This window comes from Rhipicephalus sanguineus, chromosome 1 (assembly GCF_013339695.2).
Source record: "Rhipicephalus sanguineus isolate Rsan-2018 chromosome 1, BIME_Rsan_1.4, whole genome shotgun sequence".
NCBI classification, from domain to species: Eukaryota; Metazoa; Arthropoda; class Arachnida; order Ixodida; family Ixodidae; genus Rhipicephalus; species Rhipicephalus sanguineus.
The window spans coordinates 182943671-183087849 of NC_051176.1; the positions used below are offsets into that span (position 1 = coordinate 182943671).

The window sequence follows — 144179 nt, forward strand, 5'->3', positions numbered from 1 at the left end:
GCGTGACTCGCCGAATAAATCCTTCAGCGGCAGGTTGCAATATCCTGAAATTCAATGTAGTAATGTCGCCGAAGTCTGCATGATTTCTATGTTCGACAGCACTGTAGTTATGTATGATTGTTATTTCCCCGCTGTCTGAGCGGATGAGTAGCGTTCTTTAGTGAAAACTCCCAGTGCACTGCCATATTAGCGTGAACTATACGCTTGTTGTATCACGCACTGTCATTAATCCTCTGTACATATTTAATTACCATGTCCTTAGCCTGCTACATTGTTGAGTGGTTGAAGCTTCGCTATGAGAAGCATCTGTGTGACACCATAAAATAACGATAGGTGATAGCGCAGCATGTTCCACTTGTAATAAACCGATGATGTGATGAAAGCAATTGTCAAGATTATCCTTATTACATGGTGCAAATCGCTTGTCCTGTGCGGACCTGCAAATTATTGTCGAGTCCTGATCTGTTGCGGCGCAGGACGTTGGACACGGTGGACCAGTTCCAAGTATCGCCCAGCAGCCTGGACTACATATCGCTGCTCCAGCCATGCTCAGCTGAGGACCCCGCGACCGACCATTGCGTCTGGCTCGCATTGCGCGGCTCTTCCGTGCTGCAGCTATGGGATGCCCAGGCCCTGACCTGCAAGATGCTGTATGACGTGCGCGATGACCGTTACCCTCGCTCGCCCAGGGTTAGTGGTTATGAATATGCTGTCAAACAAGACCATCATTTAATGTGGGTTCTTCGTTTAAGCCATGTAACTGTGGTTAGATCATTTATGCTTATGTCTCTTACGTTTTCTTCGTTTAATATATCATCGTTTGTTCAATGTCAGCGTTGGTAAACTTAGACAAGTTTCTCTATTCCTGCGAATTGCGAAATTGAGCGTCATAGCATTAGGCTCCTGCAGGTGAGATATTACTCGTGTTTTTTTTTTTCAGTTTATTTTTTTCGTGTGTCTTCCATGCACCCCTGAACATTAGTTTTATAAAGAGTACTGTGAGGAGTGACGCAGTTGTACTACAGAGACTGGCCTTCCTGAGTTTCTAATATGGGATTGACCGTTGTTTATTATGCAGCAATATTGTTACAGGTTGGATGAGTTTCATTAATATATACAGATGAGGATGGGTTGGTAACTTAGTGCCAGAGGACGGATAGACTGCTTAAGTAGCCGTTGGCTAACACGTCGTTACAATTCTAAGTTGGATGGTGCAGTATAGGGCAGTATGTGTTTTTTTTTTCTTTTCGCCATCGGCGAAAAGAAAAATAAAGCAGAAACAAATATCTAAAGTGGATGCTTGGGCGTGTTGATAATGATAGCAATGACTACTACAGGAAACAGCAACATGTATTAGCGCGACACATATGAGGAAAGAACCGCGACACACACGAAGAGACAGGTAGTCCTTTACCGATTTTTCTTTGTCGGGAAAGGAAATGATGTACCTTGGATTAGGAGCACGTGCAAGATGAGTTGTGTTTTTCGTGCGTATATAGGAAGCAGTTTGAAGGGCATGAAATAAACAGTTGGAAGTGTAGCGCCTATATCTCTCTCTTCGTGTGTGTCGCGGTTCTTTTCTCATATGTGTCGCGCTAATACATGCTGCAGTTATAGAACAACAACTCGACCGAACAGCAACCCTTCTACACGAAATAGGTCCACAGTTTTATCAGCCGTGTTAATCGCAGAACGCGAATGCGAGAACTTACAGTCACCACGCTGGTATGACGAAAAGCAGAGGCAGAAGCAAGCTAAGGCTTCGCTTTTCTCCCCGCTACAACACGTTTCAGAAAAAGGAAAGCTTTCGCGAGTTGATGCGACATGTTTGGAATAAAGAACACAGCAAAAGACTAGAGACCATTGGAAGAAAGAGACACAGAACCCAAGAAAGACACAGCATCCTCAAGGCCAGTGCTATTCTCTGTGTCCATATTTCTTCCACTGGTCACCCGATTTTTGTGCTGTTTTAAATTTTGTTGAGGTGCGTCTTCGAAACTCAGAGGAGCTAGATCTTCGTAATTATTATTATAGAGTCATGGTATCGAGGCCAAAGTGGGTAGCGGTAGGTAGCCAAAAAAAAAAAAAAATGGTCTCGCATTTAGTATGTTAGATATCAGGATTTTTTTTTTTTTTTTTTTGCAAACATTGCTAGCGTCAGAGCTCTTTTGCGTGTTCCTGTGGGGGTGTATGTGAATACGGGTCCGTATTCGTCGAGCTGAACTCTGTCCTTTCCATCTTGCAGCAACAGGAGGAAGACAACGAGCTGAACCCGGCGCGCGTCACGGCCCTGTTGTCTCTGCCAGGAAGTGTGCTGGTGGGCACAGCTCAGGGCTTCCTTATTATCTACCACCTGCTGCCGAGGTGCTCGGCCGCAAGTGACTGCAGGACCGATTCGAGCACCGAAGTTGCGTCGGTCGCCAAGTTCGTAGTAAGTGACTCTCATTTATTTACCGCTGGTTATTGGCGCTAAATTTGGTAATTACAACTTCTATATTGACGATATTTCTGCCTATATTGCTGTTTTGTACTTATTGATTGCTCTGCCCTACCTTGTGCTAATTGGCGCTGTCATTTTGTTATTTACAGCCCGCACCTTCGCCGACAATCGACGACCGGATCGCAGGCCAGGAATCCGAAGCGAAAGCTCGTAACGACAGCGGCTACGCCCCATCCACCCACAAGACTGTTACGAAGTCTGCGGGTGCCACGTTGACCGCGTATAAAAGCGACGATGGCGTGAATGATACGAGTGGCAGCCAGCATTCATTCCGCACAGTCATCAGCAAATCCACCAGTTGCCTGTCATCTTCACCGAGGAATACGTCAGAAGAGGAATCTTCCCCGACTTCTAAGAGGCGTAGCGCAACTAAGCTGAACGGTGTCAAAGAGGTTGATGACGCTACACAGGAGGAGGCGACAGTAGACGCGACCGAACGCAAACTGGGTGACCTTAGAGACAAACAGGCTACCCGAGACAGCCGGAGCAGCAAGTGTAATTCTTTCGTAACGTCGAGCGTTTTTGCGAAAGAAATAGAATCGTCGGTAGAGAGCCACTTGAACGGCGGAGAAGTCAAAAAGAGGAACGAAAGCTTCGTCGAAGGCCAACTTTGTCTAGAATCGTCTCCTGGTCGAAAGATCTGCCGGCGCATTATGGATCCATCAGATATCAGCATCTGTCCCGTTACCGAAGTGTGCAAAGAAGACTCGCGCAAGTGGAGTCTCCGGACGGCTGATAGTTGCGTGTCCATGATCGAGTTGGCGGCCCCGCTACGGAAGCAGTCTTCATGGAGCTCCACCAATACCACACTCAACCACGTGCTGAAACGACACAACGCCAGCGTCGATTGCCTCCCTGCCTGGCTCAGCCGGGACACGCTCAGTTCATCCTTGACGAGCGACAGTTACGACTTCGACGACTTCTTTGTGCAGTACGCTGACGACGGCATACCCTCTCTGACTGGCCAGGACTCGCAAGTGATCCCTGCATCGGCCTGTTTCGCAAGCGAAGAGGCACAGCGGTTGCTCGAACGGCTAACCGTTCCGACAGTGTACCTCACTATGGGCAGCCAGGAAGAGCGCTCTAGCACGGGATCTTTCTGGACGGAGAATGATGATGGTGCCGAAACGTCCACCACTCATGAAGCTACCACTAGCGAGTGGCCCGAGGGACCTTCGTACGACGGCAACCAGCCAAGCAGTGACTTAGGCAGCAACATCTCCTTTAGCAGCATGGACCCACAGTATGCATATGAAATGCTTGTGCAGGAGAGGATCAAGATCTCTGACAAGGCCATCCGCTGTCTCGTTGAACTGAGGTAGGTGCTTCTCCGCTAAGTATTTGTGTTGTGTGCAGATGATTCAACAGTTTCCCTGCCCTCATCGCTCCTATTAAAGCGCTTCGTATGTCATTTGTGCGTAGTTTGGCACACCACGTCCGCTTTTGTTGTTCCTAGCTTTATGCTGAGCACTTATGCAGCCGTGAACATTGATTCTGAACAGTGCTTCTGGTCGCTTCATCACTACTGTGCCTGCGTATTGGATTTCTTTTTTTCTGTTTCAGGCGCAAAGGTGGCTCTATAGTTATCAGCGGAGCTGGATGCTACGGAGACGATGAATCCGTTTTGAAGTGGGCCGAAGAAGGTGAAGAGGTGAGATAGTACTACCTATAAATGGTACAGATGTTAGCTCTTAGAGCAAAACAGCATCTTATCTCTCGTAATCAGTCATAGCCTAATTTGATACAGTTGAATTATTTGTGCAAGGTCAAATGTGTGTTGTTTTTCCGTGAGATTTGCTTGATATTTCTTCAAAGAAATGCATTTGGTGAAAGTGAATAACATCGTACGGCGTAAAGACTCCAGCGCAGCCGCATTTTCAGCGCAGCTTAAGAAACTAGGGTCTTTAGAATTACGTATCGATGTATTTTCTATTAAAGGAACACACCACCTAATACTTACCTAGTGATGCTGCGCCTCAGATATGCGTAATATTTAATTTTTGATCGACAACGTTCACAAGTATGAACAGCCGTACCAGTTCAAGATGGTTGGGTGGTAAGCAAGTGGTTCAACTTTGGCCGGGTGGCTGAATCGGGTGACAGACAGACAAACAGACAGACCAACATTTCTGCGTTTAAGTTCCCCAAGAAAGACTATCGTCTTTAAAAAATACAGGCGGTGACCACACCCGCATTTTCTGTTGCATCGTCACGCCGATAAAACCTCATCGTCCTTTCCGCCATCTGTAGACAGTATAAAAACGTTCAAAGAGCGTTAGGAAATAATTTATGCTATTTATCGTATATCGCATGTCCCCATGTGCTTCCAACTGGTTCATCAGCTTTGGCATTCGATCCGTCACCATTGCTCAAGGCTGATTTATCGGCCTTCGTGCAGTATGGATCATTCGTTCGCGGCGTGTTTGAAGGCAATAATGTCGCTGCGTGCGAGCGCCTAGTCACAAAATACTTTGTCAGATCTCGTGCACTTTGTATTCAGAACGAAAAGATTAAAACCGCAGGAGCTATCATCGCAAAAATCAATCATGTTCTTATTTGTAATAGGCTCTTACCTTCTGCACCATAGATTTTGCGTTTAAAACTATAACTTGAATGTTCGTTGAATTAAAATTGACATTAATTACGTAGGAGGAGAAGGAAAGAAAAAAAAAGCAGGGAGGTCAACCAGACCGGTTTGCCACTCTACTCTGAGGGAAGGGGGATGAAAGGATTTAAAGAGGGGAAAGGGTGAGAAGTACTATCAGGGCCGAACATGTGCGGCTGTCGATCACGCCTAGGTTCGATCAGTGGCGCCGGTCGATCTTAAAAACTGTAACAGTGCCCACGTCGCTTTGCTGGCTTGCGGCTCGCGACGCTTGGGGCCACGGTCCGAGGATTTCTTTTGCACTGAAAATCGTCTATGGTCGAGCTCGTTTTAGCAGAGTTGGAAGAACATCGCGTTCGGCGGTGAAATGATCACAAAAACGTAATATCGTCTTGTATTGTCTCTTCACCGTTGCAGCAGCGTCACGGATGGCAAACGACATTGTCTGGAATTCCAGTACGAGAATAGTATGCTTCCTTGAATGCCGCCCTTGAGGTGTGCGATGGTGTTAGTAGTTTCAGCGATGGATGAAGTCAACAAAGGCAACAATTTGAGGCACTTAGGTAGCTCTGCAAAGTTGGCTTCTTTGCGTTAGCAAGAAAATGGAGGCCTTTCGCAAAGTCTGTTCTTGACAGTCGCCTGGGAAATGTCTGGGTTCGCTCATGGCCAAACCCGGCACCATTACCAACGATGTTACAATGTCCCGGCAGCCACTGGAATATGCTGTCATGTCCCTTCGAGAGAGCTTGATAAAAAACTTCTTTTGTCAGGTTTACTAGTTATTCATGTGCCCTGCGCCGTAAAGCCGATTGAAGGCTTTGAAGCGATGCCTTCGAATCGCAGAAGACTACCCACTACCGATGTCGGGCTTCCGCGACGTGAGTAATAGCAGCACACAGGGCTGCAAGTTGTGTTCCCATAGTTGTCGTCCTATGGGACACTCGGAGCTGGATTGTGAGTGGGCAGACTGGGATAACAACAGTGCCTGTGGATCTGAAGGCTGATACCGATACCTCGGTGTAAATTTGCATTCTTTGGGCTATATTCCTCGTTAAGTAATAATTAGGTCGCCGGTTATAGGGCCACTGTTGAATGACGACTCTTTTCTGTAACTCATGGAACCGTAAGGCGGGCTGTGGCTTTCGCAGGCAGCACGGATGCAACAGTCGTATTGCTGATTAGGTAATGTCCGACGAAAGGCGGCCTTCATGAGAACCCCAGTAATTATATTGCTCTGACCGCAAGCCACATTTTCAAATAATTACCTAAGTTCACAATAAAATCAGTACTCTGAGTTGCTCAAGATGGCAATAAAAATATTAATTTAGTGGCTTTCTCGTAGTACGCGCGATGAACTGTTAAAGCTCCTCACGAGTTAGGTGCAACATCCTGTACACTGAAAATGCGTGTTATTCAGACAGATAAAAGAAGGAAGGGGAGGCATAACTAAGGAATGCGGGAAGAGGAACATTGAATTCAACGATGTGGTTAAGGTCTCATTGAATAACCGACGCAAGAATACCTTGAGATGCAGCGATGGCTTAGTCATTCTAGGCCGATACTGCATAATCTTGCCTCGATATCTTCTGACGCACTCGTACTCTCTCTGACGTTGAGGATGTTTCAGATTTCTCACTGGGGCTTATTCAGCTGCAGATGAACATTGACATTTCTAGTTGGGTCAAATTAGTGTTCTTCGGCTCGTTGTCAATTGCATAATGGCAGTTGTACACGAATACTGAATGCAACAACACGATTCCTTTCTTTGCTCATACTCCTATTGGCGGTTGCCTTTCCCAGCGATGTGGACAGTGTGCCCCGCTCTACTTGGTACTGTTCACCTACCTTTGGGCAGCCCTGTAATATATAGTGTCCTTGTTTCGCAACAACGGTGAACTTTTAGTATCTTTGTGCCGCGTTGTTGTGGGCCCTGAAGTTTCCGGTTGCTTCGCTGGTGTCACGGGGTCGTGACGTCGCCAAAGGCAGCAGTCGGCGTGTACAAGATGGAACTCTTTATTTGGCCTAACTTGTGGCCGGGAAACGTAAAGTCAAACTACGGCAATACACACTGTATACTGATAGCGGCGAACAGAGCGTCGGCCGTCGATAAAACCGAACATCGCAGGGATGCGTCGTCTCTTATACATCACGCATCGAATATTCCAGCCTTATCACTGGTGGTCGCGCAAGCTCTGGAATAATCTTGACTATTCGCGTCATGTGCGCAATCTTAACAAAATGATCTACAATCTGGAATCTTCCCAGACACTCTGGCGCGCTTTGCGCAAGGCAGCAGCTACACGTGGAATGGGCCGGTAACAGAAAACATAGAATATACGCAACCAAATGCGCCCGTCCGTCTTCATAAAACTCAAAATGATAAAGCAGCCATAGTTCTCACTGCGTTAAACTCTCGAAGAAGAATTGTGGTGAGCGTCAGTGGTAAATTTTAAGATGTTTGTGTACGAAAGAAAATGCCGTGTTCAGTCCCTTCTTTCAAGCACGCGCTCATAAAAAGTGCCATGCTGAGGACGTACAGTACATAATTGCGTCGTTCGTCGTCCCTGTTTTGTGAGTTGCTTTTTATTTTCCTTTTGTGGTCTTGCTGCAGAAACTCTGGACAAACGATCCGGTGATCGAGGTCTGTCCATACACCAACACGATCAAGCCATCGCCGTACACGCGGTCCCGACTGCCCCGAAAGGTGTCAGTCGCGCACACGAACGGCCAGGCGCGGACCGTGGACGGAGGAGCTGTGGCTATGGCGAATGGTCCTTGCGGAGGCGGCCTCATGCAGCGCGGCCGCGGCAGACCGCTGCTCGACGCGCCCAAAGCAGCAACCAGCTCCATGGGCGCGCGCCTGGCGCGCATGCAGAGCATGTTTGTCAAGAGCATTGAAAAGAGCTAATCAAGCGCCTCGCGCGTGGTCCTGACTCGGACTCTCGCCGAAGGCTGCTCCACGCTCTTAGAGTGGATGAACGCTGCGTGTACGTGTGTTGAAGTTGTAAGCTAAAATATGTTACCTATCAGCGTTCTCTCGGATGGATTACTGTGTGTTTTAGACATTGGAAGGAAGTATTTTTCATCCTTTATGAAGGGGTTCTTGTTACGAAAGAGCGCTGTCTCGCCTCAGCGCACGATCTCTGTTTCATCAGCATTCTTAAGCGCTGTGGAGCATTCAAGCTGAGCTATTGGCGTAGTAGTAGTCATGACACTAAAGTTATGATCCGTTACAAGTGTGTTCGGAATACAACTGGCATAAAGTTACAATTAACGAATTTCATCCAAGTAAACTAAATGTATCCGTTCATGTATCTTTAACTCTTCGCTCCGCTCTCTTTCTGACGCTCTTTTCTGAATCGGTTGTGTTTCAACAAATTTTGCAGATATTGCGACTGCGAGATATCAGGGTTTTCTTTGACCGTGTATGGTGTCTGACGCGCAGCACGTGCGACTCGTGTACTATACTCGGCCACTCAGCGCAACGACTTTTCTTCTGTCGTGTACTTTTCATCTACGCGCCTGTGCGTGTCTGTTGCTAGCCGATTAAAGAAAACTTGCCACTTGTGAATGCCACGCTTACCTGCGCACTTGGTGGGAATCCTGACGTATATGTATATGTTGAATAAAAACGGTGCTGAATATAGGCCTAAACACCGAAATAGGGGAATATAGTAGGGTCCTTCAAACCTGTAGTCTGCGGGGCATTTGGTCTTCCTCTTAGCCTTTTTTCTAATTTCGGTCGTAAAGCAAAGAAGGACTAATATGAATATGTCACTCTTTTCTTGTTGCCGGGAACGAATTCACAAAGTTATCTTTTTCGTAAGCGCTCTCTAGACCGCGCCCCGGCTGTGCCGCCGTCTTTGGCTTATGCGTACTGCATTCGGCCTGGCTGCAGTTCGCACTGATGTTCATTTACGGGGGCGGGAAGAGGCAGCTCTTCTTGCTGCATAAAACATATAAATTTGATCTTACTTGTGTAACCATCACGGAAAAGTATTGCGAGAGATAAGACAGGAACGAGAGGAGTAAGGTCAGCGCGCTGTCCGCTCTTTCTTGTCCCATTTCTCGCGCTTTTTTTCCGTTACAGAACTGTCAGTTCAAGTTCACTCTTCTCCGCTTAGCAGGTTCCTTAACTTGCTTGCGCAAAAAAAAAAAAAGAAAAGCTTGTCACTGTATCGCTTATTCGAGGTTGGGTAGTGCTAGAGATAAGCAAGTTATCTTTCCATATCACCTATATACGGCGAGTGTTGGTAGTGTGTGCTAATACAAGTTATCCTGTGCTAACGCAGCATTAACTTTTGCGTAGGCTATTCATCTCTTTCCTAAGCACTTGTACTGAGTTAGAGTCCTGGGAGGACCGCCCTTTCAAAATGTGCCGTTTTAGTCGTGTTAACCTTGCCTGCTATTTAAAATGAGAGGAGGGTAACAATAAAACAGACTGCGACTCGGCTGTGTCGTCGTGCACATTGCATCCGTCGCAGTGACAGCATGCTGGAATCGTCTTTCTGCGTTATGCAGAAATCACGTTTTCCCGTTTTTATGTCAGCTCTTTTTTTTTAAAACCTAGAACCTGTGCTGTGGTATTTAACAAATTTTCCCCACGCGGAAGTCGCAACGGCATGATTGACATCTCTACAGAAAGTCGTGGCCGTTGATGTTTATCTAACTGTCCAGCAAACCGGAATTAATGAAATTACGCGTGTGAAACTCGAAGTGTTACCATGATGTAATGGTACGTTGTCGTAACAGCAGTGCAAGGGTAAAAAGGCAAATACACACAAAACGTTACAATGAAATAAAAGGAGGTGACAGCATGCGTCGTTGACGAGTAACGATGTCGTTAATTATAAGAGTGAAAAATTTAATATGGTAAGTAAACTGTGACGTGATTGCAACCCAAATGCAGTTTATCAATGAAAGGCGGCGAGACTGCACGTGTAAAGCACCCGATAATCGTGTACAAATTAAACAGGAAGAAAAGTAGCAACAATATCGGTATAGACAAACGCGTGGCATAAGAACACCACGTAAAAGCAATAGACGACGTGTGTGCAAAGTGCGCATGTACATGTCTAATTTGTGGTACAAGAGAACCACTTCGCATATCTGCAGCGCATGCTCATTTTTGGTATAGCAGAGCCACTTCGGATATCTGCAGCATGTAGATGGCTGACAGACAGTCCGGCACTTTTAATTTTGTTAAAGCGTGTTTTCATTATATTTGCATGCGTATTTCCGTGGTGTCCAAACAACAGCCATGTCACCTCATTCTTCAGTGGGTTGTTCCTGTCGCTGCTCTTCCACTCATCAAGGCACAGCATGACCAGTTGTCTGTCCTTCTAGCATGCTGTATACATGACAAGTACCTATCGAAATCGAGGCGGAACTATAGCATCCCTAACATGCCAGAATGTTACAGAACATTCAGTATACCACGTCGTTAAGTAAAACTTGCTATTGACGTGTAATCTGTTCTCATATCTTTCTCACTTCCGATATATTCGTTGTGTAACATGTTCTCATGTTCGTGCAGAGTACGTCGCCGAATACTCAGGCCTCTCACATTTGACATGGCTTGTGGTTCGCATTCCAGTATATGCGCGATAGCAAGACCAGAAATTCTTTTTGCACAAAATTCAATGAAGCTCGCGCTAGTGGTAAATGTCGTAAACTGTCGCATATTAGTTGTGACACCCCGCGAAGGAATTATTTGAATGAAACCGCAGCTCTTTGTGGCGCCTGAAACCGTCTACATGCTTCAAGGAGCGGTGTCCTAAAAATTCCAGCAATCTATTATCAACTCGAATTTCGCATTTTTCATGAAGAAACCGCAGTTTTATTGTCAAGTCATATATTGCACGCACAAGGTAGAAGTTTCATGAGATGACTTTCCAAAGTTTTCTTTCCTTTTTTTGTATGTGTCACTAACGGACCGCTTTCGATGACGTCATGGTCCTTATTTCGATTGGCTGGTACCTTCGACTTTTCTAAGCGCTTCGCTGTCGTCGAACTTGTCACCCTACAGGGTAGCTTTCTTGTTTGCTTGCTTCTTCCACACCTAATACATCTATCTCGCCGGTGGCGCTTACACTCATACACGGAGGGAGGTGGTGTCGGCGAAGAGGAAGTTTCGGCAAGAAGTCAAGGACATCTCTGTTTCCTATCGCATTTCGGAACGACCCTTTGTGCAGCGAGGTAGCGTCCTCGTTCCCAGATCGGGTAACTTTGGCGGCTCGCGCGCATGATGCGTGACTATTATGATGCGTGCTCGATGATTCTGAGCGACGATAGGGCGCCTGTTTTTCGCGCCCGTGCCACTTACGAAAAAATTATTTCATCAAAGCGAAGAAGGACGCCTCTTGGGCGCATCACGCTTTCTGTATATATTTGGGTGGAGGGAGGAGAGAGACTCTACTGCAGCCTTCACTTTTCACTGAATGTAAGATCACCCGGCCGATTATGAGCGAGAGGTGATCAGAAATCAACAGAATGGAGCAACCCACCCGGTTAAGTAATATTGCTAAAATGAAAATGTAAATGCAGAAATAGTATTAGCATTGTAATAAGATTGATCGTAATTAGCTTACGGAATAAAGCTACTGATGCAATTTTCTTACGATGGAATTAAACAACGCTTTGTTCTATCTGCGTAATATCCTTCGGTTTGTTTAGAAATTGGAATGCACATAGGATGCTACATCCCGTCTGCATTTTTTTTCTTCCATACCTACAGTAAAAGTCGAGATCAATATTCTCAATGGCATTACAGTTTCTTGCCTGTAGAAAAGAAAGATAAAGGGAATTCTAAACATTCACCAAGTGTCAACCGGATATCTTAACTGATCAAGACGCTTTCTTTGTGAACCATTTGATGGGTTTGCTCCTTAGCGAAGTGAGCGCCACCATAATTCGATGGTAATTGTACGGGATTGAGGTATTTCATTGTTTCAAGAGTAATCACTGGCATTACTTGGCATTTGCTAAACTGTAGGCCGCCTTGGAAACAAAAAGCACTTTCGCACTAAATATGTGTTGTGCCTCTCCTGTCGTTGCTAGATTGCCTGTACCGTACTTCCATTTTGAGCGTTCTATTCACTGGATAAATAGTTGTTCTATGCAAGTAAGAATGAACGAGCGTGAACCTAATGTTGCTATACTTTGGTAGAAACTACATATATTGTATGCATTAGTCCGCTTCCTTGTTAACTCCCCATTATCGTTAACGCAGAGAGCTAAGTTTTGGAAAGAAATACTTTCCGTAAATGGTAACAATGCGGATTATTAGTGTATCTTGCAGAGCAGATTTTTCTTGGGAAATCACAGTTTTATAGCGTGTGTCTCTTATTTTTATTTTAGATGTGTTTCACAAATGTGTATTTCACATCAGCACTCTTAGGTTACTTATACCCATCATAGCAGAGCAGTATTTTTGGCAAACTCATAGCCGAGACCTTGCTATGTGCAATTATACATAACTACAGAGATCTGAATGCTATTGGAAGCTTAATGAGGAAATTTAAAAGAAAACATGCTTTTTTAATCAATAAACGTTGCTTTAAAACAAATCCACATAAAAAAGTTGTACGGTGTTACATGACCGAAAAAGTGCGAGGAGGTAATCTGTTCAAATTCAAAGATTTTTATCCCATAAAAGCCAGGTTGTTTAAATCTTACCGGTGTGTAAGAGAACGGAGAATGAGAAGTATACGTATATCAACAAACAGATTTTACGCATTTGCAGTAGAGCTGTGCACGGACCGTATTTCCGAGCCCGAGCCCGGCCCGGGCCCGCTGACTTTGTCGAAGGCCCACCCGAGCTCGACGGCAAAGGGCTGCGAGCCCGCCCGGCCCGGCCCGACGTACGAAAACACAATCCCGGGCCCGGCCCGGCCCGGCCCGGCTTTTAGGGGCGTAGCTCCTCTTAGTCTAACCTTGTCCCATGTTAGGCGTAACCGCGGCAGTATCTTCCGAACAGTATAATAGATGGCGCTTTCCCATAGAGATGCATCCAAACTGCAGTTAAAAAAATTAAAATAAAAAATAAAAAATAAAAATAAATGAAACATAAAAATTAAAAAAATAGAAAAATAAAAAAGAAGGAAAAACGGAAAAAGGAAAAATAATCAAAGTGGCGTATCGCTTTGATTACTGCTGGGCGAAACCACTGAACATTTCACGGTGTACACATGATTGCTTCAGGAGCTTCGCCCAAGCTCTTCATCATTCACCCGTGGATATGCTGTAATTTTTTTTTTTTTAAAGGTCGCTGCAGTCACAAAACACCCGAACCGGATGTACATCAGCGACGTACTAAGCACATCAGCTGTACACCAACAAATAACGTAATAATTATGCACAGTAAACAGACAACGGTAAACGTTTTACGTACCAACATGCAACAAATATTTTATTTCCATTGCATACCTACGACAGCGCGGCACTTTTGCTATACAAGTAGACGGCCTCATGCCAGCAACAATGGAGTTCGCTCGCCGAAGCCGTCACGTGTATGGGGTATGCCCATGCAAGCGTCAGCGTGCACGAAGGCGATCTACGTCGGGTCGCTCCTCGCTGTCGCGTGCATTTTCACTCATATGGGATTTGGCCTTAAATCTAACGCGAACAGTCGCGTGGCGCCGTCGCTAGCTCAGGTGGTTTTACTTCTCTGTTTGTCGGAGTGCAACAGAGGCAGTGCTTTACCTGCTCCCCTTTTAAAGTAGCGAATGGAAAGGAAAAGCGGTAAAGGGCGGTCGCGGAAAAGGCGCTGTATGCGTGCTGGAAAACAATTCCCGCTCATTCTCTATATTTCGGGCTTGAGTCGGGCTTTGCGCCGGGCCCGAGGTGAAAATATGTCGGCCCGCCCGAGCCCGGCCCGCGGGCCGGGTCGGGCTCGGGCTTTCGGGCTACCCGGAGCCCGTGCACACCTCTAATTTGCAGCGCACACAAAACACATTCAAGGGAGCTAAAGTCCACCAAATATTACGTAGACCTTCTGTTCCTGATCTCGTATTTGTCTGGTTTTGCCCGTCTTTCTCTACGGCCCTGTTATGCAGCATCAGTAATACGACGGCAAATCTTCGTATTGAGCGACCAAAGGCTTGTGCGGCAAGTTTCGGTTGTTACGAAGAGCACGTTCTATATTATTGTGATGACCTTGCCTAGCTGTTTAGATTGCTGAAATGACACAGAACGTCATGTGGGCCAAGTTTGAGGGCGGAAGGCCCACGTAGGTTTCCTTGATTGTTCTTTACGAAGTCGTGCCATTCATACATTCGTTTACGGAATGACAGTACTCCGCAAAATGCGACGATTTTTCTATTATTTCTTGCCTCTGCTCCATAACTCGACCTCAGAATGCGGCAGTCACTCTCCACATTGCAAAGCTTCAGCGCACTTCGTGAACCATATGCGTGACCAGATCTTTCGCGCACTGTGGTTTTTCTATGTATATTGATTCCCGGCAAAAGTGTGCTTTCCTCACCTTTGCACTCTGAAAGAGAACTTCATCACACTGTATAGCGACCATTACGAATGCTAGCTATAGATGGGAAACAAGAACTACAGAATATTACATAAACGAAGAAGGCAATCCGCTCTTCCTAATTGGAAAAAAAAGCCTTCAGATTGCGTACAGTATCTTTGAACGTCGTCAGAGCCTACCTTCATTATAAGTGGAAACGTACTGCAAATGCTTTTAAACTATTATTACTTCTGCGAACCACATACTGATGAGAAATTAAAGAGAAACACTAGATCACTTTTGATTTATAAGGCATTCTTTCAAAGCTCGGCTATTTGTCGTTTCGCTGTAATAGATCGATTATCAAAAGATACAATGCACGTCAAATTTACATTTTGTGAATTTCTCGCCTGCGCGTGTGACATTGCGTCGGTGTCGCATCACGAATTTCCGCGTATTTTTGTTTTCGTTTGGCCGCTTTGGCACATTACAAGTCCTTGATAATTTCTGACGTAGACTACTGGCTCTTTTAGAAAATGTTGCGGTCTGTCTTTACCGACAAAAAGTTAACCCGGCCCAACCAACTGCCGTGAAAATCTGGCAGTACGGCGAACTGGTACAGGAACTTCAAGGCGACATTATCAGTCCTGCTTTTTTCACGCGAGCAGAGCGGTTCTTTTTTTGTTGTTTTATTGGAGAAGGCTAATTTGCCAGCACAGCTAAAATAATGTTTTTCTGTTTCGCATCGCCTGTTTAACCTTAAAAAAACATTGTCCTATACATAATTCATGCTTCTATATGTCACATATGAAACTAGTGTAGCCTAATAAGTTTTGGGTTCACAGATACGGAATGACGTTACAAATATCGCTGTATTTTTTTTCAAGAAAACAATGCAGGAATATAATTCTTTTTCGTACCAGATGTTTGCTAATTAGTGGTTCATCTGATTAGGAAAGAAAATTCACTTAAAAATGAGTTTTCAACTGGGCCTCATACTTAAGCTCGATATCAGGAATGTGCAATTAAATTTCTATAGCGGTTTTCTTCAAGCTTCTTCTCTCGCTTTCTTTCGTTTTTGTATCTGCAATAAATCTCATGAGGTCGTAGCGCACAGCTATACAAATAAGGTGCATCTAAGCCAAGGGGATACGCAACTTACTTTCAACCTTTAAGGGAAATGATCGTTTCAGTACTCTCGTCTGGAGCCCCAGAAAACTTCGTGCCGTTCCACTTCGTATTCTTAGCTTTGTTCATCAAAGTTCTGGTCACGGCTCGACCGCGCAATATTGGAAAGGTCTTTTGAAAATTTCGCTTGCAGCGCGCACAATTCAAGCACCGGTGTGACGTAATGGTCATGATAATCAACAGCTATCGTGCGCCCAGTGCTTACCGCAATGGCTTTCTAGAGAAATTATTTTTTACCTCTATTTTCTTTTTGGTAAAAATTAGGCTTTATTACCCTTACAAAATTCGTAATAGACAATATGTCGCCACTTTGTGGACCGGCCTTTTATGTGGCCTTAAAATTTTTGTTGAAGTATGATGCACTATAATGCACGAGCTTTGCAAAGTTTTTCCTTTGCAAATAAATTTTGTATAACATGTGATGTATAGAACCTACTTTCTTCCTCCTTGCAAAAACGCTGTAAATAAAGAGATTTTCGTGGTTTCTCACCTGTGTCCTGGTGTACTCGATTGCTTACTGGTCTGCTCAGAAACGGCAGCCTAAATATAGTGAAGCACGTCACAACACAAACGTCTAACCCCCGTAAAGCCACTTGCCCAGTCGCCTGTCAGTGACTGGAGGGACAGACCACTCGACGCAGTGCTTCGGTACCATCTTTCTTGCTTCGCTTAGATGAAGTGTTGGAACCATTTATTTCGGTGATTAGGGTGAAAAAACTGGTACACTTTTATAAATGCCATAAACTGACCACAAAATGCTTGTTTTTTTTTGTTTTGTTTTTTGTTAGGAGATTAAGAATGGAGTACTTGCGGTTGTGTTTTACGACTTAAATTTCTATAGCGGCTTTCTTCAAGCTTCTTCTCTCGCTTTCTTTCGTTTTTGTATCTGCAATAAATCTTATGAGGTCGTAGCACACAGCTATACAAATAAGGTCCATCTATGCCAAGGAGATACGCAACTTACTTTCAACCTTTAAGGGAAATGACTTTTCATTCTATTAGCATAGTTTTCATACTTTCCCCGCGTTTTCACGGCGTCTTCCTCGGTTATCGAGCCTGCTGTCGCTGCTTCTGAAAGGAACCGCTCTTCAGGTGACCAGTCGCTCTGTTTCCTTTCATCACCTATCGATAGCGCTTTCCTCCGTGCACCTGCTGCGGGAAAAACTGCAAAGCGCAGTAGGTGATAGGTGCTTTTGGAGACCGGCGTAAAAACTTGATGTCGCAGTCAACGGTCATGGGCGCTTTGCTGCACGTTGCAGACACGCTAATTTCATAGGCATCGGAAGACATCGCGAAATTGGTTCTGCAAAATTTTCCTAACGTTAAGTATGCCGTAGGCATAATATCGTCTCTAGATCTTATTTGTCTATTAACGTGGGAAAAATAGACCACGTGAAATTCAATAGTCCTCTAATTAAATATAGTCTTTTTTTTTGCACGGGAGAAGCAATTTTACGCTGTCGTGGAATTACTCGATTTCGGCTTGTACAATTAAGATGTTCTAAATTTTTTTTGTGTGCGAATTTTTTCTAGTGTATGATGCTCCACGCCTAATGAATAAGTAATATGTAGAGCATGGTGTAGTAAGGAGAGGTGACACATAGGCTCGGAGGCACAGAGAAGCAGCCGCGTAGAAAAGTTGTGCACGTTCGCATTCTTGTCACCAGACGGCGATCGGCGCATGGGGGCCGGTAGAAGGTGTGCAAAACTTTGAGCGCCACTTCGTTTTGCTCTGTCCGCGACGCCAAGTTTCATGTCGGAACGTCTTTATAAGCGTTTTCTGAAACAATTCGCACTCCGGGACAGTTTTCTTTCATCCTACGAGCGTAAGTGAGGTGCGTGGGCCCAGGGAGCGATGGGCAAGAAGTATTTCGCTCCACTTTGCACGAAAGGCTACAAGTCGTGTACGGAGAAACCCTCATTGTTTTCCGCGCCGAAAGACGCAGAGCACCTTCGGGTATGGAGGAATGTCATACCTTGCAAAGATCGGATGTTGCAGTCTACCGATTGCCTCTGCGAATGGCACTTCGAGCCACATGTGGTGAACAAAACCTGCGAGACGCTCTACAGCGGTAATGTCTTCATTGTCTTGGTTCGCACGCCCCGGAAAGCGTTCCTCTCGAAAGATGCAGTGCCTACTATATCTCCAGGCTGCCCAAGCTATCTGGCGAAAGAGAAAAAAAAAAAAAAAACGATTAGAGCTAGCTGAGAGGGACGGCAGAACCGCGCCTTTAAGAAGCAGCGCAAGAAAAGCCCGGAATGTATTGACGCCGGTTTCGGCATGGATTGTGCGGCTGTGCTTAGTTGGTTGGCAGCTCTTGTTCTCGTAGCGCCATCTGCGAGCGCGTGCGTTAACCCGAACAAAATTTCGCCACGCTCGCTCTCCGCCTTGAGTCACCGCTCCTTCCTACACCGTGATGTAGAGTCATCGTCAGGAACAGTGGTCTCTCGAATTCCTTTTTCGTGCAGTTCAGTGGTGTGTAAAACTTCAAAGAGCAGTGGAAATGAAGACCGACAATTCATGTTGTCCAATGTCTCGGCAAGATACTGTGAGTTTGCACGGGGCACGGTTCCTTGAATTCCAAAGTACTACTGTGACTAAAGTCCCTAGATTTTTGGAAAAATCTAGGGACTTTAACTGTGACGGCTTCTGACCCACTAGTAGAAACCATCACGGAAAGTTCGTGGTCGCACGACATCTCGCTAAGCACAAATACGCCGTGTCCGCGCACTTTAACCGAGCAGCGACATAAAATTTCAAGTTCGAGATGTGGCCTCCACTTGATAGGTTGGTTTGCGTAAGTTTTTTTTTTTTTTTTTTTTTTTTGCGAAGTTTGAATTGCGTCCATTATGTGGAAGTTCTTTTATTTCGAGGGCGAACAGCGCACGGAGGCTCAACGGGGCGTTCAGCAACCTGCGAAATCGAAGAGTTATGTGTCGCGTTCAGCGGGCCACCAAACACTAAGTAAACATGCGCTAGTAATGATTACGTCGACGATCTCCGTGTTGTCATCGTGGTGCCGACTGGTGGCGACGCCTGGAAACGGCTTCACTTCGATTGTCTGGGCTGGTTCGTCTCAAATCCTGCTTCTTCGCCACGCCACTTCGAATTACTTGTCGTGTGCTCGTCATCAGGTTGCATTAGAGCTCAAAATTAGTTTCAAATTGTGTTTAGTATTTTTCATTTTTGTTTTTTTTTTGTTTTTCTACATATGTACTTTTTTTGATAAGATGTGCTATCTGCGGAGCATTACAATTTTGCAAAAATTGCAATGCTTACAGAAAATGAAGCGCTTTACAGAAGTAGAACTAAAATTGTGAGCGTACAACAAAAACTGGATTTTTTTAATGTTTTTTACGTTTGTCAATGTATGAAAATTGCCACTTATGAATATTTGTACGCTAAAAAATACAAATGCACCTATAGGCTACTGATTGTAGTACCAATTATGTAAATGCCACTAATTAACACATGTAAATTTTTTTGTTTGCTTACGCCCGATAGTTCCCGAGAAAAAGGTACACAATTTCCGAAAATGTTATTTTGAGAAAAAAGTCACAGTTTCGCCGCAAGGGCGAAGCAATGAATGCGATAGCAAGGAACTAATGCTATACGAAGTGAGGCTCGCCAATGGATACTCTCAGTTTGAACAGCGCTTCTGTTGCAAAGGCGGCCGAAGCAGCGAAGGAAACTAGCGTGCTTCAAGTGTCGAGCTGTGACACTTGATAGTTCGCGCTCATCTTCTGTTTGTTCGTTTAGCGGCGTCCCTGAGCTCGAGTGACATTCGTACGCGCCGTAACATGAGCGCGGACATCACGGTGAAAGCGTGAAACATTCCTCTACCCCGCGCCACGAGAAAACCGCGCGAGCAGACAGCGGAAGGGCGAGCTTCTCCCGTGCGCAAATATAAGAAGAAGCGAGCGAGCTCGCCGACGACTTTTAAATGCGCCCGTCGGGCTCCTAGCGCCACCTCGCTGGTAATGAAGAAACGCTTATTATCGCCTTCTGTCTCTGAGTCCGTCCAGCGCTAAATGGTGTGTATATAACGCTCGCCGTTAGCTACGTGGAGGATCTGCGTTTCGTGGCGTAGTGGATAGCGCCGCTCGCTGCGGAGCAAGAGGTCCCTGGTTGGATTCCGCGCTTCGGAAGCATTTTTCTGAGTTATTTTTCTTTGGGGTCTTTATATATATATATATATATATATATATATATATATATATATATATATATATATATATATATACGGTGCATGGCGACGGCGACGGCAAAATCCAGCCGAGACTGTCCATATAATTGCTATCGCAATAAAACGCACAAATAGCATAGCGGTACGCGCGCATTTCCTGTCAACGTGTCAAGGAAAAAGGACCAAAAATTCTTTTTGAGACCGCGAGTGCCCAAGTGTGATATATGTTTTGAAAGATAAAAAAATCCTCTTGCAAAATCCCACAATTGCAAAATCCCACAATTGAATTTTTTGACCAAGGGAAGTCTCGCCCCTCCTTAATGAGCCCCTCAACAAGACTCCTCGGACATTTTGGTTCTACACTAGAAATTGTAAAGCACCGTCCAAAGAGCGTCCTACCGCAAGAATTTTAAAGGTTTTAGCAGTGCCCGTTGTAAAAGAAAATGATATGTCAACAGCAATTGGGCGAGAAGGCGAGCAGTCCTACTCACTCTGGGGTTTTTATTCATTTGCATACATCAGAGCCTGCAAGCCATGTTCCTCTCTTCACTCCTTGCAGTCGGACCCAAAGGTCCACATGACGTCTGATCGCAATACTCGCCTCCAGCTTTTTTTTTTTTTTTTTGCTTTTCTCCTCTGGAGCATGATCAATTACCGGAGTTGCTTCTGTGAGTTCTGGGCTTCGTACGGATTATACAATAGTAAGCGCTGCTTGTGCCTATCACGCGTATGGCTCGGATATGCATTGCTTGCATGGTCATCTCTTCTGGCATAGGGAATGAAGGATGCGTGGCTTTTCGTTTGAACTTTTAGCTGTTATCATGGCGAATGCATAATACCATAGTAATTTGAAGACATGATCGCCACCGCGTCATCAACGAACTGCGCTTGCCTTATTCCCAAGTACAGTGAGGGGACTCTTACTGTATCGAATATCGAACGGGGTGAAAGGTAATGCTAGAGGATGCACCTGTTTGAGCACCACCAATAGAAAGGAAAAAAAAAAGCACGCCATGAGCTCAATGGGAAGTAATTTATTTTGAAGGAGACAAAAAAGACTGACGCGTTGACATGTTGGCACTCTCAAAGAGTCGGGGAAAAGAAACTATGCGCTTAAGGAGAAAAACAAAATGGATAAGAGTTGAAGGGCGCATTGTTGAAGTGAGTTTCAAAGATGAAAAATAAATTATACATTTATATAATATATCTTATGTACAGCCATGGCTACAACACTGTCAACACTTTACCCGCCCGACTATATGATGTTAAGGTTCGCAATAAGCCGCGAAGTATTCCTGTCATGCCTCAGTTTCGGGCGAACACCCGTCGCAGTGCTATAATTTTACCATCGATGCTGTCATCATCCTACGCGCATCAAAACCGCACTTTTAAGAATGTTGAACTCCTGTGTTTTCTCCGCTCAACTGTTACTTTGTCTTGCATAACGTAGTTTGGTTCGTAAAACTAGTGCTGAAATTAAGATATATATCTATTTGGTAGCAGTGCGAATGAACTCGGTGGAAATTCAACACGGCTTAGGTTTCTAATTACCAAAGCTTGCATTCGGCTAGGTTGCGTAAGTGCTCACGTCAGCACTGCTGCCATACCACTTACTCGTATAGCCTAACGAAGACGCCTTTGAGCTGCTCTGTACCGGGCACGCTTTGAGGACAGTCACAGTGAGCCTCGACACATTGTTCGCTGGCGCGCATGACTTTGCGAACAGCGTTTATACAATGCATAAAACAGTGACACAGAAATGGAAGCTGGTTGCGAGATTCCTGAAGTGTAAACTACGATCTCTTCGTACAGTCGGTTGATGCTGCACAGCGCTTACTGTACAACCATCGCTCGTATGTGTGCCAATTTACAGCTAATAATACATGTGCATTCTCCGCGAAATAATCACTACACAATCAATCGACGGAAACCGCTAGAAACCGCATAGGACAGACATTTCATCAAGATGACTGAGCTTTGGTTGCAGTTGCAACATAGTCTAATATAGCGGCTTATCGCTGTCAGTTAGTGGCAGTGTGTCCATTCTGCCGCACGCCGCTTGAAAATTCGGCATGAAGAACAAGCAAGTATGGAGCAACTTCGGCTTTTCGGTTGAGAAAAATGGTTGATATGTCAGTAGCCTTCACACGTTTGTTATGATACATCCAAATGCCTCTCCAGTCCCAACACTTCCTTGCGGAAGCGGGTTACCTCCTGTACACTTGATACGTGGTGCCACCCTGTCGTTGAAAAGTCAATACGGCAGAACTTCACTTGACCTGTCGTTCAATGCTTGACAGTCACTGGTAATGAGGTGTTTGTTGAGCGAAATGCCGAGACACTTCCCGCCGCGCACTCTGTGCTGCGTCCAACTGAGAGTTCAATGGGCTTGTGGCTTGACTTGGCTGGTCAGGTCATTCATTCCCTGGGTAGCATTAGTCAAAGGCTGCGTCGAACAGTACTTGACCTGAGTTGACTGCGCCAAACGTGTTGTCATGTCTTTCCTTTGTTCTTGAAAGTCTGCACAGAAAAATAAGCATGTTATTATTTCAGAAAATACGTATCACAAACACTAAGAAAAAAGTAGAGTATTTGGGGAGTATTTCTGCCACACAACTATAATAATCAACTACTTCGCGTACTTCCCTTACGTTATGACCGCGGTCCCGGCACTTCCCGATCACGAACTGCGTGCGCTCTCTCGGCGTGACATAGCATTCTTGACAGGAAGGTGGCGAGAGCCGGGTTTTCAAGAAAGGAAACGCGAGCAAGTTAGATGACATTTGTAGTTTTGTGGCAGAAACACTCCCCAAATGCTCGATTTATTCTTGGAGTGAAGGTGTGTCCTGTCTTTACTTGACACTGGGATAGAAACACTACGACAAAGGTTCAAGAAATAAAAACTTTTGAAATATAGCAATCTCACTTGCGTGCGGAACATCGCTGGCGAGACCAAGATACCAAATTTTATGGGATATGTCCTATCGGACTTTAAATATCCGTTGTCCACGTTCAACAAAACAGCAAAAGCGTTCAGGTTTGTCATTCGGTGTTGCAGCCTGGGATACACGGCCACTTTCCGCGGTTCGAAATCGGCAGAAATGCAGCACCAGACGTATACGATTATAGCCAACATTTCCTATGTCGGACCGAGTCGGCTGCCGATCAGCTGTCGCACAACAAACTGTGGAACAGAGTACAGCGTAATAATTGTTCCTCGGTGAAATATTAATAGTCAAAAGAGTTTATAATTAAAAAAGTCGCTAAGGCAAAGAACTGGAAACCAGAAATGGTGCATGAAGACATTCTGCAGCGCCATACTCTTTGTCGCAGCAATTTGCTCATGTGACAACGCCCGCTACTAAGTGCCTCGTTGACCGTCGTTTGCTGGCTTGTTTGAAATGGCCCCGGCGGCTACAGGCATGAGACAGACAGCCGCTGTTTCGGCCACCATGGTGGGCAGGGAGGGAATAGAATAGAACACAAAACCCTGGTTAAAGTTGCAGAGGCATTGTAAGTATGTCCAGGCCGTCTGCATTTAATTAAGTTCTGGAGTTTCAGGTGCCAAAACCACGATAAGATCAAGAGGCACGCCTTAGTGGGGAACTCCGGATTAATTTTGAGAAGCTGGGATCCTTTAACGTGCATCTAAACTTGAGAACAGGGGAATTTTTGCATTTCGCCCCCATAGAAGGGTGGCCCTGAATTGAACCCGCGTCTCGTGTTAACAGCGCAACACCATAACAGCTAAGCCACCACGGAGGGTCGTCTGCAATTCGATGTTATGGCGTGCAAACTCACCGACTGAGAGGCCCCAATGCAAAAGCCCCATGTTTGTTTTTACCCTTAATAGTTTACACCCGTATTACATAAAAAAAAACGTCTTACGTCAGAGTTCTTCGGAAGAAGCGAATTCAGTCGATCACTATGCTGTGCATATGCGGTTCAGCTAGCTGACCAAAGCAAAAAAAAAAAAAAGAAAGACACTTACGAATGACAATCTTTGTGAATTCAGTCCTTCTTCTTTACAGTGGTATATTTGCAAGGCAATTACGGCCATGCGCCTCTTGTTAACTCTGTGCGCAATAGCTTCGTTAGGGAGTAGGCGTGAGGTCACATAAAATTCCTGTTTACGATCTCTTCGACCACGGTGGTTGGCCCCATCCGCATCGTTATTATTACAGCGTTGATCAAATAACTTGGGAATGTATAATTTTCTAATTATTTAGATATTAGATTAAATTGCATTAGCGTAGGCGTAGACAAAATGTTGCAATTGGCTACGCGAACGCTCGCCTGCTGTTTGATACCAGGCGCGTAAAAGAATAGTTACAAGCACTTAAGTCTCCTTACGTGCATTCGATGCGAGAGCACGGCATCTGTGGGCGTGACGACTATACCGACGTCCATGCCGTTTAGATGTCTGTGTCACGTGACGTTATCACTTGATGTCACTTGGTCATGCGTTCAGATGAGGCAAAGCCAAATATTTGAAAATGGGCCACCCATATTTTGGGGGTAGGCCAAGGAAATTTTGGGAGTGCACGGGCCAGTTTTGAAAGTGGGTCAACTCAATTTTCGAATTGGTAAAACAATTTTCGGGGTGGGCCAGGTCGGTTTTAATTCTGTCTCCCCTTACCCCTTCCCCAGTGCAGGGTAGCAAACCAGATATGTTTTCTGGTTAACCTCCCTGCCTTTCCGCATTACATCTCTCTCTCTCTACAGTGAAACATGACATCTCTTGGTCACGTGAGTCTTGTTACCATCAGATGTTAGCGCCGTACGGACGGCGGATTTTTCGCTTCATGGGTCATACAATGCATCTGCGTTAAAACATCGTTCCTAACACCTGCGTAACATTCCACTATTTCGCTGCTATAGAAAGTGAAGTTACTTGCGTAAGTCAAACGAATTTGCATGGGAAACGAGTATAGCGCTGAGTTTTATTATTGTCTCAGTTGGAAATTTCGTGATATTTCATGCCAGCGCTGGCGGTAACGTTTTGTTGTTGCGGCAGGCGGCGTTTTCCTTGCAGTAATTGGTGACTGTTGGTTACCAGTTATTGCGAACAACTGGCTACCCGGTACGGGCGGTTAAGCGTCTTGCGCGCATCTTGCGCAATGGTGTGCATGGCAAACGGTCATAAACACTGTCCCTCCTGTAGCTGAGGCGGATGAATCTGGCACCATCTCATTCCACACCACCAAGTCTTTGACGCAGTTCATGACAGGGTTAAAAAAAAATCTTCCTTGTGATATTACGCAGTTAAAACAGGTAGCACAATGTGATTTTCGGCCTATCTAAGCAACATTGCTGGAGCAGCGGACGGCGGCTGCTACTTTCGTGTTCCCCATTTAGAAGGCGTTCAACGGCGGCCCCGGGTGCTTGATGCGCGGACGGCTCGCTGTAAGATGTTTACACAGCAACTCTGCACCAGCATTCTCAACTCGCCATCCACCCGCAACGACCGCGTTAAGTGCTATTCGCGATTTTCATTGTAATGGCGCCGCATCGGGAATGCGCAGGGAAATGTTCTATATCCGGAATCCGAGGGGCGTCTGCTGCGCAGATCGTGCGCTTCACGTTTCTTTCGATGTCATCGTCCGAGGAACGCTACAAAAATAAATCTCTAGAACACTCTTGCGTGCCGTTCAACGCATTCACAAGAGGGAAAGTCGTGAGCTGTCATTGCATCCTTTCCAAAACGACAGCGAAACGAAGAGCTGGCAGCTATGTAAGCCTGGAAAATGCGGATTAGGAAGTCAGCAACGGCGGCGATGGTTCCATGCCCGCGGCATTTTCATCTAGGTGGCTACTTCATCCGAGGTAAGAGAACGTGCAGCGTTTTTCAGGGAGGACGAAACGCTTTAACTGTATTAAACGATGTGCAGCTGATTCGCTTAAACGTTTTTTTTTTTCTTCTTGAGGCGCCTACTCTGCTCTGGTTATAAATATACAATCAACTTGCCTTTCACCGTGGCCCAGGAGCAGAGACGGTTGCCGCTAGCTTGGCGTGCTTTCGCTCAAAGACGATTAGCGACTTTTAACGAAATCAGCCGTAGTACTCGAAATTTATTTCTCGGCGTGATTAGCGCGAGTATCGGAACTGTTCAACGATAAGAAGTCTTGGACTGAGTAATTAAATATCAATTTCTAACTTATTGCACCACCTGCGCAGTAGTAGTACTGATTGTATTATCTGACACCAAAGCGCCAGCCATGCAAGGTGCATGCGCTACAGGAAATATCAGGCTCCCATGAAGTGGGGGATACTAGGTGCGTTAACGAATCAGATGCGAAGAAAGATCAGAGGTAGCGCGTTCAGCAGCTCTCGATCTAGAAAGTTCCTAGAGGGGCACCGTACCGTGTCTCCTGGTTTATACGATTTTATGCTTTGTTGAAATGAAACCACTTTCAAAGATTTGTTTTCGCCATAAATTGTGCGCTGGTGTAACGCACTACTCGTTTAATTTCTCCGCTGAAAAGCAAGCTTGTCACCGCGTTGAAACGCGTCAGTTGGCTACCTTCCATACGTTGCGAAATGGCAAGTTGTAGCATTTATTACTTAGCCAACGGCCTCTATTGCGTCGTCGTTCATATATATTTTGCATGCTAGCTACCAGCACTAGTCAGCAGTGCCTATTGTTAGCTAATGACGGCTTGAATCGCTAACATGTCAGTTATGAAGCTGTAGTTTGCCTCAAGTAATCTCGTAATCAGGTATTTATGTTGTGCTTGAATTTTCCTGGTTGTTTTTATTTTTTTAGAGAAATAAGAATAGCCCGCGAAACACGCAAAACAATAAACAGATACGTGTTCGCGCGCCGCTACCTCGAGTGCTCATTTATAGACCTTGAATCATAATGCGCGCCTGGAGGAATTATAATCAAATTGTTGCCGTGTTACGCAACGCGCGCACCAGCCACATCAACGTGCTAGCTTGCACGAGGGAAGGGGAAGGTGAGGTCGTTCACTTATCCCGTGACTAGGCAGGTAAACCCCGCGCATTTGTGCTGGGGATTTCTGGATCTACTAGCTACATGGAACACCTATAGTATGTTATTAATGAAGTCGCCAGAGACACTTTCTTACGTCTATCCGAGAACGCTGCAGCCTGTATTCAATGTTATGGAACGAAGCAAAGGAAGCGTCACATAAAAAAAAAAGGTAAGTGAAACTCACTCGCAGCGAGTTATTCATTGTATAAAACAATCAAGAAAAGTGGCATATTTCTCTTCCGCGAGTAGAAAGGCGCTGCCCCACCGACAACTTTGCTGCTCTTGAAGTAGCACGGCCGCCTAAACCAAGTGGGCGAAAAAGCCATTACGGCTTTTACATACCGTAACTCTGCAATTGTGCCACCCTATAAGCTACGGATAAATATAGGTAACAACGTAGCTACAAGTAGACCGCTCTTACTGTGAAAAATGAAACTTCAACATTACGCAGTCCATTTATACCCTATATAGTAACATTTCTGTCCCTTCTTTTTCTTGCACTTATGTGCAGGCATGCGAGAACACCTCCGCATGCCTTTAACTTGTTCTAAATACAAGTAGTCAAGCGTCTCTACATCGACATCTGCTACTGACGTTCTTGTGGCATAACCAAAAGGATAAGCAATTTACACGTGGGCCTGCGCAAAAAAGAACGCTTGAACGCACCCTAGACGACCTGGCGAAGCCGAAGAAAGGCCGTAGCCGGAGGCCCCCGGGTAACCGGCGCGTCTTCGTGCGCTTGTAGACCACTGGTGACCGTTGGTCCTGCGGTGGAGGCACGTGGATAGGTATAGGCAGCGGCGGTGGGCCACGACGCAGACCAAACATGCCCAGGCCCTGTGGCGGCACGGCCACGAGATGTGGAGGTGGCGGCGGTGGCGGACGACGTTGGTGCGTGCCGGGTAACGTTGGCACGAATGGTGGAGGAACCCCGAATACAACTTGGCCTACCGACTCCTGCGGCACAAGAAGGCCACTTGGTGTTTTAGGTCGCTGCGGAGCCCGTGTGAGCGGAGGCCTCGCCAGTGCCGGAAAATGTGGCCCTTGCTGCCGGGGAGGCGGCCTGGCAACAGCGGCAGGCACAATACGCGGCGGTTTTTGTTGAGGCGGTGCTGGCAAGCGCTTCAGCGGCGGCGGCCTGCATGTTTGAACTCACATTACATCACTTGCCAAGGCCAGCACAGTGGATTAGCATTAACGTCGTCACTGCAGCAAGACAAGTAATAAAGTCCTACCTGTGGGGCAAGACAGCATTAGCTTCCTTCTTTGGCGGTGGCTGAGGCCTAGGCGGTCGAACGGCGACAGGGCGCGGCTTGGGCGGCATGTTCGTTTTGGGTGCCCAGCGTGGAGCCGGCGGGCCCGCGCTTGGTCCTGTGGATGGATCCGGCGCACGGCGCGTGGGCACTGGATGGCTGCCCGCTTGGTATATGCCTTTGCTGAGTTGGCTCAGCTTCTCCAGTATGGGTGGCGGCTCTATGGTGATCTGTAGCCCTGTCGGTGAACTAGTCATGTCACCGCGTCGTATCCGAAAGTCGCAGCCATTGAAGAACTCGAGCGTGTTGCCCGAGCACTTGTGGCTGAACATCATCCTGCGGAAAACACATGACGAGATTAAGATTCATATGCGACACGGACCCTACTGCGCGCAAATAAACCACACAAAACATTGTCCTAAGGCAAGCCTTCATCGCAAAGTGAGAGAAAAAAAACATCGTTGTATACAGCGTGCCCTAGAGCATCTACATAACCGTGAAAGAGCAAAAGGGCAAAGTTCGTTAATTAGTACGCGCGTGCGTGCGTATTTGTGTGTGTGTGTGTGTGTGTGTGTGTGTGTGTGTGTGTGTGTGTGTGTGTGTGTGTGTGTGTGTGTGTGTGTGTGTGTGTGTGTGTGTGTGTGTGTGTGTGTGTGTGTGTGTGCGTGCGTGCGTGCGTGTGTGTGCGTGTGTGCGTGCGTGCGTGCGTGCGTGCGTACCTGCCTGCCTGCCTGCCTGCCTGCCTGCGTGCGTGTTGCAGACTAGAAGAACTGAAATAACATGGTACAATTCGAAAGCCTAATGTCGTATAACAGCAGAAAATGTTACTTTGTTTTTAACACAGGTTTTGTGTTGAGAGTTGTGCTTATAACCCCTGATCATGCATGCATGTTTGCGTAAATCGATTAGTATTGCTTCCTTAATACAGCTCTTAGCCACCAGATGTTGCTATATTCGCCCTGCCTTGACTTAACGCAAGTGTATGTCTATATCGAGCCCGCCATGTAAACGTCTCATTGTTCTTGTATTTGGTTGTGGAAACGACAGGACACCTCGAAAATTAAAAACTAAGTTTAAATAGCACTGCTCGAGACGGTTCAGGTTATTTCTCTTTCAGTGCGCATTGTCGATTAAGTGAGCCTTACAACAGTGGTGGATCGGGTCAGTTAATATGGCATGACTACTGGAGAGAGTTATAGTGCTATGCAAAAGACGACAGATGAAGCGACAGACAATGTGGTGCGTTAGCAAAGACAAGAGAAGCTGGTTTTTCAAAAGGTCCGCGTGTGGAAAAGTATTAGAACACATATGTCGACACTCACCAGGCGTGGAAACCGTGCCTCCGGAATATCTTGTTCACGCATTCAATGTCGTCGTATAGGTTGTCATCCCGTAATACTGCAAGGACACACGCACAAAAAAGAAACCATTGACGATGGCTTCGTTATCGCTATTTTTCGAGAATTAGCAGATCAATTGAGTGAACGAAGCAGGGCATTTACAGGCTGTTAAATACTGTTTGTATTTCAACATTGAAAGGCATAAACGCATTTGAAGTTTTTGTCATAATATTGGCAAGAAATTGGGGTGGTTTTTAAGAGCCTTTTATTGTAGTGTAAATATATACATATATTCGCAGGAATCCGGTGCCACCACAAAGGCACTATCCCCTTTTATTTGACTTTTCAATTAAGCAAAGCACAAGGTAAAAAAAAAAACAGGAAAAATTGCAGTGAAACTGATAGTTGGGCAAGTTGGTAGATATTCATGGTGAAATTCGTAGCGCGCACATGCTCTGTGCGGATTCCTGGTGCTTATATGTTCAGTCGTTTTCAAAAAATAAATAGTTGTAGTTAGCGCTCGTTTGTCTCTATTCTTTGTGTCCCTGTCACTTGTGTGTGCTACAAATTTCTCCAAAAAATTACTTGATTTACTTATTTGAAATCTACAAATTAGAAAGCAAAAAGAAATAATGCGGACGAAAATACAACTTGCCACAGATTGTATTCCAACCCAGGTCTTCGCATCACGCATGCGGTACTCTACAAATTGAGCTATCGTGGCGTCGTTTTCGAGCACACTTTTATGGGTGCTTACGTGGGCTAGAACTAATCGTGGTAGCGCTAGCCAGCGCCACCACTCACGGCCATGGCGGTGGACGTGGACCGCCCTATCAACCGCAAGCGCCACGAAGTATGTGAACGCTTTGGATGAAGGCAACTGACCAAGGAGCACTCTTATGCTAGCTGAAGGCATCAAAGTTGCCGGTAGCATGCAAGAGTTTATTGGTCAGTGGCATTCGCCCAAGAAGTCCGAGCTCTTGGCGATGCATGCGGTGTACACGACCATCCACGTCCACCGTCATCGCCGTGAGTGGTGGCGCTGGTTAACACTCCCAGGGCACAAATTTATGATTACGTATTGTACCGTAGTCATTATTTTGCTTTGGAACGTTAACGCCCATCAATTAATTTAGGTACAGGAATATAAGAAGCGTTGTTCAGAGTTCACAGTGTTGCACTATTGACATATATTTATTTCCGCTTTCTGTGAAAAAAAAACAAAAAAAAACTAGAATTTCGGCCATGGTTCGCGAAAGAAAAAAAATCGCTTTCTAGTTTATAACGAACTCAGAATTTAGGTTGAGCTTTAGGAAATAAGGGGGCTAATAGCGCCGATGTAAATGCTCACAGCTAATTTTTCTTGTTTTCTTTTTGTTTTGTTTTTAGTCGGTCTAGTAAGGCATTTTTTTTTTTCTTAATGCATGCAGTCATATGAACTGAGTCTGCTGTTGTCCCAAGATCCTGAAACAGATGTAACCTAAGCGGTGATGATCAACGTCTCCAGTACATCAATGCAGTCTCGAAAGCTGGGAGCAGTGATATGGCACTAAACGAATGATTTTTGTTTTTGAAAGCGCGCAGTAAGGAAAGCGCAACAGCGATTAGCACAGCCGCTCGCTGACCGCCGTTCCGTTAGAAATGCACCACATTGCAAGCATTCACGGCAATCGCGGTGTGATGTCGCGACTTCGGGTTTTAGGTCTTCTGTTTTCAAGATCGCTACAAACTCGGAAAGGAAATGCATGTTTCTGTAATTAGCGTGGGGAATTTGGCAAGCATAACTGATTTTTTTTTTTATTCGCTAGGCCTTGAGGTTGAGCTTTTCCCAGTTCTTGCAACTTCGTACACGCTAGCGCGAAAATGATACTAGCGCTGCATAAACTTTTCAGCTGCTGATATTTACAGTTTATTTACAGTTTTATCTGTCATTGCGATTTGCATTAATCGTCTTTTAGAGATTTCAGAAATATTTGGCAGGCTGTAATAAATCTGGATAACCGGTGGTCACTAAGGGTAACTGACTGGATTCCAAGAGATGGCAAACGCGTGAGGGGGAGACAGAAAATTAGGTGGGTAGATGAGATTAAGAAGTTTGCAGGTATAACGTGGCAGCAGAAAGCACAGGACCGGGTTGATTGGCGGAACATGGGAGAGGCCTTTGCCCTGCAGTGGGCGTAGACAGGCTGATGATGATGATGATGATGATGATGATGAGTAAATCTGGAATCCTGTTAGCAGAATTTTCGCGAGAAAAACGACAACTGCCGTGAAAGGATTTCGCTTTCCGAGCAAGAAATGCAATGATGGTTTACTCACGATAACATGGCATCCTGCAGACGTTCTCGCTGTGACCTTGGTGAGGCTGACACCAATGCTTATCGTTGATCTGCGATTCAAACACACAGGCGTCGTTTATATGCGCTTTTAGTTATAGGAAGACTTCTGCTCTCCAGTTCTTGAAAATTTTTAAATTATAGATATTTTTGAAATTTTATTCCAAACATTACACTCCAAGGGGAAAAAAAAAAGAGTTGGCTCTTTTTTGGGAGACTTGACTTGCCGCGTATATGACTCTCTTTATTAAAGAGACACGTGGACTCTCTTTGTGCATCATTATACTCTCGTCAGAGAGTGGTGGAACCCAAAAGAGAGTTATCGTGTCTCTTTAAGGAGAGTCATTAACGTGGCAAGTCAGGACATACCGAGAAGAGTAACACATACTCTTCTTTTGCTTAGAGTGTAGGTACACCAAGGAGTCCTTATTTCGTTTCGTGGGTGTCGATTAGTGAAAAACGGCGAATATGTACATTAAAATAAAAAAGAAACAAACGCAGGGCCCCTTATTATGCATTCGACTAAGATGACTCGAAGGTAAAAGCCATCTGATTGTTTCTTTTTTTCAGTCGGTGTATTGACCCCCCCAACCCTTCGAAACCTTTCTGCACCTAACGTGGTTTCGCACTGCCTCCAGAATCGGAGGCATTGCAAGCTTTCTGCACCTCATCTGGTTTTGCACTGCCTCCATGATCGCCCCACCAATCACGGAGGCAGTGCAAAGCAGCGATGTCGTGCGATAACGTCATAATGTGACGCCACGTTATGTGACTTCATGACGACGTCACAAATTCTGCCGATCTGTAACGTCATGATGACGTCATATGGTGACGTCATCACATGATGATGATCTTTTTGTATCACTCGTGTTGACGCCGCCGACGTGTGACGCCGACGGTCAATTGTCGCGTTTGATGAGGCATTTAAGGCTTTCGCCTTAATAACCATTAGTAGGTATTGAAGAAGAGCATAGCAAGAACTGTGTTTAGCATTGCATGAAAGACCAGTTTATTGTTTCCAAAGCGATTGGTCTCAGAAGGAGAAAGAAAAATGACTTACCTGGAAGATACCGTGGTCGCCACTTCCATCGTATTTGCCCTTGTGGTATGCTCGAGTGTCGAATCGGCTCTCCCAATAGGCGAGACACAACCCTGTAGGAGCAAAGCAAAGAAATAACGATGCTTTAGTGCTGTTCTTTCCTGTGTCACGTCTGTTGTAATGTCAGTGTGCACGTAGTACAGTGAGACAGTAATATTGCGACAGAGCTAAACGTGGCATCGCCGAATATATGTAATGCAGGAGCGCTTAACAGCCTAACATGACCACAACCTTGCCTCATCCATGCGAAGCAGCAGCAGTATAGCGTTTGTTTTCTGCGTAGCTTACTTTTATCTGTTTTGGAAACCGCAATCCATTAGTATGCAATTCCCACTCGTCCTAGATGCAGCAGTGCTTTTACGACAGCTCTAAAACGGATCTGCGCAAAATATCGCTTCCTGGCGGCCTATCTTGGTTAAGCTAGAATGAGGAAAATATTCAATCATGTAGTAACGCGTCTGACACTCCATCTAGTTGCAGTTTGGGTCTTGTGGACTGCTACACGTGACTTCCTAGCTTATGTCTATAGGCTTGCGTCGGTCGTGCCGCACACTTTTGTGGGTCTACCGCAGTCGTGTATTCTTATCCCCCGCCCCTGATGAATGCACCACCGTCACAAGAGTAAGCTTAACATAATGTATCACAGTTTTGTTTGAGCTGTGCTGCTAACGTTTGTATACATACGTTCCAAGTTTATGGCCTAGCATTCGTTTTGTCAACGCATGCACGCCGCCTTCATAGAAGCAATTCGGGTGTAGATGGAACAAAATAACAAAGATATAAATATGATTGTGAAGAAGTTTTGTATAGCAAGACTTTCGACAGCCAGGGTAAACAAAAGTTACCTTTGTACACAATTATTACTTTTTCTCGGCTTGATTTCACATTATGCTTGTAACAGATACCCGGAGGATAAAACTCTGTATACATATTGCGTATCCTCAGTATTTAACTAACTCACTTACTATAATAACAAAGAAACGAGCAGGAACTTATCTGTGGTGAGTAAATTGACACTTAAAGTTAATTTTATAAGATGGCTACTCACACTTGTCGAGGTCCCTCTTGGGGAACTTGAAACGGTCGTGCAGCTCCAAGGCAAGTTCGCAACGGTCGTAGATACGAGCCCAGACGGCTGTGCAGCCGAGGCTCGCCAGCACCAAGCCCGCTAGCGCGTAGCTCGCCGGCCTCCGCCTGCGGCGCTCCATCTGCCGCTGCATCAGTATAAAGAAGAGGAATAAAGCATGTACTCACTGTTGGAAAGCTAAGTAAACGACCGAGCATGTTTTAATTGAATGAGAAGATATCCGCCGGAGTGTACGTTTGGGCACTATATATCCTGCATGAAGCTTTGTGTTTTAGGAGCAACACTGCAAAGCCCGCCACGATGGTCTATACGCCTTGTGCACCGCCTATAGAGGCGCCACTGATAGCCACCTAGCGGTCGCCGCCGACAGTACGTGCGGGAAGCCGAGCAGACGACAGCGCTTTGCACAGCTTTGGTGTGAGGAGATAGATGAAGTTCGCGGCTGCTATTTCCCCTTCGTGCGGGTGCCAGCCAACTAATTCTGCACTGGCAGCTGCAGGAAAGGCGCGGGCCTCTACGAAAGTGGACTTGTGCACGATGTTTGTGACGAACGAGCGCTTAACTAAGCGCACGTCGCCGATTTCGAACGACGGCATGAAAGCCTGGGACCGACGGTTCGTGCGCGACAGAGCGCGCGCATTGAAAAAACAAGTACAAAAAGGCGCCGAGAGCGCGCCCCTTACCCTCTCCGCAGAAGACGCCACCGACACAGCCAAGCAGCCAACGCACGCGAAAGATCGGGATATTCGAGAAAGCAAAGCAGCGCCAGCGGCGCCGTCTGATTCCGCAGAAGAATCGGTGAGAGAATCTCGCCCTTTCCCTAGCTTTCGCTGTGCTACGCACAGACGAATCATACGCACCTTCGCCCTTCCCGAACCCAGGCGCGAGCCGATACAGGCAATGCAAGCAATGCAAGATGCAAGCGCGCGGCGACGGAGAGTCAGTCAGTGAGAAGTTAGTCAGCGAAGAAGTTATGTCGTTCTAGTGATAGCATCGTTCGCTCGACCGCAGAAGGCGTGTTGTTTGATGATCTAGTGCTGCGAGTAAAGTATCAAGAGATGACGCCGCGGGAGCAGTGACAAGTTTTGAAGAGGGTCGCCTGCGGAGGAGAACAAACGTCCGCGTGGAGTGAATCGTCATGCCGGTGAATATCAAAGGTGCGTCGCGCAGACCAGCGTAACAAGACCCAACTACGAGGTACAGCTCGTGGTGAACATCCGCTTTGTTTTGTTTACAAAGGTGACGCTCAATCACTTCTTGTTCTTTCTGAAGTCAACCATTGCTGCATTTCTGTTTCTGTAAATAATAAATATAGAACTTAGCTTGTAATAGCGTGGTACATGTACCGCGCTAGTACAAGCTAAGTTCATGGATGACCAACTCGCCCGAACTACAAATACTTCTGAAATATAGAACGTTTGAGCCAAGTGCCCTTGGGGGGCACGGCGGTCGAACCGAACGAACACATGCTCATGGCTTATAACTTTGGTTGTCTACCAGTGTCAACATGATCGAGTGCATCCAGCGAGCACCGATATGGCAGAACGAAAGCATTAGAACAAGAAGCGACGTGTTAACTCGCACAATGACGAAGCGGCTTGCCTTGGCCAACGAACAGCGGCGATCCATTGCTTCCGTCGTTATTGCTCAGGAGGCCTTGCGGTAAGTAAAACCGTGTTCCGGGCGCGTTTTTTTTTAGGTGTTTGAGCACTCCACTCCACATCAATTGTTATTCGACATCCCTTGAAGTTTCGGCCACCACACATACGACGAACGTTGCTTATTTCACTGCGCAAGCGTGAACAACGCGGAAACACACGTACAACGACGTAGAAAACAACGGCGGCCGTCTGCTTGCTTTCCCGAGAGTAATGACCGAGTTCGCCGCCTATGGCGCTTCCGTCGGCGCGCACTAGGCGTTAAGGGGCTCGACTGCTGACCCGCAGGCCGCGGGATCGAATCCCGGCCGCGGCGGCCGCATTTTCGATGGAGGCGAAACTGCTAGAGGCCCGTGTACTTAGATTTAGGTGCACGTTAAAGAACTCTAGGTGGTCAAAAATTCCGGAGTCTTCTACTGCGGCGTCTCTCATAATCATATTATGGTTTTGGGACATTAAACCCCAACAATTATTATTAGGCTGAATGAAAAAAATAATTAAAAAAAGTTTTGAGCTCAGTGACGCACAGGTCACTGCCCCGTTATAAAGGGGGCGCTCATGGCATCCATCCACCCGTCAAAAACCATGCACCACTCGATGACGGGAAATCGGAATGTCGTCACTCTGGCGCACGCGAAGCAGACGGCCGCTTCGCTAGTGCTGTGAACAGTTGTTATCGATATATATTGGCTTTTTGCTTACTCTCCAAAGCTAAGGCTTTCTCTACATTCGGTGTGGGCGTGACGCCATGAATAATGGGAAAAAGCACTGATTATGCAAAAGGCGTGATGCCGCCAGGGCACTAATTAACTTGTGCTGGTAACTTCTCTGACGGTGACCTTCTGGACAAACGCCACAAAAGTGGCTCCAATCCGTGGTTCAGATCACTGCAGCTAGGGTGAAATACCGTAAATGTACTGCCACATTGAATCTCTGTTTTTCCAATAAAGAGTCTCTTTTTCTCTCTCTCTCTTCATAGGTATCGCATGTGGGGGAACGTATACGGGAGCGTCAGTATCTTTTTTTCTTTCGATGCAGAACTCTGCGGGCTCTATCAGGAAAGACCTCTGAAGGGCTGAAACGCTTTCGAATTATGTGATTCCAGACAGCTAGGTACAGACATCAAGGTAGTAAAACATTATGCGGAGATATCGCTGAGAGGAGCAATAGTGGATGATCCAGGAACGTCGTCCGGTGTAAATACAGACTGTCTGCCCTACCCTGAGAAAAAGGGGTCTGTAAAGGGAATAACATGTGTGGAACGATACAAGGAACAAAAAAATATAAAAAAAATACATGAAGTATGCACTAAGTCGCACAAAGCTTGGCACAGCAAAGCACGGGCGCGTCACCGCTCGCTAGGTAACCTATTCCTCTTTGTCTCTATATATCTCTATAGAGATGGGAGGCCTGCTTTGTTTCTCTTTAGTTTTCTCTTTCTTTCTCCCTCCTTTTCTTTTTCTCTTTTTTGGCTGCGGTGGCTGCGTTTTCGATGGAGTCGAAAACGCTTGAGGCCTGTGTACTTAGATTTAGGTGCACGTTAAAAAAACTCCAGGTGGTCAAAATTTCCGGAGCCCTCCACTACGGCGTCCCTCATAATCATATCGTAGTTTTGGGTCGTTAAACCCCAAAGATTATTCATTTTTTTTTCTCTTTATTGTGTATGTTCATTTCTATTACATTGTTTCTCTCTCTATTTCTTTCTTCTCTTTCTCCAATCTCTTTCTCTCTCTTTCTCATTCTTTATATGCTGCGCTTTACTCTATCCCCTCCTCTTTTCCCCTCCTCCTCACCCTCACATCTCTCCTCCTCACCCTCACTTCCCTTTCTACCCCATATACAAGGCTATGCTATGCTCTGTAAGCGTGCCTGGATAGCCGATTGGTTAAGACGCTCGCCTTCGGCTTGATGGGTACGCGGGTTCGAATCCCGCCGCCTGATGAGCAATTTTTTTTGTGCCAAGATTTTCTCTTTCTCTTTATGTTTTTTTCTTTCTGTCTCTCTGCTTCTTCGTCCTCCTCCTCACTCTCACGTATCTCCTCCGATTTGTGCTTCCCCTTTGCTATACGCCAGACAAAAAATACGCGCACGTGTTCCGGGAGCGAAGCAGAAGAAGAGGACGAAAAGGAAGAAGAGGACGGAGAGAGCGCATTCCGGTTCATGATTATGATAATCTTGGGTCACGTACGACACGTAACGCCGAGCTAGAAGGGCTTCGCTGTTAAAATGGGGGAGAAAAAGAAAAATGCGTATACAGCAACGCGATGAATAGGTTATGAACTGTGTTTGCGACTTAATTCGCAAAAAATGCTTCCTCATTTACAGGCCACAGAAAGGGATATTCACGCTTTAGGTGAGAAGTTGTCCTACGTTGTCCGCAACAGCTTGACAACCGTACTTTCGGGGGACCCTGTTTTTACACCGGCCATCTACAAATGTTGGCGAACTTAGTTTTATCAAGCACCAAATGCTAGTTGAAAAATAGTTGAGCAGACCGCTGTCACACCAACGACGTCTTGTGCAACAAACTCGGAGTTGCGCCACGTCACACATGAAAAGACGTGCGCCTATCATTATCTGTAACACATATTCTTGTTCTTTTGTTTTTTGGAGGTTAAAAGGTGGCTTGTTCGTGACAATTGCAAGCGCTGCACTGGCACAGTTTACCACCTTAACATTGGTGCAAAGCACGTTAAAGAACGCCAGGTGGTCGGAATTTTCGGAGCCTTCCACTACGGCGTCTCTAAAACGTGGTTTTGAGACGTAAAACCCCAGCAATTATCATTATCATTTGTGTACATGTCTATCCTGCGACGCGGTGTCAGCAGGCGACAGCGCGCACAGCCTTTGTGGTTTCGCAGCAATATTAACGCCCAGTTGACCCGCCTCACGAGGACCACACTGCAACTTATTTCTTCATAAAACACGTGGACAATGTCAGCACTAAGCGTGATAAGCCTATCAGGACTTCGCGCTTTTCGGCTATACACGCTGTTACCTCCGCTTGCGCAGTCGAAAACGTACAAAACGAAGGGAAATCAGTTGGTCGCGCTCGATAGTCATGCGGGACAAGGCAGAATGGGCGTGCGACTGGATGGCAAAGCAGTGTAGGAGACAATTTACAACTCCTATCCCTCGTATATGGACCAATCGAAAGCTTATTTCATCATGACGCCGCGTGAAAAGACTGCTGGCGTCGGGAATTATGCCTAAATGACGGGAAACTCCAGGAGATAATAACGCGTTTGTTCTTTGTATTTTCAGACGTTGTTTAGGGGTCCTTTAATATACCGGAGTGTCCACTGCAAAAATGTACTTCGAAAGCTCTGACGAGCAACGCCTGTCTTGCTGACGTCAACAAGCATATTACTTCAAAACCACGTATTTTCCTCTCCTTGCTGTTTACAGGATGAGGTTTCTGAAAGCAGAAATATAACGGCCTGCGGTAGCGAAAGAGAGTGGAGTGGTGTGGAGTGGAGTGGAGTGGAGTGGAGTGGAGTGGAGTGGAGTGGAGTGGAGTGGAGTGGAGTGGAGTGGAGTGGGGTGGGGTGGAGTGGAGTGGAGTGGAGTGGAGTGGAGTGGAGTGGAGTGGAGTGGAGTGAGTGAGTGAGTGAGTGAGTGAGTGAGTGAGTGAGTGAGTGAGTGAGTGAGTGAGTGAGTGAGTGAGTGAGTGAGTGAGTGAGTGAGTGAGTGAGTGAGTGAGTGAGTGAGTGAGTGAGTGAGTGAGTGAGTGAGCGGGCGGGCGTGTGTGTGCGCGCGATTGTGTGCGCGACTGCGTGTGTGATGTGGCGATCCAGGAACGGCAACACATAATGCGTTTCGCATTTCAAAAAGCATGCCGGTCTGTCATTTGCGAACCTGCATCGTTACAAATCGCTTCTTGATTACAAAGCGTCCGAATGCGTGGCGTGACAAACATCCCTGCAGAGCTCATTATCTTTTTTGGGACCCGTCGGCCGATAACCAGGAAAGTAGCGCGGCACGTCGAGCAGAATGGACCGGGCCCGGTAATATACGGGGCCCGGTCCACGCGACTGCCGCGCCTCGTAAGCATCTCTCCACGTGCTACCCAAACGGAGGAGTGAGGGGTGTTTTGGAAGGAGGGTTCAGCGCCCACACAAGACAACTTCCTCTGCCGCCAGGAAAAACTTGCTCGCCTGAGACGTGTTCCAGTCTGCTTATCTGGCCCAATCGCACTTTTTGGCTGCTTATTTCTGCCGCGAGCGTTTGCTCTTTTCCAGCCCCTCATCGGGTCTCTCTCCTCCGGTCGTCGTCAAACATGGATTCTTCCGGAGGGCGCACGCCTTTCGGTGCACGGGATCCGCAGCAGACCGAGGGTTATAGCGCAGCGATGGTTAAGATCGGCTATATTTACGCGCATGGACGCCGATCATTTGCTCCTGGTGAAGATCTCCGCTCAGTTAGCAGGCGCCCTTGATCCTCCTTCTTCTATGCGCGTACACACGCAAACAGAATGCACATGCGCTCGCACGTCGTAGTAGTTTGTTGCAGGAGCAAAATGCGCTTCCCTGGGGAATATAGGTCGGCGGCACGTTCTATTGTTTGAAGATATCGCAGTATAAAGACAACGGCCGAAGCTGAACGTCCGACTTGGGAGCAGATAGAAATGATGCCGTCACGAGATATTAAAGGCGCTGCTGTTCTCGTTCGGCGTATTGCCCGTGAAGTAGAAGCTTTATCGAAATAAACGAATGAACAAAAGGTAGGCGAGGAAACAGGGCGTGCAAGAAAAGTAAATTAGAAAAGCTCTTCACAACCTAGACGTACGGGTATACACGGCATCCGTCTGCTTGGCTCGAGGCCTCGGGTTCGATTTACCGCCGTGGCTGCTGTGTTCCAATGGGGGCGGCGTGCGTTTGTGCCCTTCGTTTTAGGTGCACCTTAAACGTAACCCAGTGGGCAAGCCTTCCACAATAGGGCAACTGCCTCTATATGCGTTTTTAAACAGAGGGGCTACACATATTTAAACACCAGAAGTATTACAAGTTGCGCAGGGTAACCAAGCCATTGAATAATTTAATGCAGCTTTAATAATTCTTCGCTCTTTTAAACTCATCTGAGATTAGGTTATTATATTGATAATCCTTCCTTTTAATTGTCTTTTATTCAGTTTTTGCTACAAGCACATGCTCATATTCGCGAATATATACGTCAAGAAGATCAGAAGAGTTTTTTGCTTTCATATTCTTTTCGTCCCATTTTAATCTCGCCTTTTTGCAATTGCCTTTCGTAGCCCTACTCCTCCGTAACACAGGAAGCACACATACAAAGATGGCGCTGGGAAGGGAACAAAGGCCGAAGCGCCAGCGTTTCAGAAAAAAGAAACGAAATGAAACGATGAATGCACCTAATTACTTTACGTCATTCTTGGCCCGAACGGACCTTTACAACGGAAAACAGAATATCTTAAATCCAAGACTACTTGATGTCGCTCAATCGCCGTCTATGGTAGTATCCTTTGACCTTGAACATTTTTGACCCATGAACTGTTGCTGCCCTGCTTGTGTGTCACTTTCAAACCTCCTCAGAGACACATGCTTTCTTCGAGATACTTTACTAGGTTGAGAGCTGTGGTGCGTTTTTGTGTATCTCGTTCGTGCACTGCGCTTGTCATTTCATTTTTCATCAAACCCTCTTGTGTATCAGGCTAGCCCAGCCGCTAGTCAAGCCTCTCCAGTATTATCTAAAGAGCCTCTCTCTCTTTCTCTCTTTCTAAATGCAGTCTTGTCGAACTGTGCGGAAGCTGTGCAGGCGAACCTGTACTGTCAAAGCTTACGTTTGCTCCTGGTCTTTAAACTCATTTACCTCATAATGATGACAATTTACGGAGGTTTCGAGTGTCAGACGCCGGCGATATATCCAAAGGCGAGGCAGCGGAGTTACTATCATTGGAGCGGAAAAGAGAGAGGTGCCCACTGGGCGAGCAGTCATCCGAGCGTGTCGGCTTGCCGCGCAAGGAGCAGGTGCCGCCTATAGAGGCTGCAATCACCGGCGTGTCACCGCATCGACCGCGATGCTCGCTCACCGACTACTGAACGGGGAGCTTTCGCGCAGCGTGACAGCTTTCGCGGTCACGGTCAAGCCCACAAAACCGACGCTGTATATGCTCGAGCGGACGATAGGGCCGTCAGCCAGTCGCTAGATGAAACGGTGCCCCGCAGAGATCCCACAGGTGTCATCGGTAGCCCGCGGATGAGCACGCTCGCGCACAAGATGTAGGACATTGCGCATCGTCTTCGAATTCCCGGGCTCTCTCGCTCCTCTCCGCGCAGACCCACAAATGTCCGTTACATCTGGTACTGTCAAGCGTAGATCACGACCAGCTGTCGACAGCTGTGTCTTCCTTCGTTGTTTACAAATCGACCGGCTGCACGTGCCATCGAAGCTCGCACGACGAGCGACGTAACGTCTCCTGCGGGCCAACATTGGAAATACGTGTTGCGACGTCATGGTTAGAAGGGGTGTGTGCGTATGTGTCCCTTAGTGTTGGACAGAGAATGTGTCGCCGCAGCTGAAATACGTCTGGTGCTTTACTACAGAGTTTCTTTTACGGCATCTCTGAAATCACAAAGTGGGGCAGTATTATCCGTTCGAAAGAACATGTGCGTGTAGTATAGGTTAGATGAGGAAGTGCAAGCGCTTCTTCCATTTTCTGATTTCTCAATCGTTCACCGTCAGAAGCTTCGTTGGAAAGAACTCCACACTAAAGCACTGCACGGGCCGGGCCGGGCTTGGACTTTGCTCTGTACCTAAAAGGACTTTAAAGTGAAACGATGAATTGGTTTAGACTGATAAAGTGTACTTTAAGAAATCTATTGTAATTAATTTCACCATCGTAAGTTTATTAATAGAGGAGAAAATTAAGGTCAAAGTTCCATTTTTAAATATCGGGCCGAAATCTCCGCGCGTGAGGGCGCAGATTTGTCGTATTTTGGGGACATTGGCTCAACAAAACTTCTGTAAACTTTGCATTTTAAGCTGTTGCCCCCTTAGAGGTCAATGTATTTCATTTTTACCGATTAGAAACTACGTAGGCCCTAGTAGACGCGGTCAAAATCTGTGACGTCATGGCGTTTGGTGCACGAATTTCAAGGTGGCATCGCCACCCACAATTTCTTTTTTTTCCGCTTTTTCTCGCTTACCAAGCGTCTTGTCGCGGCGAGCATGGTGACTTTGGAATTGTGAAAGAGTAATTTTCTGATAATCGGAAAATTGTTTTTCTCTTAAGTGTATCTTTAAGATTGTTCCACGTACGTTGTGCAAACCTATATGTCCCACATATATTACCTCGAAAAACATTTTCTTTTATGTGAGGCAAGGAATTACCGCAGGTTAAAGCATACTTGTTAGCGTAGCATGCGCCAACGAAACGTAGATATTTGCTACTTTAAACGCGTTGCTTTCGATTCCATGTTCGTGCAACATCCACCTAGATTATTGGCTCGGGCCCCTGTCGGGCCCGATCTCAGGTCGGGCCGGACCGGGTTGGTGAAACTTTTTCTTGGGTTCGGGCCAGGCCCATGCCTCGCTTTTAGTCACCGGGCCGAGCTTTGGCGGGTAAACTTGAATGAGTCCCGGGCCCGGGCCGGGTTCGGGCCGAGAATCACGGCCCGTACTCTACTCCACACTGCCGCGGCCGCATTCGATGGGATCGAAATGCAAGCACTCTCGCGTACTTACAGTTAGGCACACGCTAAAAAAGAAAAAAAAAATCAGAGCTTGTTAAAAACGATCCGGAACCCTTCAATGCGGCGTACTTCGTAACACACTGATTAGTTTTGGCGTGTTACCACCGTAATTTAGCAAGAAAAAGCAGCTTTTCATGATGTGATATCCCATGACGTGTGTATTTGTCGGCATCTATTATGTGTCTGCATTTTTTTTGCAGATGGATGCTTCATATATTCGTGCTTTCATTGCTACAAATGACGAATCGCTACTGCAGAATGAGCTTACAGTAATAAATTTTGAATCTGAATTTTATTTAGACAGCCGTTGTCTTGGATGAAGGGGCTAAAGACAGATGCAACTGCCTGACAACGGCCCCCCTACCCATACATTGCTCGGTGGTGGAAAGCCACGTAAACATAATACAACAATATGTACAACAGGCAATCAAATATACAAAAATAAGATTGTTACGTTTTCTATATACTGTAGTAATGCGTAACAAGCAAATATTTATACAAGCAATAATGTTAATCAATGTTACGAAAACAGTATGTATACAAGGAAAACACAAATACTTGACACTTCCGGTGGTACTTGCCAAACACACTGAAGTGCTAATTCATGCATGTATGTCGCAAGCGGTCAACCGTGAAGCGAACAATGTTGCCTAAACTCAATAGCAATGTTAAAAAAATTACACCATCTCCCACTAAAGGGAACCATGTGGGGATGCGAAGCAGCGCATGGGTCGACTTAAAGTTCCGTTCATCACGGGCACCAGCCCGATGTTAACGCGTCCTTGCAAGTGGAGTCTGCAGAATATCATTCCCCGACGCCATCACGTCATTGCTGAGAAAGTGTAAGGGGAGAGGCCACAGCATCTTACCCAGCCCCTTACAAAGACCCGAACGCGCTAGCGCGTGCCAGCGCTTGCCAGCGCGTTCTGATTAGGATACAACGCGTTGGTTCATAGCGCCTCTGCAGAATCTCGTTCCCCGACGCCATCAAATGATTGCTGAGAGAGTGTAAGGGGTAGAGGCCACAGTGTCTTACCCAGCCCATTACACAGACCCGAACGCGCTAGCGTGTGCCAGCACACGTGGTTCCCGAGCGGACGGTCGCCGATGGAAGGACGGACACAGCCCCGAGCAAAAGCTGCTTCGCATCTAAAATAGAATCGCATCAGTATCTCAGTGTCACTGTAACAAGCGCTGTGATCAGGTGCTAAAAATAAGGGTTGACTTTGCCCAGTTTCATCGAAGTTTCATCGACGTTTATAATACAGACCAAGTTGTTTCATCACATACAGCCAATGCAGAATCTAGAGAACATCTCATACTCAACAAGTAATACTCCAAGTAAATTTTTACCTTCTATCGACTTCACTCGAAGAAGGCTACACGTGTACCAGCATAGTCTTCAATGCTATATTGGCTATTCAGCTTTCTTGGCATGCACTCTTAGAAAAAAAAAATACCCGTTAGCCAATGTTTCGTTGCAGCCCTGAAGAAGACAAGACCGCTTGTCGAAACATTGGCTAAAGCGACACCCCGGGTTCAAGAATTTTTCGTCCCTTGATAACTCTCTTTAAAGATACACGTTGACGCTCTTTTGGAGATCGTTGCACCTCTTCGGAGAGTCGTGGCAGGCGCGACTCACCAAAAGAAAGTTTACGTGTACCTTTAAGCAGAGCTATATATGTGACAAGTCAGGGCCCATCAAAAATATTAGCAGGTAATCTTATTGTTATTCTTTATCTTTCCCGGTCGGACAACTCTGAGAGTACAGTCTGTTCTCGAGATATAACTGCGCTGTAGCTCAAATTGTTCATTGAGTAACTAATCGTCCGCTGAACGAAGCCATAAGTCGAAAAAGCCTTAAGGTTGTTTCAACTTTAGACTTCAAGCGAAGCAGGCAATGTTGAAGGTTTTCATTAAACGCAGGTCGACCATTACGGTGATCCAACTTCCCGAAGATCATCTTTAACGGCGCTGCACGCGAGTGCGATGTTGCCGTTTTCTTCTCTCTCTCTTAACCCCTCTACGTAGCCGGACGCATAAAAAGGCGGAAGGAAACACTGACCTCGGCGCTGCCAGCTGCGTTGTTTTATCCTCTGTCGTCGATGTCTTCTTTGCCAAAAATACCTTAGCGTCCCAAAACTTCCGGAGCGCGATGTCGCCGACCTCTCCGACCTGGTATTGGGCAGATAGCGCTCCAATGTCAGCCTCAAAATCTCGAGTGTCGTGCACGTGAAGGAACTCGGTGAAGAGAAGTCGCCTTCAGTTCCTTGGTAGGACACGCCGAGTCTAGCCCTGGGCGCTGCTCCTTGAAGTCAGCGGTGGCATCGCGCCCCTCGCAAGCCGTAAACGGCGGGGGGACACACCGGGGCACGTCCCTATGCACGCGACGTGAGCAGCAGGAGAGATTCGTCGCCGTTCGCCTCCGAACTCGCCCGGTTTCTCGGTGCACCGGTGTATATATACGTTCTTTCGGGCGAGAATGATGGTCATCGTGACTGTGCAGATGCTACGTGACTTCCTCGTGGTCGACGCACTTTTGGGACACATTGTGCAACATTGCGCACATGGGGCCGCGGTCACGACGTGATGGGTGCGAGAAACTTCGATTGCAGCCTTTTAATCGCGTTGACAGCATCGCCGCGAAGCAGCGCTGTGAGCTAGCGCCATCGCGTACGTCAACAAACACGAGCTCTCCCTTTGCTTTATATTTTTTCCTCACTAAAGATACGTGTGCAACGGTGATAACGGTCGACGTCCTCTTCGCGCTTCTGTTGTGCTTACTGGTGCCAGAGTGTTTCGAGAACGAACGTTGACATTTGCTAGATTGAGGCCGCGCCTTCTTCCTCGTTTCGAACTGATAGATTTTACGTCTCCTCGCCTCCTTATGACATAAAAAAAAAAAACCATCATGTACACTTATGGCGGCTAGTTGTGGGGAAATGTCGCTTATCAAACGTCGAGGATTTCTCGCAGTTGCGCAAAAACCGATCGGCTTGTTATACGAGTTTCCTTTTTCTTTTACTGTGTCTGCCGCTTGTTCGTTTGGTGACATTTGATGCTCGAAGTAGGATTGCGCGACGGCCTCGATTCGGTCGATCGCTGTGAAGCGCCCCTCATACGAGTAATAAAAATTTTCTTCCCCCAAGTGGCCAGGCCCGCTGAAAGAACATCCAACAGAAACGTGGACTCTGAAGTTCGTTTGAGTGTTGAGCTGAGAGGAGTGGCGAGGAGCAACTTGAGCCATTTTGATGGATCACCGTACCAAGGCGGACTTTTTTCTTATTTTCATCTGTAAACCTCTCGACGAACTTATATCTAGACTAGTGAACTTTCAGTGTTCAATAAAATTGAGCTAAACATGAGCATATGATTGTAAGCAATGTCGCATTCATCTGTATTAAATTGTACAGCTAAAGTAAAAATATAAATTTTGGGTTTTTGCTTGTCGAGGCCATGGTCTCAATGTGAAGCACGCCGTAATAATAGGTCCAGAGTATCTAGGTCTTCACGTGCGCGGGGCACGCAGTAAAATAAAATAAAGTATTCTTTTTTGGACGTACTGTACGCTGAGTTTCCTATATTTAATAAATTCACGAAAAAAAAGCTAAGTACAATTTAAAATAACTACTACCGACACACAGTTACTAATTAAGCTAGGCAAAGTGTTCTAAGACGATGCTCATAATGCGCGTACGTAACACATAGTATGTAGCAAAGAAAAAAAAACAACGTTAAGTTATAAAATATCATTTGTGCATGGGATGCAGCGGAGGTTAGAGATATACGAATACGCATTTAAAGTAATGTGAAGCCCAAGTTATAAGAACTATTACCTGAATGCAATGTGCTGTAACAACAACACAGCACAATGGTCTGACTCATAACAACGAATTTCGTGAATATCACCGGAAGGAAGGAGCAGAGAACTTGGACGTTAAGTTGTCGGGAGCCTCACTGACGTTGATGAGGAGGTCCAATATTTAATTTATCTTGAACATCGCTCGTTCCGATGCAGCGTCGCCCTCTCAGAGAACGTGAAGGATGCTATGACAACGTGAAACATAGAGGACTATGATGACTGACGTACTATAACGATTACCTTTTCGGTGTTAACTTCTTTCTGGAATACAATACTGAAACTGGAGGTTAAATACATGCACTGACACTGGGATTCACTGGCGTAGCCGTTGGTGTGGGTGGGTAGGGGGCGTCAACCCCCCCCCCCCCCCGAAATTTTGCATTTTGCATAAGTATGTATACACGCACACAAACGTACGCACGAGCATGCGTAAAGGATGCTTGAGACACCCCCCCCCCCTTTCCATGCGCCACTGCACGGATCATCAGGTTAATTTAGGTGCTTTGGTTGGGAAATTTGCAAGCATGGTTCTTGCATTTCGTTTAGTTGTTGGCATGGTATACTTAGCTTTGGGTGCGTTTTGTTTCTAAAACATATTTGTATCCATTCGCATGGCTCTCTCACGTGCGTCGGTTTTTCGTCGCTTTAATAAAGATGTCATTATGTTCGTTTTTTGTCACTTTTCACAGAAGGAGTGGTCCAGAATCTTATATTAGGATCGTAATAGGAATCGCAGATGCTCAGTAAGCGTTCAAGTTCGTTTCACTGGATGCGTACATCTTTTTCTGGCTTGTGCGAAAAACAACATTTCAACGTCGACTGTTGCATTAGTTTACTGAACGTATATAAAATATTTGTTTCTCTCTAATAGTTTTTCGTTAACCTTCGCCAGCTCCTTGCAAAGCTGTTTCCGCCAACTGGGACAAAAAAAAAATTGTTTCCGGCCCTTTGTTGTCGTTCAATGGAGGCATTCTGCTTCTGGACACGAGGTCGTGTTTTTTTTTTTTATATATATCGGCCGCAGCGGTTGTATTCATTGATTATTTGAACATATTCAGGACCGAAGAAACTGTACCTGAATGTCCTTGCGAAAATCAAGGTCAGCGCTCTACTCTGAATATACCTTTAGTTTTTTTTTAGTTGCATAATTTTGATAGATTGCCTAGCTTGCCCAGTCTTCCTATAGCCTGCACTTGTTGAAAATGGGCCGTACAGCGTACGTCCGAACATGCTCGTGTCGTGAACCGTCCCTTTATTGTGCGGGTCCCACACAATCGCGACTCATGAAAGCTATATGATCCAATACAAGCGTTGTGCGCAATAAGTGCTGGACTATATGTGGCGCATTTTTAAGTTTGGTCATAAGAAACAATATTCTCTGTAGTGCCTTCGAACAAATAATCGTTATATTTGTCGAACATACAGCTTGTTGTTTAGTGTGACGTCAACAGTAATGTGGTTTCGATCATGCATGCATAGGCGGGATACCCCGATGTCCTAGCCCTATCTTACAGTTTGTGTACACAGCAAAAGCGCACGGCATGTGATATACTCACGAACAAAATCTGCCCAGCTGTTCCTGTTCTTTTGTTTTGAAAAAAACATTACAAGTTTATCGATTATTGAATAAAACCATATTATATGCTTGTCCTTCCATATATATATATAGGAGCGCACCGGCCGACCTGCATGCTATAAAATAGTTTTTGCTCCTTTCATATTCAGCCATTACGGTCATGTGGCTGCATTATTCCTGTCTCCGTATGCCTTTGGAAATCAGTTGCGGTGATGTCAATACCGTAAGTTTCTGGGGGCCGTCATCATCGGCATCATAAATAGCGATATCAATGTCAGCTCTCTCCTTCGAAAAAAAGAAAAACTGGGTTCGCGCCTCGTCCCACTATATTTTCTTGGGGCACGTCACTACAATGTTACCAGCAGTATGGCTGAGTCGCAATTCTTAATCTGAACAAACGGCTCCCTCTCTCCCAGAAAAGCATGAATGCAGTGAGTGATATGAGATGGAAGTTCAATACACTCAATGTTATGCTACTTTTAGACGAACAGAGAGCTGAGGAGCTGAGCTAGTTGGTAAGTATTCATTCTAAAAAGACAGGGCGTGCAAACACGGACGCAAGAAAGAAGTCACGACACCACAAACGCCGGCTAACAACGGAAGAGACGCACAGCGGCGGAAAAGAAAGGCACGAAAACCTATCTACGCGAAAACTTATTGCATGGGCATGCGCAGATAAGTTTTCGTGCCTTCTTTCTTTTCCGCCATTGTGCATCTCTTCAGTTGTTAGTCGGCGTTTGTGGTGTCGTGGCTTCTTTCTTGTGTCCGTGTTTGCAGCCCTGTCTTTTTAGAATGAACTCTGAGACACTTGAAGCTGCATTTCGATAAAAGCGAAACGAAAAAAATATTCTTAGATAGGCAAGTTAAAGGGACCATGATATTCGGTGGACAACAGCGGTATAGTCGTGGACAAAGGTTAAGGCACAAAAAATAAAAAAAATAAAGAAAGAACAAGATGGCGCGGGCACTGACTATCAACTTTCTCCGCGTCTATATCGCGATCGCCCATCGAAAATCGGGCAAAACCAGCTAGCCTATGTTTCTACCTTATTAAGGAAGCCAAGGTTGTCCAAACTAATCCATACGGCTTTTGTCAGAGCGCGTGCATATATCGTTGGGTGTGCTAAAATACGTAATCTGGCGCTCATGGCGAGACAACAGTCTCATCGTTTCTTTACAGCAGCTGAACTTCGGAGGTTCATATCTCCATACACCCGGAGTCCGGACTTAATGTCACACGCCTAGCATAACCCGCAGGCACTCCACACGACATCTTAAATGCAGATTCTCAGAGAGAAATTTTTAGGGTCGTTTTCACTTCAAACCACGCTTTCATTTTATGGCTTTCTTTATGTATTCGCGGCATTGCGCAGTAACAGTGGAGCGGCGGGAGCCCCGAGATTCTTCTTAATGGAGTGACGAACGCAGCATTCAGCTTAAAATGAGATGGTGCGGATTTCGCTGCGGCACGACTTAAACTTTTCTTTCTTTCTTTCTTTCTTTCTTTCTTTCTTTCTTTCTTTCTTTCTTTCTTTCTTTCTTTCTTTCTTTCTTTCTTTCTTTCTTTCTTTCTTTCTTTTGCCTCAAGGATCATCAAGTCTGGGTGGGCTAGCCTCTTTCAACGAAAAATACTAAGCCGCTGGGGGTGAGGTGCCTGCACGCAATCAAGTATGTGTGCAGCAAACCTACCGTAACCGAAAAAAAAAAATAGTCGTACTTGCTTCGCTTTGACAGTATGAAAACATTCCGCTTCTCTGAATATCATGTTGTCTATAGTCTCAGCGACTAACCACCATCTCGTTTTACTGTTCACAATGGCACCAAGTAAAGCATAAATTAGAATGTCTTCAAGCTATGTAAAAAGGTGTTGTTTTAGAATAAACGGAAAATTTAAAAGGGGGTTTTTCTTGCTATAGGAGGACCAAATAAAATTAGCTTTTCTAATAAATGGGAGTTTCGCTTCCAATTCAACCAATTAAACCATTGTCTCCGAGGCACTAGTAACAAATTATTTAACAAGCTTCTGGTTTTTAGTCTTCTGAAAATCACGTTTTTAGCGGAAAAATGTCTCCTCCTCATCTGTTCCATAGAAACTCTTCTCTAAAAACGCCACTTTCTCTCCGCGCAAAATACTTTAATTTTTAAAAAAATGGTCCGTCTAAAAAACAAACCCACAAAGAAGGCTTTCTACAGATGCATTAATTTCACGTACTTCTGGCACCGCGACTACCAAGTTTCTGGCGGTCCCTTCGTTTCCTTCTCTTTTCTTTTCTTTTTTGTAGAAAGGAAATGGGATCAGAGAATTTTATAATACAAACAAATACAAAACAATGCGCCAATACAAACACACCAATACGATAGAAGCAATACAAAACAAAGCAGTAGTATTCATCTTATCTCCATACTTTGATTACGTTATGTGCGCTTTATTATTTCAAGCTTCTTAGTATGTCCTGACGATGCTATTCGTTTTGTCAAAGTGGAGTGGTCGGGTTATGATTGCTGTGAACAAAGGAATGCCGCGAATAGGAGTTGCTGCTGGTGAAGCAATACACTCGATCGCCAAGTTCAGCAGATTACATCAAGTAATATGGCGAGAGATAACAGTGTCTGTTTCTTCAGATGTTGCACGTTAGTTGTCCTCGAGTATCCGTATAATTGCTATAGCAATAAAATCACTGTTTCGCCCCAAACGCGAAGCAATTAATGCGATAGCAACACAATGGAACGTTATAAGAAGAAAGGCTAGCAGCTTTAGGAGCAACACGAATATTAATAAACGTGATCTTGCTAAGTAAGCAGATGTGCTGCGGCGTAGCCAGACCCATGTGAAGAGAGAGTCAAGGACCATGACAAGCCGCGAGCAGAATGGTGGTGTTTATAACAAGCAGCTCCTGTAGGCAGAGCATTTTAGGTCGTAAAGCATAAGATGGTTTGCACATGACGTAAGACACGCAGCGTCCCACTGTATTAGTGCTCTAACATAGTGGCTCAGCGTATCATATTCAATGCCACCCATCATTGCCGGCCTGTGTACGAGAGCTTGCAGCAGAGCTACTCCGCGCTTCAATGTCACCGAGACGCATTCGGAACGCTGCTAGCGTGTGTACAAGTACTAACAGCAGAACCATATCGCTCTTGACCGCAACAGACGTAATTTTCCGATATTGCTGGTCCTCCAACAAGCGAGTACCAGCATTCGCGCTGGCACTCGCTTCAACGCGAACTGAGCGTTGTGAACATGTACACGAAGTTATCAGCATTTGTCGTAACTACACTCTGAGCTTGTCGCTTTGCAGATCGCTTTCAAGATAAGGCCTGCGATTCCGCACGAAGCCGCACCCTAAGCTCTTTGTGCCACCTCGCAGGCAGTTAGTGAATAAGCCTCTGTGACCCTGAAACAGGTGCAGTAGCTCAGAGATGCGCGCATCGTCAACTCGAAAGGATGTGTATAAATAGCTCGCCGTTCGCAGAGGAGCATGTATGCGCTCGTGACAGAATCGTCTAAGGCGTCTCGCCCCGGAGAGAAGGGCCGGCCGCTCGATTCCGCGGTTGCGGCAAGTTTTCCTTCTTTGTGGCTTTTATATATATATATATATATATATATATATATATATATATATATATATATATATATATATATATATATATATATATATATATATATATATATATATAATCTGCGTAGGCAACGGTCACCGCTTTAAGTTAAAAACCTGGAATGCTGCTGTGTCGCTACCGTGACTGGGATGCAGTCGCTGGACAGATTCCAAGGACTGACGGGTCGGTCCCTCGAAATGCCCCATGGAAGCACGGACAACTTAAAGGGGTCATGAAAGACTTTTCAAAGTGATCATCGAATGACCTCAGTATCGAAGTTTATTGCCTCACGAATCGATTGTCGCAAAATTGGTCTATTCCGTCAAGAACGAGCCGAGTTACAGGGATTTGTGGGACGCTTCAAGCGCTTTCTCCCTTCTTTCTTCCCGACGGGCGTTCTGGAAGCTACGCAGGGAGGGATGGCACGGGAAAAAGAAGCCACGTCAGCGCGCATTATGATCTTGAGCGCGCGTGATGAAACGCGATGGCTCCCTCCCGGTGTTATTCCTGTGCGCGGGTGTGACTACTGTGTAATGTTAGCAGACTATTAAGCGCGGCTCCGGCACGTGGCGGCGCCCGTGGCAAGAAGCACCTCTGATTCAGACCCCACTGTTGATTTATGCCAGCTATTGGTCATTTGCATGTTATCTGTTGTTCGACGTTAAACAGCAGGCGCCGGTAGCTCGGAAGAGAATGAGCACAGGCCTCTGTGCTCACTCTATTCGGATGCCTGATGAAATGCAACTTCGCGTTCCTCTTCTAAACACTTCTTTCTATTATTCTATTCAGGGTACGGGATTTTGAAGGTGCATATACAGAAGAAAATACTTGGCTTTCCTAACACTTGAAAGACGGAAAGGCCACGTTTCTGAATTTCAGCCTGTTTTCGTGAACTTTTTGCGAACAAATGATTAGCGATTGAACGGCGTTGCATGGTGTCAGGTAATTTAGCTCGATTATAAAGATTGATGACAGAGCAACGGCAGACAAAGGCAGTAGAGGTGCCACTACCCTTTAGGCCGAAGGATGTCGCCGTCAAATTAAGTACGTAACTCTTTTTTGTAGCGTTAGCTACACTTGTCTAGCCGGAGCCGATTTCGCGTGGAGCGTCATGAGCCGTGCTGCGCATGCGCGAGGATCAGTGATCTCACACAGCTAGGTCACCGGAGCTGGCATCTCACGCGCTCTCCGACACCGCCGCGCGCGGCTCGCTGCTGCTGGTCTGCGCGTTCGGGAGGAGTGGCGTCGTAGGCGCGCAAGACACGCCGGCGCGCGCGCAGACTCCGCCACCGCCGCGCGCGGCTCGCCGCTGCTGGTCTGCGCCGCATTCGAGAGGAGTGACGTCGTAGACACAGTGGCGCCGGCGCGCGCGCAGCTATTCGCCTTCGCTGTGCAGTAGCCGTCTGACACTGCGCTGGGGCCGCTTGATAGCGCCTCTGACTGGCGTTTGCAGGTGGGTCAAGGTCAATCTAAATAGGTCGCGAAAGTCGGAACGAAAAATGGTCGGAAACCTATTGCGACAAACATCAACACCCGCGTGACGATTAAAGCGCTACTAGGTGAGGGGGGGGACAAATAATGAAAACAAAAAATAATTAAACGTTTATTTTCATTAGTTTTAATTTTATTTGTCACGAATTAAATTAGTAGATTACTTTAATCAAACTTTAGTCTTGGGTATGTGGTTGAGTGGCCAATTTTTTTCGTTTATTTTCAGAAACAGCGGGCACATGCAGGCAGTCTGGTAACATGGGCCAACGGTTTTGCGCATTTTCAGATGCAAATGGCGTCGCTCGTTTTTGCTCAGTAGGTATCAGTAGGTTTGTGCCTGTCGTTCGTAGTGATTTCCTCGCAAAGCATTGTTTTCTAGTCGTGGTACTTGGCAGAAGGTAATATAGCCCATCGCAGCCATCGGGAACCGTTTCAGTGACTGTGTTTTGCCAGCGCACGGCCGGCGTGCTGTAGCCCTTCGGGACGATGAGTCCGCCACGCTACGCGAAGAAACGCTGCGCTGTCTACGGATGCAAGAGCAACACGTGTGCAAGGTTTGTGTGCACGTTGAATTGTTATGCTACTTCTGACTTCTGTGTTATATATTTTGGGGTAATATCCTGTTCAACTGCAATATTTCGCCAATAAAATACACCTTATTTATCAAATCTGTCTTTTTCGTCTTCCCGTTATCTTGCAGGCTTCCATCATGGAGCCGTCATAGTGATAAGAAAAAGAACTTGCAGCTATAAAAAAAGTAAGAAGTGGCGCCCTGTCAAAAAATTTCATAATTTCGCGCCCATCGCTTTAAAACGTGACGTAATTTCCGCTTCCGGTTGTGACGTCATCTTTTTCTTTTTTTTAATTCTGTTTGTCCCCTCCTCACATGGATGGCGACTGTTGCAACAACTAGCCACCGGCTTGACACGTGGGCTTCTACGGAAGTTACGCTACCAGTTTACATATACCTTGGGTGGGTAACGCCAAGGAGAAGGAGAGCGCAAATGCTGCTCGATGGCGCAGAAGAGCCGAGAAGCTTATCTCATCGGATCCCGAAGTAGTTGCCAGGCAATTAGCGGTTCAGCGTACGAAGAATGAACAGAACAAGGCTAATAATCCTAGACAATCTGGAAAGCTAAGAATAATCAGCTGAACCTTTGCTAACGCTACGTATATCCTGGCATAGCCGAGCTAAGCCACTGCAAATTTTTTTTATATAAGACTTTACACAATATTATGTTGTACATTCATGCAGCTGGCATAAGAAATCGGGCGCAGACAATGTATTGTAAAGTAACTGCTGAAATTACTGAAATATTATGCGTGTATCACTGCCACTATAGTCCGTTCATTAAGAGCGAAAAGTCAACGTCTTTTTTATATATATCTCTTCTGATAACTTACGCTGATCTAACGTAGGTGTGGAGCTAAGAAGGCCACGCTAGAACTTAACAAGTGAAAACGATACTACATGAAATAGGCCTACCTGGCTTAATTAAGAACAAGAGATGCGCGGGACGAGACCGCAGTGTCATAGCCATGCATTGAACAAGGTGCCTATAGTGACACGCGGCACACGTCTATGAAAAGTGCTCACTGCCTTGGAAAGATAAAAAAAAGAACGGAAAATAGAACAAAAGGCAACACAGGGAAAAACAGAAAAGAAAGATACTTGCACAATTCATCTCACGATTACTGTGGAGGATGGTTATTAAAGCAGTAGAAAAACATCACAAGGCGCGTTCAATTAAAATCTACAGCGGGCATGCGCAGATTTCAATTAGTTTCTCTTTCGTATCTACCCTGGTAGGCTAAAGTGTCGCGTTGCTAAGCACCAGAGCGTGGGTGTGGTTTTCGCCAGGAATTGCGATGGAGTTTAAATGCAAAAACACCCGTGCATTGAGATTTAGATGCACGTTAAAGATGTGGTGATAGCGCCTATGCGGCGTGTCACGTGTCCGCGTTATCTGGCGCTGTCGCTTCTATGTCTGAACCGTTGTCTGTCCGTGAGGTCACTTGTCACATGAGTATTATATAGGTATGCTGCTGGCATGAAATAAAGGCTGTTGTTGTTATTGTGCCCGCCATCGTAGTCAGGCTCAATTCCTTCCTGCCGGCAGTCCGGCTGCGCTCGGCAACCGGCAAGGGCCGCAACACCACAAAACAATCCCACGTGATCAAAAGTAATCCGTAGTCCTCTACTACTGCGTGATTTGTAATAGTATTGTGGTCTAAACTAAAGCATATTAATTTCTTTAATTTCGTATTCGTGGATGCTGCAAAAAAAATTCTCTAAACGAGCCCTTTCAACCACAGCCATTCTCGTGCCATTGGCACTATAGAATTTTAATTTAGCGTATCTGACTTCAAATTAACTACGGCGCGTTTGCACACGCTTCTTTTTTTAGCCCAGAACACTAATTTTTAAAAGAGCGCGGTTTCTGCGATACCATGCCACTCACGTACCAAGCGTCTCAAAGCACCAGTTGTCTTGCACGATTGAACATCGTAAGGGTTTAACGGGGGATTTTAGGAGTGTGTCCATGGTTCACTTGGTACTATGCTGAGGGTAACTGGGTATGAAACATTCAGAAACGCACTTTTCGTTTCTGTTTTCCTTGCGAGAGCAAATTTCCAAGTTCAAGGTAGCATGGAGACAGCAGCACCACGGTAAAATGCGCACTGCGCTCAGTACTCGGTACATACATACATACATACATACATACATACATACATACATACATACATACATACATACATACATACATACAATACATACATACATACATACATACATACATACATACATACATACATACATACATACGCACGCACGCACGCACGCACACCAAAACGCTGACCAACATGGATTCGTCGGTATGAGAAATATGAGTCTACTTCCGAAACAGACATGTAATTTTTGTTTCATTTGTGCACGCTAGCTGTCACAGCCACTCTCCATCTTCGGGCGCAAGTACTCGCAGCATAGATTTTCAGAAATGCAGCTTACATGGACTATTAGCGTTGAATATTTATTGACAAGTGCTCCACTGCATCTGCGTTTCTCTACAGCACCTAATAAAAGCTCCCTCCTTTGACCTTCATCGACTGCCCTCGAAACACAACTCTCGGGCGGTCGCTCTACTTTATCAGCCCTTCCGTATTCCGGAGCGTTCTCAGGAGGAGAAGACACGAACCGTAACCTGTCCTCCTCAAGCCGTCTATGCCCGCAGTCGACCTGCTTAATGCTACGTATGCCAGTTCGGTTGCAACACTGTGCAAAATATATCCCGTACTGCACTGCAGCATTACTAATCTTGTTGCTCTTTTTTATTCTTACTCGTGTGATCAGTATCGCGTGCGCTATATATATAGCGGTGCGTGATACATCTCAGCAGCATATCGCAAAAAGAGAGCTGAAAAGTGTCATTGCCTTCTCATGCGACGTGTATACTTGTTTTCATGTTGTTATTACTTGTTTTCATACTGCTTTACCCGAGTACGATATGTTTTAATAATAATTGTTGGAGTTTAACGTACCAAAACCAAGATATGATTATGAGAGACGCAGTAGTGGAGGGTTCCGGAAATTTCGACCACCTGGGGTACTTTAATGTGCACCTAAATGTAAGTAAACGGGCCTCAAGCATTTTCGCCTCCATCGAAAATGCGGCCTCCGCGGACGGGATTTGATCCCACGACCTTCGGGTCAGCAGTCGAGCGCCATAACCACTAAACCACCGTGGCGGGTCCAGAGTATGATATCAGCTGTCCCAGTCGCCTCTTGGGCACTAAAAAGTCGGTGGACAATTTCCTGGAGCAGTATTCTTCACTGCGTGGTAATATATCAACCCGGCAATGTTTTGCCTATCGACGACAGTTACAGAGTTTGTCACAAATAACGCACAACTAATTCAAGGCAGGAAAGGTTTCAGAAAGCGAATGTTTCCTTGTGCGTGCATTGCTCCCTACCTCCAAGTTTACAGGCTTTCTTTTTTCTTTCTTTCTTTTTTCTTTTTTTTGAAAACAAAGAGGGGGTGATTAAGGACCTAACCATTCTCTCGGAAAACAGTGAGTGGTTTTGAGCAAAGGAAATGCTCGCTTCGCAGTAGATCGCCCGTGTGCTTGATCCCGCTCTCGCCGAGCACATTTTTATCGGCTACCCGGACGGAACGCTTTTACGCCTTGGAAGTGGGCACGTGGGGGCTGTGTGTACGTGGGCGTTCGCGATGGTGAGTCCCGTATCAGAGTCGTCAGTGAGCGGTAAGTGCTAAGCACGGTTGCTGTGCATGGCCGTGAGGACGCCATTAGAACGAGGTCAGCAAGGACGCTCCTTCCACCCTTTCCTTTCTTCGCGCTCGCCTCACTTTTCCTGCGTGCTTTGAGATGCGGCTGAGCGAAAAGAGCAAAAGAGAAGCGAATCCGAGTGGCGGCTGTTCGTGCGGTTTCTGGACAAGAGCCTCGCACGACCCGATTTCCATTTCCACTGCTCGTTGCACGCTCACCTTTAACGTTGTCTCCACGCTTTCCCGCAAGCCGCTCTTGAATTCAAAAGCCGCGTAGAGCCCCCTTCTTTTCGCCACAGAAATAGATTCCTACTGAGTCGCCGATACGATCGGAGGACGCTGGTTCTAAGGAGGAAACTTTCGCCCCCTAGATTTTTTTCTCTTCTTTTTTAGCTTTCTGAAGGAGGCGCCCACTTTTGTTCTTTATTCCCGCCGTCTTATAGCAATGCGGAGCGCCGCACAGCCGAGATCTGGATTTGTTAAAACCGCATCCTAGAGCCAGCGATGCGTGAGATTCGGCGAACTTTTAGAAAAATTAGGCTACAATTCAAGTTTGGATAAAAAGCATGTACTAAGAAGTCGCCGGGCATTTGTCGTTGTACCTGATTCGATGTTTAGCGTGCACTTGTTGAAGTTAATATAATCAAAATTCTGAAATGATATTTGTTTTCACTGCGGTCGTCTTTCTTGTATAACGATCTACATCAGAAAGTGCTTGAAATATTCTGTTAGAAAGTGAGGTATACGACTAGTGCAAAAACAGTTTATATTAAGCAAATGTCAGAAGTACTTGTACATATTGTTTCTGGAGGAGCAATATCTGGCTAACAACTTTCGAATCAAACGTTTACCCACCGTGGTAGCTTGGTGGCTGGTCGCGGGATCGAATCCCGGCCGCGGCGGCTGCATTTTCGATGGAGGCGACAATGTTTGAGGCCCGTGTACTTAGATTTAGGTGCACGTTAAAGAACCCCAGGTGGTCGAAATTTCCGGAGCCCTCCACTACGGCGTCTCTCATAATCATATCGTGGTTTTGGGACGTTAAACCCCAGATATTATTGTTATTATAGCTTGGTGGCTGAGATGTTGCGCTGAATATAGAAGAGCCGGCTTCCGTTTCCGGCCACGGCGGCTGCATTTCGGTGGACGTAAAACGCAAAACGCCCGTGTTTTGATTTAGGTGCACGTTAAAGAACTCCAGGCGGTCAAAATTGATCCCGATGCCCCCGCTACGGCGTGCCTCATAATTATATCCGGGGTTTTGCACGTAAAACCCAAACTGTATTTTAATAAAACGCTTAGCAAGGGCTATTTATTGATGCATATTTGTTTTCTGAACTTTATGAAAGAGCAGCCACCACCACTTGCGGACTTTAAGGCTTTTCGACGACGATACATTCAAATACTCTGCAGTATATATTCAAACGAGGGTGTTTCATTGGTAGAAGTCGTCACAACTGAACACGGGTTCGCCTACTGCAAAGGCGAACCCGACGTGCGATCACTGCGGGCAGTGATCGCACGTCGTAGTCTTCCTGTTCTCTTTGAGTCAAGAGCTGTGTCCACGGCCTTCATTACAATCAGTATTTTATTCGAAAGCACGTTGAATATCAAAGGCCAGAGAAACGGCAGAACATCGATGAAGCTTTTGCCATTCGGTACAGTGACAAACAATGACGTGGTAGAGCAGCTATCGGGTCACGGGTACAAAACAGTGACACGATGAACACAATAGCGGTAACGGGGTGGGGGGAGTTTAATATATCGCCATGCGTGTAAGAGTGAATAATTCGGAGAAAAACTCCCTATCCAACAACTTGATGTCTCGGCCGGTCAAGAGTCGAATACGAATGCAATATGGCAAGGCCTGCCGTGGTTTTAGCAGTTCAGCCTCAGTCCATGAGAAAGATGCCACATCTGTTGCTACAACAAGTCGCCTCTACGGGGAATTGGCAGAGCCAAACACACCAAAGGACCAGCCACTTCATGTGACTTTTTCTGATATCCACTACGTGCTTTTGGACAACAATGTAGCGCCTTAGTGGAGTAAATAAAGCAGCTTTTCTGTTAAAAGCTTTGTCTTCTTGCCGCTAATATCATTTGCGTTTTTTCACGTTGGGCAGGATAATGTATATAACGATTCTATTCTAAATATTGTCGTTTCGATGCTTCAACAGTGACCAAAGTAGCGCTTCGCCTTACGTTCTTCAACAGGAAATACCAATTAGGAGTGTTGGACAGTAACAAAAGAATACAATCGAGCCAGTGGCCTTCGGCTATTCGGGATGTTGAAACGTCTGGGTACTCTTACATTCATGAAGATGTCTACAGTATTAACACGATAGCGTTAAAGAGCTCGTTTCGCAGAAATCCCGGTGTCGGTGGCGGCGTCTGTGGTTGTGAACGAAAAATCAGCGTTTTCTGTGAGCGGAAAGTCGAGAAAGATCCAAATAGAGCAATAATAAAAAAATGAGGCTTGAGTGGGACCGGGGATTCGAACCTGCGACCCCTCGGCCACCGCGCATACATCCGCTAGTATACTAACGGCAAGCTATTTATATACACCATTTACCGTTGGTGGTACGCACATCTCGGAGGCGCTTCAGCGTGGCCTGGGCTTGACTATCACCCGCGAGATGGCGCAAAGGGCCCTCGGAGGCGCTTAAAACCACAGTTCTTCAATCATACCAGTTGCGAAACTCCCCATAGGCCCCGTGTATCAAAATCAGAACTCGCCATCGGCTGAAATCGCGGGGGTCTGCTGACTGTAGCGTCACCTGTTGCTCCCCCCAAAAAGTCAGTTTCACCGCAAGGGCGAAGCAATGAATGCGATAGCAACAGATTGTAATGTTATACGAAGTGAGGCCGGCAGCTAACTCTTTTGGATCCGATCTCGCGTAACTCTACAAAACGCTGGTGTAAGTGAATACGGTCGCTCCAGGAGAGATGCACTTTCCGCACAGTCACTTCGCGTTGAGAGCGCAGCATCTAGAAGGATATACGAGCCGCCCGCTGATGGCTCCCGAGATAGCGCGCGCGCCAGCGATCGCGACCGCGCCCTTTTAATCCCTTCAAAGTTGCCGCTCGAGCACGGTGTAAGAATATTCAGGTGTTGACACTGCGCTCGCCTAAGCGGCCAGAAAATGTTCGGTCGTCGGTCCGTTGAGCAGTGCGCCATCTAATGGCTTGAGGCGGAGAGCGCCCGCGAGTAGCCGAATCACGGTGGTGCTACGTCATCGCCGCCGTGCTCGCCGTGCCCTCTCCTGTTGCTCTCTTGATTTCGCCCCTCGACGCCGCTTGGCGGATGCACATTATCCAGCAAAATGGCACAGAAAAATGCACGTTATCAGCAGCATGCGCGTTGCTATGGAGACAACTGCCCCGCTTTTCGTAGCGCCCTCTGCCAGTCATCTGATAAGAACCCGAACATTATCTGGACGCGCGTGGACTGCGGTTTCCCATGCGTTGGGGGAAGAGTGTCATCACCTGAGTATATTCTTACACCGTGCGCTCGAGCAACACCCCCCCCCCCCGCCCTCGCCTCTTTTCGTGCTTGTTCAAGACGGGAGGGACGTTTCCTCTCTGCTTCGACGGCAGGCCGCCCGAGTGGGGTGATGTTATCGCATGCGCCCTCCGAGCGTCGGAGATGGGCCGGCTCATTTGATCTGTGCTTCAGCCGTGTTCGTCGTCCCCGTTGGCGCGCTTTTACCAGCGGTAGAACATACGATGTGCGGGGGGATGTTATCAATTTGGACTTTATACGGGACATGACGGCGACAGCAAAATCCCCATCGAGAGTGTCCACATGATTGCTATCGCAATAAAACTAATAAACGCTATATCTAACGATGGGCAGCCGTGAGCGCCGCCGCATACTGCCAAACGACATGGCAGCGCATAAAGCAGCGGCGTGTTTGTGTATTGTGTTGCTGCGCCCAGATGGCGGGACAATCCGCAAGATCCCCGCGGAGTCGGCCATTGGCATGTCCGGGTTTCGGAACGCAGTTTCGCAACTCGTATGATGCAAGAACTCTGATTTAAACGGCATCGCCTCGCCGTGTGCCGTCGGATATAGGAGCCGGAGGTCGTCCGCACTTTGGCTTTCCTTGCGGCACGGCTTAGGTGTCCACCGAGAAGCGAAGGTGATATGGGAAGGTGATACGAACACGGTCAGATTACTCTATCGCGTTACTCTTGAAAGCGAAGCTCAAGCGTCCTCCAAGTTTTTTTTTTTCCAACGAAGTAATCCCGGCGTGTTTTGTCCCGTACACATGTACATGCTGAGTTTTGCAATATTATCCGCAGTAAAACCTTACACTATTTTTTTACTAAAATTCCTGTTAGTGCCCCATCCCAACTAAAACTTCGGACACTGAGAAAAGTATTGCTTCTGTCCTGCCCCGAGGTTGTAGCATAGGCTTTTTCCGAGGCATTCTTTTCGACACGTTATTGTTCGTCAGTTCCTTTGTTTCGATACTTTCGCAACACTTTCACTGCAAAAAGAAACGTTATTTCTACCTTCTCACCACGTCCCTTCAGCTTCTACAATAACACAATTTTCGAGTTTCATGCAGAGCGACGCCTTTGTCCACGCACTATCCAACGTCCATATATGCCCCGTAAATAAAGCCCTCGCCATCTGGAACGATGAAGTCCGATAATGACGCGAAAGGCGACGCTACCCACTCTCTACGACGCGCCGCTTTCGCGATGCAAGCTCAGAAGCAGGCGCCATCCGCGACCGTGCGTGTCCGCTCAGCCAACGACGCCGTGAGCAGCGTGGAAGACAGGAACGGTGCATCTGGGACGTCGCGGCGGTCCCTTCGGCGGACTCGTTAAGAGACTCAGGACACAGCACAAAATAAAGAAGGCCCGTTTATCTGAGGAGAGTTAATGGCCTTCGAGCAGACTCCGCCTCGGGCTGTGCTTTGTTTCTCCTTTCCAGCTTCGTGTGAATACGACACGCGAGTCGGCCGCGTGGATTCTTCGTCTTCTTCTTTTTTAACGAACTCGGGAGCAACTTTATCTACTTCGTCCGATCTCCCCAGCCATAACGACGGCATTGTTTGGAAAACTGGACACGGTCTCCGTGCCTCGGTCTGGCGTGACGTTCATGCTTCGATCGCTGCGAGCAGGGTGTATACACGACGACTGTCTCTGCCAGAGGAGCGGCACATATTTGAATCGTGCGTGGTCCATTTCACGAAATTGGCGATGCTAGGAAAAGGAAAGCGTTTCTCTGTCATTTAATTGTTTCTTTTACAAACAGCTGTTGGTAAAAATCGTAACAGAACGTCATCGCACGGATGAACAGAGTCATGGTATAAACGCATGCTTCGTGACTCGACACGCGCGGTGTGTAAGACTGCTCGTTTCTGTGCCATGCGTAAGCAAATTATCTGTGGTACACAAGCACTAATCACTGCGCCCAAAAGAAACGGCAGTTCGTTGAGGTGACGGTAAGAACGAGAAGCTAAGCGAATCTGGGAATGGAATGCCAAGAGCGGAGGAGTGACGTTGCCGGCAACGCTCTCACATGCATGTGTTTATCATTGTGTTGGTATTGCGTATTGCTTCTCAAAAGCGATCTGCGTACATGTATTCGCAGAACAGCGATTGCGCTCGAACTGTTCATAGGAGCATACACCAGTCGGTACCTTACTTATAAAGCTGTTGCAATACTACATTACGCAGTGCCCTGCAAAACCGGATATCTCCAATTTTCTTATTTGCTACAAAAATGTAGAAGAAAGAATGACCATTTCTGAATTAATCTTAGTTCGAGAAGAACGCAAAAATCCGGCCCTTGCTTACAAAAAGCTTTTACGCTATAATAGTTTGAAAAAAAAATCAATTCCTTTTCAGGACACGCACGAAAGAAACCAGAGTGAATTCGGCCCCACATTCTGTTTTCCGTTATGCATGCAGGCAGACGCAGGCAATGAGGCAGAAAAGCATGGATATTGGAGCGACACGGAAGAATACGTCCCTCGCGCTTTACCAGCCTTCGTCGACCTGTTGGTGTTGCACGCGAAGAATTCCACACGTACGCACTGAAGAATCTGGACCTTCAGCAGTGGATGCACGCCTATGCGCCGCAGAAATCCCACGATCGTTTCCCATGAGGCGAACATGTGCCTTTGTGCCCAGTTGTAGCGCTCCGAAAAGCACATAGGTGGGGCCTCAGTTTCAGGCGTGGGAACTGTGTACATTATATGCTCTCGTTCTTCGCGATATATATATATATATATATATATATATATATATATATATATATATATATATATATATATATATAAATATATATATATATATATATATATATATATATATATATATATATATATATATATATATCGCTGATTACCATGCCGATGACGTGTGCGCGAAAGCCAAAGCACGGAGCTTTCTAATAAATGGCTGTTTCAAAGGAGGAGGAGAAGGGAGAAGTAGACGAAAAAATCTCGCCCTGTTTGAGGGCGTTGCCACGTTGGAACTTGGCGAGTCTCGCTTCTCACGCTATGCAATTTTTCCTCTATAACAATTAATGATAAAGTCGTGTCGTATCATGGTTATATCGCCAATGCAATATGTGCAGGTCTTTGGGGTAAATCATTGCTTATGTCTGTGCATGTCTCGCAGGTCCTGTTGTTTGGGCGAGACTTCAGTGGTACATATATAATTATCAGGCATAACATTTTACACGCACGTCTGGACGTACAAAGAGCACACAGGAGAAGTGTAAATCAATGATATGTTATTGTGTTTGGACATTTAAAAATAACAGTCGAAACTTCTTATTAATATGTGCAGCTGTAGTGTAGCACGGTCAAGGTAAATCATCTTGAAAACAAAGTTATCGAGCAGAGGTGTTAGTAATAACAGGTTAAAAGTGCAAGTTTTAATAAAGACCGCACTACAACTAATTATTTCTTGCGCAACTTCTAATGTCACGATGATAGCAATTAGAGAGAAAACAAACGGGTCCTCGTGCAGTGTCCCTGATAGGTTGGTCTGTCTTCACAAGATGCCCCTAAGCAGTAGTACATTATTGTAATTGGGCTGGATCCACAGTACTGAATTTCCATATGTGAAGCCGGTGCGCTAATAACTTCCCCACGCGAATTCTATTGAAGTTAGAAGACAGTTGCAACCTGTTGTGAGAGATCGACGCGCGTGCGGCGAGGAAGTAGACACTTTGTGGGTGCAGGCTTATAACCTACAGTTGCAAGCGCGGTGGAAAGATATATTTTATGCGTCGGGTATGAAGCCATAGTTCTCGCGTGACGCAAAATGAAGCGGAGAGAGTTGCCCGAGCGAACGTCAAGAAATCAGATGTCCTCCCACCTTGCTATATGATGCCAACCCATGCATTGACCATTGTAAAATACTTCTGTAAATACATCTATCAAAGGGAACGCGGGTTTCGCCCTATGACACCATTACATCTCGTTCGCTCGAAGCAAGCAAATAGTGCAGTTGTCTTGTTTTTCTGTATTATAGTCTATCGTGCGCATATATTCGTACACAAAATAGTCTTGTGCATCAGGGGCGTAGCTAGAAATTTTTGTTGGAATGAGGGGGGGGGGGATTCAACCACCGCTCATGTATGCTCGTACGTGTATGTGTGCGTGTATATATGTATATACATGGATAATAAAAAAATTCGGGGGGGGGGGGGTGAATTCCCCCTCTCCCTGACTACGGCAGTGCTGTGCATCACTGTACATAGTTTCGATTTCTGTTTGCTTTTGCACGAAAATTTTCTTCTTAACCTTAACTGTAATGTATGTGTTGTCTTAAACGGTATCTTTGATCTTCCTCTTCTTTTCTGCGGACGCGATCACCCTTGCACATTGGCACTTAGTTATATATTCGACTACTCTTTCTGAATTGCGTTACCCCGGAACTTTTCTCTCCTGTGACCCTTGCGAACCACTCTATATATGTCTTCATTCTTCCAGACGTTTCAGTGTAGCTGTTCGTCGCACTAACTGCTACTTTAGTCGTGACACCAATCCGCAACGCCAAAAGAACAACATGCTTCCAATCGTGCCTCAGCGCTACATCACTTATTCTTTGTTCCTACGCAATTCATCCACATTAACTGCTTGGTGACCAAGCACGCATGACACAGAATAAGTGCCATGACACGGGCACTTATGGGGCGTCTTATCGGTCACCTAAAAAAAAAATATGCCATGGCCGACACTTAAAGAAAATTACTATTGTTCTCCCGGAAGGCGCTCACCTATAAATTACATCGCTGTTCATCAAGCACCTTTGCTATGGACAAGGGCCAAATAGACCGCGAGAAAAATTGCACAATAGCACTGCAAGAGCTTAGGGAACCCCGTTTTGTTGTAGGCTCACGCATTCAACCGGTTGCGCTTCGAGGCAGGGGCAAAGTCGAAGACGGGTATCCATACAATGTAACATCGTGTTAAGTTTGTACGGTCGCAGGTTTGCATTACATGACAAGAATTTCTTTATACATGCTGCACACGAGGGAGGGAGGGGGGGGGTCACGTTTCGCCTTTTTACATTACACGAAATTTCTGTGTGCGATTGATTAAGAGGCATTAAACAACGTGCTGCTACACCTGCTTCCCAGCCTGTTCTCTCTTTTTTGGAGTACACAGGACAACATAACCATGAAAGCACCATGTCCCCTTTCCAGCTAACCGCAAGGAGGCCATGGTACTTTCATGGCACTTTCATAGCATGATTTTTATGCGACACGCGGCAACGTTAGGAAATGCTCCGTACCGAAGGCTGGTTCTAAAAGAGTTTTCAATTTTCACGCTGGACCAACTTACGGGCCACTCACAGCTCACGCCTGCGTGTTTCATATATCGAATGCGTTTTCACCGTAGTGGACTGCAATCCGTAGACCTGCGATTCTCGTCGTATGTATACATGCATAATTGAGCGGCTAAATTCAGGCGATCTCCGACAGTTCTCTCTCGCCTTCCGTTGCCACATCACACAAATAGGTGCACGAGCCGCGTAGAGATCACCATAGCGTCTGCTCCGTCCTTTGAATTGGGTCAGCTTGCGCGAGCGCATATGTAGCGAGCCAGCGACGCGAGAACGGAACGCCCGAGAATGCTCACGCGACTATGCGTATATATGCACGACGGAAGCGCCTTAATTCCGCGTTTCCCCGCACGAAACTGCTTTAGTGCGTTCCGGTCGCCTCGTCTGGGTCGTCGCGGGCTTCCCCCGCCCTGTGTGTCTTACTTCTGTCATCGCGCCCTTCCCCGCTTACGCACAACAGAGGCGGCCGCCTCAGCAGGAAGTGCAGTGGCCGGCGCGGCAACCAACCGGCCTGTCTGTCAGGGAGGCGTGAAGGTTAAGAGTGGCGGCGTTTGCGGGCGCGCTGCTCCTGTTTGCTCTTCTCCTCTCCCCACGCGCGCATCCACGCGCGTCGAGAGAGGCGCGCTCGCATTGACCTCTGGAAGCCATCGGAAGCGCGGAGCACGCGCAATTGGCAGCGCTGGTGAGTTGATGCGGAATGAATAAATGAAGGCACAATTCATTGTTCCACGAGCGCGGATCAATGTCCGGCGACGCATCTTCCGTCGCGTCCAGCAAACACTGCATGGGCATTCCTATAATAGCGACTCGCGCATTCCTAACGCCGCAGCGTTCGGTACTTCTTACTAAATACCTGGAAACTTCATGGCCTTGTTTTGGAGACACCATTTTATATTAGTCGTATGGGTGGGATATACTCGCATGCAGTTCGTAAAAGGTACCTGCACTAAGATGGCCGCCTTCGCTTATGATCAGCTCGCTATTACTCTGCTTTGGTGATCTTTACAACTGGATCTTTATAACTGCTTCTTCGATAGAGGCCTTCATTCGTAACCACCCAATGTGGGCGCAGCTTCGCTAGTCTGACTGCGTTTTCTGTATTGCTACCTTTTCCCTAGTCTTTCTGTCGTAACTGCCATCTGCGATCATACATCGCTGAGCCCCTTCAGTCGTTATCTAGCTGATCATGGTCATTAATGGCGCCCACCTCATCGTCTGTCATTGAAGTGCTGTTGAAACGTGCGAGGTGTTATGCGAATACGAACCATTTGTCCACATTTAGACACTCGTATATATAAGTGGTGCACGCTTTTGGCAAATACTGGGCCGAATGTCCGGTTATTGACGATAGCTATCCCGATTCTCAGACACCTGTTGCGAATGTAGATACAGCCTCACGAATAACAAAGACCACTGCGGAAGCCCTGTGCGCAAAGACAATTTTTCTAACCTTGGGCACGTAGGCACAGGCTTACCTAATGCCTGCCGGGAAGTACTTTAGATAACTTTAACGCGATTAGCACTATATTATGATACGTGACACACTTTCTGGTATCTGTGTCCGCATCATATTATATCACATCATATTTGGGGGTAACTTGCGTCGAAGCCAACCGCGTACGATCAACTTCAAGCTGTGGGTATACGTCACTGTGTACCCACAGCGACATCATATATATATATATATATATATATATCTGTGTGGTGTGTGTGTGTGTGTCCCGAATTAAGCTCAATAATGAAGCAGAGAGCGTTATGAGGATGCTCTGTCGAGTTGCTTCGATGTTTGTGGAAAGATGTAATGGTTCCAGGGCTTACATTTGGGTACTCAGTAATGTGCATGAAGTCAGAGGAGCAATCAGGACTGGATGTGATTCAAAGGACTGTGGGACGCTTAGTATTGGGCGCTCACGGGAAGGCGACAAATGAGGCTGTAAAGGGGGATATGGGGTGTACAAATTTTACGTGACAGACTACGACCAAAATTAGGTTCGAGGAGAGTCTAAGGAATATAAAGCGCAGCAGGTGGGCTGAGAAAGTGTTCCGGTATTTGTATAAGAAGAACGTTGACTCAGGTTGGAGAAAAACTCGGAGACTCACCAGCAAGTATACGGCTAGAACTGTAGGCAATTTGACAGCAAAGAGCGTTAAGCGAGTACTGAGGGAAGTGGAAAATATTTATTGGATAGCAGCGATGGAAAAAAACCGGCTCTGAGTAACTACTCCAAGGGTAAAGACGAAATAAGGAGAGAGGCGTTTTATGATAATTCAAAGAGAAGCGCTTTACTGTTTGAAGCCAGGTCTGGTTGCCTTAGAGCGCGTAATTATAAGGCGAGATTTAATAAAGAAGACGCATGTTTTAATTGAACATGGAGATATCCACCCGGGTGTATGTTATGGCACTAGTCTAAATGAAGCCGTGAGTTTACGAGCAACAATGGAAATGTAAGCAGGTCCGGGATAGAAATAAGTAAAAGGCTGTTTGTGGATTGGTAACGGAAAAGTACGAAGAAAGACCAAAAATAAATAGTGGGAAAACATAGGTCACTCTCCCGTAAGGCGCAGAAAGTTGGGCGCTGAATTTCTGGACTTTTTTTTTTTCCTATAGGAAGAAAAATTTAATCGAAGTGGACAAGGTATTAGGCAGAACTAAAAATAATAATAATTTTTTTTCGACCTTGATGGCGCACAGGTAACGGCCCCGTTATAAAGGGGACGTTCATAGCATCCATCCACCCATAAGCGAGAGAGGTGCCCCTGCCGGCGGTACGCGCCTCCGTATCACGTGTTTCGGCGGTGGCATTACGTTGTGCCGCAAGATTGCTACAACGCTAACCGCATTTACGTGAACAGTCATCCTAAGATGGTTTCTGCTGCTTTTTTTCCCCTCTCACATTGGCCACATTGCCACACTTAAGCCGGATATGCGCGTACACTCTAGAAAATAATTGTGGCCGCATTCTCCATAAAGGTTACGACTCGTTGATTTACAACAGTAGCTTACGTACGGGTTTTAATACCCGCTGTTTAAGAGTATCGAAGAAAACATATTTACTGAAATCGCGCAGGTGTAAGCTGCACGTCTGTTTTGGCTTGGCCGGCGTAATGAAAGAGGTTCACGGGCGGATCTAGACGGTGGTCCAGATGCCCTGATAACTCTCCGCTTAATTTTTAGGGGCGAAGCTCCTTAAGGCGGCACCCGTTCGTCCCTCGTAGTCGTCGTGGTCGTAGTAGTGAGTAACAAGTCTTACGCTTTGACCTCCAAGGTGGTGCCGGTGGGAGATTTCTCCTGTGCGTGGTTGAACAATAAAAAATTCGCAGCGTGCGCGTTAACTAAAAGCCGAATTCTTCTGTCTCTCATTCCCCATTAGCAGCCATTGGCATGTTCCAGTAGGAAACGTTAGTAGAAGTAGAAGTGTAAGTGTTAGCTAAAAGCCGACTTCTTCTGTCTCTCATTGCCATTAGCAGCCATTGTTTACCTCCAAGGTAGTGCCTGGTGAGATTTCTCCTGTGCGTGATTAAAGAATAAAAATTTTGTTCAAACGCCGTTGATTGATGAAATAAACCAACGAAAGACGCCAGATGTTTTGTAAAAGCAGAACGAAAGAACGCCAGATGTTTTTCTTAAAGTGTAGTAGTAGTAGTTGCATCTAGCCACCTCGCCCGATCGTCAACGGGCGAGGTGGACCGGCAACGGCGCGAGGACCCTGCCGTACGAGAGTTAAATCACACTAAAAGACATACTTTGCGGGCGATACACTCTAGTGAGCTTTCAACTTTTCGTCTTAATGTACATGATAAAGAAATTATTTCTACGAAAAACGCAAGGCACACCTTGAGCAATATGTTTGGTTTTGGGACGCTAAATGGAACCATGAGGCGATGCGAAGCCGGAGCACTTGCACGATCGCGTTCCGTTGGCTTTCGTTGGGCATGCTACCGACCTCGCGTCGTGGAACGCGCGTCCTGTCTTCCCTCTAGCCTTGCCTTTAATTCGCACAGGGCGAGTGGGGAATGCGGTCGCTCTTGGCGCTCTTTCGCTCGGGAGCGGACTTCTTCCTTGCATTTCACCGATCACAAGTGATAATGAAGGGACCACGTAAACCAACAGTACAATAAATGTTTGATGTTTAATATATACACGATGTTTCACACTCTTTATATTATGTACTGGGCGCATTTCACGGAAGAGTTTCACGGTTTACAGATGATTCCCTCCGTAGCTTCGCCCCACTCATCATCATTCACCCCGTGGATATGCTGTGATTTTTTTTATGTGTGCCCCTTTCTAATGTATAGGTCCTCTCATAAGCTGCCCCCCTTCGTTAGGAAGAATCCTGTATCCGCCCCTGAACAGGTTTGCACGCTCGTTGCAAAATATGTTGTACCTGCCCGATTCAGGGCAGTAGATTTTCACGTACGAAATATTCACGTACCTTGAACTCTAGCAGAAAAGCACTTCAGGCAGCGCTCCTCTTAGGCAGAGAAAAACAACGTTCACTGAACTTTACTCGGAGCCATCAATGGTCATAGGAGGTATTCCGATACATTGGCATAAACTTAATCACTTGGGCCGCCAGCATCGCTGGGTCACCATCGTCAGCACTTGAATAACTTGTACTCGACGTCCATGGCGCTTCGATGAAATTGCCTTTGCGGCATAACGGGCATGGGACGCACACGCGAACAAACATGCATAATTTTATGCATGCCCGTTATATAGGACGCACCGGCGAAAATGTTTCGCGAAACATCTAGACTCTCGAAACACGCTAATGGTGCGATTAGTTTCTAGGCAAGAAATACGAGACGCCTTATATACAAGTTGAAGCACGGCATAAGTCGCACTTTTAGCATCGATAAGGTTGCATACAAACTTTTCAAGCCAACCATAAGGTATCATGACTAAAATATTGCGTATGTCTGCACTCCAGGAACGAAGTCATTTAGCAAACCCCTCCCCCCCCCCCCTCCACACAAAAAAACACAATTTTTCACTTTTGCATGCGCATATATATACACTTTTGCACTCTGTCACTTTTGCATGGGCATGAACATACATAAAGCATGGTTAACCCCACCCCCCTCGAAAAAATTTCTGGCTACACCCGTGGTTCTTGTGCACGTCTTGGGCGTTGCACGATTATTTCTTTTTAGCACATCAATATGCATCCTCATTACCTGCATTGAATGGTACCTTCACATGTAATAAATGTAACGAAATGAGAAGAATAGGCAAGGGAGTTAACTTTTGTTGAAGGAAACGCGGAGAAAGGATGCGGACGTGACAAGCTTTTCGCCGGCACTGATACGTGGCTGTTGGCATCTTCTAATCGGCCAACATCTATCAAATATCTTGATCATTTTATCGCTGAAGCTGTCAAGGAGTTCAGAAACAAAATTTCTCAGATATCTTCCGTTCTTGAAAAGCGTTTCATATTGTATCTCGCCGTACACTTGTCATTGGTGTTGAACTAACAAAGCAGGAAATGTTCTGCACATGTCATGAGGCAGTAGTTGTATACCTTTTCCTTAAGGAGCCTGCTACCGAAGATGTTGAGATCGCACACATTTCTCATCAGAACAGAACAGAAAACTTTAAGGAATTATAAGTTATTCTTTCGGGGAAGGGGGGGGGGGGGGAGAGACTTAGTCACTGGCCTTAGCCGCCCGTTCAACCTGGTCGACCAGCGCTTTCTGTTCGGCTAGATAAAAGCTTTACAGTCCCGCCTCCCACTGTTCCAACGTGTGTGTTGGTGCCGTTTCTGTGCCTGTCAGGTGTGGGGGTTCCTTTGAGCTGCCCCAGGTAATGTAATATAGTGTAGGACTTCCTCCGCACCAGGAACCTCGATAGCACGTCGGGAACATGGCGTGTAATCTTTTTAAATGGCGATAAACCACGGTTTGAATTTTTCCCCAATTTATGGCCTCCTCTCCTGTTAGACGTTTGTGGGGAAGGGCGTATACTTGTCAGGTATAAAACGCTGATGGGCAAGCAAGTGCCTTGCGCTTGTAGGATTATAAATTTGATATGGCGTCGTTATTTGGAAGTCTGCCGATGTGACCAGTCTCGCTGCTCGGAAAGTTAGTGTGCACGAGCCGCGGCGTTCGCACTGTCATTTCTCTATCCCCTGGTGTGCCGGGCACCAAAAGATCGTGTGGTAGTTATGGAGGCGGTGTTTCATCACAGCACTATATCCTTCGGGAATTCTGCCTCGTAATAGGAGATGACAGGCGGCCGTCCGTGACGATGGTACTGTCATGTCCTCTACGTTCAGCCGTACACTCTAAAAAATTTTACACCCTTAAGGGTGTATTTTTTTTGTCCCATGGGCAACACCCTTTTAGGGTGTTTAGAAACACCCTAAACATAAGGTGTTTAGAAACACCCCTTAAAAACGTAGGGTGTAAGGACAGATTACACCCTACTTTAATAGGTGTTTATGAACACCCCTAAACTATGGGTGTTACAATAAGTTACACCCGTTCGAGTGGGGTGTAATACACAAAAACACCCTTGAAAGGGTGGCTGTAAAAGGGGGAAGCACACATGCTACTTCTTCCCAGCCAGCCCCCTTGGGGCATTAGACATCAGCGTGATCCGATCCCTTCAGGTGCAGCTGAGAAAGAATTCTCCTGTTAAGGAGATGATTTAGAAATGCGCAATACCTTGATAAAAATGGATTGATAAAAAGTTTCAAAAACTGCAGCAGTGCCCATACCAGTGTGGCTGTAAATAGTCGACTTTCTTAGCGCTGCCACCCAACAGCTGTAGCTGATACACGAGCAGCGATTCTCCATAACTCACATAACTCATGCGACACGATAAGGACTCAGAATGACGCTTTGCTCAGCAGGCTTCCATTTTCTCTTTTTTGGGAAAGCACATGAGTGAAGTAAAAGACTGTGCACATTGCTGCAATGATGAAACTTTTCCCGCCTACTCAAAAGCAATGGATTGCGGCTCTAACAAAACAGGTGAGCAATCTGACTATGGCGTGCATGTTACAGCTCATACTGAATGCCATAATATGCAGGAAATACATGTAATAGGGATGGTTTGATCACAACCGCACTGCAGAAACATGACCTGCATCACAGCAGTAGAATGACATTTTACATAGGCGTGCTCAGACAAATTTTAAGGATTATCCCTTTCCAAGATAAAACAACAGAATCATTGGTAATTGAATGAAATATGAGTATTTATTTGTTTTAAGAGAAATCGTTGCAAAACTAAAAGATTGTCATAAAACTAACATAAATTCCAAAACAATAGTCGATACACTGATTTTACTGACAAGTACTGGCAGTTTGTTATGCTAAAATTTCAACAGCAAATGATCTAAGTTACTATACATGCTGCAAAAAAGTCACAAAGCACTGAGTCAAAAAGACCTGTGAGAACATGCTGAAAATCCGCAGGAACAAAATGACTCATAAGATGTCACAAGAAACTGGAGCAAAAAATAAGTTGAAATGAAGTGCCAGTATCACTACAGTAATATTTTCTGTATATTCAAAACAAATAACTACACATTACATGATGAAAAGATTACTTTTGTATAAACTCGATTTTGTCACGTGTCACATGTACCACACGCGATAAAATTGAATTTATACTAACAGTAATATTTTCATCATGTAATGAGTAGTTATTTGTGTTTTCAATATACGTTTTTTGGATTTTGTCCCTGCGGAAGCTAAGGCCTATTTTGTAGCTTTTTTGAAAACGTTCAACAGCTTAACAACTGGTGTTCTTGGTGAGGTTGATCGCTGACCGAGTAGCAGCCATTCCATGGTCACAAGAACGTTGAAGGCCTTCCAGGCGTACTCTACGTTCAGGAGCCAATGTGCTGACATCAGTACAAGTACCCTTTCTTCACCGTTCGACATATGGAACATGAGTTCTTTGCATGGAGCGAAAGGTTCCTTGCATATGGAAGATCAGCCCCATCGTACAAAATACAGGGTGTTATTGGAACGCTCCCTCCCTGCAAAAACAGTAATGAACTAATTACACACTCAGTACATTACTTACCAGTTGTTGCAGCTTTTCTTATCGTATTTTTTCATATCTATTAATAAAATTTTTCTATTCTGAAAGAAGGATTCACACTCCCAAGCTCTACAACTCAGTAAAAGAGCATTTCAATCTATAGTAAAGAACGAAAACAATGGATGGCTGGTGTTACATTTTACAGCGTGTAATTGTGAGCCCTTCTTAACAATAGAAAGGTTTTATAAACTAAACTAAAAGAGATGAACTAACGAGATCAATAATATAAGCGGCAAAAATGGGCAAGCAGGTAAACGGATGTGCATGCGCTAGGCTCTTGTCTTTAACAGATAGAGAATTGACATTCGTGAAAGTGAAGAAGAGCGAGTTATAAGTCTTTTGTGTATCTTTAAAAATGATACATATCTCAGCCCATGGCATTTTGGTGCAGCGTGTAAGCGGAACTTGTGTATAAATTTGTTCCTTGGGTGCAATAAACTATGTTGTTGAAAATTAGTACACATCTTTTTTTGTTAATCCTTGTGCTGTTTCTGCACCAAATGTTAATTACTTTATTATCCTACGCATAAAGCCCAAAGGGCGCATGCTTCATGGGAAACATCATCTTACCATCTTCGCCTTCTTGTTCCTTCGGAGTTTGTCATCCAATTCCCTTGTGGATGTCTTCTTTGTGGCAAACTTCTGTCTATTCTCCTTTAGGCGCTCATCTCCTGTCACATGCCTCCTTGCATTCTTGAATTTGTTTCCGAGCGCTATCTTCCACGAGTCCTGATAATGTTAGGTAGAAAACAGAAACTTTACTAGGTCTTTGGAATTAATGTTCACTACCTACTCAGGCTAAGAGAACTAAGTCACCTTGTTTACTTATATGGCCTACAGTGTCCTACATGTCACCAATGTAAATTTAACTTGGGCAGTTTACTTGTCTTACATTCCTACATTAGCTACTTATGTCTTATGCCTTACATTAACAGTAGTGTTTAAAGACCCATAAGTGCATGGCACACATAAGAGAAACAGAAACTTCAGAAACTCTATGCTGATGAACTGGCTTTGTAACGTTTGCTAAATACCAAAATAGTGTATACTGTAGATTCACATGTAGGAATTGCAAAATTTTAAGAAGTCTTACATTTCCAGTCCCTATCACATCTGCCAGGTTTAGATACTTTTAAGAGTGATTCTCTTACGGTTCAGTACGTTCGATGCCCGAAGCTTCTTGAAGATCAAGAGAGCTGCTCTCTTCAGGCCCCTATAACAAGTGATAGCATACTGTGTAGGTTGCGCAATACTTTTTTCAAGTACGTGTCGTAAGGTACACGAAAGAAAAAAATGCAGCTGTCATGATTTGCACAAAAGTGAAAACTTTGATTACCTGCTCTTCAGCATTCTCAACATCACATGTCGATGATGACGAGCCATCGAGAGGTGGGCGACTGAAAGGCAGCCAATTTAATCTTTTCCATGTGTGGTATATCATCACCAGGGCCAAGGTCGACGTACTCATCAAAGTTCATGTCCATAACCTATGTAAAAACATTTCTTAATTTCGCTTCCAGCTTTGTCACAAAATCAGTGCGTCAGCACACACACTCGTTAGTGCAGAACGCCGTTTGGCACAATCAGAAGAATGTATACGAGAAGAGAAACCACACAAAGTATCAGGGCGCGAACACTTGAAACTTTCGAATAACCAATCAAATGGTGCTCTATTCAACGTTTTCATGTCAACCCGTGCTAGTGCCGTAACCGGGGAGGGAGGGGGGGGGGGGGGCAGAGAGCAACCGGTGCGAGCGCACGAAAGGAGACTGTATGGTTCTATGCCTGTCCGGAAATCAAAACGAGTAATAATCCTTCGTCTTATCGCCAACGAGACGGAGTTAGTTTTTCCGAGTCCCCAAAACACGAAACGCAACCACGGCGGCATCGTTCGTGTAATTTAGCACCGCATGGAAACAGGTGTAATCGCGCCCCGGCGAGCAATAAACGAGAGAGTAACAAGCGGTCACCCTTTTAAAAAGTTTAGAAAGCACACAGTCGGCTCGAGAAGCGACAACCGCCCGAAGAACTCATCTAAAAGCACCGCGCGCGCGCTCGAAAGCGCAGGCGGCAGCCGGCGTGCCGCTGTAGAAAAAAAAATTAATAAAAACAAATAAACATCGGCGCATGAAAAAAAATTCTACGTACTTCCGCAGTGTACATGCCAAGAAAGAAAAATAATCGGAAAAGGTGCGCATTTTGAACATACAGGCAATGACGTGCCTCCACTGACGTAAAATATAAGCAAACAACTACGTACTGCCTTTCTTCGAAGCGCGAATTGAACTAAGTACAGTCAACCACAAAAGTTTACGGACCACGCGGGCGCGTGGCCAAGAGCCTCTTCGCGACATTTCCGCTACGTCAGCGGCGATCGACAGCAGCGCAGCGCCCGAGACGCATCCCTCCCTTAATCGGTGGCCTGTCTGTTTTCTGACTGGGCACAAATATTTTTCGCCTTTCACTTTTTCACGAGACGCGCTCTTTGGCAGCCGCGGTCTATCAGTATAACTGTTATCAGTCGCTATCTTTCTCACAAAGTGATACCTACCCAACGGCACGCCGTGATAGCTTCGATCCTGCTATCAAAGTAGAAGTGTGACGGTCATGCTGCAGATAAGCGCTTTGCGTGAAAACTGCGAACTAACAATGCGCTTCGTGGCAGTGGAAAATTGAAAAGCCAGTCAGTAACAATAAGACCCATTTCCGGCCCAGCCTGCGGTCGACGGTAGATGGCGCGCCGCTAGGTGGCGCGGACAAGCAGTTTGGCACGCGCTCGCGTGGTCCGCAAACTTTTGTGGTTGACTGTACGTTGCGGCAATTAGAAACTAAGCGCATGCTAGCGACGTTCATTTAGCGACACAATCACCTAGTTTATCGCTGAAATCCCGCACATCAATGCCAAGGAGTGCATCTTTCACACAAACACTTTACGTTTCACTCAGGATCTGAACACGAAAACACTCACGTACGTACGTACCTGAAAATCTAGACGTAGACAGCGCGACGAGGTTTCCCAAGATGGGGCACACCGCAATGGCTTGTTTAAGGTCCTCAAATGTGCCAATGCTCAGGGTGTACGGCCTCTTCATGTGAAGGTGAGGCTCGTCGACCAAACATTTCACGTGTCACATTCTTCTCGCTATTTGAAGGCAAAGACCGCAGTGGCAACAGGCAACCCGCGCGATTCTTTTATCGAAAGCGTGTCCGAAAGCGTATATGCCGCACGTGTATCCGAGCATCCGCGCGGCGCAATCAGCGACGCCTAGCCCTGGCAACACGAAGCTCTGCACATGCGCAGTTGATACTTATTGCCGTGAGCTCTCAAGAGTATGGAGAGAGTCTGGTGAATCGGCGAAGCAGTGACGTCACGCCTTGGTGATGACGCCGGAGATATCATGGCGCTCCTGGCGGCTGCGCGGCTACAGTGTACTAGCGCGGCTGCGCTGAGTTAAAATGTTGCGAAAAATGATCGTGTTACCTCGCCCATCTTTGTCCCTCCCGCTCTCTGCAGACGCCCAGACGCGCCGTAGGGATCATCTGGCGGATCGCGTGGCGCACGCACCACGCCTCCGTGTAATTAGAGTAGCGTGGTTTGCGGGAGCTCGCGCAACTACGTGGGACGCAGGTGTTATCGCATGTTGCCTTACAACGCGCACAAAGAATTATGCCGTAGTGGGCACATAAGAACTGTGCGTATTCTATAGGATAATTTTAAATGACCCGACCACGCTGTTGCGTTCTACTCTTGAATGCGAAGCTCAAGCGTCCTCCAAATTTTGGAGAGTATGAACTGAATTAGGGGCGCGATAACATTAAAATTATCGAAATGCTGACTTTTATAGTTGCATAAGCAGATTTCTAGGCAACAACGTTCTATGGAGAGCGCGGCGATTTTTGTGCTATGAGAGCTTGTTCAGTTCGCGTGTGTTTAGCCTGTACAGAAGTCCGCCTGCGCGCCTAATATTGCGTAGCAGGTGCACAAACACGCTGCTGAGGCCTCCCGCCATCTAATTTCTGAAGAGGTCATGCTCATAGGTGTGCGCAATGTATGGGGCAGACTTTTCGCACTTCTTTCTTAGGTAACTAGAAAAGACGGCCGCCTCTAGCTCTGCGGGGGGGGGGGGGGGGGGCAGAAAGGCGCACCCCCCCCCCTACTGTGCTCACGCCGTTGTTTTAACGGAACGAAAACCAAAAACGAAAAACAATTAAAAAAACGTCATTTTTCACCGGAACGAAGACGTAACCGAAACGTTATCTACTGTTTCGTTCGGGATTGAAACTGAAATATTTTTATCGGTTTTCAGTTCACAGGAAAATTTGGCTTTCTGGAACAACCGAAGTCATGTAAAGTGAACAGTAACGCATATCTCGGGATATAGTGTGAGTGCGTATCTGAGGCAGGAATTCTAAAGATACTGAAATTTTGCGAGAAACGATAAGTGTGAGAACGAGAGCTGTTTGTGTTCACGCATGCAAGCTGTCGTGTGCCAGTCACGTTCTAGCGCGGAGAGGGCATTCTCGACGCTGAAGTTTGCTTGATTATGCCACACCCGTTCGTATTTTTGTCACTGTATACCCACTGCAGCTTAGCAGTCAGGGCATTTGTACGTGTGCATGATGTACAGGCTCATATTTTCTTCATTTGACATGATAATTCATGTTGACCCAACTTAAGAGCATAGCCTGCCCAAAATTGTCATACATTTGCATATTAATTCGTTTACACCCTACTGGTGAGGGTGTAAATGGGGTGTTGCAAGGGTGTTTTCTTTACGAACACCCCAATTCCAAAAATAAGGGTGTAATAAGGGTGTTCACGAGGGTGCTTTTAACGCATACACCCGTTTTACACCCTTTAGGGTGTAAAATTTTTTGCTGTGTATGTATGGCCAGCACGATTGCCCTGGTCTCCACCTCCGTCACTGAGCACTCTCTGAAGGAGAGCGCATTTACCGTTTCGCCGTGTTCGGTGAGCACCACCGCGACAAAGTTTTGATGGTCACGACGTTTCCTCTGAGGATTTGCTTGCCTGTAGGAAGCGACGTCCACATAGTAGACGTCCTCCCTGTTCAGACGACGCAGCAGTGCTCGGAGTCTCGCTGTGCGATCTCTACGTCTCCCCTCGTGGCACTCTGGGTGCATGTTCCTCGGCAGCCACGTGTAAGTGGTCCCTGTCCGAAGGATTAAGCTCCTTGAGGCCCTTGCATACGCGCTGTCGGTAAGGCGGTATGCCAATTCTCTTTACTATATCTCTGCCCGCTGTTGTCCGGCTGAGACTCTCTCGTTGTGTTATCATATGGTGGCCGCAGCGAGTTCACAGTAAGTATTGTGAATGCCTAGCGCAAGTAATTTTTCTGTTGATGTGCTTTGTGGAAGACTGAGTGCCGTTTTGTAAGGTGTTCTAATTACTGTGTCCACCTGTGATTCTTCGGTCTTGTTTAATGAGTAATAAGGGAGGCTATAAGCGACTCTCCTAATTATTAAGGCTTGCACCGCGTGATGGTGTCTGCTCGTTCATTCCTTGTTTATGATTGGCAATTCAACGTATAATTTTCGCTACGTTGTTTGTAGTGGTTCGTAGAGCCCGTATCGCATTGCTGGCCCGCCCATTGTGCTGTAACCAGACGTGCAGTATTAAGACTTTGGGTACCTCCTGTTTGCGGTGGCCGTCAACGAAAAGCTCCACGATTTCGTCGTACGCATATCTCTTACTGCACCGACTACAACACTGTCAGCTCGACATGGCTCGAAAGAGTTGCTTGCTGCTGCTTTAGAAGCACGCGAGCAAACAAGGCTCTGTATTCACACACAAGAGACGTTATAACTCTTCGTAAGAATAACTGCGAGTCAGTGGTGATGATAGACTTTCTGTGGCGGGTGGATCATTCATAGCAAAGCACACTAATGAACCAAAATCCCTGTGACTTTGACCCCAGCAGACGAAGCCTCTTTTTTGGCATAAATGAGAACTCAACCTGCGATTTAAATCTACACACCTAACGAGCGACACCTTGAAAATGCCTACCCCCCACTTGCCAAGTCTACCAACGGTCATTCTTACCCTCATACTCTTCCCTGAACGTTTGAATGGTCCACACCGCAGCCTGTGACCAGTGCGGAAGTGATGAAACGATTCAGCATATTCTGTGCGACTGTCCACAGTACTGTTCGCAGAGATAGTCGCTTTGCAACGCGCTCGACAAACTGGACGACCGAGCTCTCTCGGAAGAAAGAATCCTGCGCCACAGACAGGACTTAACGTCACAGAAGATGGCTGTGCAGGCGCTACTGCGCTTTCTGCGTTCAACCAGTATACCAGCACGGCTCTGATTGGAACTTTCTGCATGTGTGTGCATGTGTGCATTTTTTTTTAATTTTATCTCTCGCTGTCCTCTTTCCGACCCCTATTTCCCCATCCCTGTGCAGGGTAGCAAACTGGTTATTACTACCAGGTTAACTTCCCTGCCTTTTCCTTTTCATCTATTTCTCTTTCTCTTTTGAGCCAGTGGAACTTAACTTTTGTTATATAGAATTAACTCGGATGGTTAACCCGGCCGCGGCGACCGCATTTCGATGGACGCAAAATGCTAGACGCCCGTGTATTTCGGTTCAGGTTAAAGAACTCCAGGTATAGTTGAAATTTCGGAGCCCTCCACTACGGCATCCCTCATAATCATATTGTGGTTTTGCGACACAAAACTTCAACAATTTTTATATTAACTCGGGTGGCAGTCGAAGGAAATTGCACAGCTGCATTTCAAATTATTCATAAAACGCAATGCATAAGTCAATTTTGCCAATCAAAAGTTATTTATATATTCGGAACATCCTAAGTATGTATCCATACACTACGGAAATTCTGACATTGAGATGTCCTTGCATAAAATCACTGTTCTTTATTTTGATCAGGCATAAGACTACACCGTAGCTTTTTTGTTTTAAATATAATATCCACTTTTACGCACCGCATGGCATATTCTGAGAAAGCGGTATACTATAACTAGCGACCGAAGCGAAGTATTCGACGCAAAAAAAAATAATCAAAAGCATTTTACAGCTATTGAACATAAGCCATTAAATTTGGTGAAAATAGCCGTTGTGCGTCCTGTTCGTCCCGCTGTAAGAAACGACATAAGGAAGCTACCTGCACCCCCCCCCCCCCTAGCTCTCTTCCCATATACCCAATACTCCAAATTTAATTATCACCACCGTAAATGTGAAACTGGAAGCCATTGGCGCATGTCAGGCAAGATTATAACCTGCTAGGCACTATGATTATTACTGCTCCGCTCATGCCCAGCCAAATGTGATTTGAGAGATGATGTTAAATAAGAAAGAAGGCCAGGTGCCCCAAATAGGCCTTACGAACGCAAGCTTTGGGAATTCAAGGTCCCCTGATGGCCATTCTTAAAATGTAAGAAGACGGCATACCACTGCTACCAGTGTTTATAGAGGCATGAAATAAGGTATAATTTATTTTATTTATTTTTCATATTTTTGGCAAGAGCAAGACTTTGTGAACAATGTCTGTTGTCTATAGCAATTTGCGTAGCAAACTCACGGTGGTTAGCTTACACTGCAACTTTTTTTATTTAATGACGCCAACAATATTCAGTCTATCTTCATGGTGGATTTAAATCCCTACTATAAGTCATTTAACGATGTTAGTCCGTGAGAATGCAGGTGAGGCTAATTTCACAGGATGTGTCCTTCATGTAATCGCAAATAGCCAGCTCATAGTCTATTATACCGGCATTCGTTCTTTCAAACAATGCACATGTTATAGCGAGATGATCCAAAGCATGATTTATCTTTATTAGCTGTTTCCTTTTTATCTGTGCTCAGGCGTTCAATTTCGCAACGCGTAAATCAGCTCTGCAGCAGTTATAAAGCGAATGAATGAGAGGTTTGGGTTAGCACCCACCCATTTTATACGAGCTGCATGAAATCATCGGAGTCACTGGCACGGTCCGGACAAAATATGTCTTGAAATTTATTCGCCAGATATCGTGTTTACGCGGGTGAAGTGCACGTAACGCTGCCCTTTGGACGACTGTCTGCCGCCTAATAGCGTCGCTGTTTTCCTTACTCTGGGGCCACTTCTGAAGCGCCACTCGTATCTAGGCTTTGCTGCTTTAATGCGAATGTCTCAGCGCGACTAAGCATCGGAACTTAAGTGCGCACTTTATAAGTAGCGTACCACACGGGCAGAGAAGCACGGGAAGCCTCAGAGGTGAGATGGAAGATCGGCAGTCACGAGTGCTTAGGCACGCCTCGTGGAGTTGCACCCGGCGTGGCTGGCCATTGCTCGAAGGAAGCGGTGACCCAACACGATATGGTTCCACCTGGCGGCCATCGAGTTTCCATGATGAGCCGTAAAATAGAAGACGGTGTAGGTTGCTTACGCGGCGTCCCACTAAATGGAAGCCCAGCCCAGTTAGGTCAATTGCAGTGGACAGTGCGGCCCAGTGCGTGTTGTGTCCTGGGGCAAGATTCCTCTCTAATGCACTTCTCACGGATCCATTTACCAAAGTTGCCGCCGCGGCACGCAATGCGAGCGCATTGCAATGGATTCGATCGCGGTCATGGGCGGTCGACCACGAAGAATTCTTGCTCTGGCAGAAGAATCGGTGCGAAATTGAAGATCCTGCGCTATAGTATCGCAACTGGAACGTAAACGAAGTGGTCATCGGCCAGTTTCCGCTCACCTGAACGCGGACCCCCTTACAGCCTCCGGCCAAGCCGTTAAGGCGCACACGGTAAGATATTTCCTTACAAAGAAGCTATGGCGTGTAGCTCTTGACTTTTGCGTGCCTGCCGAGATAACAATATAAATAAAAGAATACCAGAGACTCACTGTCGACGTCCTTCTCACGCAAAGGGATTGTCAGCGGATTGAGGACAGGACTAAGTAGAGATGGATGGCAGGGATATAGAAAGGAAGAAAGGTTTGAACTTGCATTCGGACTTCCGTCAGCAATGAAGTTCGGTAAAGTATACACTGGCTTAACCTACTCCACGCATAACACTCTCGCCGCGTGACAACGCTCTCACCACGTGATGCCGTTGTAATAGTTAGTGTACATAATACAGTGGTCGAACCTCGAATATTCATTATGAGCGATTGGTGGTTGGGGTGTATGAGATTGTCATAGCTCGTAGAGCACATTGCGGTCATATAGTTATAGAAATTTCTCATAAAATACTTGTGGAATGTGACTCTTCTCTGTCGTGGTAAACGTTAATTGGCGATCTAATTCTTATTCTGCATTACAGAGCCTCGACCATTTTCTTCCAAGCTTTCTAATACACTGAGCAATGCCCATAGGAAGAAAGGAAGGAAGGAACAAACAAGCGGAAAGACAGGGAGGTTAGCCAGTTCTCAGACCGGCTGGCTACCCTGTGCTGGGCGAAGGGTTAAGGGGGATAAAAGATGATAGAAGAGAGATTTTACAAAAAAAAAAGGTGCTCAAAACATCATCGTGCTACAGAAGATCTGTGCCTTCTCTTTCGCGCAGGGCCAGCATACACCCTGGACTGTGTGGCGTCCACAGTCCAAGGTGCGTTTTCTGCATGGAAACACGTAAAGAATGCATGGCTCAGGTGGCATTGCACACACCCCGCGTCTTTTTATTAGCCGGAAACAGGCGGAGTGATCGAGTGATCGCTGATTCCCGAAATACGGGGACTGCGCTTTTGTCCATTTCAGTGCGCGCATTATTGTTTAGCGTGGACGTAAGAGCATCGTCGCCTACGACACGTGGGGCCAGCTCACCTTCGCATGAACAGGATCCGGGCAGCGTCGTAATCCACAGTGGTTGGCACTTCTCGCGGTTGGACAACCGAGGCTTGCGGCGGCGATAGAGCAGGCGGCGTGACCCGATGGCTGGTCGGCGGCTTGCAGGCGCAGAACGGCGTGCGCGCTTCGCTGGTCGCCTAGTGTGCTGCCGAAGCCGTTGTCCGACAAGGGGAGTCGTTCCACTTTGCGCCGGTGCGCCACCGCCGTCGGGGGGGAGGCGAGCAGCCGCGAGGGGGACCGGTATAAAACGGCCGGCGCTGGTAGTGCGAGGGGCATCCTCCCCCTCGCCCCCCCCCCCCCCCCCTGCCAGCAGCAGTCGAGGTGTAGCATGCGAGGGGGCAGCAATGGGAAAGGCGGCCTCTGCTAGTTCTCGTTCCGGACCTCCGGAGCCACTTTTGGGCCAGAGAGGGCGCGAGCTTTTGGAAAGCAAGATGCGCAGGTGATCGCCGTTTCTAGAGCACGCACTCGGAGGCTTTTGCATATCGCCGACCGGCCGGGCGCGCGCGCGTGCGTGAGTCGCCGCACGGTGTGTCGCGGGCGCACCTCCTCCGTCTCGTTCTTGCAGGAATGTTCCCTTGTCGTCGCCTCTACTACTTCTCCGCTAGCTCAGGCGAACTAACCAAGCGTGGAAGCAGTGCAGCGTTTCCCTCCTCTCTGTGCGTGTGTCCGCACTTACGTCCTCACCAGAACAAAGAAAGTAACGGTGTCATTTAAAATGAAGTCGCTGCTTCTCAGTTCCTCCTTCTGTAAGCCACATAGAGTTCGTTTGTCTTCTGTAAATGCATCCGGAAACACCGAGCGAATCTCACATTCTATGACACTGCCCATCATACCAGGCTCAACGACGTAGTATGGAAGCCAAGCTCCGTCATCTGGATTCAAGACCACTGACAGAAAAGAAGATCCTGGGACCTTGGCCTACGGTCTCTCAAATGCGCAAGGCCACGAAAGCCCTCTTGTGCTTGTTGAGGACCACTGGACTTCACGGGCGCCTGTGAACTAACAGCGCGAGTTCGTGTTGTGTCGTTTCAAGCTGTTCATCCATCTCTTTTTTACTCTTCTTCTTTCTTCTCTACCATTTCCTTTCTATTATTCCCCCTTCCCCCACCCCAAGTGTAGGGTAGCCAACCGAGCCAAGGCTTGGTTAACCTCCCTGCCTTTCCTTTTCGTTTCTATCCTTCTCTCTCTTTCCTTAACTCGCACAAATTTTAGCGGGGCAGTAAGACAAACATCGTCACTACACCTCTTACACTCTTGCAACCAGCTCCCCTGTGTGGGTCGTAAACACCGCCCTGGCATTCTAGCATGAGGCTGTCTGTAAACTACACCTTGCAAGTGCAAGCGACCAGAGAGGGGGAAAAAGAAAAATCTTGAAAACTGTTGTATTTGCCGCTGTATCAACGCATAGCAACATAAGACGGAATATAAGAAAACATTTTATTTATTGCTTTTGTCCATCCGTTGTCGCGCCAAACGCGCATTGGACATTTACGGATGTTTTCTAATGTAGCGACACGAATCTCTTGTTTGGCTATGCGCGCCGTTTAAGTAAGATTAATCGAAACGAGCTCCAGTGACACTCGGGTTGGGCCGTTAAGGAATGCATCAATACGGAGAAAGTACTTGCACGTGTAAGAGCCACGTAGCGGCAGCTGTATCGTGCCCATTCTTCACTCTGTCCTGACGATGGAAAGCACGTGTTTGCCCCACAACGTAAACTGCTTGGTTAGAGCTGCGCTGCACGCGAAAAAGTCGACGGAAGTTCCGTGCGCGGTCTCCAAGCCTTCAACTCGCTCCACGACAGCTGAGTGCGCTCCTGTTATGCATATAAGTGCACCGTTGCGTGAGGAAATGACCACGAGAGGAAGCGTGGTCTTTCCAGATACGCAATGGGTGTCGCACATTTTTGTGTTTTATATTACAAGCAGAAGGTTCTTCCGTACTAAATAAATAAAACAAAACAATGCACAGGCACTTGAGCTAAGGCGCTTTTCCCCATACCGCACAGTTTATGCAACAGTAAAATGTGCAAATTAGTTCAAAGCGCCGCATAATCATTGTTAAACTATACTACCTAAGTTAGTTCATTGACCTCGAACAGTTTCGTGACCATAAGATACGCGTGCTCGCCCACACGAGGACACATGGCATTCAGCTACGTAAAAAGACAGCCCGAGAAAAAGAAAAAAAAAATCACCACTCGCGGCGTTCTTGTTCAGCGCATGCGAAATAGACGCAGCCAGCGAGACATGAGACAAAGGTCAAACAAAAAGTGAAGGTTGCTGTCCATTCAGCAGCGCAGTCTACCCAGCGAAGAGGATAGTCTGTTTATTCTTTCCGCGTGTTCTCGTTCGGCAGGTTATCACATATTCATTGGCAGGCAAAATGGTGAGTGCTCGTTGGTCTTGAGGAACTGGAGGCCCCTTCCGGGCGCCAGGTTGCTGTAGTAACCCATCTCGCCACTGGGTTGACCAGGAGCACAAAGGCCGTTGCGGAAGGCATCTATTCCGCCCTTGCACTTATATGTCACGAAGCGGCACTGGCGGCGATACGTGAGCGACTCGATGTAATAGAGCGGGGCTCGACCATGGTCGCAGTCAATCTCTGCAAGGGAGCGCACAAAATAGTGCTAGTGTGGAGATCAGCAAAACATAGCGCATCGCGTAGTGCGCTAAGCGCCTGCTGTTGCTGATAGTTCTTACATGAAGTTTCTATTTGACCTGCAATTATTTGTGTAGGAGCATCGTACATTCCGTTGGTTATGCGTACTTTCATTTTTAAAGGAGGTCTGATGTAATGAGGGCTATCCATATACTAAAAACAAATTCCCAAAAGCTTCAAGGCAATGCAAGTCACTAAATTACGGTCGGATGCAACTTTAGAAGTCCGCGGCATTTCCTCTTCAAAGGCGGATGTGCACAAGCCTGCACCAATGGGCGCGCACTCCAGACTGACGTCATGAACCGGACGGCCGGTAACCCCGCCTTCGGAGAACATCGCCGACTGCATGAGCGGGGACTATTTCTTTATCCACGAAGGCAATCGCCTGCCGCGCTTCGGTCGTCTGGGCGGGGCCTTTCCGGTCTTCTTAAATTGTATCCGACTATAGTCACTACATCGCACGTCATGCCTTTACTCTCGCCTGGGGGTGGTTCGCCTAATCGACAAGAAGTACATTCGGCTGCAAATAGTGATCATATATTACAGCAAGAGCCACTTGAGGTGACTGCGAATTTCCATGAATCGCGATAAACACGCTATTTTAAACACTGAACATGGCCTTTACGGAAGCCAACGCAAAAATGAATCGCGAATTCTTTGGTAATAGCAGCAAATAGTCGGGAGGGTCATCAAGCATTACGTGCCGAAAACAGCCCGCATTGAATTGTGAATCGGTCACGGACTCGGAAACTGTTTGAACCCTAACATCTGAAACAAGGACGACCGCGCTCAAGTTCTGTCCGGACTTAGATTTCTTGTTTATCCAAAGGGGCGACATATAGCAAAGTGAGCCTAGTTTACACTTAGCAAATTATCGTTCTTATAAGTCGTTGGCAACTATTTAACTGCAGGTATAAATCTCAAATAAAAGTAGGAGTTATAGAAGAGAAAAAAAGCTGGGGGGAGCAGAGGCTTGCCAGGGCATTGTATTTCTAGATTATACATTACCGCTGGTCTGAACTATATCCCAGGGCTCCTTCTTTTTTTCCCCTACGTAACCGCTGTGCACAGTTTCGTGATCAATATGTCGTGCCTTAGTTGGCCATCATCAAGCGCACACATATATCGTGAGGCAGTGCAGGAAAGCTACGTTCCATTGAGAAATCACAAAATAACGACTTCTCGTGGCGGCTGGTGGCTCAAGAGCGCGTTTGTGTGGAACTAGCGTAGACGTTAAGCAAAACTCGCACAAATGGACGAGGCTGCACGACGCCTACGCGAGCGAATGCTCGGACGAGGCGCACCCACCGAAAAGGCCTCCACATCCGGGCTGATCTCTTCCGCCGTTTGGGTAGAAGTCGACGTGTCCGTAGGGCCTGCCCATGCCGAGCGACTTTTGCAGCACCGTCCAGCCTGAGCTCGTGTGGATGGCGTCTACAAAGACGGCATCCGTGCGAGACACATACACCTCGGACTGCTCGAACAGCGGTCGCGCCGCATCCAGTGCTGCATGCAGGAGCAGCGCATATGATATATGAAGGGAACAAGAAGAGCGGCAGCAAGAGGAAACAAGCAGCTACATGTGTTCATTCCGAGGTCACGAGCTTGATTCCTGCTCTGGCGGCTTCATTTCTATCCTCGCGCAAATGGTGCCGCACAGAAACATTTTGGCGGTATTTCATGGAACCGCGGGTGGTCGCAGTCAACAGAGAATCGCTCTGTGTATGCGGCGTCTTTCGCTGTACAAGTGTTCTTTTTTTGTCTGTATGTGAAAGTAAGAGCATTGGTGTTTCAATGTTGCAGCTCTGGGTACTCGGGCGTATACGAGAGCCGTTCCTGACAACTATAGCGTCAATGGCGCCCTTCGGCGTGCTCAGAAGCCTGAGGAGCCTCCTACTTTCTCATTTCGGCGTACGCGGACGCGGAACAGCAGCAGCAGGAAAACAGGTCCGATATAAGTTTGGAGCATCGTGGATTGTCATGTTTATACAACGGTTTCAGTCTAGAGTAAAGGTTATCATTTAGATCTCAGTGGTGCGATCCCCAGAACAGGATATTTACACCTTACACGTGAGTATCACTGCGTGGGGAATGTTCAAAATAGAAAAAAATACACGCCCGTAGGTGCAAGTTAATGTTGTTTGAGAGAAAAATAGCACATACTGACACGAAAGGGGAAAAGGTCCTGAGGAAATAAGCGATAGCATGAAATGTATTTAGCCCTGTGTGTGTGTGTGTGTGTGTGTGTGTGTGTGTGTGTGTGTGTGTGTGTGTGTGTGTGTGTGTGTGTGTGTGTGTGTGTGTGTGTGTGTGTGTGTGTGTGTGTGTGTGTGTGTGTGTGTGTGTGTGTGTGTGTGTGTGTTATAAGGGCAGCGCGTTTGTTAGCGCTTCTGTTTCCTTGTATTTAGTGCGCTCTGCGATTTCAACATGGAAACAAATATGAGTCAATTGGCGTAGCGTACACCTGGGCGAAAACGTTTCAGAGCAGAGTATAGCGGGTGTGGCTCCGTCTGTTTCACCTGCGTTGGCACTGCGGCCCAAAAAGATCCGATTGCAACAAGATCGCTTCCACAACTTTTGGTTGATTCTTATTACAAGCTATACAAACCTAAAATATTCTTACAATCCACTGAACTCCATGTTAATTCAGGGTTTTTACGCCGAGTAGATTTACACATATGAACCACTCGCTTCCTTTGATGCATCTCTACGACCAACGCTTCGCCACTTTAAATGAGCGTACCCATTCTACAACTTCGTGCAGCTTCGTAGTTGAAAAATTACTGAAGGCGAAAAGGACGCGTTTTAGCATTCATCTGTTAACATAAGACACATTTCAGCAGAGCACTGTGTGCGTCATTATTTCCCACTGTAGCACAGTTAGACGCAGTGCGATTGAGCGGCTCATTGCACGTTCTATACTCTGGTCGTCTTTCTCTTAGATCGCAAACTCTACTTTATTCCAACAATGGTTCGAAAAATTCGGACATGCTCACTTGCGAAATTTCTCCCATTGTCTATATATTCGGCATTTGACGCTTCTATTGAAGAGTCACATGCATATATTCCATTAATTGGTGGTGAGAATGGTATGGCGCTTCGGCAGAGGTGCGTCTTACCCGAAATTCTTGCTAGTTTTGTCCCAGTCTGTTTCTTGTAGTGGCGACCCGCGAAGCCGCACACTTGGGCGCCAAGGCTGAAGCCGATAAGGTGCACATTGGCGGCCGTCACGTTTCCGTCAAATTTCCGAGACAGCTTCTGCACGAGCAGGGATATCTGCCGGCCCACCAGGGCCGTGTTGCCCACAGCTGTCAGGTACAAGGGCGACCGGCAGCCACGACCCCAGTCTACGATCACCACGTTGCAGTCTTTCTGCATTCACCAGGCGAGCATAAATCACACTTTCGGGTGCATAAATAGACCGAGAATCCATTTGAAACTGAATCATGGTCATTGCTTGAAGGAAAAAAAGACTGATTGAGAAGGCTTCATATTAAGGAAGCTTTGTTTGCTCTTGCCACAACAAGAACGCCGACTTTTCAGAAATTCATTGTCACTGGCTGGGAGATCATGTATGTACCCTGAATAAAATAACCCAGATTTTAAATGCAAACGGCTGCACACGCGCACAGGCGCTCGCGAAATATGCAGTGCAGCACGTATGGAGAACCAGTCACGGACAATTAAGAGGGGATGTTTACGGCAGTTTGAGTGTGCAACTGAAGTATGCTGGCCTCATGAAATAGAGGAACCAGAAAAATGGCCCAACAGTTATCACCAACCAAACAAGATTTGCTACAAACTATTGCACGAAGCGAAATTATCTACCTGACTGGTAAAACAAAAATACACACAAAGTGAATAACTTTAGCTTCATGAACGTTCCTCCACCTCGTGGACTTCGGCAGAATTGATATTCCATATTCCCAAAATTTATAGTTCATTTGTGAAGACCGGTCCGAAAGGACAAGCAACGTGCCTTGGCTATTGCTGTCCACAGTATGCGACCGTACACGGTATGTCCACAGTATGACCAGCTCCTGCTGTCCCAAGACCCCTTGCTTCAAACAAAACACTTCACACACACACACACACACACACACACACACACACACACACACACACACACACACACACACACACACACACACACACACACACACACACACACACACACACACACACACACACACACACACACACACACACACACACACGCGCACGCACACACACACGCACGCGCGCACACACACACACACACACACACACACACACACACACACACACACACACACGCACGCACGCACGCACGCGCGCGCGCGCGCGCGCGCGTATGGCGCGAGGATCGTCAGCTTTGCAACCACTACTATTTGGCTTTGTAGGATAACTTGTGGTGGGCCCACTGGTTATATGCAGTTGCCTATCCCTTTAAGAGGTTGCGTTAGTTTGCTAGTTCAAGAGCCCGTACGCGAGAGTACAGAACAGCAACAAAAACGCACGTGCGCAGACACGCGCACGCTGCCAGGCATTAATTTAGGTTAACGGCGTTAGTGAAAAGAAAAGAAGGCCGTGAGCCACTTAAACGAGGGCTGTCTGGCGTACCTCCTGCAACAGAGCCTCCTTGAGTTCGTGAAGCCAGCTGCTGTTGACATTTTGTGTGTAGCCATGTGCGACGATGATGAGATCCTTAAGTTCTTGGAAAAATGGCTTCCCGTCTCGCCGCAGAAATCTCGTTCGCAATCTCCGGCCGCCCGTGTTGTTACGAGAGTAGATGTAGAACTTAGTCCTCACGTACCTGGGCCGCCTGGGGAGCGAAAGCGGATGAGTCAGCCGGTACTTGTCATCCTTGCGGAAACAGCCCACACCTCTGTAGCAGCGCATGTCTTTGATCAGCGAAATAGACTTCAGCGTGAACTTGAGAGGCCATATCTGTTCAAGGAGTGAGTAGACATATATATAATGAAGGATACGAGCACTAGAGGGTCGTTGTTCTAAAGAGACTACATGGTGGGGTATACGACGCAACTACTTATTAGGCGATTAGTGTTTAAGTGGTTGTTGGGTCTGCAGGAATTATGGCTATAAAAACGAGCTGTTAATAAATGAAACAAGCGCTTTGCTCTTAATTTAGTTCCCTTCCTTAGGTTACTCAAGCTTTAGTGTATGTTGGTCACTGCAAACAAGTTTTAGTTATATGCACTTCCTCGCAGACAGTCATTCTAGTCAACGCCTTGTTGGACCGTGAAAGGCGAGTGAGCGTGTCCGATGAGCACGCATGGTGCTCGTCGGATGTAACGTGTTGTACGCGGATAACTAGTGGCATGCGTTACCCGAAGGTTGTAGGTTCGGTCCCTACCGGCGGCAAGGTTGCTTTTTCGTCCACTTTAATTTCTTTCCATTTGTGTCATAATAACTACACTACAGTTAAAGACTATACGAATAATAATCCCTATACTTTACTTGGCTTCATTGTCTGTTGGTTTCATTAGGTTCTATCTAGCGATGAAACGATATATTGATTCATTCCCCTTTCGTTCATTTTGACCTGATTGATTTCGAAGTATTTTTTAGTACTTTGGCCGCACCAGCTCAGTAAGATGTCTTGAAACTTACTATGTTGTCTCTCCCCTAAAACACAGCGCAATTCATCTTCACTGATGAAGAAATGTAATGACGCGATCGGACTCTGTCAGAATTGATGAGCTCACAGCCGGTTGGCGCGGCAACCTCAAGGGAGGTGTTGCCATCTGTATTTTCTTTCTGTAGTTTTGTGGCATACCAAGCATCTTCTCGGGGCAGATGGCTCTTATTGCTACGGTCAAAGGATAATTTGCTAATACGAGATAAATTGCTTTCCTCTTTAAATTTGGTGACAGTTCGCACTAAGTCGCGCGAAGCTTGGCACAGCGAAGCACAGACCCGTCGCCGCTCGTACTCCCCGTCGACCGACACGTCTAGCTTCGAGATGCGCGGCTTCCTCCTCGGGAGTACGCAGCCAGGCTACGCACTATAGAGCGGAGGTTGCGCGCAATGTCCCCGTCGGCGGGCGTGGCTTAGTTACTACGCATGCGCGGCTTGGCCAGGTGGTCACTAGACGAGGCGATGCTTGCTTCCTCTTTCTTTCTATCTTCTTTCTCTCTCTTTCGTTGATGTTCTGTCTTTTTCTTTCTGCATTTCTTTCTTCTCTCTCGTTCTCATTCTTTCTGTGTTACGCTTTACTCTATCCCCTCCTCCTTTCCCTCCTCACCATCACATCCCTCCTCCTCATGCTCACTTCCCTTTATTTACTCCCTTGCTACACTATATTATACAAGGCTATGCTCTGTTAGCGTGCCTGGATAGCCAAATGGTTAGGACGCTCGCCTTCGTATCGAGGGTACGCGGGTTCGAATCCCGCCTCGTGAAGAAATTTTTTCGGCAGGAATTTTTCTCGCTCTCTATCTTTATACCTTTCTTTCCTCTCGTTTCTCTCTTTCTTTCTCTCTCTCTCTGTACTCGTTCTCAGGTAGCCGCACACTGGCACACACCCGTTAAGATTGTGATAGTTTTCTGCGATCGACTCACAAGAAACGATTTACTAAACAGCTTCACTGTATAAAAACTTTACGCAGAATCTCCTCTTGGAAGTGATGCGTAAACGTTAGCTCCTAATCAGCTGCTGTTTGCTCGTCGTATGGTCTTGTTTCCCGATGTGGTCCGGTATCATGCGATTGTAATTTCCGCGCTTATTGCGCTTTGCGACTTTCCTTGGTACATCGCGTTCGGACGGCACCGGCACGGCGTATTTCCTCTCTTTTTATTGCCTTTGTCAGCGTCTTTCTGTATACCCGTTCGTACAACACATTCATCTGGTTCAGGTGTATTTACTACTGCCAACGCGGGTGTTTTGCCCAGTGGGTCAAAAACTGCTGCTGGGCGTGGGGTCGTCTCTTCGAAACTCAACCCCGCCAACGTGTTTTTCCTGTATATGCAATTTCCTTTTTGTACATATTATTTTCTTTATAGCGATTCGTCTCACGTGACTGTCGGACGGATGGACAGGTTTCCTCGTTGGGTACGCGCAGAAATGCCTACTCATTTAAAAATTAAGTTCGGGAATTTGAAGTGCCGAAACCACGATCTAATTATGACTCACGCAGTAATGGAGGACACCAGATCAATAATTACCGCCTGGGGTTCTTTAAGGTGCACCTAAATCTAATTGAGCGGATATTTCACATTAAAATCACATTAATTTAGTTCAAGTTAACTTCAAGCAATCCGCTACTTCTTACTAATCTACGCTATCTACATTTGCTGCAGATTTGTGGAGTTTGAATACGAAGCCATATTATTCGCGAAACTTTCTGACACTGCTCAACCGTTACAGAATGTTAGAGAAAGCAGAAAAAGACAGGCTATAGTATCCAATGAAATTCGGCCCTTACTTTAAAAGCAATATAATTTGTTAAAACCACCTTATCCTAGACCACAGTTCAGCTAGGGCCCGTGATACCAAGCCCGAGCCTGGCCCCCGCACGGGCGTACAGGGCCTAGCCCAGCCCGGACCCGTGGGCCCGAGCCCTGGCGTTCACTAAGCTTAGCCAGGGCCGGCGTGCGCACGAACATGCCCGACCTGGGCAAGCTGGAAGAAATTTGGTGATGAATGTTGTTATTGGTGCCTAGTCATTTGTAGGTGGCGATTACTCAGAAAATCCGGAGTACATGCAATGAGGAGGAGGAGGAGGAGGAAGGAAAGAAATGAAAGGCAGGGAGGCCAACCATACGCGCGTCCGGTTTGCTACCCTACACTGGGGGAAAAGGAATTAAAGAAAGTGCGGGAAGAAATCACTGTCAGTGTCAGTGTACATGCGCGCCTCTCCATTACACGCCCACAAGCGATCACTTAACCCGGTCAATTTTGAAAACAGTAGCAATGCCCGCGTGGCTTTGCTGGCCTGCGACGCGTAGGGCCGCGATCCGAGGATCTTATCTTGGGAAAAAGGTCTGTCGACTTGCTTTACTCACAGCGGTATCTTAGGGTTAAACGTTGCGCTACTAAGCTCTAGGACGCGTGTTCGATTCCCAGCAGTGGCGGCTTCATTTCGATTAGGGTTAAATGGAAGGACACCTGTGTACTGAGATTTAGGTGCACGATAAAGAACTGCAGGAGGTCGAAATTAACCTGGTCCCTACTATGGGGTGCCTCGTAATCATATCGTGGTTGCGGCACGTAATACCATAGAATACAAATTAAATGTTGCTTATGTGGTACACGAAGAGTCATTATCATAATAGTACAGTAACAACAAAACATAGCCAAAATGTTTTTAAGACAAAGCGTACAACAGGAAAAAGCTGGTAGAAAGAAAACCAGCACATTCTGTTTAATGCTTTTGTCTACACTTCATGTTGGAAACATTAATGATTACAAAAATTTTTAAAAGAGGCGCTTTAATAATTTGCTTCAGCAATACAAAGAAATTTAAGATTATATATTGTGTGCAGCAAGCAAAAGCAAATGATATGTAGATCGTTCATTTGTAATTGCGACATGAAAACGTAATCTCGACGTACGATGTAAATAACATAGTCAAGCTGCATGAAGGAAGGGAGTTTTTGAGGGCTGGCTTCTTTGTTTTACATAAGTTTAATGAAAACCAGCAGTCTGCTGGTTTTCATTTATAGTTAAGCTGTCAGACACAATACTTCAGGCTATCCCAGATACAAGGTTCCTCCTCTTTTTTACCGAAATAAAGGCAGAAAATACGCTTTAAATAATACGCTACGACACAAAGAATGCACTCGAAAACAATATCATAACAATAGGACTTGGCAAAGGCCGGCAGAAGGCAGAAATCTGCATTTTGTTGTGCAAAAGCAGGAGGTTGTCCAGGTTTTTGGCCTTAAAGAAGGTCCTCCTCTATAGGAATAAATGCCCAGCTGCACTAATATAGCGTTCGCTATATACTGGCGCTCGTGGATGTTATGCAAAGTATAGAGAAATGGTCTGAAAGCTTCTTTTTTTGTATAATTTACTTTTTCGTTACGCGGAAACAATGCTTACTTTTTCTAAACCAAAATGTTAGAACTTCATATGTTTTTCTATTTTCTGTGCTGAGGTACACTAGGAGCCCGCTATTTGCACGCGTCATTTCAGTTTGGCATAGAATATCTCGGATCATGCCGTGCGTAACGTTCGCGTGTGCTCGGAGGCCTGACATATGCCCTTAATAGGCGGGCCCGAGTCCGACCCGCGGCTTCAAACCAGGGCCCAGCGTAAAACTCTTCGGACGGCCCGGCCCATGCACCGCTCTTCTTAGCCACTACTTCAATCGGAACGTCAAGTCTACAAGATTTTGCGATCATTTGTAGACTTGCTGCTCATGTCATTCTGTGTGGGCAGTTAGTGCTGTGTGTCTCTACCTTCTTTCTTTTCTAATTTTCGTCCCTGCATATCCATGAGCGGAATGGCAAACCGGGCACTCGTCTGCCTCCCTGTCTTTTCTCCCTTCAACCTCCTTTCCTCCATCGATATCTCATTCCGCTATCTCTTTCTCGAAGTCTGACATCATAATAAACACGTAATAAACCTTGGCATACACTTGCGATGGAGAAATGTTTATTGGTTGCACTGTTGACAAGCCCACCAAAAGCTTACTCGTTATTTTGAAATTTATTCTAAAGCTTGTTATGCTTGCTTTTCTTCTAAAGGTTTCCGAAATATATAAGATCCGTTGCCATCATGGTTTATTTTTGTTTCGCCGTGTTAGGGTGTGCTAGTAATGAGTGTCAAAATTTAATGATATTCAATATGGTATTACAATATGTAGTCGCATATGCAGCAGCATGTATAAAGGAATATGACATAAAAATATGATGATTATGATGGTGTGAATGGTGCGACCCGGGGAGTGCATTGTTTTGAGATCCGTTATACCGAACGAGATTTCTGAGAATATGCAAGAGGGGAATGGCTCTACGAATTGTAAACTTCCATCAAAAGAACTGTTTATTTGTCGCAATGCATCTGCCTGTAACATACCGGCTCTGTTTCTGCAGACTGCCTTCACGACTCCCTATCGGTTCCATGTCGTGGTTCAGGTAAATGGCTGTACTGTACGTTTAATAATGTTGTATCGTAGTGAACCAGCCAACGAACACACAGGCCAAGATATGTAGCATGACAGTTCTTGGTCCGTATGTTTGTACGCTGTTTGTTTGCAATCTAACCATGTCAACTTGCCCAGCTTACTGTTGCTGTACATTTGGCAGTAAAATTGAACGAACACGAAAAGAAAGGAGTGTTATAGAGCTCCCCCATTTGCCCGGAAAAATTTCATGCTGCGTGCGTCCGGTCCCACGAATCCAGCCGAGTCAGCTAAGGGATGTCGTGGGCCCATTTTACAAACACTACAGAGATCAATCTTAACTAATGCTTTAGTATTCGTAAGTTACTTCTTCATAATAGAAAAGAGAACACTTTTATCAAGAGACAAACCTTAGAAAAAAAAGAAATCGGAGCACTTTGATTGCTTATTCAGGGGTACAGATCTAACAAAAAAAAGGAGGGGGAGTGGTGTGGCTGGCTGGTGGTCATGTGTCCGTACCTCTCGCACCGACTTGCCATGCTTTTATATATATTTCGATAACGAATGACCACATTTTATTCTGCAGCAAGCAGCCATTCGATACATAAAGACTTTTAATCGTCTCCTGCTCCAAACCTTTCCAAATACAAAAAAAAATTACTTAAATCTCTGGCGTTGTATCGGCGTGCTGGCGATAACATTTCAACGCGAAATCCGGAAAAGTAAAGCTTGAGCTTTATTTTTGCGTTATCAACGCTTTTCAACATAATTTATGAGACTATTGTTTTCAAGGACTTCTTTACCTGTGTAAAGTGATATAGGTTTGCTGTTCAGTGTCTCCTTAAAAATTCCACCAGAATTGAAGCGTGTGTGTGTGTGTGTGTGTGTGTGTGTGTGTGTGTGTGTGTGTGTGTGTGTGTGTGTGTGAGAGAGAGAGAGAGAGAGAGAGAACTTTATGTAAAACTAACCCGTGTCCGGGGTCCACTAAAATATGTCTGTGCTTGTTAAAGTTATTGTAACCGACTTACGCCATCTGTCTTCTCGTCCACCTTTTCTTCTCCTTCGCTTACACTGGAGGTTTTGGTTTTGATCTGTGCCACGCTGGCGCACACTGCGAAAACGATTACTGCCACAGAGGCTTGAAAAAAGAGAAAGTGACAACAGTGAAAGTTAGTGAACTTGTAGCTATAGTTGCAAGACAAGTTATTGTAGTTCAAAACAACAATGCCAGATATCTTGTTTCTTGTCTTGCGATTTGACTACTGTGCTACACTCATTACAAATTTCTGCGCTGTAATGAAATTCCCACATCCATCTTCTTGATATATCTCCCGTGACGTTACGGCTGAAAGTTGGGCAGCGGTACACGATCCGACTGCTGAAAACCGAGTAGGTGAGTGCCGCCAGTATACTGCCCGACTATTTTGAGGCAAACCGAAAAAGGTTGTTTAGGACCTTGCAGCTGTTGTCCAGGCTGGTACTGTACGTGTGATTGTCCTTTCCGTCCGGCCTGTCTGTTGGCTCGCTTACGTTGGATGCGCTTTAAATGCATCTGACGGGCCTTTGTTCTTCATGGCAGGTATTGTAGTTGCTGGTAAAAAATACTAGCTTTCAGCTACCTTCCAATGCAGTCAAGACTATTCTCAGTGCGATTACTACTGCTGTATTGAGTTCGTAGCCACAGTGGCTTATTACGCGCGAACAAATTCCCACAGGGGTGGGGGTGGGGGCTAGAGGGTGAGAGGGGGAGCGGCGACGATTGCAAATAAAGTGCTTTCTTTCTCTCTCTCTCTCCACTGAACGTGTTTCGTATAGAAGCTCGCGTATATGCTGTAAATAAGACTCAAGCGTGCTATATAGAAAAGCAAGAATTGCTGTCAAAACGCGTTTCACATATCGTAATGATACGCAGTGCTTAGATATGTAGGTGTTAAGCCTTATGCATAATTTGATAGAAGAAGCAAAAGTTAGAAATTGCGAACAGTAATTAAGATGTCATTAATACATACGACCGTATTCGATCTTGTCGTTCGCTTTTGAAATTTCTTCGTTTTATTTCAATTCTATTGCTTCCTCACGGCAGACAAAAATATATATATGAATATAACTGCACAGAGACTATCTTTTTGCAACGCGCTCAACAAGTTGGACAACCGACCACTGTCGGAAGAAAGACTTCTACGCCATCGACAGGAAGTAAAATCGCAGAAGGCCATGTAAGCGCTACTCCACTTCTTGCGTTCTATCGGTCTTTCTGAACGACTGTAATGAGAACACACTCTCAGTGTTTTATTTTGTAGCGTTAGCTACACTTGCCTAGCCGGAGCCGATTTCACGTGGATCCTCATGAGCCGTGCACCCTGATCGACATAAAGGCCGGAGACAGGCAAGAGTTCAAGCTCTAATGCGAGTTGTAGGTGACGGCACATCTAACGCACCATTCCTTTACACTTATGTGGCCCGATATCCACAAAAGCGGGCCATGTGTCTGGTCGTAGTGGACAACACCGATTCTGTAACGGTATCGGCTACGCTTAAAACACTGGACAGTGGCACGGCAGAGGAGGCTGCTATCGCCCTGGCTATTATACACGCTTCACAATTATCAGCACCGGACGAACCAATTACCGTGGTTACCGATTCACAAACTGCCTGTCGGAACATAGCGAAAGGAATGGTCACACCCTACACACACCGTATCCTGACATCAATACATCCCACTTTGTTACACAGGGTGCGTATCGTCTGGACACCTGGACACTCCTCTCTCCATGGCAATGAACGCGCTAATGCGGTAGCTCGAGAACTTACAAACCGGGTGCCACCGGAAGAGCTGTCCAACCCAGACGATGCACCAACAGAACCACTCAACTACACTGAAACGCTACAACACTACCGACAAAGCCGCATGTACTTCCCACCACCACACAAATCACTCAACCGAGAAGACGCTGTTGCCTGGCGGCAGCTTCAGACTAATTCATTCCCCTGCCTTTACACCCTTCATCTCTTCCACCGCACACAATATCCCTCATACTGCCCCTATTGTGGAGCGAAGCCCACGGTGTATCACTGCACCTGAGAATATCCACAACCACCGGGCTGCCGCCCTATTCCTTCACCCTCACAATCCCCCTGGGAGACTGCGCTGACCAGCTCAGAGCCGCAGGAGCAGCGTCGGCTGATCCAGCGGGCACGTGGTGTGGCGCGAGCCAATGGGGCCCTGAACTAAGGGCTCCACCCAACGAGGATAATCCTTGAGGCCTCCACAAATAAATGTTTTTTCTCTCTCTCATGAGCCGTGCTGCGCATGCGCGAGGATCAGTGATGCCACACAGCTGGCTCACCGGAGCCGGCATCTTACGCGCTCTCCGCCACCGCCGCGCGCGACTCGCCGCTGCTGGTCTGCGCGTTCGGGAGGAGTTGCGTCGTAGCCACGGCAGACACACTGGCGCCGGCGCGCGCGCTGCTATTCGCCTTCGCTGTGCAGTCGCCGTCTGACACTGCGCTGGAGCCGCTTGATAGCGCCTCTGACTGGCGTTTGCAGGTCGGTAACGCCATGGAGAAGGAGAGCGCAAATGCTGCTCAACGGCGCAGAAGAGCCGAGACGCTTATCTCATCGGATCCCGAAGTAGTTGCCTTTCAATGAGCGGTTCAGCGTACGAAGAATGAACAAAAGAAGGCTAATAATCCTAGACAATCTTGAAAGCTAAGAATAATCAGCTAAACCTTTGCAAACGCTACGTATATCCTGGCATAGCCGAGCTAAGCCACTCTAATTTTTTTTCTCTTTTTTTCCTTTCTTTCCTGTGTGTGTGTGTGTGTGTGTGTGTGTGTGTGTGTGTGTGTGTGTGTGTGTGTGTGTGTGTGTGTGTGTGTGTGTGTGTGTGTGTGTGTGTGTGTGTGTGTGTGTGTGTGTGTGTGTGTGTGTGTGTGTGTGCGTGTGTGTGTGTGTGTGTGTGCGTGTGTGTCTGTGTGGTGCGCGCGCGCGCTGCTGGTACATTAAGACGTTTTCTTTTAAATGCAACCAACAACACGGCATGAACCAATGAATTCCAAGAAAAACGAATTCTATATTCCCAGTGTGCGAAGAGGGTGGCCGAAGCAGTGTAAGAAGGCTAACCCGGCGTAATGGTTGAATAGGCAGAGGCGATTGGAATTCTGAACCGGGCGGACCTATTTCACCTTTAATAAATCGTTCAATAAATCGTTTGTTGTTGTTATCCACCGGACTTCTTATTTTTATGAGCAGGATAGGAGCACCTGTCCTTTACACAACGTTTCTTTCTGTTCTTCCTGCTCTGTGTTCTTTCCAGCCAGAATGGCCTAAGCGTGCGTCTCCAGTGCCTACTCGTCGCTGCTCTGACCGGCGTCGATTTCAGAATCGCTGCTTTGCACAGGATCGAAGTGAAAATGATTTGCGACGTCGTGAATCGCAGCGATTCCAAATTCCTCAATGTTTTCTTCATCACGTATAGACACTGATGACGGCGGCGACGACGATGGTAGTGGTGAAGACATGACTACACGTGCGCGCCTATAGCAGACGAAATGTCAGCAGAAACTCGCGTCATCGTTTTGTGTGGCCACGTGATCAGATGGGGCCCTTTCGGGACGTGACCGCTGGAGGTGACCGCGCGGCAGCGCTGCCAGCGCTGTATATTGGCGGGCTGGGCACCCGTTTTGAATCGCACTCGATACTGGCCATACTAATCAATGTTACAGATATTCATTCGTCCCTCATTTGCGTTTTCAGTAACGTATTGTTACTAGGGGGTCGACAACTACACGTGGATGCGTCCATTCGCTTCGTTGACTTGCACGGCATTGAACTTGGCGCGAATGGTCTTAGATTTATTAGGTCGTCAGTACTTCAGTGGTCTCCAGGCTTGGATAAGACATTAATAATTTTGTCTCTTGTGCGTAGCAATAAATCAATTTGTAAGGGCTTGTTCATAAAGGACATGAGCTTAACGAATGGGCGGCAAGACATCGATGTCGCAGCAGATTTTTATGCGCGGATCGCCAACCAAACGATTCGTCCAGATTCTCCAGCCCGAGGTGACGTCCCCCATTCCAGTGACTGCCGCATGGACCTCCCTTTCACAATGGAGGAGCTCGAGGTGGCACTAGCTCTCTGCAGGCGTTCTACCTCTCCGGGTCCAGATGGTATACCATATCGAGCTTTGTGCAACCTGGGAGAAGCCGCAAGGAGAGAATTGCTGAGCCTCTACAACTCCTCATGGCAGGATGGCAATGTTCCCGATGACTGGAAAGTAAGCCGCTTGGTGCCCCTCTTGAAGCAGGGCAAATCGCCACTCGAACTCACCTCGTACCGACCAAATGCACTAGCCAGCTGCGTAGGAAAGACGATGGAAAGAATGATCCTTGGCCGCCTGGAGTGGTACCTTGAACACTACAAGATTTATCCGAACTCCATGGCTGGTTTCCGACGTGACCGCTCTTCCATCGACAATGTAGTTGATCTCGTTTCGTATGTTCAGCACGAAAAGTCCCGCAAGCGACTATCTGCAGCTTTGTTCTTAGATGTGAAAGGTGCATACGATAACGTATTACATGAGGCCATTCTCGATGCACTTGCGGCGGTGGGCCTCGGTGGTCGAATTTTTTCGTGGATTGCAAGTTAGCTGGCTGCAAGGTCATTCTTTGTGTTAACAGACGATGGCCCAACTACACCACGCTATACCTCCGGGGCGTTCCTCAAGGCGGAGTTCTCAGCCTCAACCTCGCACTTATTGGGCTTGCTGACTACTTGCCAACTACCATCAAGGTCTCAATATGCGCTGACATCTGTGTCTGGACTTCGGCAGTCACACGTCCTCAGATACGTGCGTGGCTTCAAAGAGCAGCAACATTGACAGCTAGCTACTTGTGTAAACAAGGTCTTAGCATATCACCAGAAAAATGCGCACTGGTGGCATTCACTCGGAAACTAGTGAAACCTTATGTCATCTCAATCATCGGGCGGCCCATTCCTTATGCCAGAACTCACAGGTTTCTTGGCGTCATCATTGACAGGGACCTCTGTTGGAGCCCGCACGTGGCCTACCTGAAGCAGCGCCTGACAGCAATTTCCCAGTTATTCAAGTTCTTGGCAGGAAAGACGTGGGGGGTGTCAGTAGACGCAATGCTGGAACTCTACAGAGCGCCCTTTCTCGTGCTGAGAAATACTTGTAAGACTAATATTCGTGTTCTGCCGGCAGTACAAGCTCAAGCACTCACAGCGTGCCTTGGTTTGCCCAGATGTACATGTACCTCAACAGAGGCAACTATTGCGATTGCTCGTGACCATCCAATGCAAACTCACATTACGGTGGAAGTCCTGAGAACACACGTCAGACATTTTGCACGTGCTCCCTGTCATCACCTTGCAACACTGCCTTCAGAGAGGCGCCAAGCATCATTCTCTAAAACTATCGTCAAGTACAAGGACAAACTTCCCTCGGGCTTCACCACTGCATCTAAACCACCGATGCCCCCTTGGTGTTTTATTCGGCCCACAGTTCAACTCTGTCTACCAGGGATCCAGAAAAAGTCTGAGCTGTCGTCACCTGTGCTGAAACAACTGTCTCTACTTATTTTGCACGAGAAGTATGCGGACAGTGTACATATATATACAGATGGTTCCACAAACACCCAGTGTTCGTCCGGTGCGGTGGTTGTCCCAGCAAGAGCTATTACCATCAGCTTTAGGACTCCACGACGTCGACAGCTGCGGAACTAGCTGCTCTGCGCGCTGCACTTTGTTTAGTCAATCGGGAACCACCTCAACATTGGTCTATCTTCAGCGACTCAAAGGCAGCCCTACAATCTGTGATATCTGCTCTGCGTCGCGGGCCATACGAACAGCTCGTATTTGAAATTCGATGTCTTCTCCATACTTCACATGAGAAAGGGCACCATGTGACGTTTCAGTGGCTGCCAAGTCACTGCGGCATCATAGGGAACGAACACGCCGATAATGCCGCTCGGGCAGCTCATGAAAGCACACAGGAAGATACCATCCCACTTTCAAGGTCTGACGCTGCCAGCAGTATTCGAGGGCTTGCACATGAGATAACGCTCGCTCTATGGTGCCTACCAAGCAACCGAACCAACCGGACCAATCGTCAACGCCACCTGTCCTCTTTGATGCATCTTTGTATGCCAACTGGACTCCGCTGAAGAGAGGCCACACTGCTTTATCGCTTATGGCTAGGCGTGGCATTTACGAAGTCGGATTCCTTTCTGTTTGGAATGGCCGACAACGCTCTTTGCGTTGCCTGTCGTTGCGAGGAGACGCTACACCACGTCCTGTGCGACTGTCCGGCATATAATGTTCACAGACTGTCACTGGCGTCCGTTCTAGCGCGCCTTGACAGTTGACAAATGTCTGTTGAAACAATTCTTGCATGCCGTCAACAGAAGACATCACAGCTGAAGGCGACAAAGGCACTGCTGAGGTTTTTAAGAGAGACGAACTTGGACAAGCGGCTGTGACAGAAATGTCGCGTGCCACGCAAGAGTGACCGACTGATTCTGTGTGTGAAGTGTCATGCGCTATCTTTCTATCTTTCTCTCTCTCTTTCCTCTCCATCTTTAATCTCCCCCACCCTGTCCCCATGTGTAGGGTAGCAAACCGGTTGTCCTATACTGGTTAACCTACCTGCCTTTCCTTCTCTATTACTTCTTCTCTCTCTCTCTTTTCTCTGTACACCTTGTGGGGTATCCAGTGCGCCTCGGACGCCTTTCGTACTTTTTTTCCTTCCTTTTTTTGTTTTTGGGACTCCCCCCCTCCCCCCCCCCGCCTTGTTTTCCCAATGGATGGCACCAAAAAAAAAGGTTGCAATGCGTATTTTTTTTTACGGGTCATTTTATCATCACATTTATTCGGAGTATCCGCAGGTGTTCGCGCGTGTTGATATTGAGGTACTGATGCTAAATGATTCATCCCTTCGAAATTGTATGAAACCAGAGCCTTTTGCCAGAAAAATAATGTCCATAAATTATCATTGATCATTTTATTATCGCATTTGTTCAGAACAGGACAGAGGCGGACAGAGTCCGTCTCTGTCCTGTTGTTTTGCGGTTCGCACTGTTTCTCGTTTTCTGTGGAAGTTTACACGAGTGAGGCAACTCTTATCCAATGCGCTAAAATTAAGCCAGATTGATATGCTTTCAAGGGTGTGTTCCTTCGACCGACATATCTGGCCGATGGACTGCTCGCGCCTATTTTTTCGCAAGTACGGTGGCGTGTCACTGACACGGCGACTCGTGGGGGTCGGTAGCCGCTTCGGGAGAGAGCGCACAAATTAGCGCACTCCGTAAGGTCTCGTGCAAGAACTTGCGCCTCCTCCAAGGGTTCTACGATCGGCTGCAAGAACGAGCGCCTGAAGCATATTTCGGCGAGGCGCGCTCGCAGTCAGGTCTCTTAGCACAAAATGAAGAGAAGTGCCACCCTTAGACGGCACGACTGTTGCTGGGAAGAGACACAGCTGCAGGCGTTCCTCACCGGCTAGAACAGGCGACGACCCGCTGAATGGCCACGCCAACAGCAGTTGAGAGAAGCAGGTCTGGTGCCCTCAGATGATTACGTTTCGTAACTAATGATGGCTCAGACGCTAAAACAGTCGTAGTTGTTTGCTTCTGCATGAGAGGGTCGCATCACTAAATGAGCGTAACGATTAAAGTGCCGGTTATAACGGCATCTGGTCTTCAAAGTCAACAGTGTGACGGTGTAATTTGACAATCAGCTCTTCATAAAATACGCATGGCTCGTTTCGTTTCATTTCTCAAGAGCAAAACAAAAAAATTAACTAAATGGCTGTACCTTATTTTTCGACGCCATGTTTAAAGAAAAATGAGGTCATCCGTGCTTTGGCGTCGAATGACTTCGAGGAACACACAGTTGCAAGCATTCAAACGTACTTGTCAACAAATCACGGCGCACTTTATTCAAAGTTTTTATGGGGTAATATGCTCCTGTACCAAAAGCAACACACTATTCATTGGTGGGCTGCATAGGAAAGCTTAGGGACCTCGTCGCAAGTAGACGCTATGTGCTCATCGTGTTTTCGCAACTAGCCTGTAGTGTGTGCCGCAGTTTCCGCATCCCCACCTTTGTTAGATGTTTATATGCATCTAAAGCATATAAACAAAAGCACGCGCAGATGAAAAGGCAGACAATCAGGGGTACGGGGAGTAACTCTGGGAAAATAAGAACGACTTACCTCTTGCTAGCCTCACGGACATTCCTCACACACTTTCGGGCCTGTGAACATATTAAAAATTGTTACTGACTGCGAATTAAAGAAGGTCGACGGAAATTTACCCCTCTTCCATTCCAATAATTAAAATCAACACCTTCACTAAAGTTAGCATTCGCAATTTCTTTGGCAGTGGTACGTACTGGCTTCATAATATATGACTATGGTTGCATTGCGTTACTGATGCACATTTAATTTTAAGGTAGAATGAGTAAAGCTACTTCGTGAATAAAAGGTCTACGCAACAATTCACGATAATTAATTCTCTTATGCCCATAGAACACGAGCGAGATTAACTTCTTGGATATCTTAATGTCCTCTGGTTCCTCTTTCTTGGCCCCACTGCTTGGTAGCAAACCGGATGCTAATATGTGGTTAACCTCTAGGACTTTCTCTTCATCTTTCTCTCTTCTTTGTTATCCTCCAAGTTTCAGCTCCATATTTTGGAAATGGCAGTATGCGATGATTGTACTAAAGTTCGAGGTAAAGCACCAAGACAAGAAGTAAGAAAACTCTCCCAAACCACAAAAGGCTTAATAAAGAAACGACAACAGATCAATATGACTAACACTAACTCAAGTTCTAAAATAGAATTTGCTGAGCTAACAAAGCTGATAAATAATAACAGTGTCAGTGACATAAGCAATTACAAACCGAAGTTATAGAGGGAGCAGTAAAATAAGCCGGCAGCATGAAAACAACTAAAAGTAATCTCTGTTTAGGAAGGACCAAAATGCATGCACTAAAAGATAAGCATGACAATATTATTAGCAAGTTCAACGACATAGCGAAGGTGACAGAAGACTTACTACTCAGACCTACACAGTTCGCAGATAAGTGACCCATCTTCGAGTGAAATCAAAGTCGAAGAAGACACTGAAGTTCTATATGTTAACTACGGATGAGGTTAGAAAAGTCATACGAATACACCCCGCGGAAAAGCAACCGGGAAAGACGGCATAGCAGTCGATTTGATCAAAAATCGAGGGGATTATATATTTAATAAACTTGCTACAATGTCTCGAAACTTCAAATGTGCCAGTGAACTGGAAAAATGGCATCCTGTTAATACACAAGAAGGCAGACCTAAGAGGCTTAATAAATTATGACCCATCAGCTTACTTTCAGCATTATACCAACTATTTGCGAAGGTAATTTGAAACAGGATAACATAAACAGGTGATTTCAACCAACCTAGAGAGCAAGCCAGTTTCAGAAATGGATAGTCTACAATGGATCATAGCCATGTGATCAGTCAGGTAATTGGGAAATCTGCTGAATACAACAAACATGGACTAAGGCATTCGACTCAGAAGAGATATCAACAGACTTGTAGGCATTAAGTCACTTAGGGGTACTTGAAACACATATTAGTACGTTAGCTAACGTTTACGAATACTCCACAGCTACCTTGCTTCTCCACAAGAAAATCAATTGAAAATTGCAATATAGAAATGGTGTTAATGCGCAATAACAGATAATAATGCCAAGAAAAGTTGCTGGCCATTACTTTCCTTGGCATTATTGTCTGTTCTTGCGCATTAATATTGTGTCTAACAAAGAAAAACGAGCCCTTATAAGTCATCTTCTTTCCTTCAATATAGAAATGGTGAAGACAAGAATATATCGCCTATTTAATGTTGTTCGCTGCATACTGCATGCTTAGAGTTAGTATTCACACTAGTGGATTGGGAAGAAATAAGAATAAAGATTAACGGAGACTACCTCAGCGGTGTAGGCTTTGCAGATGAACTAGTGCTCATCAGCAATGGTAATGAGAATTCCAAAAAAAATTATTGAAATCTATTACCGAGAAAGTATTGAAGGGCTAAAATGAATATTCAATTCAATTCTTTCAATTCAATTCTTTATTTGCAGGCGTGAAACATACAGAAATATCAAATGGACCCATAGTCAAAGGCTAGTTTCGGGTCCAAAAAGATAAATAAATACGAGTTCCATGTACAAGAGAAAGATATAATACATACATACACATCGTCATCGTACATCCTTATTTTGCACGAGCGAACAAAGGGAAAGCGAAAGTATCGGTAAGTGCACGATTGCATTTAACAGCTGTAGGTAAACTTACGAAACACGAGTAAGCAAGGCAGTTTCTTGTATTATTATGAAAGGCTAAATATACATGGCTAATCCCGAAAGAACAAGTCATTGGTTGAGAATGGTTTTTTTTTAACAGGTTTCAGAAAATTACTGACACACACACACCACAATGACATCATGATTGTTCACATTGAGAAACACTGTTCAGAGTAAGCAAGCATTTTTTAGCACTGATGGAAAATTATTCGCTTGTTTTATCTCTGCTGGTAGTTTACTCCAAATTTTTGGCCCTGAAAACTGCAGCAAACGTTGCCCGTAAGCATTCTTTGTTGGGGGAAGATAAAGAAACATGAAAAGGAAGGTTGTTTTGGACAACATTGAAAACACATGTGGCAATTTTTATTTCGTGTATCTTATCACAGGGCAAAATATTCATTTTTATAAACAAAGGCAGACTAGGCTCGTCGTAGCAGGAATGGGTAATTATTCTCAGGGCTCGTTTCTGAAATTTGCGTACAGGTTCAAGGTAAGTTTTGTATGTCGCACCCCATGATTCATTAAAGTATGATATATGGCTGTCGATGAGTGAAAAATATAAAATACGCAGAGTATTAGTATCGAGATGATGACGCGCTTGTGAGAGCGCGTAGCATCCCGAGGAAAGCTTTGTGCAAGCTGCGTTTATTTGCTCATGCCAGTGTAGATTGTTATCAAATACCACGCCAAGATATTTAAATGAGCTGGCTTCGTCACGTGGAAATTCGTTTATTCGTAAATCTAGTGATTTAAGAGACATGATATTGTTGCGTGTTCGAAACACCACATATTTAGTTTTTTTTTTGACGTTTATAGTAAGTTTTTTCATCACAGACCACTCACTTACTTTTTTCAACTCTTTGTTTGCTTTAGTTTCCAGATCACATATGTTGTCGGCTGTTATAACAATACAAGTGTCGTCGGCGTACATAATAACTTCACTAGTGTCTAAAGTTTGTGGGAGGTCATTAATATATAACGAAAATAAAAGTGGCCCAAGGACGGATCCTTGAGTAACTCCAGTGCGCATATTCCTTTGGTAATGACGTAATATTGTTCATTCTGGCCACCTGTACTCGCTCATGATGGTAGCTGGTAAGCAGACCCAACGGGCTACCGCGACAACCATAATGCCTTAGTTTATGTAAAAGTATGTTGTGATCAACCGTATCGAAGGCTTTTTTCAAGTCTAAAAATATGACACACACAAATATGTTATTTTGCAAAGTTACATTAATTTTTTGAGTTAGCATTAACTCAAGATGCTGAAGACAAGTGTATTGATTAATATCATGGCGAAGGAGAAAGAGTCTGCGATTGGCAACCAACCCCTGGAGTCTGTGCAAGAGTGTGTTTACCTTGGTCCATTACTAACAGGGAAGCCAACTCATGAAAAGGAAATTCACCGAAGAGCGTTCGCTTCGCACCTCCTGGATCGGAGGCATTGCAAGCTTTCTGCACTTTACCTAGTTTTGCAATGCCTCCGTGATTGGCCCACCTTTGACCCAGAGAAGATGTCGTGTAACGGGGCTGGAACGCATACGGCGGACATTCCCAAATCATAACAGCCAATCTGCAGCTGTTGCTGATATTTCACAGTTATATTCATATATCTAACAATGCGCCTACGTTACAAGGACATTATTTGTAACACATACCCAAATATATCAATAATTAATTTAGCATGCCCCGCCACGGTGGTCGAGCGGTTATGGCGCTCGACTGCTGGCCCGAAGGTCGCGGGATCGAATCCCGGCCGCGGCGACTGCATTTTCGATGGAGGCGAAAATGTTTGAGGCCCGTGCACTTAGATTTAGGTGCACGTTAAAGAACCCCAGGTGGTCGAAATTCCCGGAGCCCTCCACTACGGCGTCTCTCGTAATCATATCGTGGTTTTGGGACGTTAAACCTCAGTTATTTTTAATTAATTTAGCATGACACTATTCAAATCAACGACAAAGGAAGGGAGCATCAGAAACGAACAATGAAAACATGGGAAGCAAATCTTAAAGGGACTGTCTACCACTCGGAAAAAGTTTTCTGGTTGTGGTGAAAATGAGAAGATCGTTCGTCAGATCGGCGCCAACGAGCATGCTTTTGCCCTATATAAAAGGAATTATATTTTTTTATTTGATGTTGGAAGTTGTGAAAGAATGCCCGCTAGCGTCACCCAACGGCGATGTGGTTCAATCTACTGGTAGAATAAGAAATCCTCGCAAGTAGACTCATTTTGCTTAAAAACAAACATGTATAACTTGAAATTGTATTTTACGCACTTAGGCACCTTTCGGTTGCGTCAGAGAGTAATTTTTAGCATTTTTTTTTCTCGTGCATCCAAAAGGCGCCCGGTGGCGCTGCTTGCGGCTCCGTGTTCGATTTCTTCTGCTCAAACTCATGCGCTATGCCATACGGCTCTCCACGCTGGTCGTACTGTGCCGCTGTATTGTTGTTAGGATGTCTCACATGTGCTGCGCTGTGAAGGTGCGCATTTATTGTCTCTTTTTTATGAATCGACTTGGCTTGGATTGCGACATCAGTGCTAAAATAAACGCATAGACTGCGATTACAGCAAAAGAAGTGTTCTGTAATCGTATTATAAGGCTTCATTTAACCGCTAGCGCGTTGAAAACGACTGTTACATTCTTCAGAATAGTGTTCAACGAAAATAAAGTAATCCTAAAAAATCACATGTGCTTTTGATTTTAATTTTTACCGGCACTACAATCGTCATCACGTCCACCAACCAGTGTTGTGGGCATGTTTCACGCCAATGGAAGAAGACCGAACGCAGATCTAAAAATTCTGTTTTAAAAATTTCTACCCACTTTCCAGAGAAATCGCTGCAAGGTCGGACACTTCAGACGGTACGCTTTCTCTTGCGGTACAAAACAGAAAAGCCATGAAGGATGGTAAACAGTCCCTTTAATGAATAAAGGTTCAGAATATTGATCAAACGAGCGCACACACTTTGGGGGTTCTGAGGGCAATTTCAAGGCACGGTATATATGCTCTGAATAAAAAGCGCCCAAGTACTGAGAAAGGGATGCGCCAAATTTCGTCTTGTAACAAACTTGTGATTAGATCAGAAAAGCTGTGTGTGCGTGGCGTGCGCGTGCGCGCGCGGCCGCGCGTGTGTGTGTGTTAGTGATGCAGAACTATCGATGGTACTATCGATACTATCGATAGCGGAGTCACTATCGAACTATCGATGGTAAAAAATACTATCGATAGTATAAAATGAACAGCGCGAACTCATTGCAGCATAAACTTGGTTCACCGCGCGCGTAGTACACAGTGGAGCCGGAGGAGCAGGCTGAAGGGCAAGAAAGATGGCATGCTTGTGTTCTTCACAAGAGCGCTTTGCTGGCATATGATCATAAAGTCAAACTGTTCAGCTGTAGCGGAAAGGAAGCCGTTACATGTGGTGGAACTGCGTGGCTTGAAATTTACATTGCATTTTATGATTCCAAAATAAAAAAATTACCAAGAACTAAGTTTGTTAATCGTAAGGTGTAACTGGTTGCTTTTGAATATGAATTTATTAATGGACATATTCCGCCGTTTTCACTGCGGACATAATTTATTTCTCTCGTCGGAAATTGCTCATAAATTAAGCGAAGCTGATAGTATAGGCTATCGCAAATATTTTGGCAATATGGCCAGCCAGCAACATCATCATCATTCGCACCACTATGGATAGTTTGTCACGTGGCTGTGAGGATGAAGAATGCTGCAGAAAGACTGGGAAATACGGAGCTCTTTATTTGGGCGAACTTGTGCCCAGAAAATCAAAACTCAAAATACAAGCGATACATGCAGCGCACTGATAGCGGCGGGAGCAGTCGTCAGCCATTGGATAATTTGATCATCGGTGGAACGCGTCGTCCTTTATACATCAGTCATCAAACCTTCCATCGTTATCGCTGGTGCTCGCGTAAGCTCTCGAATAAACTTGACTATTCGCGTCCGGCGCGTAATCTTAACAGAATGATCTCAAACAATCGCGAAGCTTCTCGAACATTGCGGCGCGGTCTGCGCCAAACGCTCCGAACAGTCTTTGTTCGTGAAACCCGAATACATCAAAACAAAACAATAAACACGAGTGCCAGTAATATCGCTAGTAATAATACTGATGGTGCTACCGACTGGACTATCGATAGTTTGTCGATAAAAGTACTATCGATAGTTTGTTTACACTATCGATAGTTTAAAAAAAAAACTATCGATACTATCGATAGTCAATTTACCGATAGTTCTGCATCACTAGTGTGTGTGTGTGTGTGTGTGTGTGTGTGTGTGTGTGTGTGTGTGTGTGTGTGTGTGTGTGTGCGAGAGAGAGAGAGTCTTAGAAATGTAGCAGTACTGCCTGCCATATGCCTAGCCTGTCTGCAAAACTCTCGGTGGCAAGCCTGTGGGCAGCGCCTAATTTTTCGCAATTAGCCGGAGAACATCTGCAGCGTATTGAGACCAGCGAATTCACTTTCAGGTGTAGGCAGTAAGGATTAGCCTCTGTAGGAACATTCAGTAGGCACAACAACTGCTGACATCTTGCAGCATGTGAATGCACACTGTGTGATGTGATGCAAAACATGGGGGACAAGGCTATATTTGTACTGCGCAGTTAAAAAAGGCAAGAAAAGTTAAGTGACAGTTTGCTGTGAATGAAAAAAAAAACAAGAAAACTGGTGAGTTATTTTAATCGTGTCAATGCCAACCTTTATGCCTAACTGCAATGTTCCTGTAAACTTAGATATGACACGGCCTCAAGTGCGCGCAAGAATGCGGAAAGTAGCAACCTTGACCTCTGCATAACTTCGCCCGCAAGGTTTCCAATGTCTGCAGAAAAATGCGCAGCAGTGGCATTTACATGCAAGCCGATACCCTTCTACCCAGTGTGAATCGAGGTTCGCTCAGTTGCCTATAAGAGCAATCCCATATTCCTAGCTGTCGTCGCGGATCGCGATCGTACCTGAGATCTACGTGTCTCTTACCTAAAGAAAAAGCTCATTTACACTGAGAATATATTCAGGTTCGTTTCCGGAAAATCGTAATAATAATATCTGGAGTTTAACATCCCAAAACCACTATATGATTATGAGAGACGCCGTAGTGGAGTGCTCCGGAAATTTCGACCACCTGGGGTTCTTTAATGTGCACCTTAATCTAAGTACACGGACCTCAAACATTTTCGCTTCCACCGAAAATGCAGCCGCCGCGGCCGGGATTCGATCCCGCGACCTTCGGGTCTGTAGTCGAGCGCCATAACCACTCGACCACCGCGGCGGGGTTGGAAAATCGTGGAGACCATCCATATGATCAGTGCTGCCGCCGTATACAGCCGTTCTCGGTTTTCTCCGATACAGCCTTCCTGAATTCTCCACCACGTGCAAGACCGTGCACTACAGCTTGATCTACAGCGCGCCGAGCCCAAGCACTTTGGATAGCTCTTGGCCTTCCCAGATGTTATTCGACAGCTGAAACAATTGTTACTGTGCAGAAACAGCCGGTACCAACTCGTATTGTTGTTGAGACGTTGAGAGCGCACACTCGACACCAGCCACGGATACCATCAAATCTTTTATCGGGTTTGCCACCACGGAGGCCACGAGCTTCGCTCTGCGGTATTGTGACGAGTCACCATGGGCCGTATTTCGAGACGATCCCTTTTAGATATATCACCGAACTGTCACCTTCGATTCGCGCTGATTGGCTGGTGAGCGAAACCGGAGAATTATTGGCGCCGCCTGGTATTTCAGGCGATGACACTTTTACGTCCCAGTGCTCTACGGTGGTCTTGGCATGCATGGAATAAATGAACACACCTTTTCACAGTAGGTTGGTAGTAAAGTCTAGCATTTTAGTGGCATGAACGGTATCTTCTAGTATTGTTCGAAAGCGGATGTGTGCAGCATTGGTTTTTCGCTGATTCTTCCAGCGAGCGTTACCTTGTCTTTTCAGTGATCGTTATTTAACAAATGTGTGTGTTTTTTTTTTGCGTGTGATTCAGCAGCATGAGGAGGAGAATGTGCCAGCAGCATGAGGAGGAGAATGTTGCAGGTTGCAGGCGGATCTACCCTTGCGACATATGCTATCAATGGACCCGCCCGGTTTCCTGCTTTCAGGTTATGTTGAAAACATGATCATTTTTAAAAAGCGAAGCACGGGCAGGTTGCCACAAAGGCGCGCGCAGCGCGACGCAACAATGCACATGCCGGTGGCCTGTGAGCTTTCCGGCGTCCGGTGCTGTGCCGGCCCCCATATCACCACACCACGCACCATTATGAGTGTCACTTATTAGCAGTCGCATGCGAGGTCTGCGATGTTCAAAAACTTCTAGAGAAGTCTCGACACCTCCTTCCGGAACGTCCAGTGTCCACGCGGAAGCACCATCAGCAGCAAGAACGGCACGTTGCTCGCGTGGTTTATCGCGCTCCGCCAAGATGTTGAGATGTTGAGACGATGTCGCTGCGGCCGTACACTACGACTGAACTCTAACTCTGTGAGTACGCTGTTTAAAATTCTCAACGAAAATACATTTCACGCGAGCGCGTGTTCTTGAAAAGATATACTGTGCTTCACAGAATAACCTTGGAATAACGTTGAAAGCCTTTTTGACCTTTTTCATATCTGAAGTAGCCAGAGCCAAGCCTAGTCATGACATGGAAGCCGAGTACACTCGAAAACGCCACACCTGGGCCGCTAAGAGCTCGTACAATGCGCTTACCCTTATGTTCTGAGACGTTCGACAACACCAACGGCCAGTGCAACGATTACTTCACGGACAAGTAGGTGATTCAGTTATTGAACACTTTAAAGTCTACGTCACGCAAGGCGACACAGCCGCCGAAAGTGATCGTCTCAGAATACGGCCCCATGACTCATTGCCATCTGGATGCAAGGCTGCGAAACGCTCGCCGTCGCCACTGCGGAGCCTCCGTCAACCACACGTGAGCTTATCGGTTTCTGGAATCCTTAAGACGGTACATCTGTCACCACTAGCCCCGAAGAAGTTGCCTTTGCCCTGCTAAACGAAACCTACTTTGACCGCATACGCATTTACACTGAAGGCTCCACTAATTCCAACAGCTCCACCGGAGCAATAGTTATTCCACCTGATGCCATATATTTGCACTTTAAGTTCTCCTACATCACGACGTCGACAGCAGCAGAATTCGCAGAGCTTCAAGGTGTGGTCACGTACGTACTGAAGCAGCCGCCTAATCTCTGGGTCACATTTTGCTACTCGAAGTCAACTTTACAAACACTATTTTGCCAGTGTTAAAAAACACGCAAACGATGAAAACGAAAGGAACACATACGGCAAGACCGGCGCTGAACTTCCATCTGGGTTTATTTCAAATGAATACTTTTTTCAACAAGCATGATGTACATGTGCACACATCATTATACAAAAGATTGTATAAGTCATTCTGTTCAAACAAGAGATTGTGTAATGAATCCATTCACTGGACAATGTACCCCCAAAGAAATGCCACTTCTTTTTCATGTAACTCCAAGACGGACAGTTGACACACTTGTCGCCTGCTTTCCTTATGAAATACGCCCCAATTGTTTCGCCTTTTGCTTTTGATGTTTCTGTCCTCGGGAAAATTGTGTTGCTAAATGTACGGGTGCGTGCACACTGTCTGCACTGTTCTGCCAGGTGGCTACCGTATCTCTTTCTAATGTCATTTTTGTGCTGTCTTGCCCTATCGTTGAAGCACTGACCGGTTTGCGCGATATAAACACGTCCACAGCTTAAGGGTATCTCATACACAACATTTGAAGTAGAATAAGTGTGCGGGGTGCCGTGATTAGTATCGCATTGCACGCGTTTTTGGGTCTTTTGTAGGTTGAGGACTGCTGGTAATTTGCTAGGCGCTGGAAAAACTGAATTGGCATTGTGTCGGTTTAATGCGTTTAGTATAGCGTATGGCCGCGGCAAAAACCATTCTGCGACTGCGATCGCTACCGTTGTCAGTTCAAAAACCATTTTGTCTGATTACTGTTACCACTGTCTCATTGCGCACGGAAGGAAAGACGAATTCGGTAAGTGGTTTTAGTTTATGCTGGCATTTCTGTCTTCAGTACAAATGAAGCTTCTTTTTTTCTTTCCGCGATGCTCCCTGTCGCTTGTCTGTAGTCGCGAAGGGATAGCTTTTCTTTCTTTATTTAGATCAGAACATCTATCGCTCATGCGCGCTTCTGATTCGGTGGGCGATTTGAACTGAGCTGCGGCTGCGCCCATAGCCATGCGATTTTCTACAGTGGCTCTCTTTTTCCTCTCATTTTTTCTCACTTGCTTGCTCGCCCGTGCGAAGGTGCAACTTCACGGCGGGGAGAATCGTAAAGTCTTAAGTTCCATTTGCCGCGCTTGCTGTTTAAAAATTTACAGGACCGGGTACGTGAGTATTCCTTTTCACTACTATCAGTAACATCTGTTTTCCTTGCAGCTGGCCAAACGTGTGCACGTGTGTGCATCCGCACAGGTCTCTATGACTATATCTTGGTACTCGCTTGATGCGTGTGCATGATTGTGGGCGAACATTGGGAACGCTTAGGTACAAACGCAATTAATTTCTAATAATATATGGGGATTTTACGTGTGCCAAAACCACAATACGATTATGAGGCACGCCGTAGTGGAGGGCTCCGGAAATTGCGACTACCTGGGGTTTTTTAACGTGCACCTAAATCTAAGTATACACGGGCCTCTAGCATTTCGACTCTATCGAAATGCCACCGCCGCGGTCGGGTTCGAACCCGCAACCTTCGGGTCAGCAGCGGAGCGCCGCAACCACTGTACCACCTCGGCAGCTAAGACAATCATTTTAAGTAAAATCAAACCCGCGTTCTACTTCAACCTCAATAAAGTCTGTCCGATGGGGCACCCGTCCATGCTGAGCTGTTCGCTATATATGGGAACTTTTCATGCATTCAAACGAATCCTTCATGTCAAGGTGTGGTCGATCGAACTGTGGTGCGTTGATTAAGTAATCGGCAGTTTGGTCATCAGTGCACGTTTTCGAGCAGAACACGTTTGATTATATTTCTTGTCACTGTGGCTTTTATTAATTAAGTTTATATTTTCTTTTGGTAGAGCTATTAAGCATCGTATGCCTCACGCCTTGGCATTCAAACTTCACTAAAGGCTTTTATGTGTGCGAACATCATGAAAAGCTGCTTGTAGCACCGCTCTAATGATTTTGTTCTGAAAGATTTCTGAATTCTCTAGGCATGTGCTGTAGATATTAAAGGCTTCGTGTCGGCGTTGCCCCAACACGAAGCTGCGCTCAGAATTCGCATTAAAGAGTATCGTAATCGTCGGTGGAATTTTTTTATTTATATTTTTTAACCCTTTCTGTTTTTTCTCTTGCTTACCTTTTGTCCCCCCTCACCCCTTCCCCATTGCAGGGTAGCAAACCAGATAATTTTCGTATGGTTAACATCCCTGCCTTTCACTCAACCTTTCCCTCTCTACAGTGTTTTTACTCAACTACACTCATTTTTGTAGCCGACCTACGGACTGAAAAAAAATTTTTTTTGCCTGTAGGATGAGAGATTTTAACTAGTGACCTTTGGGCGCAAGTTTTACAGCAGGAATGGACGGTATCTTTTAGTTCCACGCGCTTTGAAGGGACACACACCCAGAGGCTGTACATGTGTGAAAACTATACGGTGATATGTGTGGGCGGTCAAGCAATGACTGGGACCAAAAGGACACAGTAAATTTAGGGATGATATCAGCAACCAACACACGTGTCTGTGTTTTGGTTGCACTACATTTTTGTAGCTAGCCTAGAACACCGCAACGGCATGTTTCAAAGTGTTTTGCATCTCGGATTGGGTCAATATTTTCATGCCGGCCAGTTGACTGATTTGTTCTCACTAGAGATTCTATGCAGAGGTTTCACTTATGAGACTAAAGAAAAGAGTTCCCTTGTCAACTCCTTTCTTTATAATATTAAAGTGAGCACGTAATTCGCTAGAATTGGACATGTTGGTTCAATACCAATTCGAGCAAAGTAAATGCTCTCTTTAGTATTCCAATGAAAGGCATTGACAAAGGACGTATTTTCTTCAGTCCCATAATTGAAACCTCTGTATAAAAATCTGTGGTGAGATCAAATCAGTCGACTGGTAGGCATAACAATACTGACCTAGCTCAATATGCAAAATATTTTGAAGTTAGACATTGTCTAAATGTTCTAGGCTGGCTATAAAAATAGTGCGCAATCGAAACAAGCACATCTCTACTAGTAGCTTATACAACTCTCAAACGTAGGGGTTGCTTCGTAACTTCTACATTTTAAACTTTTACAGGGGTACCTTGTATTTTATATTATTGAAAACGTACTTTATCTCCATATCCGTTACGGTGTACCTTATAATCTACAGGTGCACAACAATGTCAATTTTTGCATCTGCAACAAGGGTTACCCAGCTAATGGTGTACGCGCGAAAGAACGCGTGCAGCGAGCCAGCAAAGGACGCAAGCCGACAACTTGCGAGCCATCCAGCACACAATGCCGCCTCGCCCCACCCACCTTCGCGATACAACACTCTGCAATGTGCCTGCTGAGCATTACCAACCACAGGATAAGTACACATCAACTGAGAACTTCAAGAAAAGCTGAGACCTACCTCTTCTGGATATAGAAAGTGCTATGATGGAACACCATGTATATTCGCACTGGCGTGAGAATACTTCAGCAGTGAAGCTACTCAACCAGAGCTATATACACTGTGTCGTAAGTCCAGCGCGCTCAAGCGTATAGTGCGCATCAGAGAGAATTTGACGATACAAACATGGAGCATAAAGCTTGTAAGTGGTAAAAAAAAAGAAAGCATTGTGAGTAATAGAGCATCTAGCCACGAACGAAAGTAAGTAATAGCAGCAGTTGATTGTAAGCTGATCAAGATAAAGAAAATAGGGAAGTGAGTGATAGCGTATCGGCAAAGAATACGCCAGTGAGCAAATAACTAACGCAAAAATTGGGTATCAAGAAAGTTATAGGAATTATAAAAACGAAGCAGTTCATTGCGTAAGCAGCTGAATTGCTTGTCTTTGCTTTCCATGTTTCAGTTAAGAGGTCCACCCAGTCATTTTGCATCTATTTGCTCACAGTGTATACCTGTAGGTTTCTGATCACAATAAGAGTTATGACTACTTACCAATATTAGCGCAAAATTATCTCTTACGCGCTTCCCACGCAAAAGTCTTGAAAGGTCAGGAACTTCTGCGGTGCACTCTCGCGTGAGGTAGGATCACATCCTATTAGCCTTGAAAAGCTTTAGGTAGTAGTTCTTCCCACTGCGGACTGAACATAGAGGCCAGCGACGGGCCGCGGATTTGTCCTCTTCTAAGCGCGCACCGCCCATCTGTCTTTCGTGGGAGCCTTCTAGCACATGTGCTGCGACACGATTGTTTCTTGTCCTAAAATTAGGCGCATTGTTGAGCGCACGTATGAGGCCTTTCTGCAAGCTTGTGATTTGCGTTTGCTTCCGGAGGGGATACCTCTTCTGTGTGCTATTCGAATCACCGCGCTATTGAAGTAGCAGTGTCATTTTTTTAAAGAACACGCGCGCGGCGATGTCATGAAAGAAAGCTTTCTACATTACATTCACACGAGGTCATCCCCTTGATGTGAGCTCGCCGGTCTTTGTTTATAGTTCGGGACAGATTGAATGAGTCCACCCTTGCCTTACACAGTGTAATAGGATCATTCCATGCCAAACTTCCCAGACACTGCGCTCGACCTTCTCATATTCTGTTCTCTAAAATTGTGGGCAGACATTTTAGCGCACTATTTGCCGTCCTAGAGTATTTCTGCAAGGAAAAGATTTCCTGTCCTTAGCAGTGATTTGAACGTTGCCGTGGTGGGCGAAACATAGCTTGCACACACAGCGCGCCACGGCTCACATCCGCCCAGCAGCCTTTGACACAGCGTTAAGGGCCACCTAACGCTAGCCTTTTGGTACAAGGCAGCGCCAGTCTAGATGGACAAGAGAGCGAGACTTGCGTCCTAGGGAGGCACGCAGACCGTGGCACTGTTTTACCAGCGGTGCACTCAGCCGGCCAGAGGGTGCCTGTCCGGCGTTCTGAATTATCTTGTGAGTACCTGTACAATCTTACGATGCCTTGGTGTAATCTGGTCAGGCATTACTTTTTGAACATATGCAGTTCTTTTCATTTTGTTTTCTGCGTTGCACGTGTTGAAGGCAGGGATACAGTGAAGCGCACAAAAAAAAAAAACTGCAAACGGGAGCGCTCTAGCCACCTATATTTATTGAAAGCCCTGCCCACATTTATACGTGCCACCGTACACCATGTGAAGCTTGCTATCACACCAACGAGTTGAAAAATAAAATTTCTTTTTGTGACAATGCAGCGCAAGGCGTACTGACATGTGGTACCTTCGCTGATTATGGCTTTGCCTCTATAATATCTCTCGTTATTTTTTTTCTTTATAGTGGCTGATTATGAAGCAACTCAAAAACAAGAGTGAGCAACCACAGTCGTTACAATAAGTCGATAGATGCCAGTCTCTGTACCATGCTACGTTTTATATGTGTTCCCTTAGGTGATAATACGTCTGCCTGCTTGCTCGATGTAAGCCGTCGAAATCTTTAACTATAGCGTGCGCGAACAGCGACTTTTCTTTGCGCCAGCGCCACATGACAGTGGCAAGTTGGAAGCAGGGCGAGTGTAAGCGCATGGCCACAGAGCACGCTCAGCTGGGGCGGTCGTCTGCACCATGGTCGGTGACAATATAATAAAAAAGTAAAATGTACCGCTGTCCGTGCGTAAAATGCGCGTCCAATCGCAGTCGCTCTTTTTTATGACCTGAAGGTTAAGAAGAACCAATCAAAAATGCAACATCGAGTCTTTTGTTGAGATGAGAGGCGAGGCTCGGAGTGTTTATTGCATGTCACCGTCTCGGCAGCGGCAAGTTGCAACGCGCCATGTGTTCATTGCATCACTCGGATACACCAATAATATCGCCTAAAGATCACCACACTCGCCGATTTTTTTTGGAACTACTTGCTTTGCAGCACAGAGGCGCGCAATAGAAGTGCAGTGCGGCCTCGTGGGCGGAGCTTATATTAATTCTTAGGTTGCAGCCGACAGGCTATTCGTTTTTAAGGACGTCGTCAAATATCAGCACACTTCACACGAAGAGGCATCTTGAGCGACATTGCCGTGAGTAGGCGAAAGGTTATGTTCGAATTTCATGTTCCGAATATGAACGTTCCAGCAAGAAATCGAGGAAGCAAAGCGTAAAGATACGCCACATGCCCCGATCATTATAATGATCGGGGCATTATATAGATAAGCCGAAGCACATGGTTCATCTGAGGTGCGCTTTTATGGGATGACGTCCTTAAGAAGGAACAGCCTAGCAGACGATGGGCCCAGCTGAGCGGTTTTGTGGGCATGAGCTCACCCTCGCCCTGTTTGCAACTTGGCTTCGTCATATGGCGCTGATGCACAGGAAAGTCGCCGCTCGCGCACGCCAGTTAAAGATTAAGACTGCTTTTCTTTGCACCGCATGTCACTGGTATGCTGTAAATCAGCCTCTATGCGCAATCCATAAAAGGCTTTTGATGCTTCTTCTGGCGTCCTCTCGGCTTTTCGCTTAAAGGTTCGGTTAGCTTACACAAGTCCTGTAACTTTCCTGAAGCTGAAAAAAAAAAAACACCATGACACCGACTTTTCCTGCTACTTTTTTTGTAGCGTTAGCTACACTTGCCAAGCCGGAGCCGATTTCGCGTGGATGATCATGAGCCGTGCTGCGCTTGCGCGAGGATCAGTGATGTCACACAGCTGGGTCACCGGAGCTGGCATCTCACGCACTCTCCGACACCGCCGCTGCTGGTCTACGCGTTCGGGAGGAGTGGCGTCGTAGGCGCGGAAGACACGCTGGCGCCGGCGCGCGCGCGCGTGCAGCAGATGCGGCGAGACCGAAACACTCGAGCACATCATCTTCTGCTGCCCAGCGTTATCCGCCGAGCGACGCAGACTGGTGAGCCGCTACCAACATCTTGGGCTACCGGCGACATCCGTGGAGGACATTCTCTTCCCTGCGCGGTCACCACTGCCAGCCCTGCGGGCTTTCCTGGAGTTTGAGGGACCCGCTAATCTCCATGATATTTAATCGAGATGGGCTGGCCTCCCTCCCGTGCCAGGGTGGAAGACCTCCTCTCCTAATACCCTAGCTGCTCTCCTTCTCACTATCTCTCTCTCTCTCTATCCCTTTTAAGCCCACTCCCCCTCCCCGCAAGGCGCTTAGCCGTGACCCCGATACGGGAGACAGAAAGTAGCGTCTTCTATTTCCTCATTTCTTCTACGTCTAATAAATAGCCACTTATATGACTCCGCCACCGCCGCTGGGCTCGCCACTGCTGGTCTGCGCCGCATTCGAGAGGAATGACGTCGTAGCCATAGATACAGTGGCGCCGGCGCGCGCGCAGCTTTTCTCCTTCGCTGTGCAGTCGCCGTCTGACACTGCGCTGGGGCCGCTTGATAGCGCCTCTGACTGGCTTCGCAGGTGGGTAACGCCATAGAGAAGGAGCGCGCAAATGCTTCACGACGGCGCAGAAGAGCCGAGAAGCTTATCTCATCGGATCCCGAAGTAGTTGCCTGGCAATTAGCGGTTGGGCGTACGAAGAATGAACAGAAGAAGGCTAATAATCCTAGACAATCTGGAAAGCTAAGACTATTCAGCTGAACCTTTGCTAACGCTACGTATATCCTGGCATAGCCGAGCTAAGCCATTGCAATTTTTTTTACTCCGTGCGAGATCTAGGGAATGTATGGAATGAGAGGCAGTCTTAAGCGACTTCTTCGGAATCGTCGGTCGCAGCACAAGTTCCTTCCTGTGGCTCGTATGCTTCCAGGGTCGCGAGCGGCCGTACCGAAAAGACCGCGTTCGACGACAGAAAGGTACGCGTTGTCGGAGATTTCTGCCTACCGGAGACAACGCAATGAGTCCTTGGTCTTGAACCAAAGTTCGCCGCACCATCTCGGAAGTCGACGCCAGAGCTTCTCGCCATGGTAAGGCATCTCCAGACATGTACCAGGTAGGGACCATGAACGTTGTACTGGGCAATGCGTAGATGTGGTGTCGCGCTGCAACCGACCAGTATTTCGGCCGCAAGTGCGGCAAGTTGTTAACGTTCATCGCGAAGTCAACGAGGTTAGTGCCCGCAGGCAAAATAAGTAGATGTAGTAATATCGCAAGCACAATTTAATACAAAAGCGCAGGAAGCAGTGAAATCAGTGTAAGAAATGCCAAGATATTGCGCTTGAAATCTTATGGGCATTAAAGATGTGCAGCGCGCTGAACCTCTGCCGCATAGCTAGACGAGTCGAGGATAGCAAGAATACTTCCCCGAAGGCAATGTTCAGTGCAAAAAACCACAAAGCAGCTTGCCCACTACGAGTAATTATTTCCGAGGATGCATGGGACGTGCCAAAAGTGTGTGGCAAGGTTTCTACAGGCGAAGCTAAGGCTTTTCTCCTTCGACGACTCATAAATAGTAAAAACGAATAGAAACTCATGCATAGAAACTCGGATGCTGTAGTAGACTTCCTAAGGAAGAACTTAAGTAAGGGCCTAAGAGCCTGGTCAGATGACGCTAAAGACCTACATTATTCATTGCCGCACGCTGAGCTGCTAAGCTGTGTCGAGGAGTGTATCGATGACTTCGGTCTATGGCATTTCAGAACGAAACGGGTTTAACCGTAGCCAGGTTTCTCGAACTTCTCTAGTTTTACCTACAATCGTCGTGTGTGCAATGAGTGGGACGGAAAAGAATAAATCCAAAGCTCCATGCACAGAGTCCTCCTGCTCGGAACCGATCTTAAGTGACATGCTTTTGGCCGTGCTAGACAGATGTCTAATGAACTGACTGCAAGGTTTTAACGTCGTTGGTATCCTTACGTATGTTGACGATTTTATTGTCATACAAGGCAATGCCCATGGTAGCAGCGGTCAGATAACCAAGATTCTAGACATATTCTGGAATTATTCCGGCCCACTCGTCTTAACCTATGATTCACCTGTTGACAACAGCTTCAGACAGTTTCTTCACCTTCGACTAACATTTCATGACCGACACACGTGGTGAGAATTTCATCCTCGAGCTGACAAACCCCTCCTGACATTCAGTTCATCGCGCTCTAAGCTTGTGAAGCGAGGCATTGTGTACCTCGGTTTCACAAACGCAGTTCGGAAGAATTGTGCTCATGCGGCAGGGACCAGCCTGCGCGTGAACAAGCACCACGTCTAACATCGGCAGGATGTCCAACCCAATTGCTCGTCTTAAAAACAGAATCAGTATCAGTTAATTCATGTTAATGACAGTGATGGTTATGTGATATGCATATACAGAAAGAGGTACCTTAGTTAAAAACTGAAATGAAACCTTCTGCGCGTGATGACAGGAATATTTATAACAAACATAATGACAGCACGTAAAGTAAACAATAATAAAAATGAAGTAGCAGACAACACAAAAATGAATAGAAAAACAACAGTTAAAGGAGCACTGACATAAAATTTCAAGCTCGAGATGTGGCCTTCACTTGATAGGGTTTGCATAAGTTTTTTTTGTTCTTTTTTTTTTTAACGAAGTACGAATTGCTTTATTTACGTGGAAGTTCTTTCATTTCGAGGGCGAACAGCGTACGAAGGCTCAACGGGGCATTCACACCCTGGGTCATCGACAGTACTGTGACGCCATGGTTGTATAGGTGTTCTCTGGTGACACGTTCAGCGGGCCCGCGAGCGCTGAGTGACGGTGCGCTCAAAAATGTCGACGATCTGAGTGTTGACATTATGGTGCCGACTGTCTGGCGGCGACACCAGCGACGCCTGGCAACGGCTTCACTTCGATTGTCCGGGTTGGTTCGTTTCAAATCCTGCGTTTTTGTCGCGCCGCTTCGAATGATTTGTCGTGTGCTCGTCTGCGTGTGCTAATTCGGAGCGACGATCTCAACTGCATTGCGTGCCGCCATGTCGTGAACCAGTTGTGCGCTGCTTACGTCAGTGGCGTTTCAAGTACCGCAAGAAGGAATGTCTTTGTCGCGTATAGCACGAAAGGTCTTTATAAAAGCTTCCAGGTAGGACTGCGCATGCGATTTACGTCTGTCCACGTGTCTTCGCGATGCCATCAACTTTGACCTTACACACACAGAGACTGTGCTGTTCTTCGAAGTTTCATGGTGACATGGGCGAGACGCACCAGCACGGACGCCTGGCTGGATACGAGACGCGCGGAGCGTCGACAGCGCGCGCGCGCGCGCGTCGTGTGTGTGTGTGTGTGTGTGTGTGTGTGTGTGTGTGTGTGTGTGTGTGTGTGTGTGTGTGTGTGTGTGTGTGTGTGTGTGTGTGTGTGTGTGTGTGTGTGTGTGTGTGTGTGTGTGTGTGTGTGTGTGTGTGTGTCGAAAGAAGGCGAGCCCGGCGCAATGGAAGAATTGACAGTCGCGAACGCAATTCTGGGGCAATGAGTACGTATTTCACCTTGAGGACGACCGATCATTTGCGTTGAATAAATGGTTTGTTGTTAGCCACCGGACTGCCTTTTTGTTCAAGTTGCCTTCACTTCAAAGTTGTTAAACCGAGTGAGCTTTTTTTCTTTTCTCAGGAGGCACTCTTGACACTATAATGGGTGCTTGGTAGGGCGATGTATTGCAGAAATTTCGGTGGAAGAACGTGCCTGCAGCGTCGCACCCTAAGTGAAACCGAAGCACCCCCGTCCTTTCATTTTCTCTCGCACGCGGGGCCCCAATTCAAAAGGCGTGCTCTGAACGTCACCAAAACTTGGGCGCACGTGATCTTATGGTGCTTCACCAGGGTGGGGACGCTAGTTTCTTATGATTTCTTATAATATTACGCGGGCGTTTTGAAAGACGCCAAAATTGGTCATACTCAATGACGCTAGCATTAAATATACGATGCGTTGGAGCATTTATGTTTCAAGTTTGGTATTACCAGACAAAAAGCTACTAATTAAAGCTTAAAAGTCGCAAGCGAAAATTTTGCTGCCAGTGCTGCTTTCAATGCATTAAACAAGTACAAGGCTGCGGATTAATCTTTAATAGTGAAAACTACAGAGGTGCATTTTTACATATATAGGTACATAAGTAAGCGCAGTGATCAGTAGAGGGTATCGCGATAAAAAGCATGAAGCCGGATAGCATGCGGAAGAGCGCGTCCGGCAAAAAGAAAATTCTGATGGACATCTCATACATTCACAAGATCTTGCGAGAGATCTTGTCATTATATGCACGAGCGAGAGTATAGAGGCAGAATCCGTAATCAGCGAAGGGGCCCCATGACCGCATGTGTCAGCGCACCTTCTGTATCATTGCCACAGAAATTTTCTTCTTGAACTTGATGGTGCAATATCAAGCGTCACATGGTGTACGGTGGCATGTATAACTTAGAAGGGTGGCAGATCGGGCTAGTTGGTGCTCCATGATCAGTTAGCATTTGTCTGCGTCCCTTCTTGTCCTTTGTGCTGCTTCCGCGCTATTACGAGTCTAGGCATCTATAAGTCTAGACACGAATTTCAATAAATATCAGTCACTATAGCGTTCCCTTTGTGATTTTGTGTGTGTCTCACTGTATACCTGTGTGTGTGTGTGTGTGTGTGTGTGTGTGTGTGTGTGTGTGTGTGTGTGTGTGTGTGTGTGTGTGTGTGTGTGTGTGTGTGTGTGTGTGTGTGTGTGTGTGTGTGTGTGTGTGTGCGCGCGCGCTGCTCGACGTGACCCGGCCCGTCGAGCACTTCTTTGATGAACAAAACCGATTTGGCCTCGCGTTTATAGACACTTTTTCCCGGTTTGCTGCTTATTTTGTCCCATCTGTGTTATTTGTTAAATTTCCTATCTACTTTTCTGTTTCTTTCCTCCTATCTTCATTTTCTCTATATTCCCCTTCCCTAAAGAATAGGCAGGCGTGCCCCTCTAACTGGCAGTTGTCAGCCTGCTCCCTCCCTATTGCCTCTGTGTTGCGCATCCAAATCAAATAAAAATCCCTGCCTTCAATAACCAACTCAAAACCAGTGTGCAGTTTCAATCAGCCCAAGAAACAGCACTCTTTTCATTTGTTTGGCTTATCATAAGACACTCATGATATTCACACGAAGCTTCCAAAGTTTGCAATGATATTTATGGTGCATGTAGGTATGTTAGATCGGTGGTCGCGATTAAACGATTCCGTTTTGACAGACATTATCCAAAAGTCCACTGTGAACTAAGTCATTTCTTCGTATGGTCATGTTTGCTCCAGTGCTGTCACAGATGTCACGTAAGTGTTATGCAATATAGTGAATGAAGCGTTTGTACAAGGCAGTACTGACAGAGAGAATATAAATTATTTATGCGGGCGTATAGGGGCCCGTGTCGACGCACTTTGTGACAGAGTCAATGGCCTTCCCCCGTAAGGGTCAGCAGGCAGGCAAAGAGTGCAGTCTACAAATGTGCCATTTCGCCCAGATGTGAAGCTCAGCCCCACATGTCAATATGCTGAAAAGAAGTCATCGACCTTGCGGCATGTTGAAAGCAACAATATGTGAAGCAGGGCAGAGCTGCAAGTATAATGTCGTTGCACTCCGGCCCCTTGGCAAAGGCTCTTGTTAATTCTGTGGTTTCTGAGGAGCGAATCCGCAAAACATGTGCTTTTTATTGCAATAGCAATTATATGGACACTCTTGGCTGGTTTTTGCCGTCGGCGTCATGTCCCGGATATGTATGGATATGTAAAGAAAAGCCATAAATAAAAATATTTCGAAGCGTGCCACTGGGATTTGAACCTGCGACCCCTCGCTCCGCAGCGTGCTGCGTCAGACAACTCGACCACGATCCATTTCTTCTTCAGTATACTAACGGGGAGCTACTTATATACATCATTTATTGCTAATGGTACGCAGAGCTCGGAGGCGTTTCAGCGTGTGCAGTATCACCCGCGAGAGTGCGCGAAGGGCGCGCTCTAAAGCAACGCTCCTAGATTTTGCTTCAGTTTAACTGCCCTTGAGACGCGTACTAAAAAGTGGCCCTTTTCTGTACCCACCCGAAGGTCGCGGGTTCGATCCCGGCCGCTACGGTCGCATTTCGATGGAGTCGAAATGCTAGAGGGCCGTTTACTGTGTGATGTCAGCGCACGTTAAAGAACACCAGATGGTCGAAATTTCCGGAGCCCTCCACTACGGCGTCCCTCATAATCATATCGTGGTTTTGGGACGTTAAACCCCAGATATTATTTCTGTACACACTCGCGATGTGGAACGCTGGGTAAACAATGCGTCGAACGCCACCGCGTGACAGGAGAAGCAGAGGGGTCACTTGAGGCGCCGCATTTTTAAAGAAAAAATTATGTAAGAACGTTGGATTGTAGCGCGCTGCTCAAATACAAAGGAGTAACAATTGTGACAGTTGTTACTTCGTGCTCATCCTCTGTATAGATGCCTGAGGCCCGTGTGCTAAGATTAAGGTGCACGTTAAAGAACCCCAGGTGGTCGAAATTTCCGGAGCCCTCCACTACGGCGTCTCTGATAATCATATCGTGGTTTTGGGACGTTAAACCCCATTAATCATTATATTATCCTGTGTATACCTGTGCGTTATTTTCGAGCGTCCTTCCTTGTGTTTGAGCAGCGCGCTGCAAGTGTCGTGCTGTGACCGATGTTAGCTCGCGCTCATCCTGTGTGTGTCCCTTGAGTGCGTCCTTTACGCTTGAGCGGCGCGCTGCAAGTATCGAGCTGCTTGCCGTTCCTCGTGTGGCGTTCTAATTGGTTGCTATCGCATTAATTTCTTCGCCCTTGCGGTGAAACTGTGACTTTTTAGAGTACACTATACGTATAGATCGGCTTCTCGAGACAAGCACGTCCTTTATTAGCCACTAATAGTAAAATGCACAATGATTGCGTTAGTACAAACACACTAATACCGGCACCCAGAACACTGCGAGCAGGGTGTACTCGATCGTCCATTTATTATTGATAGCAATTCATTAGCATTCACCAGCATAGCAGGTTAAACTTGAAGCACACATGCTAGTGTGGGCGAGCACCGGCTGTCGGGATTAAGCTGCTGAGCTGGAGTTCTTGATCGTATACTCACGCGCAGTACACGACCTATATTGCATTCCACTTCCATACACATAGTAATAGGATGAAAATATTTGTGTTGTTGAACTAGCATAATGGAACGAAGGAAACGGGGCAGGAACTGCAACATCTCAAAGCCTTAAATTACGTGCGCTTCGTCCGGCAGTCGGGAGGCCGGAAAATTGAATGTATGAAAATCCCTCACCGTTTATAAGGTAAAACATTGTCTACGAATGCGTAACTTGTAGCTTATCAACTTAACCTAGTATTTCCGTTTCTGCGTGGTCAAGTATACGTGGGCCAGACGGGGCGATGCGCGAATGTTAGATGAAGCATGCCATGGTATTCAACAAAAAGTGATGTCGCGCATGCTTATACGCATTGCCGTCGCTTTTAGTACTAGCTCCAGTTCACAGAAATCGCCGTTCTTTATGACAACCATCAATACCCGAGATAGTTGTTGAAGCCATGCATATATCGTTCTGAAAGGTGCTGACTGCATCAGCCAGCCTTCGATGGCGCTATCATCGAAGGAACGTACATTCCCTCATAGCTCGTTCCGATAAAGGTGCCTGAAGGGAGACACGTGCTCCTGTTGTAGCAAGTCATTTGCCTCAGACATGCAAGTAGCGTAGAATCCAAACATAACGTTAAAATAATAAATCAAATGTAACGTACCAAGCCTAATACTGCAAAAATAAAGGCGGCCGGAGGAAAATTTGCGTTTTGTGTTCGTAGCTCACTTACCTCAGTCCTGCAACTAACATAAACTTATTTGTATATACTCATGTGGCGAGTTTTTTAGTGGTTTATTTATCATTGTCACCTATTTGTATGGCAATTTCTTGTTATTATCGGGCTTCCTTCTATGATTTGCCAAGTTTCATGTTCTATACCTAGACGCCAGCATAGTCCTTGAGCGATCGTAGACTTTCACGGAAGGAAGGAAAACGGGAGAGAGACGAAAGGCATGGATATTAGACAGTTCAGAATAACCGGTATGCTAACTGCACTGGGGAATGGAATGAGGGAGTTAGAAGAGTACAGAGAGCACACACACGCAACGTCACAGTCTATCAGTGTTTCTGTGGTATACGGCATCACTATCAGTCTGGGTGCCGAAACGTCAATACATTTTGATTCTCTTGTGGTCGGTGTCCTTGTCTTTTTATTCAATGATTCTTCCCGACCGGACGGGTGTCCGTCGAGCCTTGATTTCAACTATCAGTCTAAGCCGCTCGTGCAAGTCTGCTGACCTTAAAAATCTTAGCAATACCTTCGTTGCCTTCATCCTCGATGACGTTTAAGGATGACATTCCAGGATGGTTGCTAGCGACATCGATATGTGGTCAAGGCGAGCTAGAGCGATCGCGAGTGATCGTCTCTGCACAGCGTATACCGAAGACAGTCACAGAAGATCTGCTGCAAAATCTCCTCGATACCGCAATCATCACAAAGTGCGTTGTCGGTCCTTCCTATACGAAAAGAAAATGACTTTGTGAAAGGTACTCCCTGCCATAATCGGCATAGTAGAGTGACCTCTCTTCAGCGGAGTCCAGTTCACATTCCAAAACAAAGCAAAGCGTTCAGATGGTGTTGCAATAGTTTTGGCTACTTGCTGTATTCAGTGTAGAGTGCGTAATGTTGTGTGTGATCATTCGAAGCTTCGCAGCAGCATCAGACCTTCAAAGGGACATAGCCTCTTCCTTGTCGCCTTGCAGAGCTGATCGAGCAGCATTACTGGCATGTTGGTTGCCTATTACGCCACAGTGACTTGGCAACCACTGAAATGTTATGTGGTGCCCTTTATCAAATGAAGTATGAATTAAGTCCCTTACAAAAATAGATTTAGACAGTCTGTAGACTTTCTAAATCTCCTTTTTTAAGGGGTATCTGATCTCGAATACCAGTTGTTCTGAGGGTCTATGCCGCAGGGCTGATAACAAAGATTGTAGGGCTACCTTGAAGTCACTGAATATCGACCATCGCTGCGGTTTTTCGCGATTTACAACACTAAGTGCAGCGCGAAGAACTGCAAGTCCCGCAGCCGTCGATGTCGTTGGGTGGTCTGTCTTGACACTGATGGTTATACATCTCGCTGGTACAACCAATGCTCCGGACGAACACCGGAAAGTCGTTGAGCCGCAGTAGGGTACGGATTTGGGCTGGTTGGTGCATGACTTCAAGTAGAAAACAGCGCTACGAGACGGGACGAAGAAAGGGCACAAACACGGCTCTGACTATCAACCAAATGTGCTTTTATTCCACCAGTCCGCATATTTATACTCCACCATGACTAAAGAAAGCATAACAAAAAACCAGAAAAAACCGGTCAGCCTGCGCAAAGGCAAGAAAAAAATTTTTAACTCGACAGAAATGTTATCTCCTTCGGAAGCAGTGAAATCGAGGGGAGGCTAACACATGCCTCGCCGCCTTTACAAATGTGATACCCTTCAGAAACGAGACGCGCACGTTCGTCATAGTACTTTGATAGGAAACTCGTATCTTTAAAAGATGGCTGGCAGCCGCATTCTGGCTGGCAGCCGAGGCATGTGTTAGCCTCCCCTCGATTTCACTGCTTCCGAAGGAGATAACATTTCTGTCGAGCTAAAAATTTTTTTCTTGCCTTTGCGCAGGCTGACCGTTTTTTTCTGGTTTTTTGTTATGCCTTCTTTAGTCATGGTGGAGTATAAATATGCGGACTGGTGGAATAAAAGCACATTTGGTTGATAGTCAGCGCCGTGTTTGTGCCCTTTCTTCGTTCCGTCTCGTAGCGCTGTTTTCTACTTGAAGTCGTTGAGCCGTCGGTGTAAATATGCACGTGGTCGGTATACCTCTCATGCAGTAGAAGCAGAGATAGCTGCTTCAGGACAGGCGATTTCCATTCACAATTTTTCTGATTCCGATACACTGAGGTGCATTAAAATACCGAGGCGGAATCGATGGTTTAGAGGCGGGGCTGCAGCCTGTCGGAAGGTGGGCGGAATAGTTCGAGATCGTTGGGCAGAATGATCCTTGAGGTCTTTCTGAAGGCAGTGTTGCAAGGTAGTGACAATGAGCTCGGGCAAAACGTATAATGTGAGCTCCCAAGGCTTTCAACGCAATGTGCGTTCGTATCGATTGCTCCCAGGCGATGTCAATAGTCGCCTCTGTTGACGCGCATTTTGGCAGACCAAGGTAAACTCTGAGTGTCTGAGCTTGTGCAGCCTACAGAACGCGAAGATTTCTCTTGCAACTGTTGGTTAGTACAGGCAGACTGTATCTCACGAAGCCGAGAAATAGTGCTTTGTACATTTCGAACGTTGCGTCTACCGACATGTCCCATCTTATTCCACCCAGAAACTTTGAACAGCTGAGCGATTCCCGTCAGGCGCTGTTTCAAATAGGCCGTGCGTGGGTTCCTACTGAGGTTTCTATAAATGAGTCTGAGAAACTGCAGCGCAAGAAATACACGGACGAAAAAAAAAAAAAAACAAGGTCAGCGCTCGTCCTAGTCGTTTTTTTCCCGTCCGTGTGTTTCTTGCCCAACACGCCGCTTTATTCTATGAACGACTATGACCAGAACTTTATGGGTTGTGACATAAGACCTCGTCTGTCCATCAATAGAAATGCAATAGGGTGTGATTGGTTTCCGTATGAATGCCATAGTTCGCTGTCGAAGTTGCAGCTTTTTGAAGTCTGGCACGTATTTGAGGACGTGTTGCGGCTGAGGTCCAGACAGTTATGTTATCTGCGTATATGGATATCTTGATCGTATTTGGCAGGTATTGTACAAGTTCAATCAAAGCGAGATTGAATAGTACAGGGCTCAGAACTCCGTCCTGAGGAACGCCTCGGCAGGTATAGCGTTGTGTGGTTGGGCCGGTGGCCGACGCAAAGAATGCTCTTTCAGCCATGCAGCTAGCAATCAATTTTAAAACTCGACCCCCAAGGCCAGCCAGTTCAAGTGCACCGGGAGTAGCTTCATGCAGTGCGTTATCGTATGTGCCTTTTACATCCAACAACAATGGCGCAGGTAGTTGCTTTCGTGATCTTTGCTGTTGGGCGTACACAACGAGATCAAGAACATTGTTTATACATGACCGGTCACGTCGAAAACCATCCATGGAGTTTGGATAGATCTTGTAGTGTTAAAGACGCCACTTCAGGCGTCCAAGGATAATTCGTGCCATTGTGTTTCCCCCGCAGCACTTGCCTTGCCTTAGGAGTGGAACCAATCGCCTTGTCTTCCATTCGTCAGAAACGTTGCCCTCTTGCCAAGGTTTGTTGTAGATACTTTCAAAAATGGAAGTTATACGAATGATACGCGTTACTGAGCCCAGGAAATTATATCTATAATTTGTTTAGCTACTAAACGTTGCCGTGAAGCATCGCCTCTTGCAAAGACCTTTATTCGTTGAAAAGATAATGTCTTATTATGACTCTTGACAACATTTAGCTAATCGCACCTTCGCACTTAAAGGGTCTGACAATACTTTCTTCAAATACTCAACTCATTCTTTCTTTTTTCGGTAACGGACATGAAATACTCCAAAGGTTTCATGCATACAACGTTCAAATGCGGGTTAAAACCATTGGACCCGTATCAACAAAACATCCTATGCGACAACTATTTGCAAGATTCGAGGCCATCCATTCAAATTTGTCTTACTGCTCTTTCAAATAGCAAATGAGCTTAGATGTGTGGGTAGAGTATATTTATAGAAACACGCGTCACTACGACGGTACAATAGAAAAGAGGTTGAAATTATGATACAGGTGCTGTATTTTGTTTTCTTTTTTTTGTTCTTTTTTTTTTTTGAAATGACAAATTCCTGCCAGATCCCACTAAAATGCCAGATCCCGTATCATTGGACATAACTGCTTGCGTTAATTACGCCGTAACCAACTTGGTGACAGTGAGTTGCACCGCGCCATATAGGTGCAAACATAAATTTATATTTACATAAATATAGGTGCAAACATAAACATAAACTGTCTCGTTTGCGTCGACAGTTCTCGTGGAACTTCTCGCTATTCATGACCCCGCCCAAATGGTCACATGCGATTCGTTCAACGAGCATTGCAGATACTATCAAGATTTCAGAATTGCTTCGTGAACATAACTCATGAGATCTTTACTATACGGCCGCAATATTCATTTATTGTTCTATTACTCAGGCTGCTGTTCGGCGGAGCCGGAGTGCTGTACTGCCCGACTCATCTGGCAGGCAAAAAGGTGGTTCGCTGTTCGTTCTCAGGAACTGTTCGCCACGTCCGGCTGCACTCTCGCTGTCGTAGCCCATTTCGCCCCTTGGAAGTTGGTCACACTGCAGGTCGGTAGCGCCCGGCCGACATGCAGTCGACACAAACTTGCACGATTCAGACAGCAGGGACTCGACGAAATATATGTGCGCCCTACGGTGACGGCATGAAAGACCTGCAACAAAACGAGAGTGGCGTGTGAGCCGATTGACCGCAGCCGCATTGGTTTAAATAGCAAAAATGGTGAACTAAAAAAGAAAAACCTGTGAGCAAAAGTATGATTCCCGTGCTCGCTTAAAAAGAACAGTTTATCCGTAATCCTGGCGCGCAAGCTTAAATTCACGAGCTTACTGGCAAATTCGCAACGAGAAGTTTTGACTCCACTCTTCGATTTTAAGTTACTCTCTTTCTGAAACATTCAACCCTTTAGAGCACTGGTTCTCAAATGGGGGTCCGCGGACCCCAGGGGGCCCGCGAAGCCATTTTTTGGGGGGTCCGCGAAAACCATCCTCGAAAAAAACGTTTTTTTTTTTTTTTGTAGACACCTTATATGTCCCGTGACAGCGACCCTTCACCGCATAAGACCTTTGCATTGTGGGTGGCCTATGTTTCCCCTTCTCCATGTTATGGCTGTAAAGCGTTTGTTGCAGTTTTCTGCGACATATGCACGCCCGCATACTTTTTGTATGCTTGCATATTTGAAGAGCAAACATAGCTAGAAACAGGTTGAATGTGGTTGCAGACCGCAAAACTCACTGAAAAGCTGTAGAGATCGAACTGGCGTGGCACTTTAGTTTGGCTATATTCTTTGCTAGGGAGAAATAAAAGGCACCTATTTCACGCTGCGTGTTCTGTTAATTTATGACCCCCCCCCCCTCTTTTCTCTCACTGCAAGGGGTCTCTCATCACTTCCACCGGTCCACAAGGGGTCCCCGAAACATCCATGACTGAGAACCACTGCCTTTAGGGGAAGCTCCAACTCTAGAACCACTAAAGTTTCCATATTGAAATACATGTGAATGCAGTGACACTTTGATGAGATAACTGCTGAACCGAATTGAATGACATCTGTGCCAGTAAGAAAGTGAATTCTGGCAACTCTATGAAGCAGGGAAATTTATTAACGACCTTGAATTTGCCGAACAACCGTAAGTTAGATGAAACAGTAGTACGATGTTCCCAAATCCGTAACTCCGCGCCAAAATTTGTCGCAGTTTTGTAAACTGAATCTCCCAGAGTGGAATTTTTATTGTAATTTACACATCAGATGAAATCGTTACAGTACTTACGTGGGTAATTGAAAATTTCTGCTCAGAAATTAGTGGTATACTTTAAAGCAATGTATATTACACCAATTCGGCCGCTATTTATATAATTCGAGGTGCACTTATCAGAATTGTTATTGTTTAACTGCTGAGTTAGAGAGTTCTTAAGTTGATATGAGTTTCCTGATTTGTTGCAAATTTCAATTTTTTTTTCAATATTCTCGGAAGAGAGCTTACTTCCCACAGTTGCTAGATTTTAGCTTGTTTTTTAGATTCAACAAACCTAATCAAGATCGGTGCAGTGGCTGTGAATGAGAATACCTTCATGGTTGCCCTGTGTACTTAGATGAGAGCACCCGAAGCAAAGCTTCGTCGTAAGCAGCAACAATAAATACATCGGTATTTACTGTTCCTATCGCTTCCGCAAGGGCAGGTCACTCGTCCCCCGGCGTTCTCAAGCGTTGATATAAATTGTATGCCACCGAAAAGCTGAAGCGAAGGGAGCTGATCGACAAGACCCGAAGTTCGGCAGTAACGTTCTTGCGCCACTCATCGCCTTGCACGTGACCTCACTGGTGCGACCGGAAGACGTGATAGGCGATAAGAGAATGGCTCTTGCATGCGCGCTATCGCTAGATCGGAGTATACGCACTAAAGGTGTCGCAACCAGGCTGCCTCTGCTGGAAGTTGGGATAAAAGTCCACGTGGCCGGCGGCAGCTTGCATGCCAAGGTCCCCCTTGAGCACGTTCCACCCGTAACTGGTGTGGATGATGTCCACAAAATTCGCATCCGCCTTGCTCACGTGGACATCGCTCTCCTCAAACAGCGGTCCCGCCGGATCCAGAGCTGCGCAGTCGAGGCACACAGTGTTCACCGCTCGTGTAAGGTGCTTGCCGTTCTGCAAGTGTAAAACTTCGCGGGAAAAGCATTGAGAGAACTCCCGGCCACTACAAGAACCCCTGAAAACTACTAGGCTACGTCAACAAGCTCTTTGGCAATATCAAGAAAAGTTCCGTATAATCAGCAAATCTTAACAGCAGTCGGTAAAGAGTTCCAGTAATTCCCTTGGCGCCGGGCGTTTGACGCCTCTTATCAAACCTCACGAGCACGCCGAGTATTCAATACGCAATGACCTTTATTCAAATGCTATCCCCATAATTTGTCGAGCGGTAACTTTTCAAATATATAATGCATCCTATATAATTACTCACTGTTGCCAAACAAAATTATTCTCTTTGTGCTATACATACTCTTCACTTCACGTAGGTATACAGAAAATAAAGTTTACGGCAATATTATTTCGCTCATTCTAGGTAACAGCTTCATTTGCGTTTTATTGTACCGTCAAGACCGAAGTATGACAGAGGGCAGTGGGTAAAAAACGAATACCTAAGATGATAACAGAACAGCGAAAGTGGCTATTTAATACAGCAAAATAGACTGGCTAATTAAATCCGGGAGCGATGACGTCTGATATGGCCGAACGAAATTTTGAGTTGTCTTTGATAGCAACAACTGCTCCGGGAGGGTGGTTCTTTTTCTGGGAGGTCTTGGGAATAAATGATTCGTGGCAGGTTCTTGTTAAAATTGCTAAAGCTTTCCGGGTATAATTGTTGAGTTGAGGGCAAAGGAACATACCAAACTTATTTTTTTTACAGAAAAGCAGCAACATTTTCTGGAATTTTGTCATGATTGGGTCAGTGTGGACAGATTTCATTATTTTAATACAAGCCTTAACGTTTCTGTTTTCTGTTTTCGCTTACTGCCAGATTTTTTGTCTTAGTTCTAGATAGGAAAGATTTTCTCGCACTCACGTAAACAAACAAACAAACAAAAAAAACACTTTGAGCCCCAGGCTCTAAGTCTTTCAATGAGTGACTTAGAGCCAGAGGCTCACAGTCAATTAGTGATGAACTAAGCAGAAAAATGAAGTACTGTTGTCGGTGACAGTCTAAGAATGAAAAGTAAAATGTACAACTCTCCGTGGTTAAAATGCGCGTCCGATCGCGGCCGCTCTTTTCTATGACGTAAAGGTTAATAAGAATCAGTCAAAAATACAACATCGAGTCTTTTGCTGAGACGAAAGGCGAGGCACCGCTGCACCGGTAGCCGTCATCAAACTTTCTTGTCATGTTTGTTTCTGCCAAAGCGTCTCTCGTACTGTTATGCGCACATACCTCAGCGTCCCTCTCACCAGTCGTAATTCGATGTAGTAGAAGCTTGTGGTTGTGCCGCTTTTGAAGTATAGCGAAGCGGCAGGCGCTTGGAGTGTTTATCGCGTGCCATTGTTTCGGCAGCGACAAGTTGCAACGCGGCATGTGTTTCTGAAATCGCGCGGGTACACCAATGATATCGCTTGAGGATCACCACACTCGCCGATTTTTCATGAACTACTTGCTTTGCAGCGCGGAGGCACGCAAAATAAAAAAAAAAACACGTGTAGTGCGGCCTCGTGGGCGGAGCTTATATTTATTCTATAGGTCGCAACCGACTATAGGTCGGAATGTCGAGAGCAAAGTTCAAAGTATGAACAAAGCCTGCTAAAGCTTCCCAGTTATAATTTCTACTTGTGGAAAAAACGTCATTCGAAAGCATCACAACACTGGCATTCAAAAGGGCGCCGTCATTGCTTCAGCCGCCTCACTCCGCACCGCCAGACTTCCCTCTCGTTTCTGAGCACTATGCCCTGAAAAATAGCTGTTTTCTGTTTATTTCTTTATATTCTTTTTTTAGGGTGGGGGGATAATTATGATTACTTCATCGCTTGAATTATTTGATTAGCTGTAATCTTAAAAACAACAAAATGAAACCGCATAGGAAAAAAAGGAGACACCCAAATGCACACACAGTTATGACTGGCAACTGCGTGCTTTGTTCAACTACAACAGTCTTTCATATTCTTCCACTACGAAGACGCGCGAACGAACGTAAATTATTTCTCTCAAGGTTCGCCCAAGTCGCTGCGGGTACAATTATTCTTCCGTGTAGTGACTTTGTGCGCATGATTCTGTAACAAGCATTTTTTATTGCGATAGCAATTATATGGACAGTCTCGGCTGGATTTTGCCGTCGCCGTCGCCGCCGTCATGCACCGTATATGTATAAGTATGTATATATATATAAAAGGCCCAAAGAAAAATAATTCAGAAAAATGCTTCGGAAGCGCGGAATTGAACCAGGGCCCTCTGGTTCCGCAGCGAGCGGCGCTATCCACTACGCCACGAAACGCAGATCCTCCACGTAGCTAACGGCGAGCGTTATATACACACCCTTTAGCGCTGGACGGACTCCGAGACAGCAGGCGATAATAAGCGTTTCTTCATTACCAGCGAGATGGCGCTAGGAGCCCGACGGGCGCATTTAAAAGTCGTCGGTGAGCTCGCTCGCTTCTTCTTATATTTGCGCATGGGAGAAGCTTGCCCATCCGCTGTCTGCTCGCGCGGTTTTCTCGTGGTGAGGGGAAGAGGGATGTTTCGCGCTTTCACCGTGATGTCCGCGCTCATGTTACGGAGCGTACGAAAGTCACTCGATCTCAAGGGACGCCGCTAAACGAACAAACAGAAGATGAGCGCGAACTATCAAGTGTCACAGCTCGACACTTGAAGCACGCTAGTTTCCTTCGCTGCTTCGGCCGCCTTTGCAACAAAAGCGATGTTCAAAGAGTATCCATTGGCGAGCCTCACTTCGTATAGCATTAGTTCCTTGCTATCGCATTCATTGCTTCGCCCTTGCGGCGAAACTGTGACTTTTTTTATTTCTCTCTTTTTCTTATGCTTTAGCAACAAACATCGCACTTCTTTTGTTCTGCATGTCGTGGATTGCTTCGTATCTCACACAAAGTCAACTTAGTAAGGATGAACTAACGCAGATGCAAGATCAAGCATAAAAACCAAATACAAGTGCGTTAGAGGCTGTCTCTTTGCTGTCATTGTCCTGTGACGAGAGATACGCCGGACATTCCTGTAGCTGGGTGTCAGTGGCAGATTAAAGAGCTCATCACCAGTTTTGGATATTGCAGGGAGACAAGCGCGGCGCGTCGATAACGGGGTGTCAATCGCGTCTGCAAAGTAAACGACGCAAAAAACAGCGACAGCAACAACAACTATTTTTCTGTCCTGACAACTATATGTGGAAATGCGTAGCCGTCACCAAGCAATGGTGGCAACTCCTTCATTTATTTTCTATTTCAATAAAAAACAACAACAACAAAAACTTGGAGGACGCTTGAGCTTCGCCTTCAAGAGTAGAACGCGATAGCATAATCGGACCCGCCACGGAGGTCTAGTGGTTATGGTGCTCGACTGCTGACCCGCAGGTCGCGGGGTCGAATTCCGGCCGCGGCTGCTGCATTTTTGATGGAGGCGAAAATGTTTGAGGCCCGTGTACTTAGCTTTAGGTGTACGTTAAAGAACCCCAGGTGGTAGAAATTTCCGGAGCCCTCCACTGCGGCGTCTCTCATAATCATATTGTGATTTTAGGACGTTAAACCCCAGATGTTATTATTATAGCATAATCGGGCCCCGTGCGGATCGCCTTCTCAAGTGCTAGCCTGGCTTCGGTTCTCAGTGCATGCCTTAACCATACTGTAAGGAAACGAACGACTGTAGCGTAACATTGGCCGTTTCAAAGTATCATAGAATGCCTACTGCAATTACAGTTGTTGAGTGTCCACTACACCATAATTATTCCTTTTGCGAATCACTGAAGGGTTCACTTCGCGGCTGTTAGGCAGCACGCGAACCTACGTACCTCTTCACTCCGTTGATACTTTTGCTAGTGATGATGATTAAATGTGTTTTAGCGCTTTGTAATGGGTGTGCTTTTAAAACATCCACTCATTGCGCAATTCACATGTTTTGACGCCTGGCGCAATTCTACGCTTCGGCCACGTAATATTATATGCGTTAGGGAGACTACTTTCACTTCATGACATTCATATAGTGTTTTTTTTTTTTCCGAAGAAGTTTCAAGTAATATCGTGCCTCTGTGGCAGAACACCTGCTTGCCACGCAGACGCCCTGGGTTCGATTCTCAATCGAACGCAAAGGTTTTCATTATCTACTTTATTTGCATCTTTCTCGATTTTTCGGTCACGGACGAGATGATAATTTTTCGCTCACAACCGACGACACCGTCACCGTCGCCGACACCGACGCCGACACCGGAATTTCTGTGAAACGAGTTCTTTAACGCTATCGCGTTAAAATTAGGCAGATCGCACGCCTTGTGGGAATCGGTTTGATGCGAAGCAATCAGCGAGGAGTTGTCTATGCTCCGTACTGGCCGTTCCTGGGAAAATATAAACTCAATTACCTGTGGCGCATACCTGCTTACCGTGGCCCGTGGTATACGGGTATGTCCCCACGTGTCTGGAGGAAAGGGTTTGACGACGTAAGCGACAGGACTTTCATGTTATTCATGTCATGACCAGACAGTCATATTCATCAAACCCTCTTACCATCCCATGCCAACTTTGGTCTACACCAAGCTAAGGAGGCAATCACGAGAGCATCCAGACTTAGGCGGTTAGATTAGATAGATAGATAGATAGATAGATAGATAGATAGATAGATAGATAGATAGATAGATAGATAGATAGATAGATAGATAGATAGATAGATAGATAGATAGATAGATAGATAGATAGATAGATAGATAGATAGATAGATAGATAGATAGATAGATAGATAGATAGATAGATTTAGAGCTCTTCGTTTCTGGGAGCCCTGTGCCCGGCGAGAGAGCGCGAATGCCTCTTCGTAAGAAGCATTCCCTGTAACATCACCGATAAGGGTCCATGACCTCGGTAAATCGTACGATGTAGAACGCGCCATACCGCTACTGAGAGTGCACCGCGCAGCAGACGGTGGGAGAAAAAAAAATTAACAAAAGAGGCGGGGCTCGAAATTCAAGTGTGTTGTTATCCCGTAGTGGGTATGACGTAATTCCGCAGAGTATATGAGGAACAACGACGACATTCAGGTGTGTGATATGAGGAGGCAAAGAATGTTACTTGCGAACGGAAGGAAATCGTCTACTTCGGCAGCGAAGCTCGCCTCTTGGTAGTCTGTCAACGCGATCAACTTAAGTTTATCTAATTACTTCGATAATGAGCTGATTTGAAAAATTCATGTGGTACGACGCTCCACAGACGTCGCCTTAGGACTCTCAGTGTATAATCAAAATTACCATTTGTAAAAATTAGAGGGCTTGGGCCTCCGAGAGGACGCCTGGCCTCAGAGATGAAATGACCAAAGTAACCACAGTGGTGGCTTCGCGGCATTGACGTTGCTCTGCTAATCACGAGGGCACACATTCGACTTCCAACCACATTTCCAAGTAGACGAAATGCAAAATGTTTCTGTACATAGATTTATGCACCCGTTAAAAGCCTCAGGTGTTCGAAATTAATTCTGAGACCCACACTGCGGCGTGCAGCTAATATCGTGGTTTTGGCACGTAAAATTACAGAATATGTTAAAACTAAAATGCCGAAAGCATTGCTATATATGGCAATCTCGCTGTTCGTTGCCAACGATGAGAATCGTAAGTTCAATTTATTCGCCCTTAATCACCTTTCGTAACTTCACTTTATTTTTAGAACAACCCTGACAGTTTACATGAAATCTACTTCACAAACTCGCAACTGAACGCTGAAAAAAAACGATTTATAGCTGAAAGGGCTGTCATCACAAAGTGTTCGAATAAACGACACACGAATACAAACAGGGCGATGCGCTAGCAGACAAATGTTTGATTTTCCGTGCCGGCATGCGCCTTATCAACAGGTTTGAAAAACAGTCGAGAAAAGGGGTGGGGGTGGGGGATAAGCTATTTGTAAAAAAAAAAGTATTGTAAATAAGTGTAAAGAAGTTTGTTGAATGTTCCAGTTGTGTAGTTTATGGTATCCCGATATCCTGTGACGGGAGGCATATTGACCAAATGGGAAGGTGTGTCAAAGGTAAGCATCGAAAGCATAACTATTCTTGTAGTCAGATCACTCATTCCGGAAATTTGACTGCACATTGTGCGGCAAGCACGGGCGAACCACGATTCCAGGACACAAAGGGTTTACCCTGATCTAAAGATCAGACTGAGAAAAGTTAGGCTTTGTACGTGTACATCAGTAGTGGCATATGGGTGCGCCCTTGATAACACTGTCAAAAAATAAACTGAATTTTCGAAAGCTGTGAGCGCACAAATATAATTAGGCTCGTGCACAAGGTGGGGTTAACTAAGTTGTGTGGTTTTGATGTGTTGTTGCTTTGTTTCGCCCTCTTATTTTATTTATTTGTCTATTTTTTCTGCCCGTACATAAGGCCGCTACCAAAAATGAACCAGTTGTCAGTTCGCGCATCACCTGTTTGTATTCGTGTGCCGTCTCTTCCAGCACTTCGTCTAAATTTTTACAGCGCGTTCAGCTATGAAGTTACACCGAATGACTCCTGTAGCAGCTTCACAAACTGAAAACATTGTTGTGTCAGCAGTCCCTGCGTATGTCTTCATGAAAATGGAATATTAAATCTTTTGGCTGGTTTG

General features: G+C 46.2%; 4 protein-coding genes across 8 annotated transcripts in view; 1 reads left to right on the forward strand and 3 right to left on the reverse strand.

Moving 5' to 3' along the window:
• The window catches only part of LOC119403407 (uncharacterized), a 714971-nt gene extending 698726 nt beyond the window's left edge, over window positions 1-16245 (forward strand). For both annotated transcript variants that reach the window (XM_037670349.2, XM_037670353.2), the window contains exons 26-30: window positions 477-690; window positions 2246-2431; window positions 2590-3818; window positions 4064-4151; window positions 7717-16245. In XM_037670349.2, coding sequence (XP_037526277.1) covers window positions 477-690; window positions 2246-2431; window positions 2590-3818; window positions 4064-4151; window positions 7717-8013 — 2014 coding nt within the window. In that variant the 3' untranslated portion in view covers window positions 8014-16245. The remainder of the gene's footprint in view (window positions 1-476; window positions 691-2245; window positions 2432-2589; window positions 3819-4063; window positions 4152-7716) is intronic.
• A 4714-nt stretch (window positions 16246-20959) lies between these two features.
• Window positions 20960-85122, reverse strand: LOC119403453 (uncharacterized). Its single transcript, XM_037670389.2, has 8 exons — window positions 84896-85122; window positions 34018-34183; window positions 32931-33022; window positions 31854-31923; window positions 29517-29592; window positions 28177-28530; window positions 27608-28079; window positions 20960-22463 (listed from the first exon to the last, which is right to left on the reverse strand). Exons 2-8 carry the CDS (start codon window positions 34175-34177, stop codon window positions 22437-22439), a joined length of 1251 nt encoding a protein of 416 aa, XP_037526317.1. The 5' UTR covers window positions 34178-34183; window positions 84896-85122; the 3' UTR covers window positions 20960-22436.
• A 2086-nt stretch (window positions 85123-87208) lies between these two features.
• Window positions 87209-120400, reverse strand: LOC119403470 (pancreatic lipase-related protein 2). Of its 4 annotated transcripts, none has more exons than XM_037670403.2 (7): window positions 120192-120400; window positions 106881-106921; window positions 98679-98788; window positions 92183-92509; window positions 90700-90952; window positions 88889-89086; window positions 87209-87523 (listed from the first exon to the last, which is right to left on the reverse strand). In XM_037670403.2, the coding sequence occupies exons 2-7, from the start codon at window positions 106900-106902 to the stop codon at window positions 87282-87284; spliced, it is 1152 nt and encodes a 383-aa protein (XP_037526331.1). In that variant the 5' UTR covers window positions 106903-106921; window positions 120192-120400; the 3' UTR covers window positions 87209-87281. The 4 variants fall into 4 exon arrangements, with proteins under 4 accessions (XP_037526331.1, XP_037526344.1, XP_037526338.1 ...); XM_037670416.2 differs by lacking the exon at window positions 120192-120400 and adding an exon at window positions 115741-115756; XM_037670410.2 differs by lacking the exon at window positions 120192-120400 and adding an exon at window positions 108111-108125.
• Window positions 120401-135260: 14860 nt separating this feature from the next.
• Window positions 135261-144179, reverse strand: part of LOC119380748 (phospholipase A1-like) — a 21155-nt gene continuing 12236 nt past the window's right edge. The window contains exons 6-7 of the mRNA XM_037649002.1: window positions 137292-137486; window positions 135261-135549 (exon numbers count right to left, since the gene is read on the reverse strand). Of these exons, the coding sequence (XP_037504930.1) occupies window positions 135287-135549; window positions 137292-137486 (458 nt within the window). The 3' untranslated portion in view covers window positions 135261-135286. The remainder of the gene's footprint in view (window positions 135550-137291; window positions 137487-144179) is intronic.

Coding starts and splice junctions, on each gene's coding strand:
- LOC119403470 (XM_037670403.2), bottom strand. CDS start 106,902: ATGTCCGTGAGGCTAGCAAGAG. Junction 92,510..98,678: donor TGGACGAGAAGACAGATGGC/GTAAGTCGGTTA, acceptor CTCCTTGAACAG/ATATGGCCTCTCAAGTTCAC. Junction 89,087..90,699: donor AAAACTAGCAAGAATTTCGG/GTAAGACGCACC, acceptor TCCTGCATGCAG/CACTGGATGCGGCGCGACCG.
- LOC119403453 (XM_037670389.2), bottom strand. CDS start 34,177: ATGGAGCGCCGCAGGCGGAGGCCGGCGAGCTACGCGCTAGCGGGCTTG. Junction 31,924..32,930: donor GCGACCACGGTATCTTCCAG/GTAAGTCATTTT, acceptor TTTGAATCGCAG/ATCAACGATAAGCATTGGTG. Junction 28,531..29,516: donor AGGCACGGTTTCCACGCCTG/GTGAGTGTCGAC, acceptor TGTTTTCCGCAG/GATGATGTTCAGCCACAAGT.